The 144,179-nt window shown below is 33.5% G+C and overlaps 8 protein-coding genes, 2 non-coding genes and 1 pseudogene across 10 annotated transcripts; 7 read left to right on the forward strand and 4 right to left on the reverse strand.

Moving 5' to 3' along the window:
* Positions 1–1,976: 1,976 nt before the first annotated feature.
* On the forward strand, positions 1,977–2,058 carry TRNAS-AGA (transfer RNA serine (anticodon AGA)). The gene has a single exon. It is a non-coding gene; the product is annotated as a tRNA-Ser (tRNA).
* Positions 2,059–26,788: 24,730 nt separating this feature from the next.
* On the forward strand, positions 26,789–30,978 carry LOC109808934 (Major facilitator superfamily protein). Its single transcript, XM_020372135.3, has 6 exons — positions 26,789–26,942; positions 27,050–27,152; positions 28,512–28,729; positions 28,881–29,425; positions 29,521–29,864; positions 30,182–30,978. The coding sequence occupies exons 1-6, from the start codon at positions 26,940–26,942 to the stop codon at positions 30,712–30,714; spliced, it is 1,746 nt and encodes a 581-aa protein (XP_020227724.1). The 5' UTR covers positions 26,789–26,939; the 3' UTR covers positions 30,715–30,978.
* Positions 30,979–59,531: 28,553 nt separating this feature from the next.
* LOC109809883 (putative sugar phosphate/phosphate translocator At4g32390) lies at positions 59,532–61,010 on the reverse strand. The gene has a single exon (XM_020373299.3). It carries the CDS (start codon positions 60,761–60,763, stop codon positions 59,726–59,728), a length of 1,038 nt encoding a protein of 345 aa, XP_020228888.2. The 5' UTR covers positions 60,764–61,010; the 3' UTR covers positions 59,532–59,725.
* Positions 61,011–73,936: 12,926 nt separating this feature from the next.
* Positions 73,937–78,158, forward strand: LOC109807819 (beta-glucuronosyltransferase GlcAT14B). The gene is made up of 4 exons (XM_020370467.2): positions 73,937–74,664; positions 75,377–75,452; positions 75,592–75,707; positions 77,109–78,158. Exons 1-4 carry the CDS (start codon positions 74,106–74,108, stop codon positions 77,621–77,623), a joined length of 1,266 nt encoding a protein of 421 aa, XP_020226056.1. The 5' UTR covers positions 73,937–74,105; the 3' UTR covers positions 77,624–78,158.
* A 3,319-nt stretch (positions 78,159–81,477) lies between these two features.
* Positions 81,478–84,937, forward strand: LOC109807511 (FkbM family methyltransferase). Its single transcript, XM_020370046.3, has 2 exons — positions 81,478–82,286; positions 84,183–84,937. Exons 1-2 carry the CDS (start codon positions 81,675–81,677, stop codon positions 84,543–84,545), a joined length of 975 nt encoding a protein of 324 aa, XP_020225635.2. The 5' UTR covers positions 81,478–81,674; the 3' UTR covers positions 84,546–84,937.
* A 17-nt stretch (positions 84,938–84,954) lies between these two features.
* On the reverse strand, positions 84,955–88,018 carry LOC109807512 (uncharacterized). Its single transcript, XM_020370047.3, has 9 exons — positions 87,874–88,018; positions 87,650–87,777; positions 87,447–87,525; positions 86,889–86,971; positions 86,689–86,727; positions 85,932–86,002; positions 85,741–85,855; positions 85,504–85,605; positions 84,955–85,287 (listed from the first exon to the last, which is right to left on the reverse strand). Exons 1-8 carry the CDS (start codon positions 87,929–87,931, stop codon positions 85,531–85,533), a joined length of 648 nt encoding a protein of 215 aa, XP_020225636.1. The 5' UTR covers positions 87,932–88,018; the 3' UTR covers positions 84,955–85,287; positions 85,504–85,530.
* Positions 88,019–88,053: 35 nt separating this feature from the next.
* Positions 88,054–90,765, forward strand: LOC109807513 (protein BUNDLE SHEATH DEFECTIVE 2, chloroplastic). The gene is made up of 5 exons (XM_020370048.3): positions 88,054–88,214; positions 88,303–88,400; positions 88,700–88,766; positions 89,447–89,543; positions 90,463–90,765. The coding sequence occupies exons 1-5, from the start codon at positions 88,157–88,159 to the stop codon at positions 90,539–90,541; spliced, it is 399 nt and encodes a 132-aa protein (XP_020225637.1). The 5' UTR covers positions 88,054–88,156; the 3' UTR covers positions 90,542–90,765.
* Positions 90,766–91,530: 765 nt separating this feature from the next.
* On the forward strand, positions 91,531–91,612 carry TRNAS-GCU (transfer RNA serine (anticodon GCU)). The gene has a single exon. It is a non-coding gene; the product is annotated as a tRNA-Ser (tRNA).
* Positions 91,613–91,676: 64 nt separating this feature from the next.
* LOC109809421 (peroxidase superfamily protein) lies at positions 91,677–93,518 on the reverse strand. The gene is made up of 4 exons (XM_020372730.3): positions 93,158–93,518; positions 92,712–92,891; positions 92,462–92,624; positions 91,677–92,181 (listed from the first exon to the last, which is right to left on the reverse strand). Exons 1-4 carry the CDS (start codon positions 93,359–93,361, stop codon positions 91,760–91,762), a joined length of 969 nt encoding a protein of 322 aa, XP_020228319.2. The 5' UTR covers positions 93,362–93,518; the 3' UTR covers positions 91,677–91,759.
* Positions 93,519–103,288: 9,770 nt separating this feature from the next.
* LOC109787952 (G-type lectin S-receptor-like serine/threonine-protein kinase LECRK1) lies at positions 103,289–105,894 on the forward strand. Its single transcript, XM_020346560.3, has one exon. It carries the CDS (start codon positions 103,378–103,380, stop codon positions 105,799–105,801), a length of 2,424 nt encoding a protein of 807 aa, XP_020202149.2. The 5' UTR covers positions 103,289–103,377; the 3' UTR covers positions 105,802–105,894.
* A 519-nt stretch (positions 105,895–106,413) lies between these two features.
* Positions 106,414–107,423, reverse strand: LOC109807053 (uncharacterized; annotated as a pseudogene).
* Between the last annotated feature and the right edge of the window lie 36,756 nt (positions 107,424–144,179).

Here is a 144,179-nt window from a genome sequence, read left to right on the forward strand (position 1 = left end):
GATCGGTTTTTTTAGAAAACCGAACCGAACCGATCTACTTTGTAAAAATGGATCGGATAACTGAACCGGTTTTATAAAGTGGTTCGGTTCGGATTTTTTTTCAAAATGGATCGAATTTTTCAATATGGATCGGATCGGTTATAGATCGGTTCGGATCAATGTGGATTTTTTGCACACCCCTAACTGGGGCTGAGACGGCCTTTGTGTTATAGCTTTGCCAAGTTTCTTTATATCAGAATATAATCTTCTACCCTTTAGCTTGTAGCCTAGTTGCACCACCTAATGCCTAGTTTGGTTTCATGTGAGATTCAGTGCTCACTCTCACACCCAACTTATTTTCCATGTGATCTCACTACGTTTCAACTCTCAGAATGTTGTTTTAACCCACCCATATATATAGCAAAAATTATTAGTGTAATGAAAATGAATCACATCTATCAACATGAATGCTCTGCATAGACATAATATTGGTGAAACTTAGATAGCTTTGCAAATCTTTCTTGCCAGAGTTGCAGATTGGTACAAAGCTAGTTATCTTAACCATTCCAGCAACCCAGCTGATTTGTTTTAATTTGATGTTAATCTGGTTTTTGTCTATTAACATTGCATGGCTTATTGATCATGTCATGTGAATTATTTATTTGAATTTTTTAGAATGTGCTCTACGTGTTTGTGCCATCAAAACAAGCACTTGGGCGTGCATGTGGGGTCACCGGGCCAGTCATTGCTTTCTGTGACAGCTAATGAGGGAAGTCAATTGAAATCTCCAATCCAGCAACCAAAGGTATGCGCTTTGCTTTTCTTTCATGATTTGCCTGTAGCTACCAAATGCCAAATATATTATTTATTATCACACATTTTTTAATTGAACATGTATTCTGAGTATTTGATTGGTTTGCAGAATGCTATTGAAAAGTTGTTAATTTGAGAAATTCACAATCGGCATGATGGGTTTCTTGAGTTATGGCAATTGCTCCTTCTAAGGCTTTGACTGGACCAGCTGCTATGTTTATCCAATGGGTAATCTTTTAAATTTCTCACTAAATTTTTTGACTTATTCATCGTAAGACATGTCCTCAGTTGATGGTTTCAAAATCATTTCTTCTCAATATTAAAATAATGTTGACTAGTGAGATTTGTGGGCGTTGTTTTTGTGTTAGTATGAGTGATGTTTTGAACTGATACAATGAATTATTCAATGCAATTTTATGTTGGTTGTTATAAGAGAATTCTAGAGCACCTGAATAGTTTATATATTATTTTTTTTTATTCAACAAACAAAAACGAAAAAAATATATATATCACTATAAAGCGGTAGTCGTACATGTGTACCACTAGCAGAATATCATCTATGATTCCCCATTTTTTTATCACATAACAAATAACTAATAATCTTCGATATGGTTGAATGATGAAACTGAGAAGGTATGGTGATTTGAGGCTATCATACTTTTTCAAGTTCTTAGCCCTTGGACTTTCTCATCCATACCCTCCCCTCCCTTCCCAAAAACAAAATAAGGTGAAGAAAATAAATGGAGCCAATACATGTGATTAATTTTAGAACTTGATTCAATAAGATTTCTTATAATCAATTAGTGGATTATTACATTTATCCATTTATCATTGAATAGGATGTTCCTGGAGACAATACTGATAGACTAATTTCTTGGGTATTGGTATTGCTAGGGTGACATCGTTCTGATCTTAATCTTATTGTGATTATAAGGCAAAGGCATTTGTATTTTATAATTACGGTTTAAATTTTGTATATTTTTAATTTTAATGGAATAAGTTATGTTTTCTTTATTAAAAAAAAAAAAAATCGATTACGTACATAACACAAAAAGAAAGGCCATCGTGTTCTTTTTTTTGGATTTGCTGGTTTGATCCGTTATCATCATTGAAGCAATGTTTCACATTGTTGTGTTTAATATTTTCAGTAATAACAAATATAAATTACATTTTACTTTCATGGAGTGGGCGTGCCGGAGTGGTTATCGGGCATGACTAGAAATCATGTGGGCTCTGCCCGCGCAGGTTCGAATCCTGCCGCTCACGATCCTTTTATTCTTTTCAAGTATGGTCAAATCTACCAGTTGATTACCATCACCATTTTATTATTCTTCCTTGTTCAACAACCAAGCAGCACTAATCCTTGTTTTTTTCAATTGTGCTTTTGTTCTCTTATTACCCATAAAATAATCTAAGAAACCATTCTTCTCTACACAAACCCATCGGAGGTAAATGATTTATGATTATTTCAGCTAGCTTTATGTTTCTTAAAGAAACACTTCATGTTTCTTCAGAGTCCGTGAAACACGTTTTCCTTGTATAAACCATATAGACCATGAAAAACAGGTAGAATACGACAACGGGTCATTAAAAATTAGAAAATTGAATTACAATCTTCTATGATGTTGAGATTCAGTCTCATAGCAATGTCGATGATATATTTAAATCAAAGAGTAATGATATGTCTCTATAAATTTATATAATAATTTATACTTCATTTTTATGTTTACTTTTCCATGAATAATAAATATAATAAGTAATATAATGAAAAGAGATAAATAAATAAAAATGTTGCATAAATTATTATTGTACTAGTATTAATTTTTTAAGAAATGATAACTAATATTTAAGTGTAATCTTTTTTATAAAAAAATTATTATCGATGTGTTTTATGATAAATTTTAGAGAAAATAGAATACACACAATGTTGACATCTAATCACACACGTAAAAAAAATCTACTACAAATTATTATTTATATAAATTTTCTTGATTTTGATAATAATTACCTAAGTCATATTAAAGACGGTTTCTAGTTGATTGTCAGAGAATTTTTTTTATAATTTTAATATATTTCTAGCATTTAAAGTGTAAATATAAAATATTTTACATTGTTAGTCAATTAAAATTCAACATTTGGTGTGACTTTTATAGGATAATTAATATCAGAGTTAATAAAATTATTATAAAAGATGAGTTGTGAGTAAATGTGATAGTGTAAAATCAAAACATGTAATTCTTTCTCATAATTCTAATATGCCCTTTTTAAAATTAATATTAATTTCTAAACTAATACTTTAGAGATATTAGTGAGTACGGCTTTATGGTTCCATTTGATACACAATGAAATACAACATGGACAAATTATGTTTATTTTATTGTGTGAATTGTTTAGTAGACAATGGATAATCCTAACAAAATAATGTAAAATTTAATAGATTATTTTTCTTAATATTAATTATTTGAAAACAAATCATATTAATATGACAATAATAATAATGATAATGACAATAATAATAACAATAATGATAATAACATTAATAATAAAGATAATTATAATAGCATAATAATAATAGTGATTGTAATTAAGAATAAATAGATGGATCAAGGTCTATAAGTGAATTGTAAATTTCATGGACATCGTGGATAATAAATATTTTATTTTTAAATTTATATAATTATGTTTAATTTTTTAGTATTGTTCGTGAAGTTTGCAAATTTTGTAGATTTCACTAATTAATTTATCATATATTAAGACTTTAATATTTAGTTTTTTATTAAAAAAATAAATTAAACTTAAATATGATTTTCGTTCTTTAAATTTAAAAAATTATTCTTTAAATTAAATATTATTATTTCTAGTCTTTATAATTTTTAAAAATTTTATTTTAATCTCTTAGTAATCAATAGATAAAACTTATGCAATAGTATTTGACTAAAAAATGATTTTGCAACATTAGTTTTATTCAAACACATTGAAATTTCGGTAACGTGATTTTAGGTATTAATTTTTCACAGTTTTAGTTTTACGTTAAAAAATTAATTTTGTCCAAAATTGATTTTGACTTAAAATAATTTAAGTAGTTTTTGCTTTATATAAATAATTTTATACTAATTTTTACAACAATTTTTTTTATTAAAAACAAAAATATCCAAATATATACTACATTACTTCAAAATCATTTTTATAAATGTTCATTTAAAGATACCCTTGCTGATAAGATATAGTGTAGGAAAACGTGAAGATTGAATTCTAAGAAGAGTCACTAAAATTGAATGTACTTTTAAGATTAAAAAACAATATAGAGCGACTAATTTCAAATTATTGAATAAGGACACCTTATTAGTGGGAATAAAATAATGTATAAATATGTTACACCATTAGTGCACCCTTCACTGATTATCGCCATTAATGCTAATGGCCTGCGACAAAACTAAGTCATTGTCATCATATCTAATCGAGTGATGTTAAATCGTCTTACAAAATTTATATAAAAAAAATTATAGTATTTTAGTTATAAAAAAAAAACATTACATGGATGAAAAATATATTTAATATTTAAAAAAAACATAGTTTTATTTTTTAGTAAGAGAACTAACATAAATGAATTTCACTGAATAAAAAATAAAGTAAATAGTATTAATAATTTATGGAAAAATTAAATATTCATATTTTAACATATTAATTAATTATGATTTACCATATATATACGTGCACAAAATTAATATTGACCATTTATTTTTCATTAAGTACTAAATTTATTTACTTTCCACCCTATACAGAATTATTCACACATTTTAAATGAGTGAGAAAAATGAAACAATAGCCGTTAAGAAAAGTAATTGATATCTCAATATATTTACAATTTATTATGTACGAGCGAGCACATAATAATATTAATTATTGAATTTTTCATCAACGATTGAAATTAGATTCACTTATTAAATGAGTCTAATAAAAAAAAACAATGAGTAGAAGTAAAGTAAGTATTATTAATAATTGACCAGAAAATTAACCGTTCATTTTTCTATTTAATACTTCATTATGCATGTATACATAATATTGATTATTGTTTTTCTCAAATTGTAATTACATATTACTTCTGTTTTTTTTAATAATTTAAAATTATTATATACAAATAAAACTAATACTTTTTTCTTCTGTTTTTTTATAAAATAATTAAGAAAGTAATATGCAATTAAATAAAAATTAAATATCAAGAATTAAAAATAAAAAAGTAATTAAGATTGTCTTAAATTTTAAAAATGATAAATAATTAAATAAAAATATTTTTTGTCAAAATATCAACAATTGAAAAGAAACGAGATTAACTTATTCTTTAGAGTGAATTGGTTTGAGAATCAACGTCCGCAAGAGGATTTAGAAAAATTTCTGAATGAATCCAACTAACGTTCTCTTTTAATGGACTCAAATTGCAGGTGTCTAACACCATCCCCAGTTGCACATGTTCTGCATTATCGAAAGTTGTTTTCCCATCACGGGGAGGCTTATCACATTAGAAAATATTTTATTTACATTCCACTGATGACAAGTAAATCACAACAATTAACATTAATGTGGCCCTCACTTATTGGGACCTTGAAACCTTTTCAAAATCACAGTTCAGGATGTGAAAACTAGTACGCAACACTAAAGTGAATTATGATATTGTTTATCTTATTAGCCACTTTACACCTGACAACATGTATAGAAACCACAAGAGATATACCCTTCAAATCAATACTTGTGTACAACCAAGCTGGTCCAAGCACATCCTCAAAAATTTGTCATCTTTTTGGGTTTCTTTACAACAGTTTGCTGCCACTTATGCTTTGGTTTTATGATAATATTAATATCTAAGAATATGCCATTCCAAAGTGATCGGAAAAAAGTTTGCCGATGAGACCAACATTATCAAGATAAACATTACAGGAGATAATTTGGGGAATAAGTAAAGATTTGGAAGGATATATATGCTCTTGTACTATATATTTTATGGAACGCCTGAAATAGTGGCATAGTGCTTTTATTTTTGTTTTATCAAATAAAACAGAATAGTTGCAGAACAATCATAAGGTAATTGGCAAATAGAAAGACATGGAGTTAAAGAAGAATGATCAGACAACTATAGCAAATTATTAAATTTAAGGAGGCTTTATGATAATAAAAAAAAAAGGTGAATCTTTCTATCGATCATATCATCCTTAACAAATTAACCTGGAGATGCTTGGTTAATTTCTTTTGCACAAATCTAATACACATTGAACTTTCACGCGCTAAAGTCTACTAGAACAATTTTCTTCATAATTCACTGCTTTAAGTAATTAAGATGTTAATTATCCTCAATAAATTTTAATAAATTGGTTCTTCAAAAGAAAAGGCTGAAAATTGACAACTCTTTGACCCTACCAATCAATGATCTTAGCTAGGAAATAGAACTTGGGAATCATGATATAAAAACTTTAGAAGGCAGTGAACTCTGCATGATCGAATTATGTGAAAAAATAGTGATAGAGTATAGACAGAACCCACAAGCACAGGTGTGGCTTAGTTGGCAAACTAAGCTCACAAGTGGGTGAACTTTACCTGTAGTGGAGGATTTAAGAATCTACTAGAAGTACCGCCAAGACAATATAGTCTTACAAAAATATAGATAGAACCCACATAATTTAGGGTACATAGAATTGAAAAAAAAAAAAAAAAACTCATTAGTAAACGAACAAAATAAATAATTATGGAGTCCTGATGAGCACTTGGATCCAGGCTTCACACACTGAGATATGCAATGGGTCGTGAATCATGATACGCCATGATAATAAAATAGATATGGATCTTGTGAAGTGGTTGGGATATAATTGAGGTTGAGTTATAAAGTAGTGAAGACAAATATTCTTGGTAGCTGCTACACATACTTGTTAGTCTTTTAATTTTGGCCATCACACATTAATTCTTGGTAGTTTTTTAGTGGTGGGAAGAAGGTGCAGGGAAATAGCGATCCACAAAAGAAAGGGATTGCGTGCTTGATTGGCCACTCTAAATTTGGAACAGTGGATTGCGATTTTTCCATGTTGCATGTTGGTCTAATGGTTGGACGGCAACGGCATAATTATCTTGGTGCTGTCTGTTGGTACGTGTGGCAGTGCCTTGCACGTGAACTTTGTGTGTGTGTGGGTAATGTAATGCCTTTGTACATTATTATTATCTTCAGCTAAGGTCGATGCTCCGCATGCAACGGTTTCAGAGATAGAGATGATTCTTTGTCAACTCTCGGGACCCACCCAGTATCAATTATTTGAGTCAACACTCGTTTTCAAATCGTTCAACTCATTGTGTATTTGAATACACCTAGCTTCACTGATTTTGCATATTATATCAAATATATTATCGTCCTCCTGCTCAATCGGCAATATTATGATTGAGAGAAAGAAAATCAGATATTAATCAAACTATTAATAATTTTCCAAACCTCGTGGCACGCAAGGAAAGAAAGTGGTTCAAGGAATGGAAGTTATCTAATGTTTCAAAACAACATATGTATAGTATGGCTGAGAGAACCAAAGGAAAACAACTAATTAACCGGGATCTTTTCTGATAAAATAAAATGAGAATCGTTATTTGTTAGCAAATATAAGTTGCACGAAATACATGAATGAACAGGTGTAAGATTTTTAAGAAAACACTGTTTTTTTAATGTTAAAATAACTAGTGTTTTGTTAGAAAATAAAGGTGGTTGATGTGTCTCATAAACTGTGCTGGCATGTTTGAGGTAGAGTGTTGACTAAAGTCGAACTCTAATGGATGCAGGATGGATAAGGCTTTTGAGTGGACTGAGACTCGAGGTTTTCTAATTTCGATGGGTTCTCCAATAATGTTGAAATGGAGTGGGAAACAGATGAATATATGTAAAAGATATTTGAATGCTAAGGTTACTAGAAATTCCATAAAAGTACGTAATAATAACATTTGAGCGAGGTTGGTTGTATATGTAAGAATATATAATAAGACATGGGATTCTATGTCTCAAGTCGCAATGTCTCTGGTAATAGATAGGTCTTGAACTACATTATTAGAGATATCTCAATTTTCATCACAGACCTGAGAAGAAAAGAACTTTGGTTACCTTTGGAACACTAGTTGATATGTCCAACAAAGACTACACTTAGTTCAAGTTGTCGTCGACATGTCAAGATCTACTACTTCGTGAAGTCTAGGATATAGTAATATTTGACCATTATACAACAATAAAAGATTTTGAATGTGTTTTAATATTTCTTCAACTAGAACATTTTCTCTCCATATATACACCTAAATTTTATCTTTAGAAGGTATGTTCATTCTTGAGATTACATCCATATACTTTGAATACCTATTAACTAAAACATCAAAGTCTTTTTTACATATACAATTACAAATTCAAAAATTGAAGATCGAAGACTTTGGATGAGTAACTACATAACACACAAGTCCAGTAAAATGGAAACTTAGGATAAGAATTCTCCCTATCTTTGAGAATCGAGTCTATAAAAAAATTGTCCCTTCACAAGTAAAAAAACCTTGAAGAATTCATTTTTAAAGTTCTTGAAGGAAGCGGTGTAGGATCAACAAAACCTCATAGGCATGACTAATCAATTATAGCCAGCCACACACATTACCAGGCCGAGTCTCATAAAAATGCAAAAATATTGGTGGAGTGAGCTTGATGTTCAAGCTTTTGTAAACAAATTGAAATGCTTGCAAAAGGGTCCATCTGTTTGGATGGAGTTTGGTCAAAGCTACATATAAAATCGACAACGTCCTAGCAGTAAAATCATCAAAGGGTATAGCGTTGAAATGCCAAAAAAAGCAATCATACATCTAGAAAAAGCATATCTCATCATTGTCAGCTTCCTAACATGTCGTCGCCCATTCCAAAGGTCTTTAGGCCTCCACAAGATCTTCCTTCCCAAAGTGAACAATATCGATGCCTTGTAGGAATCAAATGAGCAACACCTTATTTATGTATTTAGAGGACAAAGACTTTGTCAAAGACCTAATCCAAGTATTCCTCTACATCCATGAATGATACAATGTTAGGGTTGGGAGCCACCAACAAGTCTAGATTATCTCTAGGAGGAACTGCTCCACTTAAACCAACCACCTTTTTCTCGACTTGGCTAGCTTTGATGATTAGATTTACTTCAGTAGCCAGCCTAGAAGGGTTCATCCTAACAGGAACTATTAAAGGATTAGGGATAGTAAGAGTAGAAGAAAATGGGGTGGAAGATCTAAAAGAACTCAAGGAAATAACATTTACTTCCATCTCGCCTAGAAATGGAGATTATATACTATTGCTTGAACTCATAAAAAGGAGGAAGAGAGACGTACCTGATAGGTAGTCAACTCTTGGTTGATAAAGAGGAGGCAGGATGACGAGAAGTGTTCAAAGTAATTGGAAGGTAGAAGTGGTAGATAATCCTATGTGAGGACTAAGGGAGCTTATTTATAAACGTGAAGAGCTCTAAAAGATGAAGGATTGCATCCCTATGAATCGTTAGATCTCATAATCAACAGACAAGATAAGGAGTCTCTTCACCCTCCCACATCTCTTTAGACTTAGGCCTCCAAAAGATTCTATAATAATTGACAATATCATCATTACTCTACTGAAATGACCTTCACGTTATATTCTAAAATGATGACAGATATAATAAATTCAAAATTTGAGAGGGAAATGAAATTTTTTCTTGCTAGAAAGATTATTCCTCTAGATGAAATCTTCTTTTAAGAGTCAAATACTCAGAGGGCTTATATACTAGATAGGTCTTGGGCCACATAGTCGAAGACATCTCAATTTTCATCATAGATCTAAGAAGGAAAGAAGCTTGGTTACTGTTTGAATGCTAGTTAGTATGCCCAATAGAGACTACTCTTAATTTGAATTGTTCTCAACATGTCGAGATCTACTACTCCATGATTAAGTTTAGAATATAGTAACGTCTGATCATTACACGATAATAAAAAATCTTGAATACTGTTGGGGCAACTCGAAGACGAACGAGTCGAAATATTTGCAAGATTCCTCGAAAGACATTATAAAGGCACGCGTCTACCAATGAACGAATGGGTAATTGTTTGAAATGGGACATTCGATGTGCTCGAAAAATAGTAACATGGTGCAAAGTACTTACGGTCATACAAGGAGAGTTAACGACTGGGTCGAGAAGTTAATTTACGTGAGATAAGCGGTTATGAGAAGTTACAAGTTAAAACCACGTGGTGAGCATAGTGGGCAGCGGTTATCCCCTAATGATGTACGTGCACGAAATTAACTGCCCCTAATTAATTCTATAAATACAAGTACTACCCACCTTAACAAAGGTCGGAAACACTCATACTGTTAGAACTCAATTCTCAAGCATTCCCGCCTGCGCATATGGCTTTCATGCACGGAATCGTTTTTGGGTATGATTAATTCCTGGCCGTTTTTCTCTTGCTTTTTAGGAGTAGAATTAGTGTAGCTATTTAAATTTATCCCTTGTAATCTACGAAATTGCATCACGTTGACATTGTACTTATGGAGCAGTATGCAAATTAACCATGATTTGTATTGCAAATATTATCATTATCCATTCTGTTCATCTTAGTATTTACATATCTGAAAATTATTGCTTGTTAATTATAGAGGAATCTTTAGAAACAAGTAATTACTGAAGTTGTTCACTGATAAGTGTCTAACTAATCTGATTAAATATGAATTTGAGACACTTATCTAGCACAAATTTTGTACATATTGATATAATTTTGGTTTATAAATACTTAGAATCAAATAGGGACTTTTGATTTATGTTAGTACATGAAGCGATGAATCTTTTGATCAAATTTTGTGTTATTTTGTAGGTTTTGAAATCTGGAGGCAAACGGCTGAGCGCCTTGAAACGGCTGAGCGCCTTCAAGCCAGAGAGCTCAACAAATGCAGCAAAAGAGAGGCGCTCAGCCACTATAAGGCGCTGAGCGGATTTGGCCCTGGAAGAAGGAGTGCTCTCTGCCTCCTAGGCGCTGAGCGGATATGAAGCGCCCAGCCCCTTGTGCTTGCTTAACAATGAAGAATCTCTCAGGCGCTCAGCGGATTTGAATGGCTCAGCCATTCAGATTACTTCATGGTGAAGAATTCTTCAAACCGCTCAGCCGTTTCAAGGCGCTGAGCGGATTCTTCTCTTTCCTGCCTACTCTGTTTTAATTCTAGCAATTATAAAAGGGCAGGGGAGAGAGAAAAGGGGGAACAGAGACGAAAACAAAGAGAAAAACAAGAGCGGGGAGCACAGGAGGAAGAAAGAACAGAGTGGGAACGAAGATTTGGAGGCTGGATCACTTGGGAACGAGGATCAACTCCTTTTTCTTCATCTCTTCCTTTGTAATTTCTTCTTCCACTCCTTTGATCTTGTAAATGGCCATGAGGGGCTAAATCTTTGAGGATTGGTCTAGATGTAACTACTAACTCTTCTTCTTCTTAAATATATATATGAAACAAGGATTGGACCCTAGAGCACTTGCTAACTCCTAAATTTCCTTAAAATAAATATGATTTCATCTTCATGACTTCCACGTTCATTTAGTAATTCAACAAGATCCCTCAAAATTGAATCCTAAAGTAATTAATCTAAAACATGATTCCTCTATGTTTTATGATTAACACTTTGCATTAAGAGCAATGACTTGAACAAGGTGACTAAACAAATCAAGTCTATTCCTAGAGCAAGAGATGTTTAGGTGCAAGATTCAGTTCGGGTTTTCAAAAACGTTTTCCAACCGGATTCAAAAACCAAAAATCATACAACGGGTGATCAAGCCGATATAAGCATTAAGAGAAGAATCAAACACAAGTAATGAAAATGAAATGCATATATATATTTAAGAAGAAGAAGAGTTAGTAGTTACATCTAGACCAATCCTCAAAGATTTAGCCCCTCATGGCCATTTACAAGATCAAAGGAGTGGAAGAAGAAATTACAAAGGAAGAGATGAAGAAAAAGGAGTTGATCCTCGTTCCCAAGTGATCCAGCCTCCAAATCTTCGTTCCCACTCTGTTCTTTCTTCCTCCTGTGCTCCCCGCTCTTGTTTTTCTCTTTGTTTTCGTCTCTGTTCCCCCTTTTCTCTCTCCCCTGCCCTTTTATAATTGCTAGAATTAAAACAGAGTAGGCAGGAAAGAGAAGAATCCGCTCAGTGCCTTGAAACGGCTGAGCGGTTTGAAGAATTCTTCACCATGAAGTAATCTGAATGGCTGAGCCATTCAAATCCGCTGAGCGCCTGAGAGATTCTTCATTGTTAAGCAAGCACAAGGGGCTGGGCGCTTCATATCCGCTCAGCGCCTAGGAGGCAGAGAGCACTCCTTCTTCCAGGGCCAAATCCGCTCAGCGCCTTATAGTGGCTGAGCGCCTCTCTTTTGCTGCATTTGTTGAGCTCTCTGGCTTGAAGGCGCTCAGCCGTTTCAAGGCGCTCAGCCGTTTGCCTCCAGATTTCAAAACCTACAAAATAACACAAAATTTGATCAAAAGATTCATCGCTTCATGTACTAACATAAATCAAAAGTCCCTATTTGATTCTAAGTATTTATAAACCAAAATTATATCAATATGTACAAAATTTGTGCTAGATAAGTGTCTCAAATTCATATTTAATCAGATTAGTTAGACACTTATCATTCACTCCTTTTCCTGTTCTTAAATCAAAAATCCTAAATTGAAACCATTTACGTGCTAGTTCGAGTAAAAAGAATCCATAAAACGAATTCCACCATAAACAAATTGGCACGCCCAGTGGGACGAGTTTAAAGTGAACATAATTGGACTAGTTTTAGGTGCACGTGTTGTATGAGACTTAGGAGTGGAAGAACTATGTCTACATCTAATGCTAGCAATAGGAGAGAAATAAATAATGATAACCATGTTGATGTAGAACTAGAGAGTCCTCATCTCGATAATGTGACTAATGGAACAAGGGGGGCAACAGGATCGTCCCCGATCGAAAATGTTCCTAGGCTTGAACATGGGGCTAGGCAAATTAATATGACTCAAGAATTGACTAACGTTAGTTGAGAATTCCCCTGGGGCATGCCACCAAATTGGCGTAATACCCAACCTGTACACGTAGAAATGCCTATACCCTTTTTAGGGACTAACTCACAAGTACACGTACCCCCACAGGGGTACAACCCTGGGCCAAATGGTTTGGGTTTTGTCATGCAAGACCCATATCAACATGTAGGGACAAGTCAGGAGGGTTCGCTGATTCGACCAGGGAGTTATATACCTACGGGTATTAGTAACCAAGCCATGATGGCTCTTCGACAACAAATGGACCATAGTAATCATGACATGGTCAATTTGCTGTCAACACAAATGCATAATATTATGACTCCTCTGTATGAATTGATGAATAAAATTGGAGATAAATTAGGTGAGAGGTCACCTTCGAGAGCCATGAGTGGAAATTTGAATGAGATGGAAAATCCTGGGGGGCATGAGAATTGTCATCAAAATGTAGTTCGACCTAATAGAAACCCACAGGATAACTTAGACCAAATGGTAGAGAGGATACTTAATAGACATGGATTCGATGTGGGTCGAAATGAACGCCCTTACTTTGTGTCAGCTTTCCCAGATTATATAACTCAAGTAGAATTACCCCGTGGAGTAAAAGTCCCAAAATTATCAAAATTTGCGGGAGAATTAAATGAGTCAACAGTGGAACATATAGCTAGGTACGGAGTTGAATGTGGGGATTTAGCAAATAATGAGTATTTGAAAATGAAATATTTCCCTAGTTCATTAACCAAACATGCTTTTACATGGTTTACCACTTTGCCTCCTAATTCGATACATACTTGGGTACAATTAGAAAGTAGTTTCCATGAGCATTTCTTTAGAGAAGAAACAAAGGTTAGTATAGTTGATCTAATGAACATTAAAAGACAAAATAATGAAATGTTAGATGACTATTTGAATAGGTTCAGGCAATTGAAATCTCGATGCTATACTAATATACCTGAACATGAATTAGTTAGAGTTGCAGCAACAGGATTGGATTTTTCGATACGCAAGAAGTTAGTAAATGAACAATTGAGGGACATGGCCCAACTTGCTGAGAAGGTGAGAAGGATCGAACAAATTAAATGGGAAAAAGAAAGGTTGAGAAAATTTGACAAATTTGTTCAAAAAGAGAAAGTAGCGTATTTAGAAAATTCTGATTTTAGTGAAGATTCTAACTGTGAAGTTTCGAGTGAAGATTTCGAGATTAATTTAGCAGAACTACGTCCCGGACCTACGTACCAGTGTCAAATGCTAAAACCAGGGGGTAATATGGAAGGGAATTCGAATAAGAAATACAGTTTCGATATAACCAAAGCAGAAGAAATATTTGACATATTATTAAAAGACAAACAAATTATTCTTCCAGAAAATCACAAAATCCCGCCATTTGAGCAAAGAAAAGGCAAGAAGTTTTGTAAATACCATAATATGTATGGCCACTGGACTAATAATTGTGTACGTTTCAGGGATTTCATTGAAAAGGCGATTACTGATGGTCGTCTTGCATTCGAAGGAAAAGACATGAAAGTTGACACAGACCCATTCGCTGCTCATACTGGATATGCTGAACGAGTCTCTATGGGTGTCAACATGGTTGATGTTATCGTGGAAGAGGACGAAAGCATCGAACCTATGTCTGATGAGAAACTCGAAGAGTTAATGGAGGATTTTGCTAAGGAGCAGGAACCCATTTACCCAAAGGAAGGGGATAGTTTGGTCGAGTTCTTATCCAAGAAGAAAGAAGCAGACAAGGAAGTCATGTTGTACCCTCGATGCAGTGCCATCTTCGATAAGGCTGCTGCCAAGGCCTTCGAGGAGTCAGAAATGCTGAAAAGCTACAAAGCTAAGAAGCTGCGTGAGAGGTCTAAAATATATGAAGGGTCGAAGGTAGGATTGACCATGAGGCAAGTTCATATGCCTCAATACAATGCTCCAGTAGGAAAAATGGAGATGTATAATGCCTCGAGGTTCGGCAATACTTACATGCTGAATGCAAATGTGCCTGTGGGGAAATGGAATGCACCACCTAGGCCAATGATGATGGGAGGAGGTATGGGTCGAGGAAAACAGGTCATGAGTCATACTGCTCACCCGATGCAAGGAGTGCCTGGAAGAATGCCAAACTCCAATATAGGGCCTAGTCGAGTTAATACAGGAGGATATGGGCGCGGTTTTCGACAACCTTTCAGCAACCCGACTAAGACTCAGTGGAGGAGACAGCAAAGGATGAGGAAAGCTACTTTTGAAGGTATTAAAGGAAATCGTTTTTCGATTCCGGTACCCCAAAAAGGGGAATCCTCTCAGAAGTTCTTGAAGGATGATGAAGATATGATTACAGACTGTTTCGAGAGCGGATTTGAGGATTCTCTAGAGGATATATGTGGAATAGTGTCCATTTTGCCAACTGAGTATGTTGGGGCCATGGAGGCCGTGAATGAACAAGAGGATATCCATCAAGAGGATTATTTTGAGGACCCTAATTACGAGTCCAAAGTTATATGGGTGAATCAGATCTCGAGGGTTGTCCCCAAGTTCAATTCTGTTGTGTTCGACTCTCCCACGGAAGAAATGAAAGGGCATCTTAAGCCCCTCTTGCTGACCTTGATGATCGAAGGGCAAGAAGTGAACAAAGTCTTAGTCGATGGGGGTGCAGCTGTGAACATCCTGCCTAAAACCATGTTAAAGAGGTTTGGGAAATCTTTGACTGATCTGAAACCTCACAATATAATGATTTCTGATTACGCAGGCAAGTCTTCAAACCCTGAAGGTATGATTCTGCTCGATGTACAGATTGGGAGTGTGAAAAGGACTACTATGTTCATAGTAACGCCATCGAAGGCGAATTTTAATGTCCTGCTAGGTCGAGAATGGATACATGGGGTAGGCGTTGTTCCTTCCACGGTTCATCAAAGGATTTTCTTCTGGAATGAAGATGAAGGATTGGAGGTTCTCGAGGCTGATCAGAAGACTTATGAAGTTGGCATGTATTTTGCTGATCAACAACTGACAGCATTTGCCAAGACCAAACCATTTGACGCCTACAATTCTGGGGTGATGGATGAAGAGGAAGGCGTCAAGAAAACTTTTTGTTGGGACGTGAAAAGAGGATTTGTGATTCGAGCCGAAAAGAATTCGTCTCCACTAGATGAATGAAGGGAGACGATCCTTATTCGAGCTTCTTAGCTCGAATATCGGCCTATGTGGCCGATCAAACGGCCAACTTGACCGAGAAAGATCATTTTGACAATGAGGCTAGCACGGCCATTTCGGCCGAAGAAAAACAAAAAAAGAAAGAGGAGACAGATTTCGAGTCAATAAGAAAAGAAAAACAAAAGATAAAAAGAAAAGACTTCGAAATCGAAAAAAAGTATGGAGAAAAACAAAAAACAGAAAATCAAAGGGACCAAAGAGTCTTAGATAAAAATGAAAAGCAAAAAGAAAAAACAAACCTAGAAGTCGAGAAGACACAAGAAGGTAAAGAGCAAGAGCTAGAACTTAAACTCGATTGTATTTTCGATGATTCACCTTTGGGGTTCGAAAAGGCCGCTAATGAAGAACATAAGTTAGAATCCCAAGATCCGCTCGAAGAGGTTAATCTGGGAACCGTCGAGAATAAGCGAGTCACTTATATTAGTAAATTCTTGCAAGGATAGCTGAAAGAGGAGATAATTCGAATGTTGCATGAGTACAAAGATTGCTTTGCATGGGATTATGATGAAATGTCAGGACTAGATCGAGAATTGGTGGAGCATAGGCTACCAATGATCCCAGGAAAGAAACCCGTGAAGCAAATTCCTCGAAGATTTGCTCCTGAAGTTATCGAGAAAATCAAGGGGGAAATTGAAAGATTGCTGAAGGCAAAGTTCATCAGAACTTCGAGATACCCTGACTGGATCTCGAATATAGTGCCAGTTATGAAGAAAAACGGGAAAATCAGAGTTTGTATTGATTTTCGAGATCTCAATATGGCAACTCCCAAAGATGAGTACCCTATGCCCGTTGCTGAAACAATGATAGATGCCGCTGCAGGTAATGAAATTATGAGTTTGTTTGATGGTTATTCTGGGTATAACCAAATTTATATTGCAGCTAACGATGTATCGAAAACTGCTTTTCGATGTCCAGGTGCCTTAGGCGTCTATGAATGGGTGATGATGCCATTTGGACTCAAAAATGCTGGTGCTACTTATCAGAGAGCAATGAATTTAATATTTCATGATCTAATTGGTAAGTTTGTACAAGTATATATTGATGACATAATTGTTGGGTCGAAACAAAAAGAGGATCATTTAAGTCATTTGAAATTATCTTTCGAGAGAATGAGAAGATATGAATTAAAAATGAATCCACTAAAATGTGCTTTTGGTGTTACAGCAGGAGAATTTCTGGGGTTTGTCATACACCAGAAAGGTATTGAAGTAAATCGAAACAAGACGAAGGCTATCATGGAGACAAAACCTCCATCGAACAAGAAGGAACTTCAATCTCTCCTAGGTAAAGTAAATTTTTTGCGAAGATTCATATCGAACTTGTCTGGTAAAACTAAAGTATTTTCTCCTCTTATACGCTTAAAAAAGGAGCAAGAATTTCGATGGGATGAGGAGCACCAGAAAGCGTTTGATGACATCAAAGATTACTTGGCTCATCCTCCAGTGCTTGCACCAATTTCTGAAGGGAAGCAACTGAAGTTGTACATTTCAGCTAACGATTCGACTATTGCGGGCATGCTGGCGCAAGATGATGAAGATGGCATCGAGAGAGTCATTTACTATTTAAGTCAAATGTTAGTAGGAGCAGAACTTAGATATTCCCCTTTAGAGAAATTATGTCTAAGTCTTTATGTTGCTTGTACTAAGTTGAAATATTATATTAAAACTCGTGATGTTGTAATACTTTGTCGAAGTAATGTGATTAAATATATGTTGTGTAAACCTATGTTACATTCTCGAGTTGGCAAATGGGCACTCGCGTTAACTGAATACTCATTAACTTTCGAGCCGCTAAAAGCAACAAAAGGACAAATAGTTGCAGATTTTCTTGTAGATCATTCGAATGGAACTGAAGAAGTTAATTACCTAACCATCAAGCCTTGGCAATTATATTTCGATGGCTCGAAACACGAGTTAGGCGCTGGAATAGGTCTTTTAATCATCTCTCCCGGAGGAGTCCCGACTAAGTTATCATTTAAAACATACAAAGGGTACTCGAACAATGAAACCGAGTATCAAGCGTTAATAACGGGACTCAAAATCCTCAAAGAATTAGGTGCTAGAAACATATCAGTTCGAGGTGATTCACAGTTAGTCATCAAACAATTAACGCAAGAATATAAGTGTTTAAACGAAAAATTAATCGAATTCAAAACTCGAGCTGTGCAGTTACTTAATGCGTTTGATGAAGCTGAGCTACAACATATTCCTCGGAACTCAAATGCCATTGCAAATGAGTTGGCTCAAACAGCCTCAGGGTATAAAGTAAGTGAAGAGTGTCTCGAGTACTTAATCCACACAGAAAATGAATTGGTGGAGCATCGAGAAATTATGAATGTTGGTTCAGCAAGTCAGCAAGATTGGAGGAGCAAATTGATCGAATACTTGCGAAATCCTAATCTAAAGGTCGAAAGGAAGATTAAACTCCAAGCTCTTAGTTATCTTTTATTGAACGATGAATTGTACAAAAGAGGTTTCGACGGAGTTTTGTTCAAATGTTTGGGAGATCATGAAGGTTATATAGCAATGGCAGAAATCCATGAAGGCATTTGTGGAGCACATCAGGCTGGCAAGAAAATGAAATGGGGTTTGTCAAGAAAAGGTTTGTATTGGCCAACCATGATCAAAGATTGTATCGAATTTGCAAAAAGTTGTGAAGAATGTCAAAAACATGGACCAATACAAAGGGTACCAACAAGTGAGTTGTATTCGATCATCAAACCTTGGCCATTTCGGGGTTGGGCAATGGATTTAATCGGACAAATACACCCACCTTCTTCGAAGAATCACAAATATATTTTGGTTGCCATAGATTACTTTACAAAATGGGTTGAAGCTATTCCTTTAAAAGATGTTGAGCAAAATGATATAATTAATTTCATAGAAGATCACATTATTACAAGGTTTGGGATTCCCCAAACAATTACAACTGATCAAGGTACAGTCTTCACAGGTCGAAAAGTCGCTCAATATACAGAATCTAGAGGGATTAAGTTAATAACTTCAACACCATATTATGCGCAAGCAAATGGTCAAGTCGAGGCAGCTAACAAAGTAGTGATTAGGCTAATTAAAAAGCACGTATCAAATAGGCCTCAAAGTTGGCATGAAACTCTTGTTCAAATACTATGGGCTTATAGAAATTCTCCGAGAGATGCTACAAAAACTACTCCATACAAGTTAGTGTATGGGCATGAAGCTATCATTCCTATTGATATTAACCTACAATCAATTCATATACAGAAACAGAATGACTTACCTACTGATGATTATTGGAATCTAATGTATGATGAGTTGATTTCTTTAGAGGAGGAAAGGTTAATTGCGTTGCAAAATATGGTTCGACAAAAGGAAAGAGTCAAAAAATTGTACAACAAGAGGGTTAAAACAAAACGATTTCGAATTGGAGACTTGGTGTTAAAAGTAATTCTTCCCATGGACCAAAAATCTCGATATCTAGGTAAATGGTCTTATAACTGGGAAGGCCCCTTCATAGTCGAACAAGCATATTCTAAAAATGCATACGTCATCAAAGAGATAAATTCAAATGTGACGAAAGTAATGAATGGGAAACACTTGAAACATTTTCATAAGAGGGTAGAATATTAATTGTTCGACACAAGTCAAAGAATAGTTGATACAAGCCAAAGGTAAATAAAAAGGAATCGAAGAACAGGAGAAATTTAATCATTACAAAATTTCGATTTAAAAACATTGAAAGCCTTGTAAGCCTCGTCTAAACGTTTCCTTCGAGAGGAACATTGAGCTTCCAAATGCTTTTTCTGCTCTAAGGTCTTCGCAAGTCGAGACGATATAACCTTGCCTTCCTCTTTAAGACCCGTTTGACGTTGCTTGATCTCTTGACTTTGAACCTTAATAGCATCTTTCTTCGAGCGAGCCTTCTCTAACTCATGTTGGAGAGACTTGATGGTGGTTTCTATATCTTTCTCGTCTTGTTGTAATTTCTGCAGAGAAGACACCATTTCCGCCGTTGAGTCTTTGATCATAAGCAAGTCAGTTCGGAGCTTTTCGAGTTTAGCATCATCTTCTTCGCTTTCAACCTCGACATGGGTCACCTCTTGAAAGGAAGTAGACCATTGAGATCGAAGGTCCCATGCGAGGCTAAAAGGTTTGACAAACTCTTGTAACTCAGAATGGACCTCAGGAGGAAGGCTCGAGTAGGATAAGAGATCGTCCATCATTTGTTCAACTTCTGTCTTGAACTCAGGAATAAGGAAGGCCTGATCAAGATCATCAACATATGTCTTTGCTCGAAAGGAATCAAGCAAAGGTTGATATGAAGGAACCTCAGAGACTTGCTCGACAGTTTTCTCCTTCTCCTTCTCCGACCCAGAAGGACCACTTGTCCAGTTATCCAAGACCTCGAAGATACTATTGATATCTTCATCTTCGTCGTCGAAAAAGCTCATCAAGTCAAGGTCCGGAGAAGGAATTGATGAAAGACCTTGGACAGAAGAAGTGACCCCGCCTTGAGTCGAAGGGGAAGTTGCAAAGGGTCGAGGAGACTCAGTCGAACCTGCACAATGGAAGATTTGTAAGATTTCAGTAAGAGGCCATCATACAAATAGTCAGGTCGAAAGAAATATACACTTGTTCTGACTGGAAGGAGGTTGTAGCTCAAAAGAGGGTTTACCTTGAGCAGAATTTTGTCGCGTCTCCGCGTTAATCAAAGGGCCTGATTGAAGAACCCTACCCTCTTCGACCTGAGGGGGAATTTCTTTTGAAGCCATAACAGAAGCAAGCACCGTAGCATCTACTTGGGGAGCAGACAACTAACGAAATAAAAAGTAAAGCTGAGCATCAAAAAAGAAGATAAGTAAAGAGGAATCTAAAGAGACAACAAGATGATAAACCTGTTGGGGTGCCTCAATAACAGGGAACGTGTCTTTTTGCACTTCTCGAGACAGCTCTCGAGAAGAATCAAGATGGATAACTTCAACATCCTATTAAGGTAATGTTAGAAGAGTTAGAAGCATAAGAGAAGTATTAGACGAGAGAGACAAGAATAAGAGTCGAAATACCTTGGGAATAGACTTCATGGCATCTTTAAGCAGTTTCTCGCCAGAAGGTTGTTTAGGTCTCTTAGAAAGGGGAATGACCATCTTTGCCTTCTCTTTATCCTGCTTTTTTGTAGTTGAGACCTGATATTGGAAATAATGAATGTGATTATAAAATTCGAGTAAGTAAGTAACCTCAAAATTGATAATTCACTTACAGTTTTAGTACCGTCTGAGCCTACTTTTTGTTTTTTCGAGGTTTCAATGCTCTGCAAGGTAAGAATCAGCAATAAATGAATGCAAGGTAAAATACTTTGATGGTAAGGAAGATAAAAGTCGAAAAGAAATATACCTTAGAACGAAGAGAAACCTTCTCAGCTGCAGTCTTTCTTTTTCGGTTTTTTTTCGAAGATTCTTTATCTTTATCATCCTCACTTTCCCAGTTGGGAGTTTGCTCAACATGTTGTGGAACACGCTGAGGTATGACAGCTACAAAATTCGAGAAAAAAGGTGAGACAAGTTTAAGATACACTCGAAGAGGAAGTAAGCAAAAGAATATTTACCAGGAGCAGGGTTAACGTTATTGACCCAACATAAGGGCCACCATTTGCTTCGAGGAAAATCATACACGGAACATCTCGCATAAGTAACTCGATTCTTTACAGGAATCTCTTTGCGCTCAAGGTAAAACGGGTCGAGTGTCTTCACCCAAGGAGGGTGAGATAAGTGTTTAACCATATCAAAAAGAGCATTTGGAAGAGGAGGTATGTGTTTTGGGCAAAATTTTTCGAAATCAGTTTTACCTTGAGGGTTTATTACCTTTTTTGAGCGGATGTTCCGTTGTACCATTTTCGATAAGGAGACAGAAGCATCAAAGATGGTTCGATGTACATTGTCGGGTCGATAACTAACTTTAAAAAATTGCTCGAATTGGTAAATTATAATTTGATTCTTGAAAGTACCTGATTGTTTGGGTCCCTGTGAACAAGAGAGAGGAGAGTTAATCAACTTATTCAAAAAACCATCAAAATTGATGAGTTTATCTACAATATAATGGCACCACCATCGAAGGTAGCATTTTGAGACTAAGAAGGAAGGAGAAAAGGTGGTCGGTGTAAGCTTGAGTTCTTTATCAGGGCGAAGGATGAAGTCAAGGACCTCTTCATAATTCCATTTTTCGACACAAATATCCGCATCAATGCCTTCTTTACGTCGAAGGGGAAGAGGTTTCATTTGGCAAAGCCCAAACTGTCGAGCAAAAAGTTGGGGCTGATAAGGATAAAGTCTGACATCTTTTTGCCTCATACCCGACATGATCACATCCCAGGACAAGAATCCAAACCACAGGTCAGTTGAGGCTGGACTTATGCTACCAACTTGATTATTTTGACGCAACCATGTAGGACCTATCAAATTCGGTCGAATGAAAGGGGCTAAATCTTCAGTGAATTCAGTGAAGCTAAGGATGGCTCTAATATATTTCTCGAAATTGTCTACCAGACGCTTTCGAGGGGTAAGGGTTGTTAAACGAGCCCCTTCAAGTTCACATATGGGAATTGGTTTCGAGGGCAAATGAAGTTTCTTCTCCAACAGTGCGTTGAGCCAGAGTTGAAGTAGCCATAACGGGCTGGAGAGATTTCGAGGCCCAGATTCTCGAGCAAGACTTTCGGAGGCTTCATCAAGACAAGTATAAAGAGAGGCCAGAAGAAGTTTGCTTAAGCAAATTTTTCTTTGCAAATGAAGAGCCTGAGCTAAATTGTAATAATATTTTGGGACTTGAAGCGAAGGAGTGCAAAAGACACAGGCGGACAACCAGTACATAAGAAAGGCAATATGCTCTGAAGATGAGACAGGCGTGCCAGGCTGTCCCATATGTGCGTTAATAAAAGCCAAATAGGTCTTCTTATCCCAAGAAATTGAAGTATCCTTGATCGAAATTTCCTCTTCAAAGGCATCAGGATAAAACCTCTCTCCAATAGGCATTAACCCCGTTATGGCAGCAACATCAAGCAACGTCGGGCAAATGAAGCCGCAAGGAAACTCGAAAGCCCGAGTCTCTCTATTCCAGAAGAAGATAGCAGAAAGGAGCATTTGAGGGTCGAAAAGATGGAGGTCGAACTTAGCTAGTTGGATAAACTCAAAAATACCTGTTTCTTTCCACTCTGAGGACATAGAAGCCTCTACACGAGCTAACCAAGAGAGGTGCCTTTCTTTAACGGGGGGAAACGCTCTAAAAATTTTGGTAGTATCCCCAAAAAGGTTTAGGTCTATTTCTGAGGAATAAATGAAAGGTAGGGTGGTGGAGTCCTCAGGCAAAAGGGTATTACCATATCTCTTGGTATTTTGGCCAGCAAAAGGACCAAGGAAAGCATGCACAGAACCATTTGCTAGAGAAAAAGGAAGAAGTACCTGAGATTGGTATATTTTCAAACTGGCCTCCTCCATGCCTGGAATTGGAATGAAAGTGTCATCACCCTCTTTGACCTTTTGAACTTGAGCACCAACCATTAGTAGAGGAGTGCCCTGGGTAGTAGTTGCGGTGGCCATAGTGGTTACAAGAGTGGTGGTCATGGCAGCAGAAGTAGTAGCAGTCAAAATAGGGGAAGAAGTGGTGGCAGTAGGAGACATTGAAGAGGCTACGGCAGCTGAGGTGGATGCAGCAGAAGAAGCCATCAGAACAAGAGCAAAGAATGGAAGAATGAAGAAACCGAGGAGTACAGAGTTCGCCGGAGAAGAAGATTCAAAAACTGGAGAAAACGAAGTGGCAAAGAAAGACTTGGGCGCCAAGGAAAGAAGTGGTGAATACGAAGTTTACCTTAGGGTAAAAGGAGTTTGATGGGCTTGAGGTAAAATGGGCCTGTAAATCATAAGATTCAAAATTAAAAATTACACATGGGCGCCAGGATATTTTAATAATAGAAAAAGAACAGACACACGCGCCGTATTTGCCATCAATGTCGCTTCAACGGTCAGGTACATTAAATGCAAACTCAAGTACAGGTCAGAATAGGGTATCATCGAAAGAGGCATACTTTGATTGACAAGTAAGTAATCAAAGCAAGTCTTTATAGGAATTCGAATCTCTCCGATCAGCATACACTTCAAGATCGAATTCCTAGGGGGGCATTTGTTGGGGCAACTCGAAGACGAACGAGTCGAAATATTTGCAAGATTCCTCGAAAGAGATTATAAAGGCACGCGTCTACCAATGAACGAATGGGTAATTGTTTGAAATGGGACATTCGATGTGCTCGAAAAATAGTAATATGGTGCAAAGTACTTACGGTCATACAAGGAGAGTTAACGACTGGGTCGAGAAGTTAATTTACGTGAGATAAGCGGTTATGAGAAGTTACAAGTTAAAACCACGTGGTGAGCATAGTGGGCAGCGGTTATCCCCTAATGATGTACGTGCACGAAATTAACTGCCCCTAATTAATTCTATAAATACAAGTACTACGCACCTTAACAAAGGTCGGAAACACTCATACTGTTAGAACTCAATTCTCAAGCATTCCCGCCTGCGCATATGGCTTTCATGCACGAAATCGTTTTTGGGTATGATTAATTCCTGGCCGTTTTTCTCTTGCTTTTTAGGAGTAGAATTAGTGTAGCTATTTAAATTTATCCCTTGTAATCTACGAAATTGCATCACGTTGACATTGTACTTATGGAGCAGTATGCAAATTAACCATGATTTGTATTGCAAATATTATCATTATCCATTCTGTTCATCTTAGTATTTACATATCTGAAAATTATTGCTTGTTAATTATAGAGGAATCTTTAGAAACAAGTAATTACTGAAGTTGTTCACTCCTTTTCCTGTTCTTAAATCAAAAATCCTAAATTGAAACCATTTACGTGCTAGTTCGAGTAAAAAGAATCCATAAAACGAATTCCACCATAAACAAATACACTTTAATATTTTTTTGACTAACGGTAGCATTTTCTCTCCTATACATACACATGCATTTTATCCTCAATACGCTCATAATTGAGATTACACCTAGGGATGACAAATATACCCGTACCCACGGGTAATACTCGAACCCGTCCTGACTTTGACAAAGAATACCTGGTTTGACCGGGTACGGGTACGGGTACGGGTACGGGTAAAACCTAATATATTAAATCGGGTACGGGTATGTACTTACCTGCTCCGTACCCGTACCCGTACTCGTCCCCGTTCTCATTTTTAATTTAATACTCACTTTCAATTTAATTATATTAAAAAAATTTAATATTTTTTTTATGTGTGATTATTTATTATAATATGAGATAAAGAAATATCTTATTTATAATTATAATATAATAAAAAATTTAATTTAAAAATATCATTTTTTTACAAAAAATAAAAAATAAAAAAATTGACGGGTACGGGTACGGATACGGGTATATCCGATACCCGACGGGGACGAGGATAGAAATGAAAATCTATACCCGACGGGTATGGGGACGGGGATGGGTTGAACTCGCGGGGACAGGGACGGGTATCATGAAATCCGTACCAAACCCGCCCCATTGCCATCCCTACTTACACCAATATATTTTGAACACGTGCTAACTTAAAGTTTGGAATCCTTTTTACTAGTACAATCATCAATATTTTAAAGATCGAAGACCTGAAGACTTTGGTCAATATCTTTCATAGAATAATATTCTGTCTTGGTGTAACAATTAACATGATAAATTTGCTTTAGAAAGATGTGTTTCATGAGTATATGATTAGAAATACTATACTTAACATTGACCCTGGTCAATACTCGGCAGTCGGCATATTTGCCCGGGCTGGGTTACTATATGAATTTGGCCTTCAGAACCATGTGTGAATAATATATTATACAAAATTTGACCATTTGTCTCTTTTCTTGCAAATTAATCCGTCATTCAGCATTTAATTTCCCAAATAAAATACTGCAATTTCATAAGAATTTTACTTTTTGAATTGTGAAATTAATAAATCAACCAAACCTGAGCCATTAAATTGTTAACCAAGAAAAGGAGTGGAGAGCTGCACCAGAAGAAAAGAATTTCAAATAGTATAAATTTGTTAATTTACAAGTTGATCCTCTGGTATAACAAATAACAAATCTTTGTCCCTCATTACTCACATTAATAAAGTGAGAACACATAACCTCCTTTTTGTTTTGAAAAATTGACGGTTGGGTAAGATTAAGATCTGTCTGTTTATAGTTAAAGCCACCATGATTAATGTTAAACATATCAATTATAAGGTTTTCAATAGAAAACAAGAGACTTTGACACACCTTGAGCGGCTAGATAATCTGTCCATTTCTACCCTAGCTACACAGAAAAATTAAAGGTAGAGATCCTTTTCAAGCGTGGGGTAGCAAAAGCACTTAAAGAGTTGGCCAAAGGTGGAGTGGCTCACAGCCTTCATAACTCAAATCAATGTATTGTACCATAAAAGAAGGGAGGATCGAGATTGCAATACTACTATGGTTGCATGTTCTAGATTCCACATATTATTCCTCTATTTTTCTCCTGGTCAATCAACATTGCCTTTATATATTTACTTAATAATATTCTAAATGAATATCTGATCAGAAAATAAATGTGTGTCTAGCCTTATAATCTTCCACTAAAAATAGCCTCAAACCTAATCCATACCTTTATGAAAAAAACAAACAGTGATCTGTCTCAAATGAATAGTGGCAGGACGTCGCTTTTAGATTCTCATTGGTGTTTGTTGAGTCCACCTTGCCTATAAATGGGGAGCCTCTCACCACAATCCTAAGCTGTGAGTCGAAGTTTAGAAGAGCAAAGCTTCCCACCTAGGCCTTTCTATATTGTAGCATTTTAGAGTTTCTTTCTCCGTGGAAGTTCAGAAAATGGTTAGCACTGTGTTTGAGATCTGTTGATGAATAGTTTTTGGTCCATGGCTGCATGTAACTTGAAATGTTATATGCTTTATTAAAAATATTTTGTCACTTTATTTCAGGAGGGAAAAGTGAGTTGGACAGTTGCAGATGCTGTAGACTATAAAGGCTTCCCTGCAGACAGGTCCAAAACTGGCGGCTGGGTACCCGCAGCTCTTATTTTAGGTTTGTAGTAATAGCCTTATCTCCATACCCACTCCTTTATATCTCATGTTCATAATGATTATATGCAACTTGCTTTTGGAATATGTAATACATGAGACTTAGAGGGAAGACAACATTCAAATAATACATACTTCACCAGACCTAAAATGATAATTTCTTCATCGCCTTCGTGGGCGATGTTTTCATGGATAAATTAAGAAGCTATATTTTCTATACAAGTCGGTGATTCACATATTGCACGGTAAAAGTTAATTGTGTGGTTTATCAAATTAAGATGATGAAGAATAGATAGGATGGAGTTGGTGCATGTATACTAAGTATACACAAGTTTGCATTTTTAAAGATTATTTTTTTTATAATCATATTATTAATATGAAATATTTATCAATTTGTTGATAATAAATTTAATCAGAAAATTTGACTGATTGATTATTTTTATAATAATTATTAAAAAAATTATTTGATATATTTTTAATTAGTTGGCAATGTAAATATATAATTAAAAATTAAATTCTTAAACAATAAGTTTCATTTTTCACATTAAAAAATTGACACGGTAATACAACATCATGTGACTATCTTTATCTCTCTCTGTTCATGTTTCTAGTTTACACACGTTTTATAAATACACCCCAAAGTTTAAGGGAATGACTTTTGTTGTCCCCTTTTAATGTTCACAAAATATTTTTCCTTAAAAGATTAATTAAGACATAAATAGAGGCTCGTGAATGATGTTATTGTTTCCAACACGGCTCCTCGTAGCAACAGTAGCTTGAAGTAGACAAGGCTCCTAAAATGGTGTTACCATTACCATAGCAATAGCATAAATGGTTTTACATACTATCCTGCTGTAATATTCATTTTATTCTATCTAATGTTTTCGGGGGTAATGATTGCATCGGGGCAAGAAGACAAACAAAGTGGAATACTAACTAAAAGCGTGTACATACTTCTGAATGAGGATAATTCATATGTCACCTTCTGTTTGGACATGGAGGAAAAAAGCACAATATTACATACAATCTTTATGATGTGAATGAATATCACAATATTCCATCCTTTCTCATCTTTATCCCCACACTTTCTAAAAGTTAAGTTTACTTTTTCCATTCATTTTAGGCTTTCTCAAAGCATTAAGTTCCATTTTTCACTAACAGCCTCTACATTTGGACACAAGTATCTTAATTTATTTTATATAACGCATGCGCTAAACACTAATTACCTGCTTCTTTACAACCCTTTTACTGTGCCCTTTTTTTGGTGCACAAAAGAATAAAGATGAAGGCAATATGATTTTTCACCTAATAAGTAAGTTACATGAACTCTAACAACAGAAGGTAATTCTAAAAATTCTTTCAGGGATTGAAATTGTGGAGAGACTCTCCACCATGGGGATTGCGGTCAACCTTGTAACCTACATGATTTCAATCATGCATCTTCCAAGCTCAACTGCAGCCAATACTGTGACCGACTTCATGGGCACATCATTTCTCCTGTGTTTGCTGGGAGGTTTTCTAGCAGATTCCTTCCTTGGCAGATACAAAACAATTGGAATTTTTGCTTCAATACAAATACTGGTTAGTTACTAGTAAATATATAGCCTATAAGCTTTTATCATAAAATGTCAACTTTATTGACATATTCATTTATATAAACTTTGTAAAAGTGGAAAGTTTTCACTATATATATATTCTGCATATTTTAACTTGGAGGGAATGGTGATTTCAGGGTACTGCTACATTAGCAATCTCAACAAAATTGCCACAGCTACGTCCACCACCTTGTCATGCTAACAGTGACAGTTGCAAACAAGCCAATGGATTTCAAATGGGAATATTATACTTATCACTGTACCTTATTGCACTAGGAACTGGTGGCCTGAAGTCTAGTGTTTCAGGATTTGGGTCTGACCAATTCGATGAGAAAGATGAGAAGGAGAAATCCCAAATGGCCTATTTCTTCAACAGGTTTTTCTTCTTCATCAGTTTTGGAACTCTGGCAGCTGTCACAGTACTAGTCTATTTGCAAGATGAAGTGAGTCGCAGTTTGGCGTATGGAATATGTTCTGTTTCTATGGTCCTAGCCATTTTGGTGTTCTTATCAGGAACCAAAAGATACAGATACAAGAAGAGTTTGGGAAGCCCCATTGTCCACATTTTCCAAGTTATTACTGCAGCAATAAAGAAAAGGAAGATGCAACTCCCATGCAATGTTGGTTCTTTGTATGAGGACACTCCCGAGGCTTCAAGAATAGATCACACCAATCAGTTCCGGTAAGCATATTATTATCTTCAAGAAAATAAACTTGTGACGTCTAAATAATTTCCTCATACCCATTTTAAATTTTTTTTATATTTTAATTATATAGTTTTTTGGAGAAAGCTGCCATTGTGGCAGAAGGTGATTTTGAGACAAATTTATCTGGTTCTGAACCAAACCCATGGAAGTTATGCTCACTAACAAGGGTGGAGGAGGTGAAAATGATGGTGAGACTTCTGCCAGTGTGGGCCACAACCATCATATTCTGGACCATATACGCACAGATGATCACCTTTTCGGTTGAGCAAGCCTCCACCATGGAGAGGAATATTGGGAGTTTCCAAATTCCTGCAGGATCTCTTACTGTCTTTTTTGTGGCTGCAATTCTAATCACTCTGGCTGTTAATGACCGACTCATCATGCCCCTTTGGAAAAAGTGGAACGGCAAACCAGGTACCCAAGATATTGCTATGCATTATTAGATTTAGTTACTTCAAAAAGTACATATTAGATCAAAGCCCATGCCCTAAGTATACCTACTTCCTCAGATTATACAATTATTAATATTATCCAATATCAAATATATTATTTTGTCATGATCATGGTAATATCATTATTTATATATATATAGCACTTGCAGAAACCAGCATGTGAAGCCCATACATATATAACATGCATGTCACAAAATTAATTGTGTATAATATATAGTCAAGCCAACTGAATACCAAACTTCGATACAAATAATTTACATAATTCTCCATGCGTCCCAGGTTTCAGTGACCTACAGAGGATAGCAATTGGACTTGTATTTTCCATTTTTGGAATGGCGGCTGCTTCTCTATGCGAGAAGAAACGTTTGTCTGTGGCAAAAAGTGTAAGTGGAAACCAAGCAACACTGCCTATAAGCGTTTTCCTCCTAATCCCACAGTTTTTCTTGGTGGGGTCTGGTGAAGCATTCATATACACTGGGCAACTTGATTTCTTCATAACAAGGTCCCCAAAAGGAATGAAAACCATGAGCACGGGTCTCTTCCTCACAACTCTATCATTTGGTTTCTTCTTCAGCAGTTTCCTTGTCTCGATAGTGAAGAAAGTTACCGGGACAAAAGATGGACAGGGGTGGCTAGCAGATAATATAAACAAGGGCAGGCTTGATTTGTTCTATGCACTGCTTACCATACTTAGTTTCGTTAATTTTGTAGCGTTTGTGGTATGTGCAGTTTGGTTCAAGCCTAAGAAATCTAAACAACCAGCTATGCAAATGGGGGCAATTTATGGGTCCACATCAGAGGAGAAGTGCTGAAGACTGAAGAGTTGTTAGGATATGGGCATGGGATTGTAACCATTGTTGTTATTATGGTTTTGTTGTTTCTAGATAGACTGTTATGTGTTTGCGTCCGAAGAATGGGTTTTGGGTTTTTCTCGGTGATATTATAGACATAATGTTCGAGTTGGCTTCTATACGTATGTACAAGCATGTAACATATTTTCTAGTCTTTCAAGTCCTTGTTACACTTTCCAGTTTTTCATAATCATGATCAGGATTGCTTTTTTTGATCTTTCTTAATTTAATTAGTTGTCTTTTTTAGCTATATATACATTAAAATACTGATAAAATAATATACATTAAAATATGTAATTTAATTGATATTAAATGTGTAAAAAAATGTCTCATGCATGTGTGTGATACGTGTACATGATTTAATAATTGAATGAAGGGTTAATAATCATGGCATACAATGATTGGAAAGAGGTTATATGAATTTATTCACTGCTTTCTGTAAAAAACAAAACAAAACATAAATCTTCGCTGCTTGATAAAAACAGGTGTAAATAGAAAAAAGAAAAACAAATTCGTCCAATATATCTTTACTTATTAAGGAATCTTTAATGATTCTTGATAAATAAAAATAATAAGAGAAGAGGACCGCATATATTGGTTAATGAATTTTATTTTATCGCAAGTTTTACAAATTGAGGGCATTATTCATTCATTATAGACACAAATGTTTGTGCATTTAATATAATAATATATACAAGCAAATTATTATTTTCATGGAGAGTAATTAATATAAACGTTCACGCCTAAATAATAATAGATTTAAATATATTTTTAGTTCTTTAAATTTAATATAAATTTATTTTTAAAATTTCAAATGTAAAATTGATTTTTTTAATTCATGTATTTTTAAAAAAAAATATTTTAATCTTTATACTCATATTTTGTTAAGAAATATATCAAATATTGTCGCATAAAATTTATCTATTAGTTTTCTTGTTGGTGAAAACATTAGATTAAACACAATTGATATTACATAATTATCTTAATTTATCACTTTCAGATATATCGGTAATCTAAGGCACTAAAAAAATTACAAGAACTAAAAATAATAATTTTAAATTTGAAGAACCAAAAAATAAATTTATCCTAAATTTAAAGGATTAAAAACATATTTAAGCTTAAAGCTGTCAAAATGAGTTTTAGCTCGTGGGTCAATCCGACCCACCTGCGTTGAACCTGTGGTAGATCGGGCTGCCCACTTAACCCACTTATGTAACGACCCACCTTAGGTCATCACATCAATAACCAACCAAAATAAAAGAGCATTTATAATAAAAAAAAATAGAGCAAAAGCCAGCTACGCTAGAGTGTAAAAATTGTTTTCATAATAGCAAACATAAGTATATTAGTCATTCTCAGTAAAATCATACAGTCATCCAAAATATATTAACATTAACCATTAACAGAAACACCCTAGGTGCTGGTCAAGCTCTAAGCCTAGCCACTTCTCAAAGCAGCTACCCAGAAGACTCCTTGCTATCCTATGGCTTCACACCTGATCTGCTCCCCCACATAGTGAGATCATCACAGTTCCACCACATGGAAACATAAGGGTTAGCACGTATAAAACCAACCATAGTATAAATATCATTTAACAATTATTTGTTCAAACCAACATGTATTTCCAAGATAGATATAAACCAATAGCATACATATTAATTAAAGAAATCCATAACCCTAGTATACAATCCATACCATATGTATACATAATCCACATCCAAAGCAAAGTCACACCACCGTATAATCCATGATGTAACCAACACATCCAAACCAAATGTTGGCCTCAACACCTATCCAAACCAAGTGTTGATACGGTGAAACATGTCAGCAACCCATGTCTCACGCCTAACCTCTCATGGAAAGTATACAGTTGGATTACGTCGTCACGTAACCCTGGTGGGGTCACCTCATCCATCGGTATGACTCGACTCAGACCCATACCGGTAGCAAATAGATACTTAGAGGAGTACTTCAGAATCCACCTAACATCTGAAGTGGTTTACTATATAATCCTTGGAAAATTTCCAAATTGGAAATCCTCACAATGGGATTCCGAAATACCATATTTTCTCCAAAGATTATATCCCTGATCTCACCAAGAGACCTCCCATCCATAACCTTACTCCTCTCAGTCCTATTTACTTTTCCAAACCACATACACATACTTCATAATTATATATATAAACATAATCATAACCATGCCAAATTAAATATCCAAAACAACCACCAACTTGAATAAATAACAACCATCAATTTAAATAAATAACAACCTTCATACAAACAAAATAGCATATTAAAAATTATACTACTCCTATCATGCTCATGTATACTAGATTAAGTCTTATAAGTACTACCCATACTAGATTAATTTTATAAATGCCACCCTTACTTGGATAAACCTGAATTGAAACTCGGGCAGAAACTGAGACTATAGCACAGCTGCATCCCCAAGGCTCCTTCCGTCTAAAATAGGGGCCGGAGCTAAAACTAGGACAGAACCTCCTCCTCTAGATTTCCCTTGGTCTTTAAAGAGAAGAAGAGGGAAAGAAGAGAGTATGAGAGAAGAGAGAATGAGAATTGAGGGATGAGAAGTATTTCTTGGGATGGTTTGCAATGGAGAAGTGAAGGCCTATTTATAGCCTCCAAAACACATTAAAAAAATGTAAAATAATGGAGAAAAAGATAGACAAAACTAAGTGGAATGAATTAGTGGAATGAATTATAGAAGTTGGTGGGATGAATTAATGGAGTTGGTGTGAATTAATGGAGTTGGTGCCATGTTCTTTTCCGCACCGACTTTGGCTACTGATTTGGACCTTATAGACAGCCGAATCTGAAAATATTTCCTTCATGAAAGTTGTAGGATTTTCTCTTATCTTTCCATAGCCACCAAGTTTGTAACATTTGAACAACCACCGACCAAGTTATACCCCAAATACCGAGGCTTGCCAATCAGCCCAGCGAGAAACAATTGTATTAATAAAAGTCCAATTTTGACCTCCTAAACGACCGATTTTGCAAATGGCTATTTCTGCAAAAGTTGTGCGTTTTTCTCTTAGATTTCCATTGACACCAATTTTGCATCATTTGGACCATCACAGCCCAAGTTATGCCTCGGACACTGAGACTAGTCAGTCAGCCCAGCGAGAAATGATTCTAAAAAAAAAAATTTCACAACTATCTAATTAGATCTAACAACACACATATCTTTCTAAGCATAAATGGAGTGTGAATTATCTATAATTGAAGTAAAATATAACCACCAAATTATGACCAAATACCACATAGTAATAATGACAATAATAATAATAATAGTAATAATCATGTTGAAAACTGAGATGTTACAATTCTCCCCAACAACAAAAATTTTCGTCCTCGAAAATTCACTTACTCAAAAGAGATATGGGTATTGATCCTTCATATTGTCTTCCAACTCCCAAGTGGCTTCATTAGTGTCTGCATCCCAAATAACCTTCACCAAATTGATAGATTTACCTCGCAACTTCTTAACTCTCTTGTCTGCCACTGAAACTGGTTGTTTCTCAAAAGTTAAATTCTCCTTCACTTGCACTGCCTCTGATTCCAAGACATGACTCGGATCGTGAATATACTTCCTCAGTTGTGACACATGGAATACATCATGCAGATTAGATAGAAATGGAGGTAATGCAATCTGATATGCCACTGGTCCAATCCTCTTGAGAATTTGATACGGTCCAATAAACTTAGGATTCAACTTCTTCGCTTTGATAGCTCTTCCCACACCTGTGGTAGGAGTTACCTTCAAAAATACATGTTCTCCCTCTGAAAATTCCAAAGGTTTCCTCCTCTTGTCTGCATAAGACTTTTGTCGACTCTGAGTAGCTCTCATTCTCCCTGAATTTGTTTCACTTTTTCAGTAGTTTGCAAGATAATCTCTGGTCCCACCATCATTGATTCTCCTTCTTTAAACCAACACAAAGGTGTTCGACACTTCCTCCCATACAGAGCCTCAAATGGTGCCATTTCTATACTTGCGTGAAAACTGTTATTATAAGTGAACTCAACCAAAGGCAACATCTCTTCCCAACTCCCTAGATGATCCAAAATACAAGCCCTCAACAAGTCCTCCAAAGATTGAATAGTCCTCTCAGACTGCCCATCAGTTTGTGGGTGATAAGCAGAACTGAGTCTTAACTTAGTTCCTAACGCCTGATGCAAACTCTGCCAAAATCGGGATGTAAAACGAGGATCCCTATCAGAGATGATACTAGAGGGCACACCATGTAATCTAACAATCTCCTTAATATACAATTGAGTTAACCTTTCTAAGGACCACTTTATATTCACCGGAAGAAAATGAGCACACTTAGTTAATCTATCCACGATCACCCAAATAGAATTACAATTCTTAGCAGACCTTGGTAATCCAACAACAAAATCCATGGTTATACTATCCCATTTCCATTCAGGGATCTCCATCATTTGTAACAAACCTCCTGGTTTTTGATGTTCCACTTTAGCTTTTTGACACACAATGCAAGATGCAACATACTCAGCTATCTCCCTTTTCATTCCATTCCACCAAAACATTTTCTTCAAATCTTGATACATTTTTGTCATACCTGGATGTATACTCAATTTGCTTTTATGAGCTTCCTCAAATATCAATTTCTTCAACTCCTCATCCTGTGGAATACAAATTCTACTCTTGTACCTCAAAATTCCATCTGTACCTTGTTCAAAATTCTTCCTAAACCTCCTAGGAAAACCCACAACAAAGTTTATACACATTATCTCATTTCCAAATAGGAACATCTAAAGGCTACAAAAGTCCTAAAAGGCACCTAATGTTCTGTCTCAGACTTATACTATACTAAATATGAGTACACACCATCCTCTATTCCTCTCTACACTTAAGGCCACCATGCTTCCACTGCACGACTTTGATACACCTTAGTAGCTCCTCAATGGATACTAAGAGAACACTTGTGTCCTCCCTTTAAGATCATCTTCCTAAATTCAAGATTACTAGGCCATAGATCCTATTATTGAACCCCAAAACATCATCAATTTCCACTCGTAAAGGGCTATTTATACCCACCCCTACTAATCCTCTCCACTTGGTTCACTAAGAAAGAATTTAACTCCTAGGCTTCTCTAATCTCGTCCATTAATTCATTAGTTACTTTCAACATACTAAATTCAATGCTCCTAAGGGTGAGCTCACACATCACGCTTAAGTCTCTAAGTTCTTTAGTCAAATCCAACCCTTAAATCATCAAATGTGGTAGGCGAAAGATCATCCTACTCAAGGTATCTGCCAGAATAATATTTTCATTTCTACGACCCTCTCCAAAAATCATGTGCCTAAGCGTAAGTTTTACACAGAATCAATCTCCAAGTCTTACCACCTCATCTATACCGAAGGCAGCTCTTATCCACTACCTTGTCCTATATCCTCTTGTCTTGTTTTCAAAATGAATCAACTAATTATGCTTCTCCAATTTCCTTCAATAATTCACTTGTTACTTTAGTCATACCTAGTCTCATACTACTAAGGGTAACCTCATAAGCCAAACTTAAATCTTTAGACCAAACCAAAAGATCTATCTCTCTAACCATAAGGGAAGATATATCTAGAGGTCTTCTACTCAAAGTATCAACCACCATACTAGCTTTGCCCAAATGACAATTAAGATCAAAATCCTAGTCCTTAAAAATTCCAATTATCTCTTCTTGTCAATAGATATTTAAAATTCTTATGATCGCTAAAAACCTCTAGCTTAGAATCATATATGTAGTGTCTCCAAATCTTAATTAAAATTGCTAACTCAAGGTCATGGGTAAGGTAATTCCTCTCATGAATTTTCAATTGCCTAGAATCACAAGCTACTATCTTTCCTTCATGCATCAACACTCTTCCCGAATCTATCTTAGTAGCTATAGGAAAAGAAAGCAAAGCGATTCCTGTAGTAGAGGCGAGTGAGATGAGAGTAGCCTAAACCTCGAACTGCTATCTTAGAAATTTACTTAATAAATCTCCTATAAATTATCCTAAGAAAACTCTTAATTTTACTAATTGAATTAGGTATCTCTCACTACAACTTCTACCTTAGGTAGCTCTATGTTAAACCTTCACAAGAAATTACATGGCCTAAAACACGCACCTAATACAATCAGAGTCATACTTAGATAATCTAGCCTAAGTTTATCTTGGATATATCTTCACACTTAACTCTAATATGATGGTATCACATCCTAAGATCAAAACCTTTCATTAACACACAAATATCCACTAATTGATCCATAAGGTCACATACTTGCATATCAATTCATATTAGAATACTTCCTTCACATATACTATCCCTAAGCATATATGAATTGATCACCATGAACCAAGCATATCATTTTAATCAACCTTTCAATGACCAAACCTCAAAACATCACCAAATCTATTTTATCCTTGTTATGCCTATCATGACAGTATATATCTATAGAGTTATACTCATCCAAATGATTTCAAACCTGTCTTAAATGAAAGCTAAATGAATAAGCTACAACTCTTAAGACTTCAAAAAGATCACCTTCCTAACTAAAATTTCAACAATCACTTCAAGTATATTCAGCTCTAACAACTAGACTTCTGATCACCAAAGCAGTCATAACTAGAGTTCTAGACCTGCTTTTTACCTGATTCCAGTTCCATTAGAAAGATAGTATCTAAAGCCATAATTCTCATAAAGACCACAAAATCAGATTCTATCAATATGATACTCATACTGGCACAACAAAATTTCAACAAAAATAATCCCCATATCATACAGCATTAGTGTACTAACATACCTTAATCATTCCAAACTCACTCCTTTCCACCTTAAACTCATATTCAAGCTTTTCATTACAATCCTAAACCAAAACAGCTCACAAAATAAAATTCACATACTACCTCAACCATAAAAGTTATCATGCAAGCACCAACACTCAAGGAACGTTCCAATCTCCCATCAAAACTTCAATTCTCAGATACAACCTCTTTGGATTCAATCACTACTACTATAGATTCCTAAATTCCATTAATTGTAAACTCTTGCCAAATCAATGTCTCACCTAAATCTAAGGTGTCAATAATTTCTAGTTGATTATCAAGGCTTTATTCATACTATTGGTACCTAAGCTCACCATAAAGTATTCTATTATCCAATAGTAGCAGCAATTAGCTCCATAGCTCGAGCAATTTGCCGCCCATCCATGCTTGAAGAAGAATTAGAATGATTTCCCCTACCAGTCATCCTAAAAAGGTCAAAGAACTTTATGAGTTTACACGAAACTCATAAGAAATTCCTAATCAAGATTAAGAAACTCATGAGTTACTCATGAAGTTCCTTTCAAAATTCGTTTCCATACAACGGAAACATAACAAGACCATTCCCCACAAATCCTAAAGAGACTTGACCAGCTCTGATACCAAAATTGTAACGACCCACCTTAGGTCATCACATCAATAACCAACCAAAATAAAAGAGCATTTATAATAAAAAAAATAGAGCAAAAGCCAGCTACGCTAGAGTGTAAAAATTGTTTTCATAATAGCAAACATAAGTATATTAGTCATTCTCAGTAAAATCATACAGTCATCCAAAATATATTAACATTAACCATTAACAGAAACACCCTAGGTGCTGGTCAAGCTCTAAGCCTAGCCACTTCTCAAAGCAGCTACCCAGAAGACTCCTTGCTATCCTATGGCTTCACACCTGATCTGCTCCCCCACATAGTGAGATCATCACAGTTCCACCACATGGAAACATAAGGGTTAGCACGTATAAAACCAACCATAGTATAAATATCATTTAACAATTATTTGTTCAAACCAACATGTATTTCCAAGATAGATATAAACCAATAGCATACATATTAATTAAAGAAATCCATAACCCTAGTATACAATCCATACCATATGTATACATAATCCACATCCAAAGCAAAGTCACACCACCGTATAATCCATGATGTAACCAACACATCCAAACCAAATGTTGGCCTCAACACCTATCCAAACCAAGTGTTGATACGGTGAAACATGTCAGCAACCCATGTCTCACGCCTAACCTCTCATGGAAAGTATACAGTTGGATTACGTCGTCACGTAACCCTGGTGGGGTCACCTTATCCATCGGTATGACTCGACCCAGACCCATACCGGTAGCAAATAGATACTTAGAGGAGTACTTCAGAATCCACCTAACATCTGAAGTGGTTTACTATATAATCCTTGGAAAATTTCCAAATTGGAAATCCTCACAATGGGATTCCGAAATACCATATTTTCTCCAAAGATTATATCCCTGATCTCACCAAGAGACCTCCCATCCATAACCTTACTCCTCTCAGTCCTATTTACTTTTCCAAACCACATACACATACTTCATAATTATATATATAAACATAATCATAACCATGCCAAATTAAATATCCAAAACAACCACCAACTTGAATAAATAACAACCATCAATTTAAATAAATAACAACCTTCATACAAACAAAATAGCATATTAAAAATTATACTACTCCTATCATGCTCATGTATACTAGATTAAGTCTTATAAGTACTACCCATACTAGATTAATTTTATAAATGCCACCCTTACTTGGATAAACCTGAATTGAAACTCGGGCAGAAACTGAGACTATAGCACAGCTGCATCCCCAAGGCTCCTTCCGTCTAAAATAGGGGCCGGAGCTAAAACTAGGACAGAACCTCCTCCTCTAGATTTCCCTTGGTCTTTAAAGAGAAGAAGAGGGAAAGAAGAGAGTATGAGAGAAGAGAGAATGAGAATTGAGGGATGAGAAGTATTTCTTGGGATGGTTTGCAATGGAGAAGTGAAGGCCTATTTATAGCCTCCAAAACACATTAAAAAAATGTAAAATAATGGAGAAAAAGATAGACAAAACTAAGTGGAATGAATTAGTGGAATGAATTATAGAAGTTGGTGGGATGAATTAATGGAGTTGGTGTGAATTAATGGAGTTGGTGCCATGTTCTTTTCCGCACCGACTTTGGCTACTGATTTGGACCTTATAGACAGCCGAATCTGAAAATATTTCCTTCATGAAAGTTGTAGGATTTTCTCTTATCTTTCCATAGCCACCAAGTTTGTAACATTTGAACAACCACCGACCAAGTTATACCCCAAATACCGAGGCTTGCCAATCAGCCCAGCGAGAAACAATTGTATTAATAAAAGTCCAATTTTGACCTCCTAAACGACCGATTTTGCAAATGGCTATTTCTGCAAAAGTTGTGCGTTTTTCTCTTAGATTTCCATTGACACCAATTTTGCATCATTTGGACCATCACAGCCCAAGTTATGCCTCGGACACTGAGACTAGTCAGTCAGCCCAGCGAGAAATGATTCTAAAAAAAAAAATTTCACAACTATCTAATTAGATCTAACAACACACATATCTTTCTAAGCATAAATGGAGTGTGAATTATCTATAATTGAAGTAAAATATAACCACCAAATTATGACCAAATACCACATAGTAATAATGACAATAATAATAATAATAGTAATAATCATGTTGAAAACTGAGATGTTACAACTTACACCTCCCATCAATCTAATCCATTAATGGTCCACTTAACCATTTATTGTTATATGTGTATTATTTTAACATTTTTTGTAAAGGAAGATAGTTGATGTTAGACAACATGAAATTGTTATAGATTTATTTACTTAATCCTTCAATGAAGCTTAATATTGATGGACAACTTCTCCAATGACAAGAATTTTATATATTTTTTTTGTTTTGATTATCTAAAGTTGTAACTTTTTTAATTATATTTAATGTTAATTGCATGATACTTAGTTTGACAATTTTTATTTTAGAATTAGAGTTTATTTTAAATTAGATTTTTTTTAAAAAAAATTAGATGAGTTGGTGGGCGAGCCATTTAGTCCACCAACCCGTGGTGGGTCGAATTCAGTTAGAAAATTTTGAACATTAAAGTTGGTGAGTCAGATTGGATCAACCCATTTAGAAAGTGAGTTTGGATGAATTGAACCAAATGGGCTAGACCAACCCATTTTGACAGTCCTATTTAAGCCATATATATATATATATATATATATATATATATATATATATATATATATATATATATATATATATATATATATATAACTTTGTATGGATACAAAATTCTCATTTGGATAACAAAAGTATATCTCTATAAATATAATAATATATCTATTTGTGTAAAAATAATTGTTAGATAAAGTAAAACATATTAAAATTAGGGGTAGAAATATGTGAGATCACTTGACATGAGTATATAACCTAGTCTATATCAAGATCAAACTAAATCCTTTTAGAAAATAGATCATGTAATGACTCAACATGTCCTTATACTTTATAGTTCAACTACTAGTAATAGAAAACATAAATATAATAACCTAAGGTTAATATACAAATAGTACCTGGATATATATACAATAATATGTCACTACAAGGAAAATGATAAATTGAGACGGACAAATTGCGACGGTTATCTACAAACCGTCGTCGCTTTGATATTGCGACCCTTCATATGACAGTTTTTCAAAATCGTCGCAAAATTGTTAAACATTGCGACGGTTTATCAAAAACCGTCGCAAAATTGTCCAACATTGCGATAGTTTATCGTAAACCGTCGCAAAATTTGTTGAACATTGCGACGGTTTATCATAAACCGTCGCAAAATTTGTTGAAGATTGCGACAGTTAATCATAAACTGTCGCAAATTTTTTTTAATATTGCGACAGTTAGTCATAAACCGTCGCAAAATTTTCAGGATTGCGACGGTTTACTATAAACCGTCGCAATCTACAAGACAATTCTTTTTTATTAAAATTAATTTTTTTTGAAGTATTATGTATATTATCTTAATAAACTTATATTTTATTAACAATTTTATATATACTTCCTTTAAAATGAGGTACACGATTTTTTTTTCTTTATATAATTTCAAAATCGTGACTAAAATATAAATTTATCTTTCAACAAACTTATGAATTTATCTTGTATGTAAGATGTGTTAGAGTATATAAATAAATATAATTATCATTTTATAACTTAATTTTTGAGTTATCAGATCACATATTATTGAATAATTTACAATGTTAAATTTTATAAATTTTATTTTAAATTCCATCTTTATAACACTATTAAAAATATAAAAATAAATATGTTAAATTTTATAAAAATCCAGTTTAATTTATTTATGATATAAATATGTTTTTAATATCTAATATATATTTTAAAATGATAATTTATTTTAAAATATATCTTATAATAACAATTCTAAATGGAACATAAATCTTCAGATTTTTCTTATTTTGATTTTTTAATTAATATATACAATTTTACTATTTTAATTTTTCCAATCAACGTATACAATAAATAAATAAAAAGATAAACATGCATGGATAAATTTTATTTTATCAAAAAATTATTTATTTTAATATATTACATTATATATGTGAGTATTAAGACATATATATATATATCAATATATATTATAATTAAACTTTTTAAAAAATTAATTCATTATTTAAGAAAATTTTTTATCACATGAGAATTAATTTCTTTCAAATATTTGACAGATATCAAATAAATAAATATTTTTTTTCAGAATCTATATTTTATTTTATTAGAATATAATTTTTATTTTTTAAAATATATTACTTTTTAGATAAAAAATTATGTATATGTCAAATAGTAGTGGGGGCAAGTACCCCACTATTCCAGACGTGCATCCGTCCTTATATATATATATATATATATAATATATGGGTTATAATTATACCGATGTAATTTTCACTAAGTATTATGACGCTCAATAACTTTATATTAAATGTAAATTTTATAAATCCAATCGTGAAATTGAAAGTTCATATCACTTTATAAGTGTATATCAAATTTTGTTAAAATTGAACAACTGGAAGGTAATCAAAGTGTTTATATTTTAGTGTATTTTGAAATGAATATATTACATCAATTTTGTTTTATAAAAATGAAGTATCAAATCATCTTGGATTAATATAAAGTTTTGTATATATAATCTATGAGAGATATGAATTTAATATATATATATATATATATATATATATATATATATATATTAAATATGACTTTTACTAAGTGTTACACCGCTCAATAACTTTATATTAAATGTGAATTTGTAAATTCAACCGTTAAATTAAAAATCTTTTACTCTTAAATCATATATACAAAATGTTATATTAATCGAAGATGATTTCTTATAAAATTAAATTCAATCTGTCGGAAAATTTATATTTTCGATGAGAAAATTTTTGTAGGAAAAGCTATATTATTGATGGTATATTTCCGAAAAATTTATATTTGTCGAAAATGTAAAAACTGGTTTTAAATTTGATATGAAAATATTATGATATAATTAGATAAGATTTTAAGTTAGTATTTTATTAATGGTTGATAATTAAAAAATAAAACAAGGATAAATACATTTTTTGAATATTATATGTTTGATTTAAGATAACTTACAAAATAACTCTTGGTAAAGTTATTCCGCTCAATAACTCATGATGTGTGTTGAATTTCATCGATCCAATTAATTGTTAATTTAAAAGTTATTAAATTTTACTAATAATTAATATAAAAAAATTAATTAGTTTTGGAATAAATTATTTTCTAATTAACAATATAATTGAAACATTAATTATTTTAAATTATTTAACTAAAATCTTATTGACAATTTACTATATGATCTTAATATTTTTGTATAACTAATATCTGCTTTTAAGTTTGATATGAAAATATTATATATAATTAGATAAGATTTTAAGTTAGTATTTTATTAATAGTTGATAATTAGAAAATAAAACAAGTATAAATACATTTTTTTGAATTTTATATGTTTGATTTAAGGTAAATAAATATATTAAATTAATTAATAATTATTTAAAATATTAAAATTAAATTTATAAGTATGTAATAAATAAATATTTATAATTTTATAAATTATATTATCATTATAAATTATAAAATTAAATAATTTAAATTATAATTTTAAATAGAAATAAGTAGATGTTAATTATAAAAGTAAGTACATATAAATAAAGAATAACTAAATATATTATTATTATTATTATTATTATTCATAATATAAAATTATTATATATTATTATTATAGTACAAATATGAGATTGTATATTTGAGGATAACTTAAATGAATTAATTTGTACAAGTTATACTGACAACATACATATACATTTCGGTAGCCTACTCATCAGAACTTCACAATTAAGCGTGCTTGACCTGAAGTAGTACATGGATGGGTAAATAGTGAAATATTGTGAAATAGAACCCTTGAGAGGCCAAATATGAGGATTGTTACATTAATAAATTTATTAAAATTAAAAAAAATTATAATTTTCGATGGGTAAAAAAAGAACCGTAATATTAATTTAGAGACCCTTGATGAAAGGGTCGCAATGTTAATATAGAGGCAGTTGGTGCGACAGTTGATGAAAGGGTCACAATTCCAAGTTTGCGACGGTTTGTGCAACGGTTCTGATAACCGTCGCAAAATTGTCTGGTGACGGACAATTCTACGACGGTTCCCAAACCGTCACAATATTGTCTTTGCGGCAGTTCTAACCGTCGCAATATAGGCCATATAACCGTCGCAAAATCGTCATTTTCTTGTAGTGTGTACATGTGTAAAAATTCATCAACAATACTAAAATAAATCCCTCAATGGGATTACAACTATAAATATACAAGTATATATATATATATATATATATATATATATATATATATATATATATATGAGGGGGTTATAATAACACTGGTGTAACTTTTACTAAGTATTACATTGCTCAATAACTTTATATTAAATGTGAATTTTGTAAATCTAATCGTTAGATTGAAATTTCATATCTCTTAGATCATATATACAAAATTTTATATTAATCCAAGATGATTTGATACTTCATTTTTATAAAAATAAAATTGACGTAATATATTCATTTCAAAATACACTAAAATATGAACACTTTGATTATCTTCAAATTGTTGTTCAATTTTAAAAAAAAATTGATATACACGTATAAAGTGATATGTACTTTCAATCTAACAGTTGAATTTACAAAATTCACAATTAATATAAAGTTATTGAGTGGTGTAATACTCAGTAAAAGTTACACCAGTGTAATTATAACCCCCTTCTATATATATGAGGAGGGATCCTTTTACTTTAGGAGTAAGTTTACCTAGACTTACTCCGTTCAATAACTCATGTTCTACACTAAATTTCAACGATCCAACTGTTCAATTTAAAGTTCTTAATGCATAAATCAAATCTGCAAATTTTTAGAAAATTTAAAAATCATTTGATATTTCGTTTCATTAATTTGAATCAATGTATAAAATGATTTTATGATTATCCGTCAATTTGAATTAATGAAATGAAGTATCAAATGATTTTTAAATTTTCTAAAATTTGCATATTTGATCTATGCATTAAGAACTTTAAATTGAACGGTTGGATCGTTGAAATTTGATGTAGAACATGAGTTATTCAACGGAGTAATTCTAGGTAGAGTTATTCCTAGAGTAAAAAGAACCTTCCTCTATATATATATATATATATAGACACACACACACACTTACACGCAAATAGTAATTTAGTATTGAAAGTGTAAATCTAGGTTGTCGACCAAGCAATAACTACAAAAAAAATGTTACACCAAGGTAGCTCAAAAATCAACATTGTTACCTCTGACATGGCCTATATAAGACATTCTTCTTCCAAACTATCCTTGTCCTAGTCTCATAGCAAGTATGACCATCACAGTCTAACCATAAGAAATCATGTAAGGATAAGCTACGATTATAAGAGAAACAACATGGTATAGCATTACTACATTTTCTTTCTTACATTTGTTAAAATGTTACTATATATTGAATAAATAGATTATTTTACAACATTTTTTTGAAAATGTTATTATAAATAGAGTAATATTTTTTATTTCAATATTATTTTTTTCAATCATTTTCAAAATCAAAGTCTCATATTAAATAAAAAAATGTCACATAGGTTATTTTGTAACATTTTTTTTTTGAAAAATGTTACTATAAATAAGTAACATTTTTTTTATCTCAACATTATTCTTTATAATTGCTTCTAAAATCAAAGTTCAACATCGAGTAAAAAAAATATTTCTCTCATCTCTAATTGTTATCCATAATTAAATTCTCACATCAAATAAATAAATAACTCATAAAAAGTATATATAATCATATAGTTATACTTAAAATAAATGAACTTTAGTATTTGATATATAATTAGTGGTGACTAATTAAGAATATCTTCAACCTTCACTTAAAGAATTCCTAAGAGTTTGATAACATTTGAAAAATGTTGCCTAATTGTGTAAAAATGTTATTAAAAGTCTTTAGTAACATGGACTATATACAACATATGATTATATGTTGTAAAAGCAAATTAGTAACATTTATACACAATTAGGTAACATTTTTCAAATATTACTAAAAGCTCTTTGTGTTGTAGTGTAGAAGTATTAACTAACTATACAACAACTTAAACAACTAAAAATTGAGCAACCCTTAAGGTAATAGCTTAGCAATATAACAACATTTTCAACTTACAACACAACTACACAACTTTTCAACTTACAACACAAATCATGCAACTTGTTACCTCATCATAACACAATTAGCACATCATATGCATAATATAGCAACTATATGCCTCATCACAAATTCAATTAAGAGATCTTTTACAACATAGGTGAGTAGTCTGAGTAGTTTGACCTTACCGAACCAACTTAATAACATGATCTTATTTGACTAATTAGATTAACAACAAATTTATATATAAATCTACAACACAACACGATTTTTTAAATTTTGCCACTTAAATTAGGAAAGTTTAGCATTTATGTTCGAGTAGAACAACTTGGGTGTGAGCGTACCATGGCCACAACATGCATAACTAAGCCTCTTATTAGATTAGTCCATCAACTACTCTCCAAAATACTGTCATTTCCAATACTTAGTTAGGGATTTTGACTATTAATGTTGTACCTTATTCAATTTTGGTCACTTTGTATACATATAGCTTGACCTTGCCCCAATACAGATTTATATTGGTCGCTTTATATATGTATGGCTTGATCTGGTCCCATACGAATCAACATTTTGGTTGCTTATAGACAGTATGGCTTGACTTGTCCCTCATGCTGCATCAACTAAGGTTTTAGAGAAAATTCAACACTCTACTTCAAGAGTCAAATTCTTAAGAAGAGTTTTCAACAATTGAGCTTTTAAAGCACCACAACACAATATTCTCACAATGGAATATTCAACTTTTAAAATAATATATCATCTAGTCCTAAGTCAATCAACATCATGCCTTAAGCATTATCAACATCACTAACATACAACTTCACTACATTTGGACAACTTACAAATTTCCATATAGCTTAATCATCAATATACATTATCTTAGATCAATGTATAAAGAATCACAATCATACAATAACATACATCATGTGAGCATTCCTACTTATATACATAAACACTTAGCCAATTAACAACACAATTTTCATTTAGCATCTCACGCCTGACACCATTCTTCCCACGCCCAACGTTATCGAAGTAGAGAGTCTTTGACTTACCTACGCCCGATGTTAAACTCCTTATGCCCAACATCATTGAGGCAAAGAACCCCTATGTCAATCACGCTTAGCATAGCAAAATCCATGCTCGACCCATTTCAAGTAGAAATTTTTTACCTAACTCACGTTCGACATCACAACATTGGCACCCAACGTCATCTCAGCAAAGATTTTTTGTTTTGATCACTTCTAGTGCCACTTAATTGGGATCTGACGTCACCAAGTCAAAGCGCTCCAAGGGCATACACGCTTAACACCATTCAACGCACGTCCGACATGATCAAGTAAAAAAAAACTGACCTCTAATTCTCGCCTAATGCTACTAATCTCGCGCCTGGTGAGGGTGAGGCAAAGAGTTTTTAGCCTGCATCATTCCCAACGTAATAGTGATTTCTGAACTTAGCATAATCACAAATTTAGCTTTCCACACTTGAAACTCAAGAAAATCCAACATGCAATGCAAAACAACACATATATACACTTCAAACAATTCCATTTCATCATCAGAATCAACATGCAACAAAAGGAAACTCATAGTTGACCCATTTCTTTCTCATCTTTCCCAAAACCCACAAGCAACCCACAACCAAGGTTCTCCCAAATCAACAACATTTTAGCCATAACACAACCACAAATCAATGACCAATAAGCAATACACAAACTTTATCATTCATTAAGAAGTCAAGTTCTACCTTTTCTTACTTCTAAACTCACAAGAATCAAGGAAAATGAAGGAAATAGAGTTTTCCCGACCAACTCTACACGATCACCTCAAATACTTTGATTCTTGGCTCTAAAGCTTTTAATCACCTATACAACCACAAAATCCATTAGGGAAGGGAGGGAAAAAATTAGCGGGTTGGAAGAGAAAATGATTCCCCTTGGTTTTCAAAGTTCTTCTATCTAACTTCTCCTTAACTTTCTTAAGAAAATGAATATATGAAATCAATTTCTTAAGAAAAACCTTATATACCTTTCCTTAATTAGTCAAACTTGAGCTCTACTCAAAACAATTCTTAAACGACTAAAACTCATAAAAGTCCCTAAATTCCTAGAGTTCTCAACAATTAAACAATAAATTATAACAACAAATATTTTAATAAACCAACGAATATTATCAAAATACACAATGTTACAATTCTTCCCAACAAAAAAAAATTTTGCCCGAAAAATTTACTTAAGAAAAGAAATGGACATTGATCTTTGATATTGTCCTTCAACTCCCATGTAGTCTTACTAGTGACCACATCCCAAACAATCTTCACAATATTGATGACTTTACCCTCAACTCCTTTTCCTTATGATCCACAACAATAGTTGGTTGCTTATCATAAGTCAAGTTCTCCTTCACTTGTACATCATCCAACTTGACTACATTACTCGAGTCATGGACATACTTCTTCAACTAGGAGAGATGGAACATATCATGTAGGTTAGATAAGAATGGTGGTAATTCCAATTGATATGCTATCGAACCTAAACTACAAAGGGTCTAATAAGGCCCAATAAACTTCAATGTTAATTTCTTGTGGGTGTCACTTTCAAAACCACATGCTTCATTTTGCAAACTCAAGAGGCTTCCTCCTCTTGTCAACATAAAATTTCTACCTTCTCTAGGTTGTCTTCATCCTCTATTGTATCAACTTCACGTATTCAGTAGTTTATAAAACCAACCTTGATCCCACCACCACTAATTCACCATCTTACACCAATATAGTGGAGTCTTACACCTTTTATCATACAAAGTTTCAAAAGGTGTTATTTCAATACAAGCATGAAAACTATTGTTGTACGTAAACTCTACCAATAGTAGGACTTCCTCCAACTCTCCAAATTATCTAATACACAAACCTTCAACAAATACTCCCTAGTCAAATAATTTCTCCTATAAATATCAAATTTTTCTTTGATTTTTTTTTTATTATAGAAGCTCAATATAATGTTTAAGACCGTACCAAAAGTGTATAGCTTAGTTGGATGTGTGGGTTATTGTAATCTTTTAGTATCGAGTTTGATTTCTATGAATAAAGATAAATAAATTGTTGGTTTAAATATGTTTTTAGTCTTTTAAATTTAAGGTAAATTTTTTTTATCCCTCAAATTTAAAACTACTCTTTTTAGTCCTTATAATTTTTGAAAATCTTGTTTTAGTCCTTCAAGTCATCAATAACATATTTAAAAGTAACAGATTAAAATAATTATGTAGTATCAATTAGATTTAATTTGATATTTTCATTAACAAAGACACTAGTTTGTAGATTTTATGCGATAGTATTTGAAAAATTCCCTATCAAAATTTGAGTATAAAAATTAAAACAAGATTTTTGAAAATTATAGGAACTAACAAGGTCAGTTTTAAATTTGAGTAACTAAAAATAAATTTATCTTAAATTTAAGGAATTAAAATATATGTAAGTTTAAATTATTTCTTGCATTATCACTATCAGTTTACTGATATTAGATTTTGTATCTTTTCCCATTTTATTTTTGAAAACTTGGAAATTCCTTCAAAAAAATTTTCGTTTTGAATGTTGACAACTTTCATATATGAATGAGAGGTTCATAAATTTTCAGGAATTTGAAAGGGGAAAAAAATAGCCATATGCGTGACCCGTGCGTGTTTTTTCATTTCTTTACATCATTTATTTCTTTGAAAGCTTTAAAGGAAAATGTCACATCTAATATAATGTTTTTCTTTTCTACCTGAATTTCAATGGAAACAGGAAAAACAAGTTCAAATTTATATATATAATAAATATGTATTTGTCGCTTCTAAACCTCACTATAGGTTTTGATTAAAAAGAAAACTTTGATCAAAAATGTATATAGTAAGGAATAATTTTTGTCTTCCAAATCAAGTTTGTAAGATTAAATTAATTAAATTCGAATTACTTTCTTAAAGATAATATTAAAGTATATTTTAATGATTATTGTTAAAGTTATCATATTATTCATATACTATTATCGAATCATCCGTAAATAATCGATCATAACTTTTTGCTTTTTAAAAGGGAACATTGATCATTCTTTAAATTCATTAAAAAAATTATTATAATTTGATTGTAAAATAATATACCATTTGTACAATTCATAACATATTCTATACAACATGTAAAGAAAATAAGTGCTTTTACTTACACATCTAATATTACTCTTATAGTTAAACCATAAATCACTATTTTTTATTCTTTCTATTATTTTATTTTTCTGTAAATTTCACTCTAAAAGTCAGTTACACTCTTCAAAAAAAATTTGAAATACCTTTCAATTAATCAACTATTATTAAATAATTTTTACCATTTCTTTTTTATTACTTCAATTGTTAAAAAAAGAATTTTCCCTAGTATAAATAGTGGCGGTAAATAATTTTGGAATGTGCAATAAAAAAAAAAAACAAAAACCAAAAGAAAAGGAAGATTTAGGTTAAACTCTAATGACAACAAATATTGATGGACGATCTGTTTTGTAACTGTGAGTAATGTTAAGAAAATAATTAGCATGTATTAAATAATGAAAAAACATTTATATTTTTATTTAATGATTGATTATTATATATGATAAAATTATTATTTTTTGTGATAATTATTTCAAAAAATTATACTTAAAATAACTTTAAGTTAATTAAAAATATAAAGTATTTGCATAAATAGTATATGAAAAATATATTTTATTTTGATAAAATAATAAAAGAATTCAACTTCTCTAAAATAGTCCATTAATGTATTAAAAGTAATATTCATGTATCAAAATATCAGCTACTAGTATTCATGTAAATGCATAAAAAAAAAATATACGCTCTACTAAAATATTAATAATTATTTTTTTTCATCAACAATTAAAATTGCACACTTTATTTTTACTAATTTTGGGAAAACAAGTCCATTTTTTAAAAACACTGATTTATGTAGATAGTTTTTTTATATATATAATAAAAAATTATTGAGAAAAAAAAAAAGTGATCTATTAGAAATATAGGATTTGCGTCCCTCCATGAACGTAAAGCGTCGGAATACTAAAACCACGAGTTCTTCCACTTTAGTTGGGTGATTCAACTACAAGAATTTAATCAAAGGATATCCATAGATACAAAGTGACATGGTAATGGTATATACCTACATGTTCTTCCTGTCTTATCACCCCCTCAAAGGAACTATAATTAAGAAACCCCACACTATTCACATGCTCCAATTTTTCTTCTCCTCGATATAAATCGGTGATAATAAGCTCTTATCTTATATCGTTGGAAATATACAAGACTATTTATTTCTTATAAGACCCATATATAGTATCTTCTTTCCTTTTCCGTCTTGTCAACAGTTAAACGAATATGGAATCACTAATTGGAACAGCCACGTTTGACAATATTATAATTCTCCCTGCCTATGGCAACTCTAATATAGTTGAAGGAAAAGAGAAATATTAATGTTCTCCAAAAAAAAAAAAAAAAAAAACTTCCGTCACATTCCTAATAGTTTGGGTTGAACATTTGAAGCATTAAGAACATCTCTAACGCGTGTCACATCACTGCCACATCAGCTCTGACATATCTTATGGGTTGCTTAAATTTTAGCAAAGTTGCTTGTAGAAACAACTTTGCTAAAATTTAAGCAACCCATAAAGCGGACTAGAACTGATGTGGTACAGGAATTGCTTATAAGCAACTTTTATTACAAATGCTCTAAGGCTTAGATTAGACATTTGCGGACTGCAAGTGAATCAACATCAAAATGAATGGCTTCATATCATACTACATAATGAATTGAAAAAAGGTTCATCTTTTAGAGGCTAAAATTTAAAACCATATATGCCTCACTTATTATATTTTAACCCCAAAAATTAGCTATTCAGGGGATTGTCTAATTGAGACTTTTGCTGGTCTTAAGTCTTTTAAACCAACATTTCCATTATTGGACGCACGTTGATTCTGAGCCATTGCTTTGGCATCTCCCGAGTATAGGGAGGGATGACCTATTTTGTACTAGATAGTCAAAAATGGGTTAGTAAGGTATATATATTTAGAATAATCTAAGAAACATAACATTAAAAAAAAAAAAAAAAAACATCTTGAATATATGAGTGCAAAATATACAATATTCCTATTTTGCCTCCTAATTACACGTCATTATGTTATTTTTTAATATAATATTGAATAATAATTTTCTACTTGTACCTTTAATAATATATTTTATAATGTTATCGTTATGCTACTTCATTTCCATCAAAGAAAATTAAAAATAAAGTTAACTTAGTTAAATTGTTACATTCTTTCAACTATATACTATTATTTTTTTTGTTTGTGTAAAAAAAATACTAAGATAACATTTTTTAAAATAAGGTTAAATTATGTTTTTAGTCTTTCTATTCAATTTAATCTCACTATTTTTAAATGGTTCAAATTGAACATTTAAATTATTTAAAAATAACACATTTATAACAATTCAACAAGTCTTTACACTTTATAACTTAGCAAAACTAAATAACAAAAACCATAAATCTAATTAACTAGGATCATCATGCAAGCAATTCTTGGATATACATGTAATACTATATATGTATAGAAAATAATTTTTTGAAAATATAAATGTTCCTCGATGGAATTACATCATAATCTTGTACACACACATATGTGTGTGTGTTTGTGTGTGTCGATCAAACAACTACTAATTATAAGCTACATCAGAGTAGACCAAGCAGCACCATCATCCTCCAACATGACTCTCAAAACATGCTCAACCTCTAACCTATATTTTTAACATGTTTCTATATCAAGTATGATCATCGCAGTTTAACAAGAAAAAAAGTAAGGGTAAGCTTAAAAGAAAACATGACAAAACAACACATAATATAGAAGCAAGATACAATATATCCATAATTTCACCATGTCAACATTCCACAACATTCATCTTAACACAACTATGGCTTATTACCCAATTTAGCAATATATATCAACATATCATAGACCTACAACTCAACAACTACTCAGGATACAACATAATGTACAACTTTACAACACAACAACTCAAACAACATGGCAGCATTTCAATTTACAACACAACTATACAACTTATCATGTCAACTTAGCATATGAACAACACAACTTATCAACACAACATATGCACAACAAAGTAACTTTATGCGTCGTCATCACATATTTCAACTAAGAGATCTCTTACAATACAGGTGAACAGTCTAAGTGGTTTGATCCTACCAAACCAATTTGACAACATGTTTTTAAACTTGTTAGATCAACAATAAATTTGGATACCAATCAACAACACAATATGGTTTCTCAAACTTTATCACTTAAACTAGAAAAAGTCTAGTATTTTTGGCAAGAATAAGACAACTTGGGTGTGAGTCTACCACAACCTTAACATGCATAACTAAGCCTATATAGAATTAGTCCATCAACTACCCTCAAAATACTATGTCCCTTCTAGTACTTAGCTAGGGATTTTGGTCCCAACCTCGTATGTTACTTAGTTGGTCACTTCATACATTATGGCTCAACCTTGCCCACAAACAGTTCTACATTGGTCACTTTTAATTAGTATGGTCCAACCTAACCCCCATACTGTAACAACTAAGGACCTATAAGAGACTCAACACTCCACTTCAAGAGACAGCTACACTAAAGAAAGGTTTTTCAATAACTAAGCTCTTAAAGCACCACAACACCATATCTTCACAATGAGATATTCATCTTTTTAAAACAACACTTCTTTTCTACTCCTAAGTCAATCAACACAGTTCAACTACACGTATCAAGCATTCATAACATGACTATTTTCAACATTATACTTCATACAACTCTACTACAGTTCAATTTTCATCAACTTACAACTTTAAACAACTTAAATATCAATATACATCATCCTAGATCAGTCCATGAGGAATTAAAGTCATATAACAACATATATAAATCATGTGAGTAATTCAATATACTAATCACATGTTCAACACTTAGTTAAATAAACAACAATATTTCATTCAACAATCCAAGTTGATGTCATTCTCTCAACGTTCAACATCTTTGAGGTAGAGATCCTCTAGCTCACTTACACCCAATGTCAATCCACCTGCACCCAAAGTGGATGAGGTAGAGAGCCCCTATGATAATCATGCTTGATGTAGCTACTATACTCGCACCTAACACCACAAAACTCACACTTGACGTCATTTAAGCAGAGAGTTATTGACCTGATCACACCTAGCATCACTCAACTAGGGTTCAATGTCACTAAGTTAGAGAGCTCCCGAGGCAACCATGCCTGACGCCCCTCAACTTATGTCTAGCATGACCAAGTCAAAATTAATGCAAGATTCTCACCAATCAACAACATCTCAACCACAAATTAATGCAATTAGGTAATATACAACTCATACAAGTCATCAAGAATCCAAGTTATAAGTTTCTCTTATCTCTGATCACCTATAATAGAGGAAGAAGAGAAAAATGAGAGCTTCTAGAGAACTCCACACGATCACTCCACAGTCTCAAATCTTTATGTGGCTACTCAATTTCACTTAGAGGAAGGCTCTAGATCTCTTTAGTGGACTTAGAACACTTAAATCCCTCAGGCTCCAAAGTTTCTCTCTTTAACCTATTTATAGTTTTCTTAAAAAATGAACTTATGAAATTCAAGTCTTAAGAAATCTTATATAATTTTCTTGAAACTTGGTCAACATTAACATCAACTCAAAAAAAACTCCTAGACAACTATACTCATAAGAATTTCATAATTTTTAGAGTTTCACAACAATTAAACAACTAATCACAATATCCATTAAATTAATAAAATCAATAATTACTAACAAAATTCATAGTGTTACAACTTGTGCTAACAATTTGCCCCCACAATTTGGTCATTATAAATCATTTAAAAATAGTAGAACCAAAATTAGAGGGACTAAACTAAATAAAAATTTCTCTAACATTCCAAACACTTATTGTAGTATTTCACATAGGTATAAATTATTTTGTTAATTATTATTCAACTTGGTCATGTTATTTTTAAAATGTTCAATATGGTCTCATTATTTTTAAAATGTTCAATTTAGTCTCCAAATTATTTAAAAATGTTCAATATTTTTCTTTTGTCTAATTTTATTAACGTTATTAGTGTCAATTTGGATAAAATGACAACATTAAATATTTTTTAAAATTAAATGACTAAATTGAATTGTTTAAAATATTAGATTAAATTAAATCTTAAAAATAAATATAGAAACAAAAATATAATTTAGCCTTAAGTAAAAAGTACTTATCTACTCCTTCCACCACTATGTGTACATCAATTAATGTATAATTAAAAAAATAAGAAAACAAACTAATTAATATAGTCAAAATACACTAAATTTATGAACCAAAAAAAATACATTAAAATAATTAAATCTACCTTATACTCCCTCTAACTCTTATTACAAGGCACTTTTAATCAAATTCATTAGTTGATATTATTGGTTTATATAATAAAATAATAAGTTACCAATTTTACCCTTTTTAATTATCATAAATTTTCATGAGGTGGATATATTATCCATGTAAAGGCTTACACACCAATTCCAATAAAAATAAAAAATGACCATTAGAGAGTTTAAAAGATGAGAGAGAGAAATATGTACTCTCACAATCTTTAATATGGATAAAAAACATGAAAAATAGAATTAATGTTTTATAAGAATTATAAAGTATCTTATAAAAAGTATATACAATTTCTTATAAATTGTGCCTTATAATAAGAATTGTAAGAAGTAGTAAGTAGTAACAATTAAAGTTTCATTAATACATTTCTTTATTAATTCTTATGAACACATTCAACAATTATTACATAATTAAAATAAATAAATAAAATATTTAAGAATAGAATAATTATATTTATTAAGAAAATTAAATCAAATAATCAAAAAGAAACTAGTAATTGCTATTTTCTTTTAATAACCATTTACTTCCATTATCTTTTATTTTATTTTAGTTTTTAAAAGTGATATTAAGAGGCACCTCTTTTTCTCCTAGTTATTAATAAAGAAGATATTTTGTGTCTACTTTTATGTGAATATATTTTCACTTATTAATATTTCATAATTTTCTATTTTTAAATTGCTTTTAAATAATTGTTTTATTTCTATAATTATCTAAAATAGCTTAAATCCTCTGATTATTAACTTTTTACTCACACTTAACTTCGATTACTTTAAAAAGAAAATACACGAGAAGGTGACTTTTTAAATAGTATATATAAATATTTATCTTTTATATTTTTTTCTTTTTGTATTTCTCCTCGAATCCGAATAACTTTAAGTGTATGTAATTCCATTAAATATTATGTGTTATCCACGTTAACGCTGCTTGATTTTAGTAACATACATGCAATATTTCATAATATAAAAAATAGAGCATAGGTGTATGAAATCATTGAGTTCTATGTAATGTCACAATGGTTAGAACTTTTGCTTTCTCACAGTTTTTTAATGAGGGTTTTCATACAAAAAGATTTGATTCAAAAAGCATTACCTTTTTTTGTGGGTTCACCAGTGCAAAATATTACTGAACAATACAGGAAAAGGCCGAAGCTAAACCCCCAACATCATGTGGAACAAGACATGCATTCAGAAGAATATACCATGACTGGGCCGTGTAAGCTCAGGACATGCATTTGTTAGTTCACCGGTGAGAAAAATTGGAATTGAGTTTCAGAAAGAAAAAAAAAATAGAATAGAATCCATAACAAGCACAGAGAAACAGGTTGGATTAGATCCACTAGATGTAATTTGGACATTTGTTTGGTCAACTATCTGGATTGGTTCAAATCAGGTCATCAAATTATTTAGTTTTAGTAGAATTTACTCATTAAAAAACAAAAGATAGATTAAAAAAATTAAAAATTAAAAGTATGGACAATGTGAGACTCAACAATCAACAGAAGGATAGAAATAAAAATTGCAAACATACGACCTTGGTGGCATTAGCTAGCAGCGATGACCCCAAAGCATGATGGAAGAGGTTATCAGTACTGATCTTTTAAGGCAGAAAAGAAAGCAACCAAGTAGAAGGAACGAATATGAGCAGCGTTTGGTTTGGGAATCGGCAATTTGGATTTTAATTTAGGTTTCAACTTTTAGTCGAGACAAAAGATGAAATAAAACTCATGTACACGAACTGGCCTAATAAAGACATCATCATGTTCACCTGTAGCAGAACCATTTTAATTTTTGTTGAAATGTTTATCTCCCAGATCTGAATCCCTCCTCTACTAGAACAAAACTCTGTCCCGTCCCAGAAGCAAACGGCATGGCAATTGGCAAGGCCTTCCAGAATCAGAGAAAAGGTGAAAATGCGTGTTCCGCATTTGAACTGCCTGAGACGAAAGGCTAACTTGATAGATGGTCCAGACTAATAGCTAATGGTGAAAGACATGCTTTGGATTCAAGTACTTCGAGCTTTCAATTGAATAAAATAGAATAGGGCTTACATATGCCGCATCAACAAATTGATTAACGACAAAAAGGTAATGCAGTTTCTAGTAAGGCCCAAAGAGACAATTCTACATGGAAGAATTACAGTTATTCTTCAATTCTTTTGAAGTAGCCAATAAATCAGCTGATAAACTCGCTGGATTGAACCTGATTTGTAATTCGGGAGAAACAATGCTTGCTACTGAGAGGATGTTACCGTAGAGTGATACCCGAATCCAGAGTAGTAATGGGGTGTGAATAATAGCATTTCGCGAGCACACGTCAAACATTAACACTTGTAGAAGTTTCATAACATTTAAATTTAAAAATATGAATGTTAATTTTCTAAGCGTTAACCATTAGACTGGCCTTGTTGGATTATGATGGTTTCTATTTTAATAATCTAAATCTCAGTAATTGTAATTGTAATTGTACAGTGTAATTTTTCCACTATGCCAACAAAAGATACATAACCAATATTTTGGTGCAATTGTGATTAATCCGTTCGTATAAGCGATTGAAAAACGTCGTATATTTTAAGTTTAAATCACTTGGAAACTTGCGGCAATATCATTTGCATGGTCTCGGTTTTTTATTCAACAATAACAATGAAGGTCACAAAGTTCAGCTAGATAGAGATGCCCCATTAAGCAATTTGCAGAACTAACACGTCTCAGAAGCAACATATCAAGTTCCAAACAACAAAGCAAGAACTGGCAGCAACAGCGACCACAACTAACCAAAAGTGGTTGCTAAAAATGCGTGAGGAAATGAATGAGGTAATTGCTCATGTATGACTACTACTCACTACCGATGAGAACAGACAGCAACATCATACATAATGCGTAAGTACTAATCTCAATCAAGTCCACTAATGAGCAAAGCAAATCCAAGAAAACAGTATAAAAAAACGTGATGAAAAAAGACAGCCACTATGAAACAAGCAGATCAGGGAGTGTTTCAATATTGGAAAGTGAAGATTTGACGGGACACAACGTAGTGGTTCTAAAAGAAACGACCAGTGATCATGCAAAAAGTAGTGCCTAAATTTAAGAGATGTACGCTTAGAGGATGTACACAGTAAAAATTTTCCACTATTAATTATGGATTTTTGATACGAGAAAAAATTGGATTTCAGGGGAGTGTAGTTAAAACAGAAGAATTGTTCGATATTACAAACATAAGGTGACATAATCTTTTCTTCCTTTCCCCCAGTTCCCAAAACATAATATGCCAGAGACAAATAGTATCACATCAACTGCAATCTGAATGATAGAACAACATTGATCTCAACAGGACAAAAAGAAAGAAGCAGAAGCGAAAAGTATGGCTGCAAACTTAACTGCAACACAACACAACCACCACCAACTTAGCTATTCGTCAATAAAACTGCGGAACATTCTTTAATCATAATGCAATTTCATTCTCTGGCCATAAACACGAATCAGTAATATAAGGGACAACCGTCAATCTCAGTTCCCAATACACAACTAACAATCTTTAATCATAATGCAATTTCATTCTCTGGCCATAAACACGAATCAGTAATATAAGGGACAACCGTCAATCTCAGTTCCCAATACACAACTAACGTCACCATTAAGGATATGAAAGTTAAACTGGGAGAAGTAACATAATAATATAATAATAATGGTAGCCAACGATAATAACAATAATAATAATAATGACATGACAATGATAATAATTAGCTAATAGCAGTACATTACAGAACAAAACCAAAAATAAAACCTGCCTCATCCAACATTATCGAAGAGCGACCAAAAATTCGATCAGCAGTTGAATCAGTTCTGGTTGTCGTTCTTCCTCCCTGTCCCTTCCCCGTCCTTCTGTTCCAACAACCTCCCAGCCTCTTCATCACCCTGCTGAGCCTTCTTCTGCGCCTCAGAAGCCTTCAGAGACTGCAACTTACAGTGATTATAGTACGCAACCCCCAAAAACGCCAACCCATAGCCAATCAAATTAATGGGGGTCACGGTGTCCTTTATCACCGACCAAGAGAACGCAATCAAGAGCCAATCCTTGACCACCCCTGCAACATTCATGGTCAAAGCCGAAGTCTTTCCCACCAGCAAGAAAACTGCAAGGTTCAAAGCAAAAGCACAAGCCGAATTGGTCCCGAAAATCGCGAAATCCAAATGGAAGCTGGAGTTATCCCTCAATGAAGGGTACTCCATGATAATCCAAGGCACGGAGAGGAAGACCAAACAACAAGGGGCAATATAGTAAAGCGAGGTAATAGGGTTCAACGAAATCCCCTTCGAATTGAGCAAAATTTGGATGAGAACCAAGCGAGTGGCCTCAAACGCAACCGCGAGAAGCTGCAGAGTGACACCCCAAGCATCGAATTTCGCCTCGCCATAAGCAGCAACAGCAACCCCGAGCGAGATGGAAACCATGTTCGCCATGGTCTCGTTCTTAAAGGTCTCTTTTTTAAACATGACCCCAATGGAATAAACAGCCACAGGCATAAGCGCCTTAAGCATCTGAATGAAGGAGACAGAGAGGTAGATATACGCTGAATTCGAAAACCAGAGTGAAAGGGAATAGAGTGCACCAATCGGAACCACGGATTTGAGGTACAGATCGCGAGACATTTGAACGGGTTCAACGAGCTTCAAGACGCGAACGAGAATGTATGCGAGGGAAGAGCAAAAAGCCATGTGGATCATGGTGAGCGAGATCGGGTATGGCCAGTTGTACATCTTCCGATCCAGAATGTACTTGTTGTACACGATGACCGTGAAGCTGAGGAAGATCCATATCGCCACGTAGGTGTAGGAGAGGACGATTTTCTTCACCACGCCGTCGGAGACCGCCATTGCCTGTGCTAGTTCCAACCCTAACCCTAACCCTAACTGTGCTGTGTGATGGTTGTTCGGTATTTTAAGAGCGTGGAATAGGCAGATCTGGCGCAATTTCAGGTGATCAGCATTCAATGCTTTTGGATCTCTCTCCTTCAAATCTCAAACCAGGTTTGGTGATTAAAAGGAAACTCTAACACAATCGCAAACTTACTATTAACTATTTTATATTCAAGAGAGAGAGCTTCACTTTGAGTAGACACTAATTAACGATTATTATTATTATACAACAACAACAACGTGTCACTTTCTAATGGACTTGGGCTATTTGATGGGCTTTCCCTGTTTGATATCCAATACCAACTAAGTCCTTTGTTTTAGGTGGCGTTTGGTTGGGTTGTTTCCATTCTAGGGGCTTACTTGCAAAAATAATATGTTGTTATCATTGTTATGTTGGTAATTGGTGTTCCTATTCCACACTCTTGTGTTTTTTTCCTTCTAATTCAGATGCCACCGAATTGATTTTAAACGCTAAATTACGGGTGGAAGCCATTTTGGCCTTCCAATTGGACCAATCATTTCAAGAGGAGTGTGAGGAAGCAAGACCAACACTTGGTCTAAATTGTAACGCCCAATGAGGTTAGCAAGTTAGGCATGGGATGATGGAACAAGGACGACAAAATAAACAAGTGGCGTGTCACGTGGAGGAATTAAGTTTGGAACTTGGGAATGGAAACAGCCTCTCATTTTTGGCGTGTTTGAAGAAATTTTTCACATGGGATGGCTGACTTTGGGGGCACTTTTGACCTGTGCGAGGACAATTAAGGTTTAAGGATTCACATGAATCGCGATCCTTCTTGCCCTTTGCTCAGATTGCACTCTAAGAGTGTACTCCCCAAAAAATGTAACTTACTTAACGTTTTCATTTGTTATAGTATATTCTGATCACTTTAAAACCTGAATTGGGGGATAACATGTCAGAGAAAACTCTCATGCACGCATAATGCATTATTGCCTTCCTTGAAATGAGGTGCTCAAATTACATAATGACAAACTGCTCCTTTAAGCCTTACTTTTGCATATATGTGTTACTATTTTATTATGGAATATTAGTTTTTCTTAAAATTATTAAATACATCAAAAAATAAAACAAAATACTACATGTTATTCTAAAAATGATTAATGATATAATTACAATATTGAGTATGAAATAAATTATATTATTCATGATTCTTGACAAAAATTAATCATTGTATCCAATAATAAATATTTTGTATTATTATCATGATTATAAAAAAATTATTAAAGATGACACAAATCAGATGATATTATATCATATTTTTTTTCCTTTATACCAAATCAATTATTTCTTAACGAGGTAACGTTTTAATTTGGTTTATTTGATTTATTTTAATATAATTAATATTTTAGAAGATTACATTTATTATAACGTTGAAATTTTAACGTTAAACACAACTTGACATTAAATATATGATATGATAATCAATATTTAATTTAATTACATTTTTTAATTTTTATTTGTATTTTATTTTCATCTCATTTAACTACTTTTATGAGATAAAAAAATGAAACAAAAGCATAATTTAGGTCAAATATTACTAATTATTAATTATCATGTCATTATAATGTTAACGATGAAGAATAAAAATTCTATAAAAGAATATGTTAAAATTACTAGTACTTTTTTTCTAACTAGTTTCAATAAAAAAAATTGTCATGTTTGACTATTTAACATAGTTATATGTTAAAATTTTGAATTTGAAATTACTAATTATGTTAAAACAATGGTTGATGCATGCACTCAATGAACCCTAAACTAAAATTTAATTCTTCTTTAAGCTATATAACGATATTTTAACTTATGTGATGCACAAGTTAAATATTTATTATATAACTGAAATTTATAATAAATTATATATATAAATAAATATTATATTTGACTATATAAATTAATATTTTTAAATAAATTATATTAAATTTTTGATAAATAATTTATATTTTAGCATGATATTATCTTTATTTATTGATAATGTATTAAAAATATATCAAAAGTTAATGTATAAATAAATATGATATATAAAATTCGAATTAGATAAAAAAATTAAAAATTTTCTAAAAATTATCTCATAAGAAAAATCTCTGAAAACTCTCTCATGCAAGATATATATTTGTTTAATATATAGAAATTGATTTTAATTTGTATAACATTTTTTAAATAACTAAATTATTAATTCACCTTTATATATCAACTCATATATTAAACATGGGCTTTTATCTTATCTAAAAGCGTTTTTAGGAGTTTTAATAAGAATTCGTAAAAAAAAAAAATTTAACTTCTTATCTAACTAGTATTTTAACTTGTTTAATGCACAAATTACATATTTATTATATGTAACTAAAATTTATTAAAAAAATAGTATATTCAAATAAATAGTACATTTGAATATATAAATTATATTTAAATTTTTTATAAATATATAGCTTTAAATATATAAAATATTTTTAGATTTATGATAAATAGTTTATATAGTAATACACTGTTATTTTTATTTATTGATAAAATTTAATTCATAATAATGATGATAAATAAAAACAAAATTAAATAAGAAGATAAAAAATATTCTTAAAAATCTTCTTGTCGAAGAAAAACTTCTAAAAATATTCTAATTCAACATCAAAGTCCATTTTTAATATGGAATATGTAAAGGTTGATTCAACATTTATTTATCATAATTATTTATAAATTAAATATTAATAATTTAAAAGAAATATTAATAAATAAAAATATTTTTTATCACAATAAAAATTACTTATTATAAATCTAAAATATATTTTATATATTTAAAATATTTGTGTATATTAATTTTAAATATAACTTATATATTCAAACATAATATAATATATATATATATATATATATATATATAATTTATTATAAATTATAATTATACATAATAAACATACATGTGCATTGTATAGATTAAAATATTAATTAAATATAATTAATTATTTTAGACAGATGACACTTTTACTTTCTAAAATGTTTTTTATCGAAAGTATTTTTAGGAGTTTTCATTTAATAAGTGAATTTTTAAAAATTATTTTAGCTTTTTAATTCATCATTTTATTTATACATTAAATTTAAATATAATATTTATTTATATTGATAATTTTTTATAATTTTTAGTTGCATGATAAATATTTAGTATGTAATATATATACTAAAATAATAATTATTTTAAAATTTTTCATCAAAATGTCAATTAGTATACTCTCAGAAAAAAATTACAATCAGAATATTTTTTACTGGAATTTTTTTTCTTCCAAATCTCATACGATTAAGTTTTTAAATTATCATATAATTTAATACTTTGACATATTTTTGTATTATGGTGAAAAAAAACAACAGAAGACTATTACTGCAAAACAATTTTTTTTTACGGCTTACCACAAAATATATTAAAAATTTGTTTGATGATGAAGATATCATAAAATATGGTAGTCAAATAAATTTTAATTTCCGTCCAATATTTAGTTAGATAACAAACTTGAAAAAGTATAATTATCTTATATTGTATTTAACACCAACTCCTTCACTTTAAATATGATAAATTTTAGTTATATATAATAAATATTTAATTTATGAAATAATTAATTATATAATAATAAAATAACATATAAATTACATTTAAATATATTTCGAATTATTTCAATTACGACCTTATTTTGTTTTAGTTATAATAAAAAATATTGTAATTTTTAGATTTTGTTATTTTTTTAATATTCATCTTTGTTCCTTATCATTAATTTTATTTAGTTTAGCACTGACATGATTAACAAAATGAATTATATTAAATAAGATAATTGGGATAACAAAGAATATTTTAAATTACGATAATTATATTTTTTTAAGGAATAATTTAATTAAGTAATATATATTTTTATATAAATAAGATAATTTTATTTTTAGTTTCTATAAATAAAATTGTTTTTCATCTTTTTATATTTGGAACTTTGTTTTTATTTCTATTATTATATGTCAAATTTTAATTGTTTATATGTTTATTAAAAAGTTGAGTGATCATCTTAGGTAATACTTGTTAAGATATAAATAAAAGTCTCGTATCATTAGATCACGAGGAGAAATAAAGGTTTATAAAAGCGTATATAATCTCCATTAGTATAACACCTCTTAAAAGATGACTAAAAGCAAAATCATGAATGTTTAGACCCAAAATAGATAATATCGTACCAATATAGTTACGTGTGTGTGAAACTCGGTGTCCAACAATGATATCAGAGTTGATGGTTTTGACCAAATGACTGACTTAAAGTCTCAAACGAGTATTTGACCATGGGAAGCGGTAGGCCCAAGTGTAGGATCTCTTATGTAGAAAGTCTTCCTAATGGTGTAGAGGTTAGACAATGTGTCCTGTTGATGTGAGCTAATAACGTTGTAAGTATCTAGAACTAGATAAGTGTGACTAAAGCTCTAAAGACCTCATTTGTAACATGTCTTGGTCTCCATACAATACAACATAACAACTGGTAGCGAAAAACATCTAACTTAAGACTATAAAATTATATATAGAAGAAGCATATACTATATTGCATACATATAAAGGCGACTAACTAAGAAAATATGTGTAATATAAATACAATAATCTAATAAATGTAAAATATATATATATACACACATCTATTCTCATTAGACAATCAACAAAACATCTTCCGGCTCATGCACCATTGAGTGGCCTCCACAACAACACTTCGGTCCAATCCTTTATATCCTACTTGCATACCATGTATGATTATCACAATCAACACCATATGAGAACATGCAAGGATAAGCTAGAGTAAAAAAATAACATATATACAACACAAGAACATCACATCATCATCTCATCTTTAACAACACAACAAGGCATCAAGGTATACAAAACAAATCAACACAACAACTATAGTTAAACACAACAACCCATTTCAGCATAGATTAACACAACATATGAATAACATAATCAACTCAACACAACAATTATATGCGTTATCACGCATTTCAACTAGAATATCCCCTACAACACAAGGTGAATAGTTTAAGTGATTTGACCTTACCGAACCGACAACATAGCGTGATCTTTTTGGGCTTGTTAGATCAACAACAAATTGGATAAAAATCCACAACACAACAACTCGATTTCTCAAATGTCGCTACTTAAACAAGAAAGTATAATTCTACTATTAGGGTAGAACAGTTGGGTATGGGCCTACCATGACGTTAACTAACTTAACTAATTAAGTCTCCTATGGGATCAGCCCACCAACTATCCTCTTAATACTACAACCTTCCGATACTCGATTGGTCATTATATTTCATTTAATAACTTAAGACATCATATATTACCATATGTTATAAGAGAATTAACATATATCATTTTCAACATGTAATCATCAACTAGTATATAATGACAACTTCCACATAACATAACACAATTGGAGTTCCAGTAATCCAATCAAACTCATATTTATCTTACATGAATACTAAAAAAATTATATGGAACTATTATTAGAATTAATAAAAAAATAGTATATATATATATATATATATATATATATATATTTGCAAAATCAAATTTGATTTTATTAGAGTCAAAATCAATTCTCACAAGTCTTACCATGAAACTAAGAGCAATCTAAGTATATAAAGGTGAAAACCTCTTATATGAAAAAGTTAGTGCCTTAGGAAGTAAGTAGTAACCCTATTCATTTATAAGCTACTTTTGATGTTAGGTAATTTTTTAAAAAGATTTAATACATCGTTGATTCTAAATTTTTTATAAAATCATTGAATTAAATTTTTTATATTTTAAAATTTATTCCTATGATTAAAATCTCATTTATAATTCGTTAAATTTTTTAATTTATTTATTGTGATTAGAAATTTATTTAACTATGAAACTTACATATATATATATATATATATATATATATATATATATTAAAAATGCATATATGTACATTTTAATTTTGATTGTATTTTACGAAATAAGCAATTTGATTTTTTAGTTACTGTTTAAAACAATAATTTTCAATGTTATTTTTCAAAAGAATAATTCTTTCACAATAATTATAAACAGAATATAAATTAGACAAACGTAAACAAATAGCAGAAAATAATTATTTTTTTAACATATATAGATCTAAGCGAAAGAAAATGAGTTACTTAAATAAATAGTTCTTTGTATCAGTGTTCATAAATTGTTTTAGGTTGATTTTGAACTAAATAAATCATCCAATCCAGAGACTTAAGAAAAGTTGTGATTCGGTTTGATTTGGATGTCTATTTTTTAAAAAGAAAAAATGATATGATCTAATTCAGTCAAATGTGGTTTAAATTGGATTAGATAAATCGATTTTTATCGTCACACCCTTACAAGTAATTTGGACACCAAAAATTTTACACAAAAACAACATATCTTATTTCTCAAGAACTTAAAAAATTTAAGAAAGAATATATAAGCCCAACTTTGCTTCAAATTTATATACATTTTGTCAAATGACTTAAAAAAATTTCGAATAAATTTCTTCAAAATACTTACAGAAAAAAATTGGGACGAAAAATTATATAAATTTATCTATAAATTCAAACTAGTTTATAAATAAGCTAACTTGTAATTTTTTTAAACAACTATATGAGAGAAAATTTATAAATTAACTAATAAAAAGATTTATTTTATTTTTTTTATCTTAAAGGTTTTTTATTTTATGGATAAATTTGTACAAATAAACTCATAACCAACCCAATTCTTTAAAAGTATAGAAACATTTGTTTTTTAAGCTATTGTAAAAGCAAATCCAACAAGACATATAAACATTAACATACTTAAAAAAAAAAAAAAAAAAATCTAGCCGCAAGCCCGCAACAAACGGCGAGTCACACACTAAAAAAACTACAACAAATATGTTTAGTCTTTTATTTTCTCTCTAACAAATCGATTAAAAAATAAACTACATCAAATAAGTTCAACATTTTATATGAAAGGGAAAGAGGTTACTAATTTTGGGGATAAACTCATATCAAATGTGTGTAACTAGAGTCATATTAACATGAAACGCACACCCCTATGATACTAATGTGCTTATAATTTGTATATCAATTCGGTTCAGTTTTGGATCAATTTTGAAAATGCAAAGCAAAATCGAACCAATCAGTTTAACCTAAAGAACATCTAAACAACTAAAACAAATTTGTTTGTGCCAATTTAGTTTATTTTTAGATTAGATCACCTTTTTTTTTTTTTAAGAATAACCTCTAGTTCTTTGTTTGATGAGAAATTATTTTTGATTTGTATTAAGATATTTCCAAGTTATTAATAGTATTAGTGTACTAAATATGTCTAAATAATAAATGAAATATGAGTAGAAGAACGTAACATAATGCTTGATTATTATTTATTAATTAAAAATTTTAAATACTTTTAATTACTCTTAGGAACAGTAACATATACTCTAGTGTTTATATTCATGCACTTCGTCCTTAGAGGGCAGACTCATTCTTGACAATATAAACACAAACTTTTAACATTTGTTAACTTAAGTATTAAAATTTCTTTTGCAAATACAATCACCAATTAAAAGATCGAAGACTCAAGACTTCCAAGGACTTTAGATGAATACTTTTTTCAGCAAGTACATTTGGCGTTCATCTTGAAGTTGTAGAAAACTTTCCTACGATCACTTGCGTAACACTATCTTTTAAAGTGCTTGTTTTAATATTAAGTTATATGTTTAGTTGGGGTAGTTTTGGAAAAGGGCACATAAGGTTTCTTAAAATAAAATTGAACCCTATAAGTCACATTTTCAGGAAAATTTTGAAAGAAGTAGTGAGAAACTCTTTGGAGAAAATATTCACTTCTCTTTGTTGCTATCTCCTTTCACCCTTTCCATAGTTGATCTTAATAGGTTAGTGAGCACTCAAGGTTGGTGGTCGAAAGCCTGGATTCGTTGGAGTTGCACGGTGAACTTAAACTCTTCTTTTTTTCTTCCCCTAGTCGTGAACTAGGAGTTGAGGTAAGGAAAACTTGTTTTTATTCTTATTGTTGCATGTTGAATGTGTTGTTGATTTTTCCATTGGTGGCTTGGATTTTTGTTATCAATATAATTGTTTATGTTGTGAAGTCGGGGCTCCGGGAGAAGGTGAACCCAAAATCCAAAGTTTTTGATCTCTCATTGTAGTGCTTGACTTCATACGTTACTCCAACATTAATTAAGGATCTCGAGGAGACTTACCAATCCACTCCAAGTGTTTAACATTTACTAAAGGATAATTTTTCAATAATTGGTCTCATAGAGCGCTACACCAATATCCTCACAATGACATATCCAACTTTAAAAAGCATCATCTCTTATTGTCCAAAGTCAACCAACATGCCTAAATGCCTATAGCACTCTCAGCATCAACACCTTAACTGATCAACAAATCATGCTTTAATGATTGTAGCACTCTTATTATCACACCTTAACAACATACATCTATATGCATTACCCTAGGTTAATGTATATAGAAGTATCAATAGAAATCAATTTATGTCATACCAATGCATCTCAACAATCTAACCATACAATCATCTATATATGTTATCCTTGATCAACATGCATAAAACAATTATCACCAATCAGCATTCAATAGATCCATCTAAACTATCCATGTTCACCATTTAATTCATTAAGCAACTCACGCTTGGTGCCATATGCTCGACACCCAAAGCCATCAAGGTAGGGAACTCTCTACCTTACCTATGCCCATTTCCATACAACTCGCACCCGTCGTGGATTAGGTGGAGACCCCTTAGGCACTCGCACCTAGTGTGGAAAGATCTCATGCTTGGCCTCAAACCAATCCAAGATGTTTCTCTCTCCTCGCATCCAATGTCATTTTTTTAGCGTCTGACGTTAATCCAAGCAAAGCCAAATCTCTCATTTCATGCTTGAAATCATTGAAGTCACACTTGACCAAGTTAGAGGTTATTCTCTTTCCTCACATCGACATCACCAATCATGCGTCCGACGTGAGCAAGACAAAGACCCTTGATTTGAGTCACGCTTGATGCCATGAAGGCACTCTCGACATGATGATGAGTTATGCACTTACATACTCACAAATTTGGCTCAAACCACCTTTAAAATAGAATATTCCAACCATACAAACACAAGATGGCACCTATATACATCATCCACAACTCAATTTACACTAGAATGGTTGCATGTAACAATAACTCAAATAAATCACCAAGATTCACCTTCATGAACTCAAACCACCCAAGTTCAACAGACAAAAATTCACACCTCCGAGTCATTCATACAATCATGCATTAAACGAATTCAAGACACATATAACCTACCAGTCCATTAAAGATCTAAGTTCTAGCTTCCTTTACCTCAACTCCAAGTAAAAAATATGAATAAGGAAAAATAATATTAGTTTCGAGATTCAAGTAAATGTAAACTTTGCACCTACATCACCTTTATTCACAGTTATTCAACTTTGAATCAACAACTAACGACAATCCTTACTCACTAGGGAGGCTTAAAAATAAGAAGAAGAAGGATTAAACTTCAAGGCTTCTCTCTCCATGTTATCTCTCTAGGAATCTTGAGAATGAACTTATGAAACCCAATTCTTAAAAGAAACCTCATATACTCTTCTTCTGAAGGTCAAACTGGACCTTTATCCAAAAAAGCTCTCTAAATACCCAAAACTCTTTAGGAGTTCCTCAACTCCCAGAGTCCCTCAACGACTATTCCAAAACAACAAACACCATCTAATCATCGAGAAAATATAATAATTAACCAAGACATACAATATTATAGGATGCAAGTTAAAATCCAAGTATAAAATCTTGTAGAGGAGATCTCATTTGAGTAAATGCTCTCAGATGCAAGTTAAAACCAAATATAAAATCTTTATAGAGAAAATCTCATCTGAGTAAACGCTCTCAGATGAAAGTTAAAACCTAAGTATAAAATCTTGTTAGACAAGTTGTCATATGAGTATAAACTCTCAAATGGATTTTCTATGTATAAAATTTTGGCTGACAAGTTCCCATCCGAGAAACAGGCATGTACGTATTCATCCAAGTAAAAATTCTCGATGGATTTTTCCAAGTATAAAATCTTTTTTAACAAATTTTCATCCAACCAGTCGACAAGTAGCCATTTGAGAAATTGATATATTCTAACCTGAGTAAAAACTATTAGATGAATTTTTCCAGGTATAAAAACTTGGTCGACATGTTCTCATCCAGTTGGCTAATAAGTACCCATTTGAGAAGTCGACATGTTCTCATTTGAGTAAAAACTATTGTTTAGATTTCCCAAGTATAAAATCTTGATTGACATGTTCTCACTTGAGTAAAAATCCTTGGATGGAATTTTCCAAGTATAAGATCTTGGTCAACAAGTCCTTATTTAACCAACAAGTTCTTATCTGGTTGATAAGTACCCATTTGAGAAGCCGACATGTTCTCACCCAATTTTGGATGAATTTTTCAAAGTATAAAATCTTAGCCAACAAGTTCTCATTTGTCGATCAACAAGTACCCATTTGAGAAGTTGACATGTTCTCATTTGAGTAACAACTCTCGGACAAATTTCCCAAAGTATAAAATCTTGGCAAACATGTTCTCACCCAAGTAAAAACTATTGAATGGATTTTTCCAAGTATAAAATATTGGCTAACAAGTTCTCATCTGACCGACAAGTACCCATCCGAGAAGGCTACTTGTTTTCACTTGAGTAAAAACTCGGATGGATTTTTTCGAGTATAGAATTTTGACCGACAAGTTCTTATTCGATCGATCAACAAGTTCTCATCTAAGAAGCCAACTTATTCTCGTACGAGTAAAAACTCTAAGATTTTTTGAAGTATAAAATCTTGGTTGATTAGTTTTCATTCGAGAAGTTGACGTGTTATCATTGGGGCGACAAGTTCTAATCCAAGAAGTCGACATGTTATCGATATGAGTAAAAACTCTTGGATGAATTTTTCCAAGTATAAAATCTTGGTTGAAAAGTTTTCATTCAAGAATCCGACATGTTTTTATCCAATTAAAAACTCTTGGATGGACTTCCTAAGTCTAAAATCTTGGTCGAGAAGTTTTCATTCGAGAAGTCAACATGTTATCATTCGAATAAAAACTCTCAGATGAATTTTCCAAGTATAAAATCCAATTGTAAAACCTTAGTTGAATTGATCGAATCAAATTTTTAGTCGATAAATTTTGGTTGACAAGTTACCACTTGAGTATAAACTCTTGGATGGATTTTTCTATGCATAAAATCTTACCTGACAAGTTTTCATACGAGAGGTCGGCGTGTTCTCATTGGCCAGCAAGTTCTCATTCGAGAAGTTGACATGTTCTCATCCAATCTATGATGGGTTTTTCTAAGTATAAAATCTTGACCGACAAGTTCTCATTTGAGAAGTTGACATATTTTTGTCCGAGTAAAAACCCTCGGATGGATTTACCAAGTATAAAATCTTGGCCAACAAGTTTTCATTCGAAAAGTCGACATGTTCTCATATGAGTAAAAACTCTAGGATGTATTTCTCAAGTATAAAATCCAATTGTAAAATTTTAGTCAAATTAATAGAATAAAATTTTCAGTAGATAAATTTTGATTAACTATTTTTGACAATTCACTCTAATTAGAAAATTTCACTGGAAAAAGTGGCTACTACTTGTACTATTACTAATGGAGGTGAATTTTTATTTACCACATGATAAGCAAAAGTTAAATGTTTTTGGTTAAAGTGTTTATGGATATGCTTTAAATAATTAAATATCTTCTTCCATAAACTTGAGACTTGAAAAACTTGTGTACTAGATATGACCAACTAACGAAAAAAATATGTGAAGAAAAATATAATATAATACTAATCGTTACTCATTAATTAAAAATTTTAAATACTTTTATTACTTTCATATAAATAATATAATATCTTTTATTATTTATTTTTGTATACTTTGTCTCTTAGAGGAGAAGTTCATTCTTAAGAATACACCAATTTTCTTTTTTAAATACATTCACCGATCTAAAGATTGAAAACCTCTAAAGGCTTGAGTATGTTTTTCGACCATTACGGATAGAAATTGTATTTAAAAATGGTTGGAATAACTTCCAAGTTGTAAATATAGAGCTAATATGTAATGGCACCGAAAATTGATAGCTGGAAATGGTAATCCAATGGGTGTGAGCGTTGCTCTTTACCTAACAGCGAGTGGGTGAAAAAATGTTTGGGTGAGGTGAGCCACACAACAATCGCGTTTGTGCCTCCAGCTCCCTGCTGCCGACACTGACTAGTTTTGATAGTTTTGGGGTCATGTCATGCGCTGCTTTTCTTCCATCCAAATTCACACCGCACATAATATGGTATCCCACTCCACCTTTACCTTTTTTACCCCCTCATTTAATCATCACACCTGTCATTTACTTTTCAAATTCTGCTTATTCTATTTTATCTAATCATACACATACATGTTCTTTATTAAAGCAAAAATTTTCGATCAAAATTATAACCCATTTTCTTAAGATACTAGCCGGATCGAAAATGAACTGTTCTTTTTTATTCATTTATCTTTATTTACTTGTTATTAATTTTTCATGCAACGTTTGTTGAAGTTCAACTGCATTCCAATCATTTATTGCATTGTTATTACTCGCGCTTTCAGTCTTTTCCTACCCACAGCTCAGCCTTCGATTTATTTTAATATATATTTTAAAAAACTGAGTTAATTATAGTTTTACATTATAAACATTAAAAATTACATATTAAGGCAAGTCATTTCTCTTATAATATTATAATAATCATAATTAGTGCGTCATGTTTAAAAAAAGATTAATCATAAATGGAAGACTAAATCTATGCACTAGTACTCATAAAAAAGAAAAAGAAAAAAATGTATGCAGTAGTATAAAGTTTTCCTTGATGGACTAAGAACTAATTTGAAAGAGGCGTGTGGGAAGCGACTGAGGAAGAAGAGAAAAAAGAAAGCGACTGGCAGAATTTAATTGACTCTTGTGTAATTAGAAGTACAAACACAAACACTAAATGTACTCTTAAGTCCTTAACAATAACTAACATTGCTATTAAATTATTACTCTATTAACATTAAAATTAGTATTATTACCATTACACGCGTCTCTCACTCTCTTTCTTTCTTTCTTTCTCTCTCTCTCTGTCTGTCCGTCCTTGTGACAGAAACAGTGAAACCCGGCAAAGGAGTTGTATTGTATTTGTAACAAAGTTGGTGATATCGGTCCCTTTGTACCTAGTTCACCTATGGAGACCAACAACAGCAAACAGCAGAAGAAGAAGTGGTTTCTGCCGCTGGTGCTGTCTCTACTCCTCTCCACCCTGCTCATACTCTTTTCCATCTTCGTCTCCTCCGATTCCTCCTCCCTGCTCTATCTCTACCGTACACGTGGCAGAGTCGATGAGCCTCGTTTCGTGGAGTCCAAGCTGAGGCTGTCGTCCACGTCACCCAGGGACTCGGTTCCCAGGATCGCGTACTTGATCTCGGGCTCAATGGGCGATGGCGAGACTCTGAAGAGGACGCTCAAGGCCCTTTACCATCCCAGGAACCAATACGCTGTGCACTTGGACCTCGAGGCTTCTCCCAAGGAAAGATTGGAGCTTGCCAACTTTGTCAGGAACGAGCCTCTCTTTGCCCAACTGGGTAATGTTAGGATGATTGTTAAGGCCAACTTGGTCACTTACAGAGGACCCACTATGGTCACTAATACCCTCCACGCTGCCGCTATTTTGCTCAAGGAAGGTGGTCTCTGGGATTGGTTCATCAATCTCAGTGCCTCCGATTACCCCTTGGTCACCCAAGATGGTACTACCCTTTACTTTGTTTCTTTCTTGATGGGTGAAACGATGCAGTGTTTTTGTTCCTTTCTGTGTTTCTGTTGTGGGAATTTTCTTGATTCGTTATCTTTGAAACGAGCCCGGCCAGTTATTTGTTCTTTTGGCTGTTTTGTAGTTTCTAATTTTGTGTTAATCGATTTAAATGCTGTTTTGTTTTGGAATGCGTTTCTGAGATTTGATGTGACAATCCGACTCCGACCTGTCTGTTCTATGTTGTTGCTAATTTTGCCCCAAGATGAATGTGGATTGTAGAGGGATTTTTTGAATTTTAAATTGGTTTGATCTGGTCCCCAATCTGTGTCCATTGTCCAAATTGTTCTATCTATTGCTCATCAATGAGTTGTTTGTTTTTGTCAGCAGACAGGCTTGTTCCTCTCTCTCTCTCTTCTTGTAGCCCCGGGTGGTGGGGGAGAAGGAATACCCGGTTTCAGATAAAAGTAAAATTGCTTCCAACTCCACTAGTTTCTGCAATGCATTGATACTTATGTTTTAAACAATAACCTCTATGCCATGTATATTGGATGCATAGTAATACTCATGTGAAATAACAAATTTCTGTTATGGATTTTTTGATGGTTTGCTAGTTAAATCTGTGAATTTGTTGAGACTTACTAGAGAGGGAGAATTGTGAACTGTTACCCTTTTTCACAATCACCCACTGCATCTCTTTTGCTCATCAGATCTGCTGCATACACTGTCATCAATTCCAAGACACCTTAACTTTATTGAGCACACCAGTGATATTGGCTGGAAGGAGTAAGTTGTTTTAATCCTTTTGGTCAGTGTTTGTTGCAGGATTTACTTCATTTCCTTCAAAATTAACTTGCAATTTTGTGAAATATCGAACATATCTCTTCTTTTAAAGTAAATCTTCACTGTTTTCTTTTTTGAATAGAGATCAGAGAGCCAAGCCTGTTATAATTGATCCAGCTCTTTATAGTGTCAATAAATCTGATTTATTTTGGGTGACAGAGAAAAGAAATGTTCCCACAGCATATAAGCTGTTTACAGGTAAGAAACTTGGTATCTCATGCCTCTCATTTGGTTATTTTTCTCATGCTACCTTTGTTATTTTTCTCTTTCAATTTTTGTAGAATGTTTCATAGTGAGTCTATGAGACATGTAACCTTGAATAAATTGAAGATATTACAGAAGCCATAAGAGTTATGGGGAATTTTTTTTTTTTAAACTGGAGTCAAACAGTCACGATGGAAGAGAGAGAGAGAGAGAGAGAGAGAGAGAGAGAGAGAGGTAGAGCAATGATAGTGTTGTGACTTGTGAATCCTATTAATAAAATGACTTCAGTAGCCTGTGGTTTGGAGTATGATTGCTCAGGATTACTGCACCTTTTCACTTTTTGTTTTCTGCATTCTCTTTCCTCCTCTCTCTTAGTGGCTACAATTTTTCACATCTGTCTTGAACTGTGTATCCTATATGTCTCTTAGGTACTGATTGCCATTGATAATCCTAATACAGCCTTTGACAAACATTTTTATCATGAACTGTGTATCCCTTACTAGTAAATTCATTCCATTCATACAAGAGGCCTAATTGCATATGCTTATTCTGGTCGCGAGGGTCGACTTGGTGGTCTCATGTTCGATTCTTGTCAGTGTTAAAATAATATTTAGTAAATAGAAGTTATATTCTGCGAGCATAAATTAGTTCTTAGTTGTTAGTTTTGGGACATTGTGTGAATTATATTTGTGCACAAAAAAAACATGCTTATTGTAGTGTCCTTTCCCTTGTTTTAAGTTGGTAAATGCTAACAAAAGCCTTGAGGATATTGGCTAATGGAAGAAAGGAAGAAAGTAGTTGTTGAAAAAGATAGCATTTAGTATATGAAAAACACAAAAGTCATTTAGTAGCACTTATTAACTTTTAAAGTAATTAAAAGCATTTAATGAAGTGCACTAAATGCATCTTAACCATTGTCATTAGCAAATACTCCATCGGTTTTTAATAGGAGCAAAAAAAAAATTACGCCAACTAAGAAAGATAGTTAAAATCATTTAATTTCACTAATTCCATTTAAAAATGTTTATTAAAAATACAATTTCAATTAAATGAAAAAGTATTTTGGGAACAGTAGTATTAAATTGAGTGAAATTAGTTGAGATTTGTTTATATTTAGACCAACAAATAGTCAAATAGAGATTTTCTTTTGTTTATATTCAAAATCCGAGGGAGTATGTTAGCATGATCCTTTTAAGTTTGTTTAAACATGAAGCCACATGCAACTAAATTTCGGCATGTGATCACTTAGTTGATTTGAATCTATGAGATACAGTACCTTTTCTCAAGTTGTTTTCAATAGTTGTCCATTACTAGAAGACTTATAATCCAGGGAATTTTAATTTGAATCCAGCTTTATGCTATCTGAGTTTTGTTTTGCTACTTGCTTTTGCTCAGGTTCTGCCTGGATGATGCTCTCCCGCCAATTTGTTGAATATATTTTATGGGGATGGGATAACTTGCCTAGAATAGTCTTGATGTATTATGCCAACTTTCTATCCTCCCCCGAGGGGTATTTTCACACAGTCATCTGCAATGCTGAGGAGTTCCGAAACACTACTGTGAACCACGACCTCCACTTCATATCATGGGACAACCCTCCAAAACAACATCCACACTTTCTTACAATTAATAACTACAAGGGAATGGTGGACAGCAATGCTCCTTTTGCTCGAAAATTTGGAAGGAACGAACCACTCTTGGATAAGATTGATGCTGAACTCTTGGGACGAAATGAATATGGTTATGTGCCTGGCAGGTGGTTCAACCAAGCAAATCTGAACAGCACCAAACCATATTCTTCCATAAGAAATATTACTGAACTTAAGCCTGGCCCTGGAGCAGAAAGGCTTAAACGCCTTATCAATGGTTTATTATCAGCCGAAAATTTTCACACAAAGCAGTGTTCTTGACACACAGGTTTAAGCACCTGCTATGTTCATTGCTGTTTTTTCATCACCCAACAGCAACAGGCAAGCAATTCCGATGTCAACACATGAAGGATGTTTTTGAGACCAAACAGGAAAATATGAGGAGACAAAGCAGAAAACTTATGGGATCATTTCTTCAGAGGTAAGTCTTACCGTCAACTTCTATTTTTACACAAATTTTAACGTGACCACACATTTGTAGTCCATATGTATCCATTGATTCACATGATATATTAAATTTAATGGATGACAATGACAGAGTCATCAATGCAAAATTGTTGTACTCCTTAGAATGTCTTTATAGCAAATAAGAGATTCAATTATATAATACACGGGCAGAATGCTTGCTACTGTTAGGTTGGAAGTAGCACAAAGTCCGTGAAAAGTACGCTCCTAGTCTTTTATACAAGGACGTGCTCAAGTAGATGCCACCTATTCTGATTTTCCTTTCCTCGCTCCGTTTTCTTGAGTTGTTATTACCCTCATGAATCGATGGTACATTTGATTTTTCTTTTCATGGATGTACGTTTGATATACGCTAGGCTCTTGCAAATAAGTGAAACAACACCATCGAGCCAAAACATGAATGTGATCATTTACTTACTATGGGAGCCATTAGTGTCCTCTAAATTCACCATGTTGATATAATAAAGAAGGCAACTTGCACTTTTTTTGTGCCTGTGCATGTAAGGGATCATCTGCAACTGGGTTTCTTTTTCTTTACTGATGCTAACATCCTAATTCCTAATGTTGGCTATGTTTGCCTTCCTCCCTTTCGTTTGCTATACACAAACATTTATTCCATTACCTTTTTAATCAATGAATATAGCATCAAATTCTCCACATTTCAAAATTCAAACAGTTGTTAGTTAACTAAAGAATTGCATACATTAGCGCACACAATCACAACGCCCACAATGTGTAGTCTCATAACATAAATGTGTTGCTTCTTCACCCCTCAATCAAAGGGTAAAACCTTCGTGGGCCACTGGGCCCATGCTCCAGCATCGTTTAAAGGAATGTCCTAAAAAACTCATTCTAACTCCAACAGTCTTAACACATCCGCATTTTGAGTACATGTCCACAAATGCATGTGCACCAAAGTTAGAAGGTTTAATTCCGTTTACTTTAAAAAATAATTATTTTGTACCAGTATTTTTTTTAAAAGCTAATATTTTTTAATTTAAGCAATTTTAAGTATGCATTATGTAATTAAATGATCTAATTGCTTGGCAAAGAAATGGAGCCACAATGCTTGCGTAGTAAGCACAGGGATTTTCCTAATTTTACTCAGAACTTTGTATTGGATAATCTTTTTTCAGTTCAGTTTTTTTAATTTGTAGTTCTATAGTAAATTAGTCTTTTTTTTTTTTTTAACCTAAGTTACTAAATTTCATATCCCCTAAATTTCATTAATTTCTTTTGCCCAGTAAAATTTTAGTAGACATACTACATCCTTTTGTAGGGGAATCAAACATTTTCTATGCACGAGCTTGTAAAATGTTTATTAATGTGTGTACATTTACAATCTAAACTTTAAGAAAGGAAATAAAACAATCTTCACCATAAATTAAAATAGGTTAAAATATGTTTTTATTTTTTAAATTTAAAGTAAAAATTTGTTTTTAGTTCTTCAAATTTAAAATTAATATCTTTAGTCATGTAATTTTTAAAATAAATTGTTTTAATTTCTTAGATTACTAATAATATATTTGAAAGTAACGGATTGACAAAGTTATAAAATATTAGTTAATTATAATATAGTCACATAAAAAATTAAGTTTAATGTGATAATTTTACTAATAAAAGACAATAATATATAAATTTTATTCGATAATATTTTATAGATTTTCTTAAAAAAATTGAGTATAAAGACTTTTAGGTCACTAATATATCTGAAAGTGACAGGTTAAAATAATTATATAATATTAGTTGAGTTTAATGTAATATATTTACTAATAAGATAACAATAGACATATTTTATACGATAATATTTGATAGATTTTCTAACAAAATTCGAGTATAAGGACTAAAATAATATTCTTTTAAATTATAAGGATTAAAAAGATTAATTTTAAATTTGAAGGATTAAAAATATATTTATCATATATTTGAGGAATAAAATATATTTAAGGCCATTAAAATATATAACAAATTACTTACATGTTTGGATGTGACAGAAATAATTGTGAAGTGCATCGTTGAGAGTAACTAGTAGATGCTTCTATCAACTATTAGTTAATTTTATTTATAGGATTGAATTTTACTTTACTAAAAGATAATTTCAATGAGGTAATGGAATAAGATTAAAATTTTTGAAAAAAAATTATATTTATTATTTGATTATAGCTCGAATAAGATTGTATCTGAGAAAAAAATATTTGTAAGCATAATCTAATAAATGCTTTTATGTTAGTTTTAAGATGATTTTCACCATAATGTGAATTATGAATTGACCAAACATGTTCCACAAGTTTTTAAATAAACCTTTCAATCTTAGTACTAAGGCTAAAAATGGAATATTGAGTTAGACATTAAAAATGTAAAACAAAAAAACATTGTGAAAGTATAAAAATAAAACTAAAAGTTTTATTTATTTATTTATTATTTTTAATGTATGACGGTGATAGTGAGATTCAATTATCAATTTATCATCCCTCAAATTTTTTTTATTATCAATTTATCATAATGTTTGTAGGTGTAGAAGATTTTTTTTTTAAGAGATATTAACTCTTTACAATGAATCTCGATACATAAAATATTTTAGTCTATAACTATTCACTTAATGATATCGTGAACACCTAATAAAAAAAATTAAACTTTGCTGTCATAGAAACAAATCAAATCACTAATAAGTTGACCTGATAGTTATATGTCAATAGATTGAGTTAATATTCAAATTTCATTTCTATTATCGTTATAAAAAAAAGTGAAAGAATTTTAAGATATAGTACTGTTAGAATTGAAATTACACACACAAACCTTGTTCACTCTATCTCTCTATCTTTTGGAATATTTTTCTTTTATCCTTGGGGCAATTTTGCATTTTTTTAATTTTTGTAAAGTACTATTTTTTAGTATGTGTATATGAAAAAAGATAAAAAAAAAAGAAATAGAGATAAATATATATTTTCAAATCTAATGTTCAAAACATATAATTAATTTTTATATTTTAAAATCATATTTGTGAGTTGAGTTTTAGGAAAAAGTAAACTTTACCTTTAATAAATATTTTAAAGCAATTAATAAATTTACATATATTTTTAATTTTATAAATATTATTATGTTATTCACGTGTTACCCAACAAATAAATTAAAATATAATAATATAAAATTAAAATTATCAATTTAATAGATAATACGATTTTTTTAAAGAAATATTCGATAAAAAATATATTTTGTATTGAGTATATATTTTAAGAAAAAGAAAAATAAAAAGAAAAGTACTACAATGAAACATAAAAAATGAATTTATTATTTTTAAATAATCTTAAAATTTCTAAAAATAGTAATGATTCCATAAAAAATTGTTAAATGTTACTTTCTTCATTTTAAATTTTTTAATAGATGTAAACCTGGATTAATTTTTTTTAAAATTTTATTTAACATCTCATTATCTCAATCCTATTATTTTGTTTTTGTAAAATTTAAGTGAGTAAATGAATAATTGACGGAGAAAATATTTATTAAACTGAGATGAGATGTGATTGAAAAATAACATTAATCAAATTTAAAGATTGTAAAATACAACTGTTTTGGATTTTTTTTAAAGGAACTAAAAATTTAGGAGAGAGTTTCTATTCTAACATGAACACAAGATTTAGTAGTGTTTATAAATTCTCTTCCTTGATTTTAAAACACCAAAATGGTCCATAGTAAATAAAACACACTTCATTTACTCTCTCTCTCTGAAGAAAAGGAACACTTGGTTCCTTGGCTTCTTGCTCTAAGCACTTTGTTCACCATCTCGCAGATCCAAATCTGAAATAGAATCCCCTGAAGCTTTGATCGATAGCTGACACAGTCCTTTTCCATGGCCAATGCCTGGAAAAGAGATAAACCCACGCGACTACTCTCTCCCAAGTTACTCTTCCTACTCTTCTCCTTCATTCTCATCCTCTTCTTCTGCTTCTGCTTCTTATTCCTCACCTCGCGCCCCTCCAACCCTAACCCTACCCTCATAGGCCTCAATGCTCGCATTTCCTTCAATGCAATTTCCCCTTTCGACTGCACCGGATCCCCGCAGGCCCACCCCGTCGTCGCCAACACCGTCGAAGGCGTTCGTCACCCCTTCATGTTCTCCCTCTCCGACTTCGGAACCCTACCCGACAAGCCCCACAAGAACATCGTGAGGATGCTCAAAGGGAAGCCCTTTCGCAAGCCCGACATCTCCGTCACCGTTCAGGAGGTTCTGGAGAAGGCCAAGGCCGAAGGCAGAGATGGGTTTTTCGTCGACGTGGGTGCCAATGTTGGCATGGCCTCCTTCGCCGCCTCCGCTATGGGGTTTCGGGTTTTGGCCTTCGAGCCTGTGTTTGAGAATTTGCAGAAGATCTGTGAGGGGATTTACTTCAATAGAGTTGCGGATTTGGTCACTGTGTTTGAGGCTGCTGCGTCGGATCGCATTGGTAACATTACCGTTCACAAGGTTATATTCCTTCTTTTCTTATTTTTTATTTAATTATAGATAATTACACTAAAAGTTTCGTGAAATTGCACATGACCCCTGCTTTTTTAAAGTTTGCTGCAACATTCCTTATAGGGGACATGGTACAATATTTTTCAAACAATTAAAGAGTTAGTGTAATATCTAAGGGGTATGAGGGTCATGTTTTTCGAACAATTAAGGGAAGTTATTGTAGGAGTAGAAAAGTGCAATGCTGTGAAACCTTGAGAGTGTCAGTGTAATTTTCTCACTATGGTTTTGTTTTGCTTGAATTGGATTTCATGGATTGGTGAGTATATAAACTGAACTATGATGAGGGGTTGTAGAAGGAGGCTTGGGTTAGTGCATTGTTGGATGTTAATCTAATTAGCTCAGAAAAGAATCATCTAGAGTGCCCAAAGAGAAAAGTGGAAGAGATTATAGGTGATGGAAAAGATAAATAAAGAACTGTTTCTGGATAGTGATGAATCGTTTTGTGAAATGACTAGTTGAGAACCGACTTCCTTTAACTTGTAGTATGGTTTTCCACTTACGCTTTGTGGTGAAAGTGATCAGTCAAAATTCTGGTTGGATGCTATCGGATTTCAGAATTTCATGATAAGCTTTGCATTTTAATCCTTCTATGGGAGATTGACTGTGGAATGGCATATGTAAATATAATTAATAAGGATGTTCTCGGAGTTACTTCTAGTTTAAGGATAGGAAGCAAGTAGTGACAAAAGTTACAGTGTCTTTAGTGTATGTTGGAATATGTTTGGTGTTACAAAATGAGGTAGTATATAAATCAGTTAAAGCATATTTTATATTCTGGAAGTTATTAACGTGGTAAATAAGGTTGATACTTCATGTTCATGCTATTTGTATGGAGCTATTATTCCGGATATCTACACTCTTGCAAATAGAGGAGAGAGTGTGTGTGGCCATATTCTCTAAATCATGTTCTACATAATGCAAATTTATTGCCAGAACATGACATGAGTGGCGAATAGGATAGCTTGGATCTTTAGCTTACTGGTTGCAGCATCCTCGTTAGTTTTCCCCTTTTTTGTTAGCTGACCAATCTGCTGTTAGCTTCTTTAGAATCTATCTTTTTTTGTTATATTCTCTTGTTTACCCATTCAAAAGGATGCTAAGCTTCCCGTTTGAAGTTATGTCGAAGCTTTAGGAATTAGGACATTTTTTAAATGAGCTGTTTTGGATCATTTGAGGTGACCATAAGATTTTAATAGACCTGATTAGTTCAGGTAGTTGGGTTGATGGAGATTTAAATAAGGTCTTAGCTTCAAGTGGTGGTGAGGTAATGACTAATGAATAATGACGTCCAGTTGTTCCCCCACAATATCCCCAAATTGCTGATTAAAATTTTTTTAGGGCAGGTTAGTCCTTGCACTAGGTATATTTTGAACGATGATCTGTTTATCCATTAAAAGAACTTATTTAAAGAGCCAGCTTGTCTGCTTTGGTTAGATAGACTTGGATTAGATGAGTGTCATAACTTGCAAGTCTCAAATCTCCTCTTCAGGGAGCAGCTTAAAATGTGGCCTCCAAAGATTTAGTATGCGAAATTAATGACAATAGCTGGTTTCTGTAGTATCTTAAAAATAATGCACAAGATTTATTATGCAACAAAAATCTGTTTTTATTTTTGGTTTTAATTATAGTTGTCAAAAAAGTCTGGCTGCATGATTTTATATGAAAGTTTTTATTTTTTTCTTTTTAAGATGAAATGGATTTGGGAAGAAATCTATAACATATTATGGGTGAGAGTTAATGAAAAATAAAAGGACAAGAAAATGAATTAATTTATTTTACAATGGCACAATGCAACTTCTGCTTGTCTTTCAATGCTGATTAATTCAATTTTACTTGATTTTCCAGTTGGTTGGTAGGCTGGACAACAGTGCGATCTCTGCCACAGGTGCAAAGATGGCATTCAAGTCCAATGAAGAGATAGCTTTTCAAGTAAGGACTGTTCCTCTTGATGAAGTGATTCCAAAATCAGAGCGCGTGCTTCTGCTTAAAATAGATGTTCAGGGATGGGAATATCACGTTCTTAAAGGAGCATCAAAGTTGCTATCAAGAAAAGGAAGCCAAGCCCCATATCTCATATACGAAGAAGATGAGCGCTTGTTACAGGCCAGCAATAGCACTGCAAAAGAGATTCGAGACTTCCTCCGTAGTGTGGGTTATCATGATTGCACCCAACATGGCACAGATGCACACTGCATCAAGAAGGATTGATTATAATTTTGGTTTTCAGTTTTTTGTTGCCTAGATGGATAACCGAGTTATTGCCAGTTGACCATGTCAACCATTTATTGAGTGGTGAATTGATTGCCAATGCTGATGGGTACGAGTTAAGACGGGTGGCAACTACACCGCTAACTACAAGCTGCTTCGTGATCTCTTTCTATCCACGAAGTTTGAAATGCGTGTTCTTGGACAAGCATTTCCTTTAATTGTGATTATTGGGTATATTTGTTTGGGTTTAGTACTTGTATACAGGGCCTTTATTTGTAGGCATTCATTAAATGCGTTTCTCGAATTTCCAATTATATATTAAAACCTGCTTAATATTATTTGTGTAAGATAAATAGTAATGAAACAAATATAAAAACTGTTTTTGATAGAAATCATGGCGTCGTGTCTATTTGACGAAAATCCCTTCGTATTAACGAACATTTCTGTTTATAAAATATGTGTATCGACTTCTCATGTTTGATATACAGAGAACTACATCATCTGCGGTGGAAACCAACGTAATTCAAATAGTCGAAAGGAATAAAATGAACTATACTTATCCAACAAGACTTAACAATAATTGATTTGTTTGTTTCGCATCAACTTGCCAGCTACCAGCAAGAGCAGTGCGTGGAAGAGAAACAGGAAAATTTCGTCATCTTTGCACTCTGGCACACAAATATCATCACAATTCACAACTTAAGAAGTCTTCTTGCGGGGGTCGATTTCTGAGGTATCCTAACTGTAAAACACGTGCATTTAAGAAACCGTAGAACCACTGTATTCTATGGTATAATGATCAAATAACCAATTCTGTATGCTTTAGTGCTATATATATGCCAGAAAAAAAGATTGGTATGTATGTCAAACAGAGCAATAACTCATATACCTTTATTGAATTGGTATATCTTGGGACAATACTAATAGAATGATTAAAACAAGGTAAGGGGTTGATTACCTGAGGCTCTAATCACACAGCTCATCCTTAGGATTCATTTGGCCCACTAGTTTTTGAAGGGCCAGCTCTTTCCACCATAACGTCATAAAGCTGTTTCCCATTCTGCTCGTCAAAATAAATTAGCCAGTTAAATAAAAAATGTTGAAGCTTAACGTCTGAAACTCAAGTAAGAATGAAATCTATTTTCTTAACTATTTCCTATAGTGTACAAGCTATACTTGCGTCCAAAGTGCTTACAAAGATTACGGGAAAAAAATGAATTTGTCCCTCAGGCTTTGTTTGCGTCTCCTTGAAGTAAACCAAGATAGGGAAGTTTGGCCACCAGAGTTCCCAATTAACAAATGTTGAGTACCTACAGCATATCAAACAAGTTTTTATCCTACTGTTGTGAAACTCTAGTAAGAGTAAACATGAAATCGGGTCCTTACTTCCACCGGTTTTTTCCTCCCACGAAAACATTCTCGCCTGATTCCTGGAGCTGGTCACCTACCTTTACCTCCTAAACCATAAAATTTTGTATATAACTAACATGAATAACTAAAGAGAGCTGAATAAAAAAGCTGGAATGATAAGTATACATTTACATGAAGTCATGCACTCACAAATAATATGCCGATGAAGTTACATATACAAGGATGGTAACTAAAACTGGATGATAACTTCATATAAATATAAACCTTATATAAAGTAACAACTAACAATTGGTCAAGCTTCAGAATTCATAGAACACAGTGGGTTTAGTTTAGTCGTTTTGCATCAAATTGGTGCAATCTAATAATAGAGTCATGCAAGGCTTGATGGAAAAACATGCAGAGAATTTGCTATTAAGACCAAGACATAAATGTTCGAAACATAATTTTTCTCAGAAATCAAGGGGTTGAATTCTCTATTTGTTATTATGATGATTAAAAATTTAGAATGGCGATTTGTTTTGCAGATATAAAGAAAAAAAAAGTCTAATGGATTCAGTTACATAATGGTATGACATTTTCTGATTTCAAGTTTGAAAAATGAGTAGAAAATCTTGGTTAAAAGTTTCTTAGAAGTAACTAGTAAGAATGTGTGTAAATTGTGGGTTTTGCTGGTTATTTTGAAATAACAAATTTCTATCACTTTAACTAAGCACTAAGAAGGTAAATGATACTATACATAAATCTAAAGTTCTCGGAGAAGAAGGGTACAGACCAGAGCCTCGTCATCAAAGACAAATCTCACTCTAGTAGTCTGAGAAAATAAGAGACAAATAATAAGAGAAAAAGTCAGCTTTTGATAAATGGAATGGAACATATAATGCAGCTTATAGCAAACAGAGCGAAAAGTCATCAGACAAAATAATGTGACTCTCAGAATGACAAAAAAGTACACTGTTTTCTACTAATAATCACCTGGAACAACAGAAGCAATCCAAGGAGACCAGCAGGTACTGCAGGTACTAGGTTATCTGTGTAAACCAAACCACCAGCTACACCTGATTGTACAATTTTAACCATATAAGATTTTAGGACGTTTGTGAATCTGCTTATGTAAGGAAAGGCAAAATAAACCAATTTAACAGCATCGGAAGTTGTTAAAAGTGTAAGCTAATCCAAAGATCCACAAGTCCAAAACTAAGGCAACAGATGGTCCATACTCCAGAGGGGTACTTATTTTTCCGATGAATAAAATTTTGTTCTTTAAAAGATTGTAATCATCTCAATTAAAAGGCCACCAATCAAAATATGTAGTTGTAGATACTTTATTCAGGACAGTCCACAAATTATATATTCAAGTATTGTGAACCTTGCTGATTTGAGAAGAGCAGTAACTCAAACATGTAGGGTTATACCATGTCATTCACCATGGTTAAAGATAGAGTCTTCAGTTACAGTAAGCATTATCGCTTACTTAAAAGCCTGAAATTATGTGGTAAGACACATACAAATAAAGAGAGAATCAGTAACCACCGAGTAGCACAATTGGAATCCTGTAATCTGGTTCAGGAATCACAGTCTCTCTTCTAGTGCTCCTCACCTTCCTTCCAAGCTGTCAACGAATAAATTCCATAGTTAGAGTAACTCCACCAAAGAGACTTCAAACATACGAGAACCACAATTGTAAGCAATGACAAATGAAATGACAGAGACAGCAGAAAGGGTGAAGTAGCAACCAGTGAATTAACAACAAGACGGTTTCCATGGCTTCTGGATATTTGCCTCCCACACAAACTTGGATTGCACACAACTTGTCCACAAAATGAAGTCCTGAAGGTACTCAAATAACCTGTCTTTTCCCTCCCTAAAATAACAAAAAGAAACACATAACAGTAAAAACCCACACAATTTGACTAAACTAACCAATGAATCTGATGAAATTGCATGTAATCAAGCTTACTGTGGGAGGGAAGAAAGTGGTGTGCGGACAGCAGAGTGCTCGCCATTTGATTGTGCATCACAAAATCTATGTCCTTGTTTTATGCTCCAGAACAATGATTTTACCAAAATGCCCACTATTCATCGAACATGTCCAAGGGCGTTAAAGTAATAAAGGGCGAACTTTGCCCACAAATTCGAGGGCCTTATCTCTTCCAACTCATTAGTTGAGCTCACTCCTTCAGTTCAGACTAAACTTAGCTACACGCCTACACCGTTTGATATTTCGGAATCTCTGATTGAGAATGGCGCACTCCCTGTGTTTTGCTCCTATCTGCTCCTTGAAATCCTCAAACAGGCCTGGTATTAATAACTTTCTCTGCTTGTCTGTCCTTTCTTGGGTTTTGCAGTGCTTATGTAACTGAATGAGAATTTGTATCAATTTAAATAGAGGCAGTTGTCGGTAATTCGGTTACCCGAAAGGCTTTTGGGATGAAAGAAGCATGTCAGCATTCTAATGTTCGAAAGTTTCAGTCTTTGGAGGTTAAGGTGAGAATTGAGAATGATTTTAGTACCCAATTTACAAATAAGGTGCATCGTGTTTACTATTTTTTTTGCTTTGTGTGTCAGTTAAATGGTTTATGGTTTGTGAATTGTGATATGTGGTTCATAGGCTGAAGAGTTTTGTCCAGTAAGATTTGGAAAAAAAGTGAGTTATAAGAAAATAGAAATAGAATATGGCACATGTAACTTGCACATGCGTTAAATGTAACTGTTTTCTGCAATTGCGTTTGAGAATAAATGATTGCATATACTTTGAATCCCTGTCTGATTTTGATTTGATACAGGCTACAGAAGATGGCAAACAAAGCACAAAAACTAGGAGCATTGTTTGTTCTGATTGTGATGGAAACGGTAAGTGAAAATGTAGACTTTTAATTCCTTTTTTTATTACTATCTTCTGTAATTTTTTATTATTTATTAAAAGACGGTTTGAATTAACGAGCGCCTTCGTGTGATATCATATGGCAATTGCTAGTTTTGTACAAAAAAATAAAACTGAAAAACCATAGACTTTCAATTCATTAAAATTTAGATCTTCAGAGGTTCTTGTTTTGTTAAGAAATTTTATTCCTCTTCCTAAAATAATATTATTCCAATAGAAGGCAACGTCATTAAAGTATAACCCTTAAAGTTTATTAACTCAATTGCTTCCTGTTTGATATCAACTTGAAAAAATAGTCACGAAGTCATGTTGGTTCCAGTGGGTATTAATATTATTTTTAGTCGTCATTCTCAGTGAGATAAGCCAAGTTAGTCTGGAGGTATGTTCATGCTTATCACGTTTCAGTTAGCAATTGCTGATGATGTTTCTCTACAGAGCATTTTCTCATTCAGAAAACTGATAATTCTTGATGAAGAGTAAGGATTCTTTTCCATGCATATTTGAGGCAAACTGTTTTTGCTTCATGAATACAAAATATGGTGCCAATTTCTTGGAGTGCAAGCTGATATATTATGTTTTTTCTCCCTTTCCATTTGAAACATCAGTATTCTCTATTCAACTCACTGGTTGTCTTTTGCTCAACTGCCAGGTGCAATATCATGCTCTCAATGCAAAGGTACTGGAGTTAATGCTGTAGATCATTTCAATGGACGATTTAAAGCTGGTGGATTATGTTGGCTATGCAGGTAACTGCATCATACCATATTCCTTCCTCTCCCTTAATTTTATTCTGTGAGCATGCTCCGCTTTGTTATGTAGTCTACGGTGTACAAGTATTGACTTAGATGCATCAATTTCTATCTACCGCCCTTCCTTGAAGAAAAAAAATAAACAAAATAAAGTTATTTGCTTACCAGTGCTGCTACAATACAATGCTTGCCATCAAAGAGTAAATAAAGATCAAGACCAACATTTCTGCTGACTTTTTAGCAGAATGTGTAAAAGTAGTAGAAATTCAAATTCTTTCCCCAATCTTTGAAGTGCTCAAGTTTGGTTAGGGATATTACTCGATGGATTGTAGCGAACAACAAAATTATACTGCCTGGATAAAATGTATAGATAAACAAATGAGACTCAAATTCTGACAAAATGCATAGAATAAGACAAAATAATTGTCCAATACAAATTCATTTCACTCTCAATCCCACCATCATGATTCTTGTTCAAATGGGATAAGTTATTTCTTTTTGCTTCTTTTCCTTGAAGCTAAATTAGCTGGCTGTTTGCAGTCTGCCTTTCGAAAAGGTTTAGTTTGTTTCTATACAAGTTGCTGATGAGAATATAGGGTCATTTTGAGTTTGATAAGTAGTTCAATTCTTCTTCTGTAATTGTTGGTATGCATTCTCTTGCATGACTTATTTTTACTTTCAGTAATCATAAGATTTTGATGCATTCCTCAAGGATAGTGCTGTAGAAAATTTAGATGCTAAAAAGTCATAATATGTGTAGTTAAAGTGTCAAATATAAGGTAAAGCCGGAAAAGAAGACTCATTTGTATAATAACCATAAAAGAATAGGCTTGACAAAGGCCTTCCGATCATAATTGTTTGTCACTTCATGGTTTAGCTTCGATTTGATCCTATCCAACTTATATATTCCTTGCAGGGGTAAAAGGGATATTTTGTGTGGAAGTTGTAACGGGGCTGGCTTCCTTGGTGGAATCATGAGCACATTTGATGATTAGAAGATTGGCTAGATTGAAACCAAAGATTCCTCATAGCTAAACAAAGAGAAAAGGATGTAGGAATCTGTTTGTTCCTTCGTTGGTCTTTTTGCAATCAGTATTCAATTATGTATTCTGCAGTTGTGACAATAAAATTTTGTATTCGTGATTGTTCCGTGGTTGAGTATAGACCCACCAGATGCTTTTAATAGATTAAATTAATACCTAATTGCTGATTTGTTCAACTGAATTTTATTTGATTCAAGAGTTTTTCTTAAACGAGCAATATCTTAATTGGTTGAATGATTGGCACATAAAATTTCAATGTATTACAGGGAAAAAAAGTCCCCATTAAATAATATGTATTAAAACTCAGACAATGACGAAGAGACGTGACTACAAGTGCACTTCAAATTGACATGTACATTCCGCTCCACACGAACAAATACTTCAAAATCAAGGCACAAACTCAACATAGTCACATAAGAGGCATGCTGGGATTGGGGCAACTATTCTTTACTAAGCTTGAGGCTCAATCCACCTAACAAATATTTATAATCAATGTTTACATAAGAAACCAAAAATATAAAGTTGATATGAAAGAAACTATTTAGTATTAATATTTATATAATCTTTATTGTTGACTAGTTTAATGTAGTGGTGGATAAGGTGCATTTTTTTCACTTTTATTTTTCATAAAATTTCTTTTTTTGGGTCATTTTTATTGATTTTAAAAAAAGTTTCATTTTAAAATTGGTTTTAGGTGTAAGAATGCGCTGAGCCATGGTGATGATATGTTATTTGAAATTAGTATATTGTTATTGCTTGTAAAATTCATTTGCCTCATTAAATCAATCTTAAAGACTACAACACCCTATAAGCCAATTGGGCTAATTATTCAACAGTTATTTTTGAACGCCCAACGGCCTAAACACGTTTATACATACAAGAATAATTGTACGACATTTTATATTGATATATAGTATTAGTATCGGCGAGCTAATATCCAAGTCGCTTTGGCCGAGTGGTTAAGGCGTGTGCCTGCTAAGTACATGGGGTTTCCCCGCGAGAGTTCGAATCTCTCAGGCGACGAAGTTTATTTTTCTCTTTTCATTCTCAGACAAATTTTCATTTGCTTTTATTTTTTCATACATGATTGGAACATCAAATAATATTTGATTATTTATCATTTATAGTTATATTACTTGCACTCAAACAACCAAACTAACCATAAAGCCATCAATTAAATTTTGAGCACACTTTTCTGATCTCTCCATCAGTACCAGTCTTCACCTCTATACTACTTAACTTAATCATGGCTTTTGGAAATTCAAAATCAAATCTCAACCCCAATAACCCTCTAACATTGCCAGCATAATTTTGCACCACACTTTGAGTAGCAGAATCTTCCCACAGTCTCTGGTCTGATTCAAGAACCCCATTACCATCACGTACATTCTTGAAGAAACTTACATCAAATTTAGCTGGACTATCTTTGTCCAATGCCACGTTTCTCAAGCCATCTCCATTTTTCGGACAAAGTGCTTGAAGTTGAGCTAAGAATGCCACGTTTATAGTGGGATCAGCACTCCCAGAGGTGGTGAAATTGTAAAGACGATAACTGAAGAATCTGCAATGTGTCTGGCCTATGGTATGTGCACCTTAAGACATACATAAAATAAATTATTATATTCCTCATACCAGTAAGATACTATAAATGTAAGCGAATCGCATTTACATTAAATAAAATAAGAAATGATAATAAGATACTTTCTAATACATTCTTTTGAACATATTCTCTTATATCGGTTAAAATTTTATTAAAAATTACAAAATTTTGGAGATATCAGATTGAATATCTCTTGGCTTTGTTATTTTTAATAAAATTCAACTGATAAAGAGTGAGTCACTGGCATTCATATGTTATGGAAAAAAGCATACCAACTAAGGTGACAAGGTCATGATCATCTAGACCTTTGGCAGCAAATTTTTGCCTCTGGATTGAAACTGAGTCAAGTGGAGAAGGCAAATTTGAGGCTTGAGATGACAAAGAAATCCTCCCATCTCTTCTTCCTGTGGGTACTGACCAACTTGGGCCATCACTCTGCATTTTCACCACTGCTAATTTTATCTATTCCTTAAAAAATTCCAAGAGTGTGTTTCATAAAGTTTGAAGAGATTGTTTTAATACCAAATCGATAGCATCACGAGCTGCTAATGCTAAGATGTCAGCACATGAGACAATTCCAGGACATATGGTCTCTATTTGTGATTTTGCATCATCGATCACTTCAAAACCTCTTAGACCAAGGTTTGGCAATGCATTTTTCTCCGCAGAAGAATCTGCAATTAAAATTGAACCATCGCATCCCTGTGGAGATAGTGTCAAATGACGTTAATATGTGCATAAAAATAAAATTTTAGTAAAAGAAATTAAGACTTGACTACGATGAAGCAAGTGAGGTGAAATAATAATTGTTTTTGTTAATTAAAAAAGTCAAGAGAACAAATGTTAACAATGCATAGTTGATTATTATTATTACATGTGTTGTCCACTCTTAATCTTGATGATATTAATATATAGTTGTATAATCTAGATTTATACTTGTCATTTCTCAAGTGTTAATACACCCTTACCTGGACAAAGCAATCATGGAAATGAAGCCTGAGCAGGCCAGGAGCGATGGTTAGATCTTTGTTGAAGTGAGATACAACGGTGGACCGTACGATGGCCTCAGCATTTGGACATGAAGTGGAATAAAACCCGGTTTTCAATTGGGCTTGTACTGATGAAGTTATTACTAAAATCATTAGGGAGCCCAATATGGCATCCATTTTCATAACAACAATGCAAACTAAAAACTAGTATCTTCAAGCTTGATATTTGATGGTTCTCTCTCTCCCTTGCTAGTGGCATTTATACTACCACTTAGTGTTACTTATATAATAAGGGATTGTCTCTTGACAAAAACGAATCTTACGATATATGATGATATTTGACCTTTTTTTTAATTAATTTGTTCTCCCAATTAATAAGGTTTGGGCCAATTTGTCAATGATATGCGATTCGAAGAAATTAAAAGATGCATTCCCACTTTATGTTTTCTTAAGTTCATACTAGATATATATAGAAATGAAGGTGGATTTCGAAGTTTAGTTTGCATGATTGAGAGGAATTTGTATTTCCATCACTTTCTTACCTCTATCTTTTTTTTTCTTCTTGTAAGTACTCTCCTTACTTATCTTTGATGCCTATGCTTTATTTCTTGACGCGTTTCTGCTTTTATTCTTATCATTGCCCTGTAATGCTCATCTTTTTTGCTTTAGTAGTTTTCTTGACTTCAATTTTTGTTCACACTAGCTTTGGTTCATGAATTTTGATGAAAAGTATCCGGGATCACTTCAATGAAATTAGTAAATATAGTGGCAAATTAAAGTTGATTAGCTTGCAAGCACTGAGAAAATAAGATGTTGAATAACAAGCAGATGCGACTACTGCCCAAGTACAACATTTGAGCAGCAGTAGTTCACGAAACAAATGTCACTTGGTGATATAGAACATTGAAACATAGTCTGTTGGAAACTTTTAACTTCTAAATACGTTTCTATGATCTAAAACTTGTGTTAAATTGCGTTAGAACTTAGAAGACGATCTTGTTAAACGAGAAAGGCACACTTATTTTGAATAGAACTAACAGACAATGAACTTGTTGCGGGAGATAAATGTACTACAAAATTTTGTCTTTCTCCAAACATAATAGTCATGGGAGAAGTTTTTTTTTTTTTTTTTTGGGAAACTAAATTCCGTCTATATATTATCAAATATACATTTTAGGATTTAAAAAAAAAAATAGAGAGGATACGAAGAGGGAGAAAAAGAGTACAAATAGAATTGTCTTATAATTTGCTGGGTTTTAGTGGTATTTGGCCCGATTGTCATCTTCAGAGGATGAACATTGGGTTCAGCTTAGTCCTTGCTTTTTTTTCATCCATTTATTTTCTGGTTGCTACTGTCTTGTTCAATGGTCAATGGATGAGATGATATGTCTCGTGAAGTTTGGTTTTCGGGAGAAAATTTGATCGCTTAAATTTCACTCATTTATTTACACTTCGCTTGTTTTAAAAAATAATAATGCTTGAACAGGATTTGTATAGCTTATATTTAATTTAATTATTTTTGTTTTTATGAAAATTTTCTTAATAATTTAATTTATTAATATATTTGTTTATAATTATGTTATTAGTAAACAATATTTACTAACTTCATTAATGACTAATTTTTGTTAAAAAATTTAACTAATTATTTTTAGTGGAATCTTTCATTACAACCACGTTTTAATTTATTAATATAATATTTAATAATTATCTTAATACTATATAATTATCTACTAATAGAAAAATGTGTTTAACATGTTATAGGTGAAATTGAAATTTTTACTATTATAATGTCATAATTTAGTAAATAAAAAATCATAACTTATTGACTACTAAAAAAACTTCAAAATTAATTTAAGGATTTTTTAAAAGAGACAACAACATTATTTATTTATTTTTTATTTTAAGAAGATAAAATTGAATTTACTAAAATATCAAATTTAAGATTAGTACAAAGATACAAGAAATCAATCAAATTAAGTTTATATATAATAGATCTAGGCTAAAAACTTATTTTGGTCCCTTATAATCTTTTTTTGTTTCAATTTAGTCCCTCATTAATTTTTTGTCTCAATTTAGTCTCAAACTAATTAATTGGTTTCAATTTAGTCCCAAATTAATTAATTAGTTTCAATGTGGGACTTCGTCCAAATTATTTAATCAGAGTTAACTTTTAGCCACGTGGATGCCACGTAGATGCATACGTGGCATCCACGTGGATGATAATTTTTTTTAAAACACCTGGATTCGGAACGCCCCGTTCTGAAACCGGAACGGGCCGTTCTGGTTGTAAAATTAAAACACCACCAGTGAAGCAGAACGAGCCATTCTGAAACCAGAACGACCGTTCTAGATTCAGCAGGGGTCGTTCTGGATTCAGAACGGGCCGTTATGGTTTCAGAACGGGCCGTTCTGGTTTCAGAACGACCCGTTCTGGTTTCAGAACGACCCGTTCCAAAACTGTGAATAAAATATTCTTTGCTTAATTGTGTTTTTAATATTATAATTATGCAATTTTGATCTCTAAGGTTTTAATTGAGTAATTACAGTTCTTAAAAGATTATAGTTGTGTAATTTTAGTCTCACAATTTTTAATTGAACAATTTTAATCTCTCAAATATCATAATTGTGCAATTTTAGTCTTTCTCATTAAAAATTTAATAACTTTAAAATTTTAATATATATATATATAATGTTTTAAAACTATATAATTGTTTGTTTATTTAAATTAACGTATATTATTTTTTTTTAATGTATCAAATGATATATATTTATTATTACTAAATAAATAAAATTTATATATTATTAGTATTTTAATATTACTGATAAATTAATATCAATAATATTTTTACGATATTTATAAATAAACTAATAATTTGATAAATATAACTTAATATATATTAATATACTTTTACAAAAATATAAATATATAAGATCAGATATATATTTCTAATTAATATACTTATATTTTTGTAAAAGTATATTAATATATAACAAGTTATATTTATCAAATTATTAGTCTATCTATAAATATGTTAATAATATTATTGATATAATATCGAAAATTATAATATACGTTAATTTGAATAGATAAATAATTATTTAATTTTAATATTATATATATATATATATATTAAAATTATTAATTTTTAATGGGAGAAACAAAAATCATACTATTATGATATTCGAGGGACTAAAATTGTTCAATTAAAAATTGAAGGACCAAAATCGCGCAATTGTAATTCTTTAAGGACTAAAATTATGCAATTAAAATCTTGGAGATCACAAAACTGCACAATTGTAATACTTGAGACATAAAAAAATGTAATTAAACCAATATTCTTGATTAATTTTATTAAAAAATATAATAATTTTGAAAAATATTTTTTTATGGTAAAAATTTTAAAATTACTTATTTTTATAAAATATAATTGTCTTATAAATAGAGTTTTTCTTTTTCTCTTTCTGTTTGAAAAAATATTTAAATATCACTTTATAATTTTTTGCAACTTATTTAAGATTAAAAGAATAAAATGATAAAAATTAATAAGATAAACATAATAAAATAAAATATAAAAAAATATTAATATATTTATTTTATTAGATATAATATCATAATTAAAATATAATTAATAATATATATTTTATAAAATTATTAATATTTTATATATATATTAAAAAAAAAAAACGGAACGGCCCGTTCTGAAACCAGAACGGAAAGTTCTGGTTGCATTTTCGGTGTGTTAATTTTGCACCTGGAACGGGCCGTTCCGGATGCAAAATTAACACACCAAAAGTGCACCCAAAACGGCTCGTTCCGGTTTCAGAACGGGCTGTTCTAGGTCCAGGTGTTTTCAAAAAAATTTCATCCACGTGGCATCCACGTATGCATCTACGTGGCGTCTACGTGGCCAAAAGTTAACACCGTTAAAGCAATTTGGATAGAAAGTTCCACATTAAAACCAATTAATTAATTTGGGACTAAATTGAAACTAATTAATTAGTTTGGAACTAAATTGAGACAAAAAATTAATGAGGGACTAAATTAAAACAAAAAAAGATTATAAGGGACCAAAATAGGTTTTTAGCCATAGATCTATAACATTGTTCAAAGAAAATAAATATTTTCATGAAACAAATATCGTGTTTTTTTTGTGTGTGTGAAAAAGGAATCACTTACTTCAAGAATAAGATTATCTAAATTTACTTTACTCAATAATTCATATTCAATATCAAATTTTAACGATCCAACTGTTGAATTAAAAGTTCTTAATGTATAAATTAATGTTGTAAATTTTTAAAAAATTTGAAAATTATTTGATATCCCGTTTCTTTAATTCAAATTAACGTATAAAATATTTTTATGATTATCTGTTAATTTAAATTAATGAAAAAGAGTATCAAATAATTTTTAAACTTTAAAATAATTTATAAAATTGATATATGCATTAAGAACTTTTAATTTAATGGTTGGATCATTAAAATTTGATATAAAACATTAGTTATTGAGTAGAATAAATTTAACTTGGATCCTTCCTCTCGCTACACACGCGCGCACACATAAGCCTTTAGTGTTTTTTTTTTTTTTTAAGTTTGGACTCAACTCATTTAAATAATCATGTGTAATTTCAAATTTAAATTATTTATTTAATTAAATGATGAGTAATTAAGGAACACACACAAGCCTTAAATGTTATTATATATTTAATTAAATGATGAGACACACACACACAAGCCTTTAATGTTATTTTTTTTTTTTAAGTTTGAACTCAACTCATTTAAATAATCATGTGTAATTTCAAATTTGAATTATTTATTTAATTAAATGATGAGTAATTAAGGAGAACACACACACACAAGCCTTTACTGTTATTTTTTTTTAAGTTTGGACTCAACTTATTTAAATAATCATGTGTAATTTCAAACTTGAATTATTTATTTAATTAAATGATGAGTAATTAAGGAGTTGAATCCAAATAGTTCACGAATAACTTAATTCATTTGAATCCCTAATAGAATGTACTCGTTCTCTCTTATTTATGCTTTATTGGATTTGTGATTCGAGAGCATATAAAATAAGAGCATTAGTGATCATAGGGTTCTTGAAAGTCTCCATTTGTATCTTTTGTGTGATTAGAGCTGTCAAAATGGGCTCAGCCCGGTGAGCCAACCCGGCCCACCACGGGTTCAAGCCAGGTTGGGCAAAAAAAAATTGAAAATTTTAATACGGACCAATTTTGAACCCGGCTCACCCAGGTTGAACCCGTGGTGAGCCGAGCTGACCCACCAACCCGTTAAAAAAAAACTTATACTTTAGCTTTCATTTTATTGGGCCCAATTGACCAAATGAGCATTAGAATTTGAATTATATTTGAATTATTGGGCCTAAAAGAGTATTTGAGATGATTTTGAATTATATTTGTTTACATGAGATTATTTAGATTTTATTTGATTGTATTTAGAATTATCATTTAATTATGATTTTGGGCTTTAGTTGTATATTAAAAAACCCGTTTAACCCACCAACTCATGGTGGGCCAGGCCAGGTTCAATTTTTTTGAGCTCACTAATAAATGAGCCGGGTTGGGTTGACCCACCAAATGCTCAACCCGTGGTGGATCGGGCCGGGTTACCCGTTTTAACAATTCTATGTGTGATCTTATTAATTATAAGCGACTAAGTTAGTTGTTGTTAAGAATTGACGTAACTACTAGTGTCCATGTAATTCTTCCTATTTTTAGTCAGTGGATGTTTTCATTCAGTTAATTGATTTTCTTCTACTTCCGGTGCTTGTTTTAGCTTAATTACCCATTGCATGATCTCATAGAGAGATTAGAAAACCCTTGTGTAGGAACATTAATAATGCTTATTGCTAGGAAGAAAATAAGAATTATTAGTTGATGTATTAAACTTCCAATCTTAATATGGGTTGCTTAACTAATTTTACTAAGAAATTGAAATTTTTATTAAATAACCTAATATTTTTCACCTGATAAATTAGAATAGAAAATACTTTCGTTAATTATTGAATTAACTTATTAAAAATTGAAATTAAATAATAATTGAAAAGAATATATATAAGAAAGGTTAGGAAAATCAATTTTTGACATATTTTATTATAAATTACAATCATCTTTTTAATTTGTTATCTTATTTTAAAACCTAAAAATATGTTCTTTATTTTTTATGTATATTTTTCGAACAATCTATTATATATTTTCTTATTAGCATTGTATTAGATTAATTAATCACAATGTAAGTATATGTGCATTCAATACTTGATTTTTGTTCATTTTACAATTAACTTGCAACAATTAGAATGCTTACTAAAAGTCTATCACAAATAAAATATATTAAATAATTTAATTTAAATTTTAACAATACACATCAATATTTATTAATAATAACAAGTATATATTTAGAATAATAAAGAAAGTGACAAATGTTTTAGGTTGATTTTATTTTTTTTTATGAAAAAAGTAATGTTTTAAAAAAATCGTTGATCTAATTCTATTTTCAAAACATAAATTTTTACAATCGAAAAAATAATAATTAAAAACTACAAAAAAAAATAGAAGTCACACTTTTTTATTTATTGACTCTTCAATAATTATGTAATTTTTAATAAATTTTAACTGATCATTATAATTATGTTTACAAATACAGTCATAAGTTTAGATATCACATGTCAAATTCACAGTAACTTTCAAGATTTTTCGTACACGATTCATTTACAAAGATATTATAACAGGCTTTAATATATATATATGATATTCCATAAATATTTACTTCGATTGTAAGACAAATTCTAACTTGCACAAGGATAATATCCATGTCACCGTAATCTCCTCTAGGCAAGTGCTATAGTTTCATAAAACATGTAATAACCTAACTCCTTCTCCCTTTTTTATCTCTTTTTTTTCTTTTTAATTAGTTTTTGGGTTGAGCTTAGACACAACTTTCTAAATTAGCTCTTCCCATTTTTATTTTATTAATAAAAATATTTTTTTAATAATATTTTAATTTATTATTTATTTTAAAAAAATTGGATGTTACACACTCTAATTTTGGAGCTATTTTTAGAATTTGCAAAGATACAATGTTATACTGTCCAAACTTTGAGATAAGATTTGTTAAAAAGCAAGTTAATTGTGTAGCTTATCTTTTAGTTAGAGGATTACAATTTCATGCTTTCAGCGTTTTTATTTATTTATTATTATTACATACAACATTCTATCTATGATGAAATGAATTAATATTTTTTTTGAGTAAGAAAAAAAAATGATCTCATGCTTGAATACTGTGAAAAACTTCCATTTTTCATTTATTGCCGTGTAACTTGTCCATGAATCCGCCAATAATTCTAAATCTATATTAATTTTGTGAGTTTCCACTTTCCAGCAGCGTCTATATATATAACGTATGAATTTGGCAGAAGGTGAAGTTTAAGTGTATGTATGGTCTGTAGATTCCGAATGTTCCCCTTTCAACTATTCTATCTTGACTAGTGACTGGTGAGTGAGAATTGAACTTGTGTCAACTTCACACTTAAATAAAATAGAGTCTGACCAAATCAACAATCTTCAATTTCCACAAACGTTGACAGACTTAACGTTATTCAATGAGTTTGAAACAATGGTTATGTCTATATGTTATATAAATATATCGCAGAACATTTGTAATTCTGAAATGCATTTTGGTCATTATGTTTGTTAGTACTTAAAAATGTGTACTATACGGTACAAATATTTATTCTATATAAAAAAAATTACAATAAGCTTTTTTTAATATATAAATTATATATTTAAATTTTGTATTAATTAAATACTTTCAAATTAATATATAAATTATATTTTTAAATTCATAATGAAAAATTATATTGTCATATAATAATTTTAATTATTGATAAAAAAAATTAAATATCAAAATTCAATTTAAAGTTAAAGATTTTTAAAATGAAAAATTAAAGAAATAAAAGATAAGAAAATATTAAAAACACTTAAATTTTTTTTGTTAAGAATTATAATGCTCTCAACAGAAAGAAAAAAAAAATTTCGATTCAATATAATTGTTATAATTTATATCTTTCAAGTATAAGTATTTAGGAGGTATATTGGGTTGAGATTTTTAAAAAAATATATATTTTTATATAAATTTTTTTTGTGGTATTTAACCAAGATTTTTTTTAATAATAAAAGTCATGGGGTATTCAATTAAGATAATTAAATTTTTTTAAAGAGTATATTAAAATCTGGTAGTATTCAATTAAGATAATAAAGATTTTTTTTGTGAGTATATCAAAATCTAGTAATATTCAATTAAAATTTTCTTTCACGTAAAAAAGCATGTTGATATTTGAAAGATAGAATCTTCAATGGATTATTTTAAAAGATTAATTTTGTGAGACTTTTAGTAGAATTTACATACAAAATCTTATCTATCGATATACAAAACCTTTGAGATTTCGCATAATTTTTTTTATGGTTTACTTTATCTTCTTTTTTTCTCCCTTTCCTTTTTTTTTATTTTATTTTTCTCTCTTTTTCATCTCTTGTGCTCTCTCTTTCTCTCATCTCTTTTTCCCTCTCTTTTTGCTCCCCTGCTCTCTTTTCTCATGTCTTCTTCTTCTTCTTTATCAAAATTTTAAATATATTAAAAAATATTTTGATAATCCTACAAATGTTATATGTAGATTTTTGGTAGACTTGAAGAAAGCTAAAATGGAGACATTCAAGAATTTAGGGTGATCTAAAATAAACTTTTCAATTATCAAAGACCTTGGAAGTTAAGGTAGTTGTTGTCATTTTTTTTAGAAGTTATTAAGATGGTACACGTATATGATCTATGTTTAGTAGTCATTTTTATTATTTTCTTTAAATATTCGAATCAGGTGTTAGAGTAGAAGTCAGAAATATTTTACACAAACTTACCTTGTACATCATTTTGCCTACTCTCGTGGCTTCCAATTTTGAGAATAGTTTGTATGTATTTTTGTATCAACCTTTTCTTTTAGTATAATATACTTTTGTTTTCTTTTGATTTAGTCTTTAGTTTCTACTTCCGGTACTATTGATATGATTTTTTTATTGATATTCGCATTAATCAACCAATCATTGTTAAGATTAATTTACAATATTTAACTTTTGTAATAATGATCAAATTATATTTGGAAGTCAAAGTTTGTTGAGCATATTTAAGTTGAAATTGCTAGTTGGTATATACAAAATTTAATGAACAACCACCGAAAACAATCGACTAATGAATATATAAATCTAAATATGTTCAAATTTTATAGTATGAATAAAAAAAATATAAATATATAAAAAGTTGTATATAGACAAATATTACTTAAGAGAAAATAAAATTATAATCAATTTTTATTAAAAGATTGAAAATTTTATCAATTTTATTTTTTTTATTCAAATCTTATTTTTTTTATGTTTTTTTTTAATTTTATTGTTTTTTAAAAACTCATATTCTCTTTTGAAATCTAATAAAAACCTTTTAAATATTATAAAAATCTTGATTAAAAGTATTTTTAAAAAAAATCTTTAAATAAGAAACTCCATTCAAACCCAAGGATAAGGTGCACTTCAAAAATGGGGTGTGTCGAATGAAAAGAAGAAACGGATAGAGAGAATAAAAAATAATAATAAATTTGACAATAAATGAAGTGAAAGGACATATATATAAAAGGTGAAGTCACAATAATTATAACGTAATATTTAGGTAACTTGATTTATTTTGTCAACTTGGACACCTAGCAGTCAACACTGCATGTGGACAATGGTTTGTGGAAATTCTATTGTTATTGTTGTATAAGACAGAGTTAACGACTATTGACCTGTGCTTTAGGTTGGGAATGGACAGGAAATTTCTATTGTTCCCTGCACCACACGGTTCATGCAGAGGAAAATTTAGCTATCTTGATTGTATTTTTCCCCTTGTTGGACATTTGCGAGCCAACAGTATATCTGTGGAAATTGAGAATCCAGAGGGGCTTTTGCGACGTCTGCATGAGTGTTGCTTTCTTTGGAGGAGGACTTGTAGCAGTACGACAGCCAATCAACTCTTGAAATGGATAATTATTAAGCAATCCCTGTAATTAGTAATCCCTGCTAGTTGCTACTGTTGTGGTTTAGCCAACAGCAAGAAAACAGTTTTGTTTGAAATACCAGAAAAGTAACTAGTTACCAAATCCTATGGCCTCCGTAGCCATTTTGTTGTTCATATTAATGTTATTCGCAAAAGAAGGCACAGGTGAAAGCATGATTGAGGTGGGGTCTTGGCTCTCTGCTGGAGGCAATGACAGTTCATGGGCATCAAGTTCTGGCCATTTTGCTTTTGGGTTTTACGAGCAAGGTGATGGCTATGCTGTTGGAATATGGCTGGTTGGTGCTCAAAAAACTATTGTCTGGACTGTTAACCGTGACCGCCTCCCACTCTGTTCCAATTCCACCTTGAACCTCACCACAACTGGCCTCTGGCTTTTCCCGAGTCGAAGGGAAGGCCAAGTTCTCATTTCAAGTATAGAAACTGACACAGTAACTTCTTCAGCATCTATGCTTGATTCTGGCAACTTTGTGCTCTATAATGCGAGTCACACTGTTCTCTGGCAAAGCTTTGATTATCCAACTGACACCATATTAGGAGGTCAGAATTTAAGTGCCTATTTTGAACTGGTTTCTAGTAAGTCCAAATCAGACCATTCCAGTGGACTTTACGCTCTCCGCTTCTATTATAAAGATCAAAACCTCGTGGCTTACCCTGTCAATAGCCCAGGAACTGCTGGTGCTGCTTACTGGGCTTCAAATACAAATATTGTCCATAGCCCTCTTAACGTTTCAGGCTTTGTTTGCTTTGCTGTTAATTATTATAATACAATCGGCAGGCCTCGCGACCCTGTCTCTATGTGTTTTAATAATAGCATTAGTCCCGGAAAGAAATCACACAACACAAGTTCAATCTACCGTGCAACACTTGATGTAGACGGGAACTTGAGATTGTATGAGCACCAATTTGAGGGCAATGGAAGCTCACGTGTCCAAATACTGTGGAGCACCTCGCTTAAGAAATGTCAAATCAAGGGGGTTTGTGGGTTTAACAGTTACTGCTCAAACGTAACAGTAAATGGCGATGCCGTGTGTGACTGTTTTCCTGGTTTCGTCCCCTACAACAGCAGCGGTAACCTGACTCTGGACTGCACACTGGCCCACACCGAAGATGGTTGCCAAAGCAGTGAAAACCAAAACACAACGAATTTCTATAAGATTGTTCCGTTAGAGGATGTGTATTGGGATGATGATAGTAATAATCCATATTTTGTAAAACAGATGAAGAAGGAAGAGTGCGTGAAGTCTTTCCTGGAAGATTGTGATTGCATGGCAGTGTTATATTCAGACGGCACGTGCAAAAAATACACACTTCCGCTAACATATGTCATAAGGAATCAAAGTGCATCGACCGTGGCTCTCTTCAAGAGGCCTTCAGGAATTGTCCCAAGTCTATTTCCAAACAACTCCAAACATATGCCTCAGCCTGGGCCTAGGCCTATGGTGATTGTGGATAACAAGAAAAGTCTGATAATGATTCTAGCCTTTGCGTTGGGTTTCATTTCATTGTTATCCTTGGTATTAGCGGTGTCCATTTTCTTCACTTATAAGCGAAAAGCTTATAGGTATACAACGTTGTACACAAGTGAGAGTCTGGGATTTACTGATGAATGTTCTTTGCGTTCATTTTCTTTCGATGAACTTGAGAAATCCACTGGAGGCTTCACGGAAGAAATAGGCAGAGGATCGTTTGGTGCGGTTTATAGAGGCACAATTGGTGACAGTAACAAAAGTATCGCTGTCAAGAGGCTGGAGAGAATTGCTGATGAAGGGGAGAGGGAATTCCGAACTGAAATTACTGCCATTGCTCGAACACATCATAGGAATTTGGTTAAGCTCATTGGTTTCTGCATCAATGGATCCAGGAAGCTTCTTGTTTATGAGTATGTCAGCAATGGGTCTCTTGCAAGTCTTCTCTTGAAAAGTGAGAAGAAACTATCATGGGGAGAGAGACTAAAAATCGCATTGGACGTTGCCAGAGGAGTCTTGTATCTACATGAAGAGTGTGAGGTCCGTATTATCCACTGCAACATAAATCCTCGGAATATACTTATGGATGAAGCGTGGACTGCAAAGATCTCTGATTTTGGATTGGCAAGGCTTTTAAAGACGGACCATTCGATAATGAAAAAAGAGGATGATGGCACAAGCAAGTACTTGGCACCTGAATGGCAGAAGGATGCACCGATATCAGTAAAATTTGACATTTACAGTTTCGGAATGGTACTATTGGAGATCGTGTGCCGCAGACGCAGCATAGAAATGAATGTTTCCTCGGCAGAGGAGATACTTCTTTCCAGCTGGGTATATCAATGCTTTGCAGCAGGGCAGTTAAATAAACTTGTGACAGAAGAAGGTGTAGATTGGATATTATTGGAAAGAATGGTGAAGGTGGGGTTGTGGTGTGTGCAAGACAAGCCGTCTCTTCGCCCTTCAATCAAGAATGTCATCTTAATGTTGCAGGGATTGAAAGATATACCAATTCCTCCCTCTCCAGCTCACCACCCTAAATAAATATCCTTAGGAACATGTTTTTTCCTTTATAACTTTTCTTTGTATTCAAGTTTAGTATGTGTTTCTTTTTCATCTTGCATTGTTGTTCTTGTTTCTCAAACTAGACTTTAGCTTGTACATTGCAGGGAAAATAAATTATTATAATTAATAAATTTTATTTTAATAATTAATATATAAAATTATGAAAATTAATTAAATTTAATGTAAAATGAAAAAAAATATCTAAATATATATATAAATAAAATGATAATGATAAATGATTGAAAACATGATAATATGAAGTATTAGGAAAATTAAATTGCATGATATCTCGACTTCAAAAATATCATTTATAATATGAGCTAATGTATTAATCTGAAGAAAAAAAAATCTTATAATTAATTTATAAGAGGTATAATATTAAAATGCTATAAAAATGTAATAATTCAAATAGAAAAAAAACAAAATTAAATTTTTTACCTTATATATTAATTATCAAATGACTCCTGAACACATCTATCATAAAAATAAACCTGGTGAAATGGCTGAAAAATTGGTAAAACTAGAACTAAAGTATACATGTTTTTCTTCTATAATATTATAAAAAAAAATACAAGTTACCTATGTCAGAGTCTAAAAGACTTCTTTATAAACTAAATTAGTAGTCGATGTTGAACCATTTACTTCATCGTCACAAATAAGAATTTTTAGACCATTGCGAGATGTGACTCAAGATATTGCGACATATAATTGGCCATATGAGAAAACTGGTTCTGGAAGATAGATGACATAATGCTTCAATGATTATCCTTGACTTTTATTTATTGTCATGGAAAAGAAGACATTTTATTGAAAATTGTCTACGTTAAAATTTGAAAGGAATTCTCTTATTTGATGGAATTAAGGACAATCGAGGAATAAAAACCTTTTGTCCAATATTGTTGTCTGATATCACTTTTGCCTCCAAAATATATTTATCTAACTGAGTTATGATAAGTTTAGTTCCATTACACAACCTAGAAGATTGATCTATATTTCTCAACAACATTATCGGAACACTGACTTTCAATTTTATCTTGTGATTTGAAAGTTCGGAAGCAGTGATAGTATTCAGGAATTCAAGGGTATGAACATCATTAGGTGTATCTAATTGCCCTTCAGTAGAACATGTACTATCTGAACTCAAATATGACTTTAATTCTCCAGGAATCAATGATAATATGTAATCATTTAATTGGTTAACAATTTCATTTGTTGGTGCTAATATGGCTCTATGTTGGAAAAATATGTGGTCAGTCATGTTTCCCAACAATGATGAATAAGTGCTATCAACAATTGATGAAAGAGGGTCACCTGTATTCTTTATAAGCAATTCTTCAAGAAATTCAATGTTCATTTCTTCATCATCTCCTTGACCAACAGTTCCATCACCGATGCTCAACACCCAATCTATCTTACCCCCCATAGAGGTGAATGAAAACATCATGTTAAATGATCTAATATTCTCCAAGAATAGCTTACTCTTTGTGTCATTCTTGAAGTAAAGATTCATCAAAGATTGAGGTTCAGGAAACAAATCAGGAAACTTTATTTTACCTTGCATGTAACACAAAGAGAATTAGAGTTTGCTGGATTGTAACCTTTTTGCACTCTCTCAGAATACCACATCATTGCTCCACATTCTTGGCATTCACAAGTAGGATTACCAATATCGCAATAAACTATTTATTATTATTATAAAAATAATAAACCTTCATGTAATAAATTAATGGTTAAAATATGAAACTTAAAATAAAATACAATATTGAAGACATACAATCGGTAGTGGATGCATCTTCATGTATACCATCAATGAGTACATTTTGCTCTAAAGTTCTTATTAATATACCATTGTTCCATATTAATTTTTGTGGTTCTTTCCCTTGTGCATGGTTATTATGATTTGAATCACATTTTTCGAACAACTTGTCATCAAATTCTTTGTTTTTATTTGATGTGTAGTTTGCTCTTTGGCTAGATAATATTTTAACTATAAAATAACAACCTAAAAGGATAATCAAATAAGAAATGGTAAATATAAACATTATAAAATTAAATAATATAGTTATATTAAAAGAAATAAGACTCCATAAATTACCATGTGTGACATTCGACAATGAAGATTGAGTAAATTGTTCTGTCATACATACACCTCTTCTAACAACTCTATTTAAGACAGTGTTAAATCAATGTACATTATGTGTACTATCATTAACTGAAAAAAAAATAAAACTAACCTTGTAAATAGGCATGGCAACGGGGCGGGGCGGGGGCGGGTTTTACGTTCCCCGCCCCCGCCCCCGCAAATTTAAACCGCCCCCCGCCCCCGCCCCCGATACCCGTCGGGGATAAAATCTAGGTCCCCATCCCCGCCCCCGGCGGGGTTCGGGTTTCCCCGCCCCACCCCCGCCCCCGCTTCTTTTTTTTTTCTTCTTTTTTTCTTTTAAATAACTATGAACAATTTAAAAAAAAATAAAAGAAAAGTAAAATAATATAAATTTTTACATATAAATATTTATAATTTTGGTTTATATATATAAAAATAATTTTTTAATTATATTATTAAGCGGGGTGGGAGCGGGGGCGAGTATAGGGGCGGGGGCAGGGTGGGTATTAACATCCCCGTCCCCGCCCCCGCCCCCGATTTTATCTATCGGGGAAAACCCGAACCCGAACCCGAACCCGATAAACACGGGTTTTCCCCATCCAAATCGGGGCGGGTTCGGATGGGTACCCACGGGGGAGGGTTAGATTGCCATGCCTACTTGTAAATAAGTTTCTCCATAAATAATTTTGAGAAATAAATAATAGATCAAAAAATTTTGTTTAGTACTAACCTGTTAACCTGGCAGCTGTTACATAAGAAGATTGAGACATATTACATCGACGTTGCATAGGTGCAACTTTACCAAATAATAATTTATTTCTAGCAAAAGAGGGGGAAACATTTTGACTGTTGGCACCAAGTAATAATGATAACAAAATATGAATAATCATTAATTTTCAAACATATAAATAGAATGAGACATCTTTTACAAAATTTAATTTTACCATTAGTAATATCCGACAATGGAATACTACATAATTCTACTTTATTAGATGCACTTCCTCCAATAAAATCATTTAGATAATGCTCACGGGAGTGATCACTTGGAATAGTATTTCCTGCAATTGTAAAATGTACATTCATATATTAATTACATTTTAAAGTGCTTTATATAATTAAATACTTTGACAGAAAAATATTTCTTATTGTTAATATGTAACATTAGGACATACTATCACTCACCATTGGTGACATTTGAATGACACACTCTGACACATTTACTACGATTACAATATTGAACATCTTCACTAGATGATTTTGAGTTATTTCACTTTTTACCAACATTATCATCCATAACACTGCTTGTTTCTGAATACTCAATATCTGAAGAAACTAAAGAAAACGTTAAATATCTATTATAAACAATTTATAATGTTTAGCATTGAAAGCAAATTTAAGAAGTTCAACCTGTCAATAAATAAAATTATTTATTTATTTTCTTAAATGACTATTTCTTGGGAGCCAAATCTAAAAGGACAATATTACCAGGGGGTATGTAGTGTACTAACAGAAGTCAAATGCCCACCAATTAAGTTTCCTTTTTTCTTTTTTAAATTAACAATTAAAACCTTCCAAACAATCATAAAAAGTTATACAACAATCTTTTGTCTTTGTAATATGAATCAAAATCACAAACATTTAGAAAACTATAATTTGACAAGCAAATAAAAGGTTAGATAATTTAAAAATCACCTGCAGGGTATATGTTTGGCAGTAAATAAATGAGACAATAGAATCTTTAGCATTGAAAAAGGAAAAAAAATGTCATACTGAGAGAAGAATAGTCACAGAGGAAGAAATATATATACAGTAGAATTTTTCAAAAAAAAAAATTCAGTATATGTATGAGGCATAACATGTTCAGCTTGGATGGTGATTAAAGTTTAGAAACCAATAATCACTCACAGTATATACGATGCAGTAGATAAATCTATCAATTGAATCATTTGTGTTCAAAGAGAGAAAAAAAAATAACATTGAGAGAAGAATATTCAGAAAAGAAGAAATAAAAAATAAAGAGAGGACAATAATATTATAATAATGTTTTTTAATGAAATACTTTAAATAAATAACATAACACATACCTCTTTTAAAGTATGAAGTGTCTATCATCTGTCATATAAATAACTTTGTACTACCTATGACATATAAAAAATGAACCACTTCTAACATAACAATCTAAAAAAAAACTTCTTCATCCACCAAAATCATCTATAAGGAATTTGTTTACTATGGATTCTTAAACTCTGGCAAAATTAAATCGAATAAGAAAAAATTGAAGTGAAGGACATGTAATGAGTTGACAGCAAAATAGAAAGGTCAAATTGGAAAAATCCAGCAACACTACATAGAAATTCATCAATTAAAAATGCAAGAATACAACATGACTACTTTAGTAATTAGTCTTAAACAAAATGATTTGTACATACAAAAGTGACGGTAAGTTTTTTATAGAAAAGATATTGAGTTGTAAGATTTGGTTAAAAAGAAAAAATTGAAAGATTTGAATGAGACTAATTTCATTTTTTTTTAAAATAAGGTTATTATTTGAATTATAATAAGTAAAAATAATTAAAAGAATAAAGGGAAAAATACATTAGCTTCTAAAAAATAATATACGTGCAGAAAAATTTATCAATGTCCTTAATAAGATCATTGATTCATTTAATTGATTCTGAAAATAATATATTTACTAATTATATTTTTTTTGGTGAAGATGAAAATTTAAAACAGAAGCAAAAACAAAAACTACACTATCCAGCAATAAAATTTATAACTATTATAATTTATGGAGAAAAAAAATCTCTTCATCAACCAAAATCATCTCCAAGGAATTTGTTTACAATGAATTCTTAAACTCTAACAGCCTCCACAATCTTATTATACGAACTCTTATCTTCCAATCAATTCTCTCCGCTGCAATGTCCTTTAGTAATGTAAACCTCTGAATCATGTCCTTTAAAAAAAAGATGAAAGTAAAAAAGGATAAAACTTTTAATAATATGTTCACTATACATCAACATTGAAACAACCAACCTTTAAAATTAAAACTTCATACAAACTTACCTGAAAATGATTTTCCTATGATTGATAAAGAAAGTGTGAATCCTCATATTAGAAGTACAAAAGTACCCAAATCAGAAAGTGGACAATGTATATATGGAGAGAGTATTTTTAGAACTAGGGAGTATGATGGAACTGGACAATCAGAATGAAGTTTTGAAAATAAAAATGCTTTAAAAATTAGAGGATAGTTGAGATTAATTGATATCGAAAAGCTGCAACCAATACATAGGAAATAGATATTCATAATTACTTCTCTGAGTGGAAGACAAAATGCAAGTAATTTGATGGGAAACATATAAAGCAGAGAGGAAAAAGAAGGGTTTTTCTTTTGTATAAAGTAAAGGGAAAGAGGAAGAATTTTTCTTATGTTCAGAATTTATTAAAATAAAGAAATAAAATTCAGAATAATTATGATAAGATAAAATTACATAAATACCCTTATTTTGAGCGGAAAAAAAGAATTACAGACTTCCTTCCTTTTATTATAATAAAGATAAAACTAGCTTCTGTACAGGCCACCATGAAAGTTCATGTAATATAAAGGACCGTAATTTCATGGTATGAATATTTGGGTTTCTGGATGTGTATTTCTTTTCAAACCTTCTGTATACAATCTCTTACAATTTTGTCAAGTGCGGAAAAGGGGGAACATCAGAATGTTGGAATAGAACCAAAGTTTCACTTAATTGAAATAAGAAGCTAAACATGAACTTATAAACATATATTTCATTGACATGAAATATTTTGAAAAAATAAATTTATAAGAATTTAAATTTAAAGTGTATTTTATACTAACGTAAAATCAGTGTACAACAAGATATCATGAGATCAAGATTAAGGAGTCTATTTGAATAAGTTTCTCTACAAGAAAATTGAAATAAGCTTTTACATAAGTTAAACTAACTTATACATAAAATAAAATAAAAAGATTTTCTATAAAGTTGTAAGAAAGAATTTTTACAAACTAATTTATACATAAATTAATTTTAATATTTTTCATTTTTCATTTCTATTTTTCTATCTTAAAAATGTTTATGTAAAAGTTTAATTAAAAATGTAAACTAAGGCAATTACTTTCTCTTTTGCCTAGTTTTTACGGAATTTCCTTCTTATCTCTCATTTTTATCTGATATTCCAATTATCACAATTATGATTTTCTTTTTCTTTCAATCTGTATTCCCTTCATTTATATGTCCACGGTCTCAATTAATATTTATTTAGTCCGAAGCTACACGCCCATGGTTTCAATCACTTTTTTCGCCACATATAAATAAGATTCCTTTAATTTACAAGAAAGAATTATAATACTTAATTATGTATTATGGTAGTCTTGAATCATATAATAGTTTCTTGAAAATGTGTTCTATCTTTCTTTATAAATATTCCTCATAAAAATCGTGGTAGAAATGTAGGATAATGTTGAGCCTTGAGATAAGGAACAGCCTAGGCTGTGGCGGAGCTTAATAGGAGCGAGAGAGTGAACCTCGGGGATTTGATCTTTGAGGCCAACAATACAGAACTCTTTTTTCTTCGTCCTTTTTGTTAGTTATATGTTTACTTGGTCAAAGAAAGACTTATTTTCCATATAGATATTGATGTTTTGTTGGCAGCGATATGACGATGTTTTTTTTTTTTGTTTTTTGTTTTAATTATTTGATGGTATCGATTTGATACAATGACTAAGAAAAATAAGGGATATAATGCATTGAGATTTTAAACGATAATTTTAGCATAAAAATTATCTTGTGCATTTTAATGGATTTTGTAATAATGTCGTGATTTTTAGAATTTTTTTAATATACTATTAAAATTTAGATTTTAATTAAGATTTTGTAACTCATATTTTATTAGATTTTGATGAATTTATATTATAAAATTTTATAGATTTCACATGTAAATATGGATTTGTAATATTGCATAATTTAATAAAAAATATGACATAAATAAGAAAGAAAAGTAAAACTAACACAATTTTTTTTAATATTTTTTTGATGTATAATTATCTTAATCTTTTAACAAATATTGACTTTAATATTCTCTTAACTAACATTTCTTTACATATTTAAAGGTATACTATAGTTCTCAATGCATTGACATATTCACTTTTATGCACTTGAGTGTAAACAATATATTAAAAATTATGATTTTCATTAACTCGTAATTTTGAAGATGAAGATTCATCCACTAATTTAATTAAAAATTTATTAGAATAACGTTCTTTGAGAAAAAAAAAAGAAGCTATGTAATGTTACGTACTAATACAAGTTGAGATTGTGTCTTAAATAAAAATAGAGATCTTGACTTGGAAATCATGAAATGTGATTTAAAAATATCCTTTCAACCATATTTTTAAGAATGCATGACGTAAATTAAAAATTTTGTTTTTATTTTGAGAACACATGACCCGTAAAGTCTTTTTATATTTCAATACTAAAATTTATTAAAATAAACAATTAAATTTTAATAATTTAAAAATTTTAATAATAGATAATATTTAATAATACAAAAAATCATTTTAAATATTTAATGATTCAAAAAAAAATATTGATAAATTATACATTAATTGATAGATTAAAAAAAATAAGAGAAGAATTAGATGAATAAAAGATATGAATAAAAAGAGAAAGATAAAACAGAAGAAAGAGAAAGAGAAGCAAGAAAGACAGGAGAGAAGGAGAGATAGAAAAAAAAAATATGAGACAAAAAAGATGAAAAAGAAAAGATAAATGAGAGGGATGAATAAAAAAAAGAAGAAAAAAGATAGAAACGAAAAGAAAAGAGAGAAACAAAAATGACGAGAGAGAAAAAAAAATATGAAAAAGAAAAACAAAAAAGAAAGAGAGTATAAATAAAAAGTAAAAAAATCATGTGAAATTTTAAAGATTTTAATAACATTGTTTGATAAATAAATTATATTAAAAAATCTAAAAAATTTTGATATTTAAAATAACCTATTAAAATTTCTATATTTTTTAATATTAATAGATTTTTTTTTAAAAAATTAATTGAAAATTATCAAATTTCGATGAATTTCTAAAAAATACTGATTATTTTAATTAAATATTCTTAGATTTTGACGGGCTTTTAACAAATTCTAATTGTTTTAGATTTGCATAACTTTTTTTATATTACAATACAATCTTAATCAAATAACATAAAAAAAAATTATAATATTTTTTTTTTAAATCCTTAAAAATTGCCAAAATCATTCTTTTAAACTAAACAAGGCAAATGTAATTGCAGATAGCAACTTTCCTTCTCCTTTCTCTAAGTATCAAATCATAAAAAAGTGGAATAGTTATGGATGTCACAGCTATAACTATCACCGTACTAGTGCTCATGTATGCAGGCACAAGAGTTGAAATGCATCCTATACAACCCGGTGACTCACTAGTCCCAAATAGTACTTCTGCTTGGTATTCTCCTTCTGGTGAACTTGGATTTGGTTTTTATTCCCAAGGGCAAGGCAATGCCTTTGTCGTTGCAATCTGGTTTAATAGCGGGGGAAGCAAGACAGTGGTATGGACTACAATGCGAGATGATCCTCCTGTCACTTCAAACACAAAGCTACGACTTGTTGAAAATATGAATCAACTTGTTGAAAATATGAATCAACATCTATTATTTGAGTTTATTTCAGATTAATGGAACATTATTAGAATTCTTACGGTTATAAATTTTTAATTATAGGAATTATAGGTGTTGTTACACTTTTATGAATATTTACATTTGTCATTTAGTTTTATGTTTATGAGCAGAATTTATATCAGTGTATTTTGTATATTTAAAAGGTTGCAAGTATGAATAAAATATATGAGTTTCAGCCTTCTAATTTTTCTGAATTCCAACAATTGGTATCAAGAGCTTATTTTGTTCTTGAGGGACTTGGTAAGGTTGAAAGTTCCACTAAACACCTAAACCCTTACATTGAGAATTAAAAATGCAATATGATTATTCAGTTCAAACACTACCAATATTTGATGGTGAGAATTATCACTTATGGGCTGTCAGAATGGAAGCTTTTCTTGATGCAAATGATCTTTGGGAAGCTGTTGAAGAGGATTATGAGGTTGGTCAATTACCAGAAAATCCAACACTTAATCAAATCAAGTATCATAAGGAAAGAAAGCAGCGAAAATCAAAGGCAAAGTCTTGTCTATTTTCTGTTGTTTCTCAATCAATCTTCACTAGATTTGTGACCCTAAAGTCAGCAAAGGCTATCTAGGATTTTCTCAAACAAGAGTATGAAGGAAATGAGAGAGTCAAAGGGATGCAAGTGCTGAATTTGATCAGGGAGTTTGAGATGCAACGGATGAAGGAGTCAGAAAGGGTGAAAGAATATTCTGATAGACTTCTAAGCATTGTAAACAAGGTGAGGTTGCTTGGGACATCATTTTCCGATACAAGGATAGTGCAGAAAATCCTTGTGACTGTTCCTGAGAGATTTGAATCCACCATTTCCTCTTTGGAAAATTCCAAGGATTTGTCAAATATCACTTTGGCAGAATTGATGTATGTTTTGCAAGCCCAAGAACAGAGGAGACTCATGAGGGAGGAAGGCGTGATTGAAGGTGCTTTACAGGCGAAACTGAAACTCAGTCATGGTTACAAAGGAAAGAAAAAGGAAGCTCAAGGGAATAACTTTGAGCAAGGAGAAAGTTCCAACAAAGGTGGTAAAGGAGATGATGAGAAACCAAATCATCCTCCTTGTCAGCACTGTGGAAAAAGAAACCATCCCCACTTCAGATGTTGGAGAAGACCCGACGTACGCTGTAACAAATGCAACTAGCTTGGTCACATTGCAAAATTTTGCAATAACAAAAGGCAATCTCAAATAGAGGCTTAAGTGGCTAACCAACAAGAGGAGGAGGAGCAGTTATTTGCAGCAACTTGTTTTGCCACCAATAACAATTGTGAGAGTTGGCTGATTGACAGTGGATGCACACATTATATGACTTATGATGAAGAATTGTTCAAGGAGCTGGATAGGACAATTGTTTCAAAAGTCAGAATTGGCAATGGAGAGTGCATAGCTGTTAAAGGGAAGGGCATTGTTGTAATTGAAAGTTGTTCAGGTACAAAAATAATCACTGATGTACTTTTTGTGCCTGAAATTAATCAAAACTTGTTAAGTGTTGGACAGTTGCTTGAAAAAGGCTATAAAGTTCTGTTTGAAGACAAAATGTGTTTGATCAAAGATGCAAGTGGACATGATATGTTCAAGGTCAAAATGAAGGTGTTTACGGTGGAATTAATTCGTATGGATTCTTTTTATTTAGACTAGCACACAACGTATTTCAATTTAGGTGCTTTACTGTATTCTCGTGTTACTGAGAACTAAGAGTAGGGAGGAAAGTTTTTTAGTAGTCACTTGTTTCGAAATGTTCTTCAATTAAAATAAACAAACAACATTCATGCACGCAAATCACAATATGAATAGAATGAACAATGCATATATCTCCAATACAAATCATGGTTCATACCTTTCAAACATTACATCATCAGAAATGCAGAAATGTACGTAAACGAAAATTAAGTGGTTACAAGAAACACTAACTAAACTAATCCTAATCTAGAAAGGAAAAACAAGAGTGGTCGAGGGGTAACCATACCCAAATACGATTCCATGCACGAAAGCCATATGCGCAGGCAGAGAGTGCTTCAGAGCTCTAGTCAAGTATGAGTTTTTCGACCTCTAGGATAATTCCTCGCCCTTGTATTTATAGAAGTAATCGAGGGAAGTTAATTTGTTCGTGTGTTGTTGGAAAGTAACCGCTGTCCACTACGCTCTCCTTACGTGACCTGATGTGTAACTCCTGATAACCGCTCTTCCACGTGTATTGGTGTATTGCTTTTTCCGACTTGGACTTTGGTGACTCTTAGTATGACCATAACCCCATTACTTCTCGAGCATACTGTTGTCCAACTCGAAATCCATTTTTCGATCTTGGACATGTGTAACCGGTAGGTGTACAATTTCATCAACACCTTCGAGGGATCTTCTCCTTTTTCGAGTTGTTCATTTTCGAGTAGGTCTAACAAATGCCCCCCTAGGAATTAAGTCGAAACAAGCATCCTAACTGCGATGAAAGACTTAAATTCCTCATCGAAATCGCCTTGGTATGGTTCTACAACAACTTTTCAAATTCCTCGATGAAAACCTACCCAGACTTTGTATTAATTATACATGACCGTTGGATGGGACGCATTGATTACCCTGACGGACCCTGACGGTGCACGCTCACTCTCTTCTATGATGTTCCCCTTGATGAGATGGTTTTGGCGGCTGATTTGAATACGTTTTAATGTTTGGACCCATTGCGACCCAAGCCCATTTACTTTGAGCCCACTCAGATGTGAAATTCCCCTTCTTTAACCCTAGGGTCAAAAACCTTTTTACTGCCTTCTCTTTCGCGCTCAAATTTCTCCTCACTCTTTGGTTATCTTCTTCTCTGGCGACTTCACAAATTCTATCTTTCCTTTTCTTGGTTCTTCAATGGCTTCTTCAGCTGCGTCTAGCTCTGCTGCCATTGCTTCTACCATGTCTCCTACTGCTGGTGTTTCATCATCTCCAGTTTTAACCTCTACCGTCTCTGCCACCATGATGACCACTGCCACCTCTACCATGGCCGCTGCAACTTCAACGCAGGAAGGACCCTTGTTAATGACAAAAGCTCAAGTATGCACTGTTCCTGAATGCGATGAGGACTTTGTACCAATACCAGGCATGGAGGAAGCCAGCCTTAAGATTTTTAACTCTCAGGTACTCCTCCCTTTCTCTCTAGAGAATGGTCATGTACATGCGTTTCTAGGTCCGTTCGCTGGCCAGAAGAAAAAGAAGTTTAACAATACATTACTGCCTGAAGACTCCTCCTCTCTACCCTTTATCTATTCACCAGAGATAGACCTTTCCTTGTTTAAAGACACTACTAAAATTTTTAGGGCTTTTCCTCCTGTAAAAAGTAGGCATTTAGAATGGTTACTTCGTATAGAGAGCGCTATGAGTTCTTCTTGGGTCAAAACTGGTATCTTCGAATTTATCCAACTTGCTAAATGTGATTTACACTTGTTCGACCCACAAATGCTTCTGTCCGCGATTTTCTTTTGGAATAGGGAGACGCGAGCTTTCGAGTTTCCTTGTGGGTTCATCTGCCCTACACTCTTAGATATTGCTGTGATCACTGGTCTACCACCTTTAGGGGAAAGGTTTCATCCAGATGCTTTCGAGGATGAGATTTCAATTAAAGAGCTTTCTCTTACATGGGACAAGAAGACTTATCTCGCTTTTATTAATGCCCACGTTGAGTCACCTGGGTCTCCTGTTTCGACTTCTGAACACATTGCTTTTCTAATGTACTGGTTATCTGCTTGTGTTTTTTGCACCCCTTCTCTTCAGGTTCCAAAATACTATTTTAATCTTGCTTAAGCCTTACACTTAGAAAAGAAAATTTGTTTAAGCAAGCTTTTATTAGCTTCCGGGTCGGAAATAAGACTCGAAGACTCTCAAAGATCGAAGGAAAGTCAGCCAGAAGGACTCCCAGAAGACCATAGGATGACTATCTTTAGGTTTAGAGGTCTTAGAGTAGCCAAAAATAAGAAAGTGGGAGGTTTGGAGCTCAATACGGCCTCCTTGGAGCTCAATACGGCCGTACTGCACATTTTGAACTACAATACGGCCGCACTGAACTCAATACGGCCGTATTGAAGTTTCTGAACTTCAATACGGCTGCATTGAATTCAATACGGCTGCACTGAACTTCAATACGGCTGCATTGAATTCAATACGGCTGCACTGAACTTCAATACGGCTGCACTGAACTTCAATACGGCCGTATTGAGGTTTTTTGAACTTCAATACGGCCGTATTGTAGTTCAAAATTTCAATGCGGACCGTATTGACCCCCAGAGACCGTATTGAGCCTCATCCCTATAAATATGACGTCAATGGGACGTCATTCTACACTTTTGGACTGAGTTTTAACCCTCTTCTTGAGTATTCTGGGTTTTTTTGAGCAGTGCTCTGCCTAGAAATCACTCGGAGAGTTGATCCGACGAAGTTTTTGAGTTCTGAGCATTTTGCTTGAGTCTCGAACTAAGTCGAAGGGAAATCCATCGGATTTCCAAGTCAAAATTATTTTATAGGAGGGAGCGAGCGGTCTTGTAGAGGGAGGGAACGCCAAAACGCTTCCCAATTTCTGTCAAGATATATAAGAAAGCACGCTTCAAAGGTTTATCTCTTTAAAGTCCCTTCTTTTACCGCTTTCTGTGTGTACATATTTAAACTGTCATCATGTAGATAGTTAATTTATAATTGCTTAGAATAAATAGGGGTAATTTAGTAATTTCGCACTATTATTTTTTAAATAATCTGTCATAGGGAACCCGGAAGGGGCGCTGTGGGGTGCTAACACCTTCCCCACGCGTAACCGACTCCCTTACCCGACTCTGGTTGTAATGGCCGAAGTCGATTTTTGAATCGATTGCCTTAAACTTCTTTTTCCAATGTTTTGAGTAAAACATTGGTGGCGACTCCATGAACCCTTCCTTTTTATGAAAACCGCTAATCCATGGAGGGTCCCGCTTGGGATTAACATGGATTGGTGAGCCTTTTAATAAAATTGCTCGTTTGACGAGGTCTCAGTTTGAGAATAAGTCATTCTAGCAATCCATATTTTTAAACAAATAAAAGAGTCCAACCATCCTTCGCGAATGCCGAAAGCCCGTTTCGGGCCGGTGGCGACAGATGGCGACTCCACTGGGGAATTTCGAGAGTCAGTCCCATTTAGTGACAGATTATTTTTAACAAATAATAGTTAAAATTACTTCATTACCCCTTGCTTGTATAATAACATGTTTTACCTATTTGGCTTTAAATAACTGTTGTATGTTTAAATTTTCGCAATTGTTTGGAATACAAACTATACACAAACCTTTGCACACAACAGTTCCCTCTATACCCGGGGGCATGAGTGGTAAGCCATAGGGAGTGGATGTTAGTACGGCCGGTTGTCGAATGGGTCTATAGGTGCCCGTAGACCGTTGTCGGAAAGCATCACTCAAGGTGATAACCATGAACTCGAGTCCGACAGTGCGTTGGAGCTTTCCATCGACTTACGACGAGAGGAATTGGGTCCCTATAATGGGGGCACCTTGGGGGCCTCAGACCGGTGAGAACAGTTAGAACCACCTTGAATATGCACCTTTCTGCAGGAAACCCCTACCTCGTGATTCGCTCGTGACTGTTCGTGGATGAGTGAATTGTTTGTGTAAATGCTTATGTGCAATTGTTTGTGCATTAATAAATAACCTCGTGATAAGGTCTAAAGAATAATCCCCATGCATGAAAATGTCATGACATGAGAGGAAAAACCAATGTGTGAAAATATAATAAAAGTAAGGAGCATAGGCATCATTATCAATAATACCTCATGCATTCTCATCATCATTTATAGGTTCACTAATACCCTCTCGATGTGAGTGAAAGAGACTCGTGACTATTGAGATTCTCCGTTGTGGAGAGGTCATAGGCTAGGGAGGGTGATAAACTTTCATCTTAAAAAGGCAGCGCCTTAAAGATGACAGATTATCAAGCTCACATCAAGAGTGTATTCATATCATAAACAAACTAATTAGAATAAACATTCATTTTAGAAAGTGGCTGGTCATCTCTCTGTCCTCACGCGCGCGCAGAAAATCAAGAAAATGGAAGCGCTGGAAGAGCAAAATAAGAAGCTCACAACCGAGCTCTCTCAGCTCAAAGAACAGATGGCGCAAATGATGGAGCTCATGCGTCACCACAATATGCATGGATCACACCACAGTGACCATGAGTCCCATCATGGAGAGGAGGAAGAGCACGAGGAAGACCCTCCGCGAGCTGTACCCCTTGGGGCGGGGATTATGATTAGAGAGCCTGAAATTTCAAAAGACCAATTCCACGCCCTAGAGGATCGGTTGAGGGCTATGGAGGGGCATGATTTTGACATTAAAGATGCCGCCGACATGTGTTTAGTGAGGGACATCCAATTCCCTCCTAAATTTAAAGTGCCGGATTTCCCAAAATACGTGGGATCGACTTGCCCCAAGAGTCATCTCACCATGTACTGCCGAAAGATGGCTGCATATGCCACAAACGAAAAGCTCTTGATCCACTGCTTCCAAGAGAGCTTGGCTGATACCGCGCTCAACTGGTATATGCAGCTAGATGGAAATCTAGTACACACATGGAGGCAGTTGGCCGACGCCTTTCTCAAGCGCTACAAATACAACATCGACCTAACACCCGATAGGTCAGATCTTCAAGCCTTGAGTAAGAAAAATGATGAATCTTTCAAGGCGTACGCCCAACGATGGAGGGAGTTGGCGGCACAGATAGAGCCCCCGCTGTCGGATAAGGAGACGGTGTCTTTATTCATCAACTCGTTGACTGGTCCCTATTACGATAAAATGATAGGGAACACAACAACACTCTTCTCGGACATCATCACCATTGGAGAAAGGGTGGAACAAGGACTCAAAAGTGGGAAGCTGGCTAAGCCTTCCCAACCATATGAAGCTAAGAAGGCCTTCGGGAAGAAGAAAGAAGGAGGAGTCAACGCTATAACCATTTCTTCATCTTCTTCCACTTCGAAGTCAGGAAAGTCGCAATATAACCCTGTGAGGAAGCTTGATAAACTTCCGACCACATATAGCGACCTCCTGCCGAAGTTAGTGGAAGCTCATCTTCTAGCTTACATTCCACCAAGGAAGATGGATCCACCTTATCCCGAGTGGTACAAACCACAAGATAAATGCCTATACCACTCGGGGGCACCAGGACATTCAACGGAGAACTGTAGGGCTCTCAAACACAAGGTCCAAGACCTTATTGATGCCGGGTGGGTCACCTTCGATTCGACATGTCGTAACCGGGATCACGACGGGATGACGCTAACATTTTTATATTCAATGGAGCCGCCACCAATATTTTAATTTAAGGGAAAAACATTGGAAAACCCTTTAAAGGATAATCTTTAAAATTAAAGTTGGGTTCGGGAGTCGATTACGTGTAGGGAAGGTATTAGCACCCTACAACGCCCGTAAAAACAGTACCTTTAATTAATTGCGCAAAATTATATAAATTTATAAACATTTATTTTATTCCTCGAAAGTGTGTATACATACATATATCTTTTTTTTTTAATATGAGAGATGTTTCTTTTGTATTTTTTTTATTAAAAAAAAATCATGAGGATTTAGGTTAGCACATGGCTAATCAATAAACCCTCCCAATAACATGAAAGATAGAATTGCTATTCAATCAATGTTATTGATTTTTATTTGTTGATAATAAAATAGGCTTAAAGGTTAGAACAACAAATAATTATTCTATTAACTTTTATGATTTACATGATATTAAGGGGTAGAAATGCTACGCAATTAATATCATTAAAGCAACATTATGTTTATATTTTTATATTTTTATCTAAAAAAATAGATTTTGCATAAGGATTCAAGTTAATAAATGACTAAACAATAAATCCCTCCAATAACGTTAAAAATAGAAGTGCTACTTAATTAACGTTATTGGTTGCAACATATCTTTATTTAAAAAAGACAAATTTGTTAAGGAGAGTTTAAGCTAGCAAATGACTAGTCATTAAACTCTCAGGACCTAATAATGTTAAAGATAAAAATGTTATTCAATTAACATTATTATTGGTCGCATATTAAATATTTTTATAAATAACAATATTAAAGGCAACAAATCATATTTACTATGTACAAACAATAAATAAAAATAAATAAATAAACAAAAAATAAATAAACAAATAAATAAAATAAACAAATAAATAAAAGAAAAAAAAAAGTTAAGAAAAGAACGATACCAAATGAATTGAATCTTCGAATATGATGATCAAGAAGGTGCTTTTTGGCTACCTTTCACACTACAGAGGTGTCTCACAGATCTTAAGAAATACAAAAGAGAGGGGGAAGAGAGAGAGAAAAAATTTCGAGCTCTGAAGAGTACTGGACGAAATTTTTCGGGGGCCTCAGAAATGAGCCCCAGCTGTCTATTTATAGACTTCGGGAAGGGGTCCAGAACGGTCCGTTCCAAAATCGGAACGGCCGTTCTGGACATGGCCGTTGTGTGAGAAAATTCAATACTGGAACGGCCAGTTCTGAAATCAGAACGGCCCGTTCCAGTATTGAGAATAACACCCAATTTTTTAGACCGGAACAGCCTTGGAACGGCCCGTTCCAGATGTAGGAACGGCCCGTTCCGGTTAGGAACGACCGTTCCAATTTCGGAACAGCCCGTTCCAAATTAAGGTTTTTTGCCTTTTTGGAGCCTTGGAACGGCCCGTTCTGGACCTTGGAACGGCCCGTTCCGATTTTGGAACGGCCCGTTCCAATTCTGGAACGCCCAAAAAAAAAAAAAAATACTTAATTTGTGCTTTTGGGCCCTCTAAAGTCTTGTCTTCTTGTCGGCATGTTTCGGGAGCTCCTTCCCTTCATAGTAGATGTCTATTTCATCACTTTTGTGAGTCTGGATAAAATTGATTATTCACAGTTGCCCCTCTTTATTTATTTCTTATTAAATAATCTAAATAAGGTAATTTAGACCATTTATGATAAGAAAGAAATAAAGATGTGAATTAATTTTATCCAGCTATTGTTGATGAAGTAAGTTCTTGAAAGATTCAATGCTTTTGCTTGAAGCTAGTCAAATGCTAGAATGTTGTGTTGGAATCATCAAGTGCTAGTGCTGGATCATCCGAATGTTAATGTTGAATGCTTGTGCTTGATCAATCGAATGTCAATGTTTGATGGAGTGGTCGAATGCTTGTGCTGGATCGACTGAATGCTTATGCTGAAGTAGTTGAATGCTTGTGCTTGATGAAGTGGTCAACTGCTTATGCTGTATCGACCGAATGTTGGTGCCAATTCAATCAAATGCTGGTGCTGGATTGATTGAATGTTGATGGACTGGATGCTAATGCTGGAGTGGTCGAGTGCTTGTGCTGTATCGACCGATTGTTGGTGTCAATTCAATCAAATGCTGGTGCTGGGTTGATTGAATGTTGATATTGGATCGACCAAATGCTTGTGCTGGATTAGTCGATGGGTCGCGCCAGGTAAATACTGGGCTTATAAAATGAAATTGTAACTTGTGCCAGGTAAGTACTGGACTTTATACAAAAGAAAAATGTAACTCGTGCCAGGTAGATACTGGGCTTTAAAAGAAAAATATAACTGGTGCCAGGCAGATACTGGGCTTTAAAAGAAAAATGTGATTGGTGCCAGACAGATACTGGGCTTTAAAAAGAAAAATGCAATTGGTGCCAGACAGATACTGGGCTTTAAAAAGAAAAATATAATTGGTGCCAGGCAGATACTGGGCTTAAAAAGAAAAATATAACTTGTGCCAGTTAAGTACTGGATTTATACAAAAAAAAATGCAACTTGTGCCAGGTAGATACTGGGCTTTAAAAGAAATATGTAATTGGTGCCAGGTAAGTACTGGACTTAAATAGAAAGTCATATATGAAGTAAGTGCTTAGCCTAAAAACTCTACGTCATAAGTTCTAGGAAGCAAGAGATGCAAATGAAATGTGATGTGATGCAAAAAGCATGTTATGAGACACATCTTTCAAGACTTAAACTTTTGTTTATTTTCGTTTTTATTTTTGCTTTTGCTTTATTTTTTCAGAAATTCCTCATCGTGACACACAGTCAAGGATCATGGATGAGTGAGGTCTTTGGATACTTTCGTCTTGAATGATAGTTGGCTACTTCCTGTGGGTTACCCTTAAGCTGTTGTAAACACTTATGAGTTGAAACAACATTATCCTGTTGGTTGCGCTTTGTAACATTTATCAAGAAATTATCAAGCATACTGTGGCTTTTAAAACTCATAAAAATAATTTGTAATGCCTTGAATTTTTCTTTTTTAGATGTAACATGCATTTCCTTTCAGTATATTATCATAAAATGCAAAAAGAATTGGCAACAAAGAGGTAGGATAATCTTATTTAAGAGAGTAAGAATGTGTTTACAAAGGAAGTCATTGTATGACAAGAATGACAAATATGTACAAGGGTAGCAATAGGAGGTAATTGTTATGTGAATGATACTTTCTAGATGAACAATGCTAGTACTACACTTCAATAACCTTGATTGCTCGCCAATAAACTTGAGAGGATAATTCAACGTATTTGCCCCAGTTTGTTTTGCTCTACCGTGTCTGGCCCCAATTGATACCTTGAAATTTGGCGTGATGCTTATCTGCTAGATTGCTTTTTCGAGTTTTCAACTTAGCATGTCGCTTTCAATTTGCTTAGATCGCCTTTTCAGGTTTTCAATCTAACCAGCTCTTTTTTTGTGTTTTTTTTTTTTATCCTAATTTTTGCCTAGATCGCCCTTTCGGGTTTTCAATCTAGCGAGCTTCCCCCTTTTTTGTTGACCCTAATTTTTGCCTAGATTGCTCTTTCAAGTTTTCAATCTAGCGGGCCGCTCTAACTTTTGCCTAGATTGCCCTTTCGGGTTTTCAATCTAGCGAGCATTTTTTCTTTTGTATAAATGGCCATGAAAAATTGCATTCAACTTTTCTCCTCAATGAGATTTAGTTGATCCAAACGGGTTTGGACCCATTCTGCTTCTTCTAATTTGGCTTCCGTCAATACTCTTAAAGATGGAATTTCAACCTCGATTGGAAGGACTGCTTCCATTCCATAAACTAAGGAAAATGGGGTTGCCCCAGTCGATGATCCTCTTGATATTCTTGTTTGTTGCTCATGTAAAGCAAATGGAAGCATCTCATCTCAATCTTTGTATGTCACTACCATTTTCTGAATGATCTTCTCGATGTTCTTGTTTGCTGCTTCAATTACCCCGTTCATCTTTGGGCGGTATGGGGAAGAGTTATGGTGCTGAATTTTGAAGTCAACACATAATTCTGTCATCATCTTGTTCAAGTTGGTTCTATTAATAGTGATGATTCTGCTTGGCATACCGTAACGACAAATAAATTCCCTTTTAATGAACTTTGCAACCACATTTCGAGTCACATGGGCATATGAAGCAGCTTCAACCAACCCATTTGGTGAAATTATCAATAGCAACCAAAATGAAGCGATGTCCATTTGACGCTTTCAGCTCAATGGGCCAATACATTCATTCCCCACATTGAAAATGGACAAGGTGGTGGGAAAAGTTGGCAAAGCATTGATGTTATCAGCATACATCTAGTATTTAAAGCAATCATTTTCCATTTCCTCACAAGTCTGATTAACTGCACAATCAAAATTATTTGATGCAACACTAGCATTATCACTTTTGAGCGCATTTTTTTTGCATTCTTTAAAGTTAGAATAAGATTGAGTAAAAAGATTAAGGAGAAAGGAAGAGGTAAAAAGTGAAAGATGAGTGAATGTTTTTTTGAGATTAAGGAGAAAGGAAAGGGTAAGAGATAAAAAAGAATGAATGCATTTTATTTAATATTTAAAAGGAAAAACATGAGTCCTTATTCAAATAAATAAATCTTAAAGCCTTGGGCAGAGCAATAAGACTGACATTACAAGAAAATTACTTCAAATTTGAATTAAAAACCAACAGGCATCTTGACAATCTCTTAATTGTTAAGTTCCACGTTCAGTGGACAAGCGTGAACCAGACTAGCATGTTCATTCTCGCAAGAGTCTTGCTCAACAATAGCTATTGAGTTTGGAAACTCAAACCCATCACACCAAAAGCTTTCTCACAGATCACTGAGAAGGACCCCATCTACTCTCCTCAATAGAATTAACTGTCGGCCCTCCATGACCTGGTAGAGGGTTATTCCCAATGTTAGGATTGTCCTCTTTAAAGTTTAACCACCCAGCCTTAGTCAAACTTTGTACCTTGGTTTTTAGTGCCCTGCAATTTTCAATGGAGTGACCAATAGCTCCCGCATGATAATCACATTTGGCATTAACGTCGTATCCCCTAGGATATGGTGGTTCTATGGGCTTCATCGGGCAACGTACTACTAGTGAATTTTGTAGTAGGAGAGGGAACAACTCAGTATAGGACATAGGGATATGGTCAAACTCAATTGGTTTCCGATCTTGGGTATTTTGTGACCTCACATGGTTAGAATTTTGGTTCCATGGCTGGGTAGATTGAGGTGGTCGTGCGGTAGGTATTGTGGGTGAAGCTTGCAGAGCTTGATGGATAGGTTGTTGAGGATGTGATGAGACGGCAGTGATATTTGGGTAGACCATGTGAGGGGTATAAAAATAAGGAGGTTGGTTGTTAGGTGACCTAGGGGAGTTGAATGTCACTACATTTGTATCTCCTTCTTTTTTCTTTCCTGCACCATTTGAAAATTTTCTTAAACCAGCTATTTCAACAGAGTTAACCGCAATCTTCCCACTCCTCATGCCATTCTCAATCCTTTCCCCGATGATGACTATATCAGAGAAATTTGATAAAATATTCCCAATCATTTTATCATAGAACGGTGCTTGTAAAGTATCAATGAACAGGGCTACTGCTTCTCTATCAGACAAAGGAGGTTCCACTTGTGCTGCCACTTCTCTCCATCTCTGAGCATATTCCTTAAACGTTTCACCATCTTTTTTAGACATGTTACGTAGTTCAAACCTATCTGGAACCATGTCAAGATTATACTTATATTGTTTAAGGAAAGCATCAGCTAAATCCTTCCAGGAGCGGATATAGGCCCGTTCAAGATGCATATACCAATTTAAAGCTGCCCCAGTTAAAGAATCCTGAAAACAATGAATAAGCAACTTATCATTGCGAGCATACGCTACCATCTTTCTGCAGTACATGGTCATGTGATTCTTTGGACAACTTGTTCCTTTATATTTATCAAATTCAGGAACTTTGAACTTTGGGGGGAACTCTATGTCTGGAACCAAACAAAGATCGACAGCTTCACCAATATCATAGCTACCTCCTTCCACAACCTTTAGCCTCTCTTCTAGCATTTGTAACTTTTCGCTAGACTGAACATGCTCAATTCCTGAGGTTGGTTGATATCCCCCAGAAGTTTGGTGAGGATTCCCTTGGTTGGTGAAATTAGAATTTTGGGCTTGGTAGGGAACTTGATGTTTGTAAGAGGTGGCATTCATGGGTGGAACCTCATGTTGGGTTGGTGGCATTTGTTTAGGCGGCTGGTTCACCAATGGTTGGTGCTTATCCGGAGGATCCATGATTGTTGGAGGCGTGTAGTTGGGCGGAAGGCCATATTGTGGCCATTGGACCTCTGGAGGGTCAACATGTTGGTCGGGATTGTTAAGATGTAGAGTTAATGGTTGTGCTGAGGCTGGGGTAAAGCCAGGTGGATACGCAGGAGAGGTTGATGATTCTCCTCTAGCTACTGGAGGGGTCCCTTCCATGTTTTTCACTTGTATAAATTGCAACATCTCTATAATTTGGGCCATTTGTTCCTTCAGTTGATTGATATCATTTCTCATTTCTTCGTTGCGTTCCTCCATCTCATCCATGATCTTGGCCTGAGAGCGTGTTCTATAACGATGCCGAGGAAACACTTTGTTTTTTTGCTTTATTGCTTTCAAAATACAAAGTAAATTTTTATGAGTATAAAAGAAAAAAGAAGACACAAATTATTATTATTATTATTATTATTATTATTATTATTATTTATTTAATTTTTTTTTGAAAATATTGGTTTTGTATTCAAATTAAAGAGTGATTCCCCATATCTTAACGCTAGAGGCAAAATCTCTTAGGTTATACAACGGTTGACACTTATTTCAAGGGAGCATTCACTCCTCAATGGATAAGGTCATCTTACTAGCAATGCAGCAGTACGAACCACATTTTCAAACAAGGATCAATCATTTCAAGATCAAAATGTGATTAACAATCACTCAAGGGAGAATTCTCTCCTCAATAAATGATGTCTAAAACAAGTTATCAAGTCAAATGTGCTATTATTTTAGCACATTTATCCTAATACTCTTGCTTAACACTGATGCATTGCTCGTATGATTTTGAATCCCCTCCATATTGAATACTATCAATTATTTTAAGGTTTAAAAGAAAAGAAAAAAATGAGATGAAGACTTAATTAAAATGTGACTTACTATGCCCCTAATATGCATGTATGCATGACTTTTTATCATCTATCCTTTATTTATTAAAAAATTTATTTTAGGCAAGAAAAACAACCTAAAAAATTGATATTGGATATAAATTTATGATGCATGAATGTATAACATATTTTTTTTTGTTAGTATGAACATATATCAAAAGAGGGATAGAGAGTACTGCGATGTGACCTATTACGGTAAACCTAGGGAAGGAAAATTTCTAAGGTTAACACCCTACTTTGGAAGGTCGTTAAGTCCACCTATTAGTGCATGGTTTTGTGGGTGGATCTAAAAACTTCTCAAGAATTATTGGTCCCCAGGTTGCCCTTATCATATAAATAAGGACCTAGCGCATGAACCAATCACAAGTAGGGAACATACCCTCTCAATATGATTAACCCATGCTACTAGTAACAACCTGAGTAGTGACTCAACAACGGTCAAGTGAGCATCAAGCCCCTCAATAACAGTCATCAAGCCACTTTCTCTTCTATGCTCGCACAGGCTCGGGTATAGAGCCCAAAGTGTGTGAGGTACAAGTGTTAGTGGGAGTAGAGATGCAAATAAAATAAATAAAACTATAATTTAAACTTAAATTCAAACAACACATGCGTAGCAAACAAAAATAACAAAACAAATAAATAAATAAAAAATAAAATAAAAGGAAAGGGAAAAAAAATTAATATTTATAAATTCATAATTTTGCGCAATTAATTTAATAAGGCCTGACTCTCAAACATCCCTAGTGAAGTCGCCATCTGTCGTAACCGGGATCACGACGGGATGACGCTAACATTTTTATATTCAATGGAGCCGCCACCAATATTTTAATTTAAGGGAAAAACATTGGAAAACCCTTTAAAGGATAATCTTTAAAATTAAAGTTGGGTTCGGGAGTCGATTACGTGTAGGGAAGGTATTAGCACCCTACAACGCCCGTAAAAACAGTACCTTTAATTAATTGCGCAAAATTATATAAATTTATAAACATTTATTTTATTCCTCGAAAGTGTGTATACATACATATATCTTTTTTTTTTAATATGAGAGATGTTTCTTTTGTATTTTTTTTATTAAAAAAAAATCATGAGGATTTAGGTTAGCACATGGCTAATCAATAAACCCTCCCAATAACATGAAAGATAGAATTGCTATTCAATCAATGTTATTGATTTTTATTTGTTGATAATAAAATAGGCTTAAAGGTTAGAACAACAAATAATTATTCTATTAACTTTTATGATTTACATGATATTAAGGGGTAGAAATGCTACGCAATTAATATCATTAAAGCAACATTATGTTTATATTTTTATATTTTTATCTAAAAAAATAGATTTTGCATAAGGATTCAAGTTAATAAATGACTAAACAATAAATCCCTCCAATAACGTTAAAAATAGAAGTGCTACTTAATTAACGTTATTGGTTGCAACATATCTTTATTTAAAAAAGACAAATTTGTTAAGGAGAGTTTAAGCTAGCAAATGACTAGTCATTAAACTCTCAGGACCTAATAATGTTAAAGATAAAAATGTTATTCAATTAACATTATTATTGGTCGCATATTAAATATTTTTATAAATAACAATATTAAAGGCAACAAATCATATTTACTATGTACAAACAATAAATAAAAATAAATAAATAAACAAAAAATAAATAAACAAATAAATAAAATAAACAAATAAATAAAAGAAAAAAAAAAGTTAAGAAAAGAACGATACCAAATGAATTGAATCTTCGAATATGATGATCAAGAAGGTGCTTTTTGGCTACCTTTCACACTACAGAGGTGTCTCACAGATCTTAAGAAATACAAAAGAGAGGGGGAAGAGAGAGAGAAAAAATTTCGAGCTCTGAAGAGTACTGGACGAAATTTTTCGGGGGCCTCAGAAATGAGCCCTAGCTGTCTATTTATAGACTTCGGGAAGGGGTCCAGAACGGCCCGTTCCAAAATCGGAACGGCCGTTCTGGACATGGCCGTTGTGTGAGAAAATTCAATACTGGAACGGCCCGTTCTGAAATCAGAACGGCCCGTTCCAGTATTGAGAATAACACCCAATTTTTTAGACCAGAACAGCCTTGGAACGGCCCGTTCCAGATGTAGGAACGGCCCGTTCCGGTTAGGAACGACCGTTCCAATTTCGGAACAGCCCGTTCCAAATTAAGGTTTTTTGCCTTTTTGGAGCCTTGGAACGGCCCGTTCTGGACCTTGGAACGGCCCGTTCCGATTTTGGAACGGCCCGTTCCAATTCTGGAACGCCCAAAAAAAAAAAAAAATTACTTAATTTGTGCTTTTGGGCCCTCTAAAGTCTTGTCTTCTTGTCGGCATGTTTCGGGAGCTCCTTCCCTTCATAGTAGATGTCTATTTCATCACTTTTGTGAGTCTGGATAAAATTGATTATTCACACGACAACACCCGACGTGAGCAAGAATCCTCTACCAAAGCAGGAGTAGAGAATGACAAGCCACAATAGGGCCCCTCCGTATTTTTCTTTTCTTTTAGGGACTCGTGATCAGTACCCGAGATCACGAAAACCTTTTCATGTAAATAAGGGTCTTTGTACAAATTTTAATACATATCAATAAAGAGGCATTTTTCACACATTATTCTCTCATTTGTTCTTTTCTCTCTTTCTCTCATTAATATTAATAAATTCTAAACCTAAACAGAACCAATAAAACAATTATGTTTGTGATTGTTCGCTCCGACCGGGATCCGAAAGTTGAGGATGAATGGGTTGAGTTGGACAGTGATGAGGAGACCATTTCTCCGGACTTGCAAAGACTGCTAGATCAAGAGGCTCGTCTACTCCAACCGCATCAAGAAAAATTGGAGACCGTAAATTTGGGGCAAGGCCAAGAAATAAAAGAGGTCAATATTGGAACCCATATCAGTGATGAAATAAGGGAGCAATTGATCCAGTTGTTAAAGGAATACAAAGATGTATTTGCATGGTCGTACCATGATATGCCTGGTTTGGACTCTAATATCGTCGAGCACAAATTACCACTGAAAAAAGGGTTTCGACCCGTCAAACAAAAGCTCCGACGAGTCAAGCCCGAATGGTCTTTAAAGATCAAGGAGGAGGTAGAAAAACAATTAGACGCGGGGTTCCTGGTTGTGTCCCAATATCCCGAATGGCTGGCTAACATTGTGCCAGTCATTAAAAAGAATGGAAAGATTAGAGTTTGTGTTGACTACAGGGATCTTAATCGTGCTAGTCCAAAGGACGATTTTCCCTTACCACACATCGATACATTGGTAGATCATACAGCCACAAACACACTCTATTCCTTCATGGATGGGTACTCTGGGTACAACCAAATCAAGATGAATGTGGAAGACCGCGAGAAGACTTCCTTCATTACACCCTGGGGTACTTTTTGCTACAGGGTAATGCCTTTTGGACTCAAGAATGCGGGTGCCACCTATCAACGAGCGATGGTGACGTTATTCCATGATATGATCCACAAAGAAATTGAAGTATATGTGGATGACATGATCGCAAAGTCAAAAGATGAGATGGACCATGTCCAATATTTGAGAAAATTATTCAATCGGCTTCGCAAGTATCAGCTTAAGCTAAATCCGGCTAAGTGTACTTTCGGAGTCCGGTCGGGTAAGCTTCTCGGGTTCATCGTCAGTGAAAAAGGCATAGAGGTGGACCCTGATAAAGTAAAGGCAATAATGGAAATGCCTCCTCCTAAAACTGAGAAAGAAATTAGAGGATTCCTCGGCAGGGTGAACTACGTCGCAAGGTTCATCGCACAGTTGACTGACACGTGCAAGCCAATATTCAAGCTGTTGCGCAAGAATCATTCCGAAGTTTGGGATGAAAATTGTCAACAAGCTTTTGATAAGATCAAACAGTGCTTGGCCAATCCACCGGTATTGGTGCCACCTGTCGAGGGAAGACCATTAATCCTCTACTTGACGGTGCTTGATGAGTCTATGGGGGCTGTGCTGGGACAACAAGATGAAACAGGAAAGAAAGAACAAGCCATCTACTACCTGAGCAAGAAATTTCTTGATTATGAAACCCGCTATACGCCGCTAGAAAAAACGTGCTGCGCGTTAGCATGGGCAACGCAAAGGCTCAGGCAGTATATGATAAGGCATACTACTTGGTTGGTTTCCAAAATGGACCCAATCAAGTACGTGTTCGACAAACCAATAATCACTGGGAAGATTGCCCGATGGCAAGTACAGTTATCAGAATTTGACATCATACATGTCACTCAAAAGGCCATCAAGGGTAGTACCCTAGCTGATTACCTAGCACACGGGCCGACCAACGACTACCAATCCCTTCAGGATGATTTCCCCGATGAGCATATAATGCATCTACAACATGAAGAGCTTAAAGATGATGCATGGACCATGTATTTTGATGGAGCCTCCAACATGCTTGGACGAGGGATTGGCACAGTGCTAATCTCTCCACAAGGAAAACACATTCCCATAACGGCAAGACTCAACTTCGATTGTACAAACAATATGGCAGAATACGAGGCTTGCGCGTTGGGAATCCAAGCAGCCATCAACAATGGTATCCTAAAGCTCAAAGTATTTGGTGATTCGGCCCTAGTCATCTACCAATTACGAGGTGAATGGGAAGTCCGAAATCCCAAATTGATACCATATGTTGAGCACATCAAAGATTTGACACAACTCTTCCAAAGTGTCATCTTTGAATACATTCCAAGGGAGGAAAATCAGTTTGCCGACGCTCTTGCCACACTATCATCAATGTTCGCCTTGGATAATGAGCATGAAATGCCCATCATCAATATCCGGAGGCATGATAAGCAAGCGTTTTGCCTTCTGATAGATGAAGTAGTTGATGATCATCCATGGTTCCATGACATCAAGCAATATTTGACAAAAGGGGAATATCCTGATATGGCCAGTGATAATGACAAGAAGCATATCCGAAGAAGGGCCATGGGATTTTTGCTAGTCGGCGAAACCCTCTACAAGAAAAATTATGACTCGGTCTTGTTGAGATGTGTAGACCAAGTCGAAGCTCAAAACATGATCAAAGAAGTTCATGAGGGGGTTTTCGGTACCCACATTCCCGGGCCCGCAATGGCTAAAAAGATCCTCAGGGCGGGATATTATTGGTCGACCATGGAAAAGGATTGTTACCAATATGTGCGAAAATGCCATAAATGTCAAGCATACGCCGACCCCACTCAACGTATTGGCTTCGCCTTGGCCATTCTCAATGTGGGGCATGGATGTTATTGGACCCATTGAGCCGAAAGCATCCAACGGGCACAGATTCATTCTTGTGGCCATTGATTATTTCACCAAATGGGTAGAAGCGGCATCGTATGCTCATGTGACCCGAAAGGTGGTAACATCCTTCATCAAAAAGAATATGATATGCAGATACGGTATTCCTGATAAAATCATCACTGATAATGGATCCAATCTAAATAACAAGATGGTGGAAGAACTGTGCCAAGAGTTCAAAATCCAACACCACAACTCTTCCCCCTATCGACCAAAGATGAATGGGGCAGTCGAGGCAGCCAATAAAAATATCAAGAAGATAGTGCAAAAGATGGTTGTCTCATTCAAAGACTGGCATGAGATGCTACCTTTCGCTCTCCATGGATACAGGACTTCAGTGCGCACATCCACAGGAGCTACTCCATTCTCCCTCATTTATGGGATGGAGGCGGTCTTGCCTGTTGAAGTTGAGATACCTTCTCTAAGGGTAATCATGGAAGCGAAACTTTCCGAGGCAGAATGGGTTCAAAGCCGATATGACCAGTTAAACCTTATTGAAGAAAAACGGCTGAACGCCATATGCCATGGTCAAGCCTATCAAAGAAAGATCAAAAGGGCTTTTGACAAGAAAGTCCACCCTCGAGTCTATCATGAGGGAGAGCTGGTAATGAAGAAATTACTACCAGCCCAAAAGGACAAAATCGGAAAGTGGGCCCCGAATTACGAAGGACCATACGTGGTGAAGCGAGCCTTCTCCGGAGGAGCATTGATCCTCACAGACATAGATGGAGAAGAACTTCGATACCCAGTCAATGCCGACGTGGTAAAGAAGTATTATGCTTGAAGACGTTGCTTGCATAAGCCCGCTAGGATGAAAACCCGAAAAAGGGCATCCTAGGCAAAAGTTAGGGCAAAACAAAAAGCCCGCCAGTACAAGGGTACTAGGCAAAACAAAGGCAAAATTATCCCCGCTAGGATACGTCCTAGGCAAAAGTTAGGGGCAAAAGAATAAGACATAAAAATAAAGCAAGCAACGATCACTTGAATCGAAAACCGAAAGGCGATTCATGTGATTATCTTCTAGAAGCAAGCGTCTTGCAGTGTCTACACTCCTGACTCAGGCATATCACCCGAAACAACTAGGAGAACGTACGGAGCAACAATTACAGATATAATTGTTAAGCCCAATGTAAATAGCCTACCCAGGCCAGCCATTCTTCAGAAATTACCTTCTGTATATCTTTCTGTAAAAACACTTGTGAATATTAATAAAATATCTATTCATTTCTTTTCTCTCTTGACCATGTGATTATGCCTCTAAATTGGTATTTCTAAAAAAAAAAAAAAATTGTATGAAATTCCTTAATAATCGGTCAATAAAGAAAATTGGAGGGGTTCCTATAAAATCCATAATCTCCTGCATAAAAGGCTCACAAAAATATTCCCTCACGTCAACGACAGAAATTCCTCCAAGAAGAGGAGGATAGGGAGAGCCATTCATTTTTCTAAAAAGCATTAATAAAATAATCAAACTTGCATTTGTGCATCACACACACATTAGTTGCACATTCAAAGACCTTATCATGAGGCAATTGCATAAAATAGAAAAAAATAGAAAAATTGCTTGTGTATGACAGCAGTCAACAGAAAAGGCCAAAAAACAACAAAAAGGCAAAATACAGAAAAAGCCAAAATTTGACAAAAAAGGCAAAGATTCAGAAAATCAACAGCATCATACAGAATAACTGAGCCTGGAGAGGCTTGCCGAAATAATACTCTCAGAATAACTGAGCCTGGAGAGGCTCGCCGAAACAATACTCTCTCACCATACAGAATAATTGAGCCTGGAGAGGCTTGCTGAAATAATACTCCCACAGAATAATTAAGCCTGGAGAGGCTTGCCGAAATAATACTCTCCAAAAGACGTCTCAGCTCGCATTCTCGGGCTGAACAAAAAACCAATTCATCATACAGAATAATTGAGCCTGGAGAGGCTCGCAGAAATAATACTCCCCAGAGATATCTCAGCTTCCACTCACGGGCCAAATTCCCCAGTGAAAGCTATCAAACCAAGATCAGCAAAAATCCCCAATGGAAGCGCGATCATCCAAAGCAAAATATTCAGTCAAAGGACTTAAAACTTCCTCAGTGGAAGATATCTCTCCAACTCAGGCGTTGAGTGAGTCTAAGCCTGTAGAGGCTTCCTAAATAATACTCTGGGATACATAAGATCCCTAAATCCCCAGTCGCCTACTCAAGAGGCATTCCCACAAAAAGGAAAATCAAAAAAAGAAAATCAATAAACCATTCCCCAAGTGGAAATCGGCTTTCAGCCAAAAAAATCAAGCGTCAAGATGATCCGCCTAACAGAAGAGGCTAATCAAAAATCAACATCCAGAATCCCCAGCGGATAACAGCCTACACAGAGGCAGCAAAAATCAGAAAATCCAAAAGAGTCACCTGAATAAGGATAGCCGGGATACTCCACAACGTCGAAAGGACGACAGCCAATCATAAGGCACCGCTCACATCAGAAAGATCATCTTTGTGTCTGCACCCCCAAGGAAACAGAAATTCCTCAATGGGCACCAATTACGCAATGCAAAATTGGGACACAAGAACCTATGAGTAACTGCACATCCCCTAGACGGATCCCTGCGTTATCCAGCCCTCAGCGGCACCAAAATCAAAAACAAATCGCCGAAGCAGCATCGTGGACTGTGGAGACAAAACCATCACAGATCCCTGGAGAGGGCAAACTCACATTGCCAACGTCGTCAAGAACACGGAGGCAGACCCTGGGGAGGGCAAACCGCAGACCCTGGAGAGGGCAAACTCAACTGCCTAGGTTGTCAGAAACACCAAAGCAGAGCCTGGAGAGGCGGTACTCACGCTACCAAAGTGTTCAGAAGCACGGAGGTATGCAGCTTCCAGCTCGGGCGGCGAGCGAAGCAAAGCCTGGAGAGGCGGTACTCACAACTTCCAGCTCGGGCGTCGAGTGAAGTTGAGCCTGGAGAGGCGGTACTCACAGCTTCCAGCTTGGGCGGCAAGCAAAGCTAACCCTGGAGAGGGCAAACTCAACTGCCTAGGATGTCAGAAGCACCGAAGCAGAGCCTGGAGAGGCGGTACTCACAGCTTCCAGCTTGGGCGACAAGCGAAGCTAACCCTGGAGAGGGCAAACTCAACTGCCTAGGATGTCAGAAGCACCGAAGCAGAGCCTGGAGAGGCGGTACTCACAGCTTCCAGCTTGGGCGGCAAGCGAAGCTAACCCTGGAGAGGGCAAACTCAACTGCCTAGGATGTCAGAAGCACCGAAGCAGAGCCTGGAGAGGCGGTACTCACAGCTTCCAGCTTGGGCGGCAAGCGAAGCTAAGCCTGGAGAGGCGGTACTCACAACTTCCAACTCGGGCGTCGAGTGAAGTTGAGCCTGGAGAGGCGGTACTCACGCTACCAGAGTGTTCAGAAGCACGGAGGTATGCAGCTTCCGGCTCGGGCGACGAGCGAAGCAAAACCTGGAGAGGCTACTCAGCAAATTTTCCACCGGAAGACACTACAAGTTGGAAGGATGGCCTTATTCCCCGGACAATTGGGTCAACTCCTTTACTTATCAACCGGTACACTAAAAGGCCGTTTGACTAAGTAAAGGGGGGGCAGCTGTAGACCCCTAAAATTGTCCGGGTCGGAAATAAGACTCGAAGACTCTCAAAGATCGAAGGAAAGTCAGCCAGAAGGACTCCCAGAAGACCATAGGATGACTATCTTTAGGTTTAGAGGTCTTAGAGTAGCCAAAAATAAGAAAGTGGGAGGTTTGGAGCTCAATACGGCCTCCTTGGAGTTCAGTACGGCCGTACTGCACATTTTGAACTACAATACGGCCGCACTGAACTCAATACGGCCGTATTGAAGTTTCTGAACTTCAATACGGCTGCATTGAATTCAATACGGCTGCACTGAACTTCAATACGGCTGCATTGAATTCAATACGGCTGCACTGAACTTCAATACGGCTGCACTGAACTTCAATACGGCCGTATTGAGGTTTTTTGAACTTCAATACGGCCGTATTGAATTCAATACGGCCGTATTGTAGTTCAAAATTTCAATGCGGACCGTATTGACCCCCAGAGACCGTATTGAGCCTCATCCCTATAAATATGACGTCAATGGGACGTCATTCTACACTTTTGGACTGAGTTTTAACCCTCTTCTTGAGTATTCTGGGTTTTTTTGAGCAGTGCTCTGCCTAGAAATCACTCGGAGAGTTGATCCGACGAAGTTTTTGAGTTATGAGCATTTTGCTTGAGTCTCGAACTAAGTCGAAGGGAAATCCATCGGATTTCCAAGTCAAAAATTATTTTATAGGAGGGAGCGAGCGGTCTTGTAGAGGGAGGGAACGCCAAAACGCTTCCCAATTTCTGTCAAGATATATAAGAAAGCACGCTTCAAAGGTTTATCTCTTTAAAGTCCCTTCTTTTACCGCTTTCTGTGTGTACATATTTAAACTGTCATCATGTAGATAGTTAATTTATAATTGCTTAGAATAAATAGGGGTAATTTAGTAATTTCGCACTATTATTTTTTAAATAATCTGTCATAGGGAACCCGAAAGGGGCGCTGTGGGGTGCTAACACCTTCCCCACGCGTAACCGACTCCCTTACCCGACTCTGGTTGTAATGGCCGAAGTCGATTTTTGAATCGATTGCCTTAAACTTCTTTTTCCAATGTTTTGAGTAAAACATTGGTGGCGACTCCATGAACCCTTCCTTTTTATGAAAACCGCTAATCCATGGAGGGTCCCGCTTGGGATTAACATGGATTGGTGAGCCTTTTAATAAAATTGCTCGTTTGACGAGGTCTCAATTTGAGAATAAGTCATTCTAGCAATCCATATTTTTAAACAAATAAAAGAGTCCAACCATCCTTCGCGAATGCCGAAAGCCCGTTTCGGGCCGGTGGCGACACTTGTACGCTTGCCTTGATGAAGCATCTGAAAGCCTTTCTCGAGAGACTGAACCTCGAAACCTTTCTGGGCCCTTATGGCTCCTTCAATTATGGCTTAATGCAATTTTTGAGAGAAAATTATCCTTAACCTCTAGCGTTGAGCCCCTTTGCAACCTCGAGGGTGCACGTTTGACTACTTTGACTCCTCGAAAGCGTGCGATGGATAATTTTGAAGTATATATTAGAGCTATTTTGAGTTTCACTGAATTTCATGAACATTTGGCTCCTTTTATTCGACCTACCCTAACAGGTCCCTCCTGGCTCCAACAACACAATCAAGCTTGGAATATCTCACCAGCTTCTGTCGAAATGTGGAAAGGATTCCTGTCCTGGGATGTGATAATGTGTGGTATGAGGCAAAAGGATGTTAGGATTTACCCCTACCAGCCCCAGATGTTTGCTCGTCAATTTGGTTTATGTCAAATGAAGCCTCTTCCTTTAAGGAGAAAAGAAAATATCGACTCTGACATTTGTGTTGACACAGGAAACTACGAGCAAGTTTTAAAGTTTATTCTTAGACCTGATAAAGAACTTCAACTTACCCCTTGTCAATTTTCTCATTCTTTCTTAGTATCGAAGTGCTATCTTCGATGGTGGTATCCGTATATTGTAGATAACCTCATCAATTTTGATGGTTTTTTGAAGAAGCTGATCAATTCTCCTCTCTCTTGTTCACAGGGGCCAAAACAATCAGGTACTTTCAAGAATCGAAATATTATTTATCAATTCGAGCAGTTTTTTAAAGTTTGTTATCGGCCTGACAATATTGGTCGAACCATTTACGATGCCTCCGTTTCCTTGTCGAAAATGGTACAACGGAACATCCGCGCAAAAAAGGTAATTAATACTCGAGGTAAAACTGATTTCGAGAAATTTTGTCCTAAAAATATACCCCCTCTTCCAAACGCTCTTTTTGGTTTAGCTAAGTATTTATCTTACCCTCCTTGGGTAAAAACACTCGATCCGTTTTACCTCGAGCGGAAGCCAATTCCTGTAAAGAATAGAGTTACTTACGCGAAATGTTCCTTGTACGATTTTCCTCGACGAAGATGGTGGCCTTTATGTTGGGTCGATAATACTAATCCTCCCCCTGGTAAATAACTACGACCCAGAAATTTCCTCGAATCCTTCCATTCATTTATCTCATCCCCTTTTCATGTTATTTGCACAGCTGCTATTCCTCATCGTGTTCCACAACATGATGAACAAAATCTTGATTGGGAAAGTAGTGACGATGACGAAGATAGTGCTAAAGAGTCGTCGAAAAAGAGTCGAAAAAGAAAACCTGCTGCTGACAAGGTTTCTTTACGTTCCAAGGTATTACTCTCTTTCGACTTTGTCCCTTGCTGAATTGTCTCGAATGTTTTATCTGACTCTCTTTTATCTCACAGAATACCGAAACATCAAAGAAACAGAAAATAGGATCTGACAGTACCAAAATTGTGAGTACACAATGCAAGCAATTCTCATTTTTTTTCTTTTTTCCAAGTCTAATCAGTTAACTTATTTCTTATTTTCAGGTCTCGACCACAAAGAAACCTGACAAAGGGAAGGGAAAATTAACAATTCCCCTTACCAAGAAATCTCAGAAATCTCCTATTGGGGAAAAACTTCTTCACGATGCCATGAAATCCATACCCAAGGTATTTTCATTGTTATTCCCTTGCAAGCTATTCTGGGTTGTTTCTTGATTTTTTTTTTTTACTTAAACGAATTTTTCTCAAACTATTTATTTATCATAGGGTACTGAAATCATCAATGTTGATTCCTCTCAGGGGATATCGAAAGATGTTCCTCCCTTCACTCTTCAACAGGTTTAGTATTCTCTTTATGCTTTCTTTCCAATTATAAGGAATGACATTTCTTACACCATCTTCTTTTACAGGTAGTCACTTCTCGATTAAATGTCACTGAGATGACTTCAATGGCTACCTCTACTCAGATTCCTCCCGAGATCGAAGAAGATAAAGTTCCTCAGTCAGAACCTGTGATTAATAAAGAGAGTTTGCACCAAGATTCCGCTACAAATGAACCCTCTTTTGAGCTATAACCTCCCTTGAGTCCAAACAAGGGCATATTTCTTTTGACCTTCTACTTCTGTTATTGTGTTAATGACAATACCTTACGTATTTTTCCTTTTGTACAGGTTTGACTGAGTCTCCCAAACCTTTCAACACTTCTCCTTCGACTCAAGGATGTGCCACTTCCTCTGTTCAAGGTGGTCTCTCTTCAATCCCTTCTACTGATTTGGATCTACTAAGTTTTTTCAACGAAGAGGACGAAGATATCAACAGTATTTTCGAGGTCCTCGAGAATTGGACTAGTGGTCCCTCTGATTCAGCAAAGGAGAAAGACAAAGTTGAACATGTTTCAGAGACAACGCCCTCCTTCCAACCAATACTTGAGTCTTTCCGGTCGAAAGCTTATGTGGATGACCTAGATCAAGCCCTCCTTGATCAAACTTTTAAAGTCGAAGTTGAACAAATGGTCGAAGATCTTCTTGCCTATCTAGATCTTCCTCCAGAGATCCACGTTGAACTTCAAGAATTCATTAAATCTTTTACTCTTGCTTCTGATCTGCGAGCGCAGTGGTCTAACTCTTTTCAAGAAGTTGCTCAGATCGAAGTCGAGAGTGAAAGTGATCGTGCTAAACTCGAGAGACTTCGAGAAGATTTGATTGCTAATCGTAAAGCTTCTGAGGAAATTATTCCTACTCTGAGAAAACTTCAACAAGAAGAAGCAGATTGTGTAGCGACGATTGAAGCTTTACAACTTGAGTTGAGCCGATATCGTTCTCAACAAACTGCCTTGAAGGCTCGAAGTCAAGAGGTTATTCAACGCCAGAAGACTTTGAAAGACGAGGGCAAAATCGTTTCTTCTAGGCTTGCAAAGTCGCTTGAGCACAAAAGACATTTGGAGGGCGAATGTGTTAGTCGAAGGCAGAAATTGGATGAAGCTTATCTTGCTTTTTCAGAGTTTAAGTCCAAATTTTGTAATAACTAGATTTTTTTATTATTTATTTTTTCTTAACTTTGCCCTTCGAGTTCTTTTACTCTCCTCTTGTTTCGAACAATTATTCATCTCTCTTATAGAAATGCTTCAAATATTTCCCATTTATAACTTTACTCGCATTCGAATCTATTTCTTTAATAACATATGCGTTTTTTGAATATACCTGCTCGATTATAAAGGGACCTTCCCAATTATGAGACCACTTACCAAGATATCGAGATTTTTGATCTATAGGAAGAATTACTTTTAACACTAAATCTCCAATTCGAAACTGCTGAGCTTTGACTTTCTTGTTGTATGATTTCTCTATTCTTTCTTTTTGTTGAACAAGATTTTGCAAAGCTATTAATCTTTCTTCTTCCAAAGACATTAATTCATCATACATTAAATTCCAGTAATCTCCAATGGGTAACTCATTCTGTTTCTGTATGTGAATTGATTGCAAGTTAATGTCTATCGGAAGAACTGCCTCATGCCCATATACTAATCTATATGGGGTAGTTTTTGTGGCATCCCTGGGAGAATTCCTATAAGCCCATAATATTTGAACAAGAGTCTCATGCCAATTTCGAGGTCTATTTGAGATATGCTTCTTGATTAAACTAATTAAAATTTTGTTGGCAGCTTCGACTTGTCCATTTGCTTGTGCGTAATAAGGTGTTGAAGTTACCAACTTGATCCCTCTTGATTGTGCATATTGAGCCAACTTTCAACCTGTGAACACTGTACCTTGATCAGTAGTGATCGTTTGAGGAATCCCAAATCTTGTAATAATGTGATCTTCAATAAAATCGATTACATCTTTTTGCTCAACTTCTTTTAAGGGAATAGCCTCTACCCACTTTGTGAAGTAATCTATGGCTACTAAAATGTACTTATGATTTTTCGAGGACGGTGGATGAATTTGTCCTATAATATCAATTGCCCAACCTCAAAAAGGCCATGGCTTAATGATCGAATGTAGCTCACTTGCAGGTACTCTTTGTATTGGCCTATGCCTTTGTCATTCTTCACAACTTTTTGCAAACTCGATGCAATCTTTAATCATAGTTGGCCAATACAAACCTTTCCTTGATAAACTCCATCTCATCTTTTCACCAGCTTGATGTGCCCCACAGATCCCTTCGTGTATTTCTGTCATAGCTATATAACGTTCGTGGTCTCCGAGACACTTAAACAAAATTCCATCAAAACCTATTTTGTATAACTCATCATTCAACAGGAGGTAATTGAGGGCTTGGAGTTTAATTTTTCTCTCCACCCTTATGTTGGGATTCTGCAAATATTCAATCAACTTACTCCTCCAATCTGGTTGATTTGAAGACGAAGAACCCACATTCAGTATTTCTCGATGATCAACCCATTCGCTTTGTACCTATGATAATTGCTCCAAACATTTCTTACTTACCCTATATCCTGAGGCAATTTGAGCTAATTCGTTTGCAGTAATATTTGAGCTTCGAGAAATATGTTGTAATTCGACTTCATCAAAAGTGTTAAGTAACTGCACGACTCGAGTTTTTAATTCAATTAACTTCTCATTTAGGCACTTATAGTCCTGTGTTAATTGTTTGATAACTAATTGTGAATCACCTCGAATCAATATATTTCGAGCGCCTAAATCCATTAATATTTCGAGTCCAGATATCAACGCTTGATACTCAGTTTCATTGTTCGAGTACCTTTTATCCGTTTCGAGTGACACTTTGGTTGGCAATCCTTGAGGGTTTATGATTAAAAGACCTATTCCGGCACCTGCCTCATGCTTGGACCCGTCAAAAATATAACTGCCAAGGTTTTGTGGTTAAGTATAAGTTATCTTTTG

The sequence above is a fragment of the Cajanus cajan genome, chromosome 5 (assembly GCF_000230855.2).
Source record: "Cajanus cajan strain Asha chromosome 5, NIPB_CcT2T_4, whole genome shotgun sequence".
NCBI lineage: Eukaryota > Viridiplantae > Streptophyta > Magnoliopsida > Fabales > Fabaceae > Cajanus > Cajanus cajan.

Excerpts from the sequence above, each read along its gene's own strand:
- LOC109808934 (XM_020372135.3), top strand. Across the intron at positions 27,153-28,511 it reads ACCCGCAGCTCTTATTTTAG|GGATTGAAATTGTGGAGAGA; the intron begins GTTTGTAGTAAT and ends AAATTCTTTCAG. Across the intron at positions 28,730-28,880 it reads TTGCTTCAATACAAATACTG|GGTACTGCTACATTAGCAAT; the intron begins GTTAGTTACTAG and ends TGGTGATTTCAG.
- LOC109809883 (XM_020373299.3), bottom strand. The coding sequence starts at position 60,763 with ATGGCGGTCTCCGACGGCGTGGTGAAGAAAATCGTCCTCTCCTACACC.
- LOC109807819 (XM_020370467.2), top strand. The coding sequence starts at position 74,106 with ATGGAGACCAACAACAGCAAACAGCAGAAGAAGAAGTGGTTTCTGCCG. Across the intron at positions 74,665-75,376 it reads CCCCTTGGTCACCCAAGATG|ATCTGCTGCATACACTGTCA; the intron begins GTACTACCCTTT and ends TTTGCTCATCAG. Across the intron at positions 75,453-75,591 it reads AGTGATATTGGCTGGAAGGA|AGATCAGAGAGCCAAGCCTG; the intron begins GTAAGTTGTTTT and ends TTTTTTGAATAG.
- LOC109807511 (XM_020370046.3), top strand. The coding sequence starts at position 81,675 with ATGGCCAATGCCTGGAAAAGAGATAAACCCACGCGACTACTCTCTCCC. Across the intron at positions 82,287-84,182 it reads GTAACATTACCGTTCACAAG|TTGGTTGGTAGGCTGGACAA; the intron begins GTTATATTCCTT and ends TTGATTTTCCAG.
- LOC109807512 (XM_020370047.3), bottom strand. The coding sequence starts at position 87,931 with ATGCACAATCAAATGGCGAGCACTCTGCTGTCCGCACACCACTTTCTT. Across the intron at positions 87,526-87,649 it reads GTCTTGTTGTTAATTCACTG|CTTGGAAGGAAGGTGAGGAG; the intron begins GTTGCTACTTCA and ends ATTCGTTGACAG. Across the intron at positions 85,606-85,740 it reads ATTTTTTTCCCGTAATCTTT|AATGGGAAACAGCTTTATGA; the intron begins GTAAGCACTTTG and ends TTTGACGAGCAG.
- LOC109807513 (XM_020370048.3), top strand. The coding sequence starts at position 88,157 with ATGGCGCACTCCCTGTGTTTTGCTCCTATCTGCTCCTTGAAATCCTCA. Across the intron at positions 88,401-88,699 it reads TTCAGTCTTTGGAGGTTAAG|GCTACAGAAGATGGCAAACA; the intron begins GTGAGAATTGAG and ends GATTTGATACAG. Across the intron at positions 89,544-90,462 it reads GGATTATGTTGGCTATGCAG|GGGTAAAAGGGATATTTTGT; the intron begins GTAACTGCATCA and ends TATTCCTTGCAG.
- LOC109809421 (XM_020372730.3), bottom strand. The coding sequence starts at position 93,361 with ATGAAAATGGATGCCATATTGGGCTCCCTAATGATTTTAGTAATAACT. Across the intron at positions 92,625-92,711 it reads CTCGTGATGCTATCGATTTG|AGTGATGGCCCAAGTTGGTC; the intron begins GTATTAAAACAA and ends GTGAAAATGCAG. Across the intron at positions 92,182-92,461 it reads TGACCTTGTCACCTTAGTTG|GTGCACATACCATAGGCCAG; the intron begins GTATGCTTTTTT and ends GTATGTCTTAAG.
- LOC109787952 (XM_020346560.3), top strand. The coding sequence starts at position 103,378 with ATGGCCTCCGTAGCCATTTTGTTGTTCATATTAATGTTATTCGCAAAA.